This window comes from Anomaloglossus baeobatrachus, chromosome 4 (assembly GCF_048569485.1).
Source record: "Anomaloglossus baeobatrachus isolate aAnoBae1 chromosome 4, aAnoBae1.hap1, whole genome shotgun sequence".
Taxonomy (NCBI): domain Eukaryota; kingdom Metazoa; phylum Chordata; class Amphibia; order Anura; family Aromobatidae; genus Anomaloglossus; species Anomaloglossus baeobatrachus.
The window spans coordinates 80758052-80902230 of record NC_134356.1 but is presented as its reverse complement, the minus strand read 5'-3'; the positions used below and the strand labels follow the sequence as shown (position 1 = coordinate 80902230).

The window sequence follows — 144179 nt, the reverse complement described above, 5'->3', positions numbered from 1 at the left end:
CACAAGCCTCCATACAGTAAAATGTCCCACCACGCATTTTAAAATCCCTCCATACAGGGGAACAGCCTTTACACCCCTCCACACCATATGATGACCCTTACACAGCCCTCCACACAGTGTGATGGTCCCTCCACATTATATGATAGCTCTCACACAGTATAGTGGCCCCCACTAGCAATCCAAACAGTATAATGGCCCTGACACACCCCTCCAAATTGTATAATGGACCCCATACAGCACTCCAAATGGTAAATGAGCCACACATAGCCTTCCAAGCAGTATAGTGGCCCACAAATAGCCCTCCCCACAGTATAATTGGCTCCTACACAGCCCTCCAATGGTCAGCACATAACCCTCCAAATTGTGTAATGGCCTCACATAGCCCTGCAAACAGTATAATGGCCCCTCTCATAGTCCTCCAAATAGTATAATGTCCCACACACAGCACTCCAAACAGTATGGCAGTTATCTCTTCTATTACTGCTTTCAACTGTATCGGCATTCATGATGTGAATACAGCTTAAATTGTGATGCCAAGCGGGGGCATCCAGCGCCTGCACTAGGTCTCGCACCATAGCGGTTGTGTGGTCTACCACTATTGGAGCTACACCACTGCCAAGGAGTGACTAGATGGATCACACTGTCACATGGTGATTGTCTCTAAACTCGCCGAGTGTCATTACGGCATCAGATGCTGTTCAGACTACAGACTGACACTCCTCACTATGCTTTCTCTGGGGCTTCATGCTCATTAGTGATTGGACTAGCAGGAGTTAATTTCTGCTAGCCTTATTACCTTTTGGATCACATGTTGCATGAGACCTATCACAGTTACTCCCCACTTTTTTAAGATGGAGGAATTTATCTTCCCATGCGGACTATAGCTTATTGCTAAACCGGTCTATGTGCTGGGTGTTCCACTAACTGGTGATTTACTGCATGTTGCTTGGTGTACAGTGGAATTCCTTCTGTTGTCTGGTTATTTCCTCCCTGTTCTTTGTTTTACCCTATATCATTTGTTGTCTGATACTCTGTGTGGGCGTGCTGTGTGATAGAGTTTTGGTTTCCACTGTTTGTCTGTCATTGTTGGTGTTCACACACTTCTACATCAGTTTCACCCGGCATAGGGAGGGAGGTGATATTAGATCAGGGTAGTCAGATGCAGGGTCAGGCTGGTGGTTCAGACATCCTCACCATCAGAGGTAACCAGGGCCCCCTTAGTCTGAGGGCCAGCCTTGGAGCCCCAGTTCACGCTCTCCCCTGATGACACATATTTCCCCTGGATAGATCACAGATGAAACTTAGCAGACAGATGTAATCAAACATTAATTTCTTTTTTACAGATGCACAAATTTAAATCATGAGTTTCAAGATATGATCCCTTCTTCAGGTCTTATAGTAAGAGTGCAGAGTATAGGACTTTATATAAATTCATATTCTTAAAAAAGCTAAAATCTTAGAGTAAAAGTTCAATAGTAATAGTACAAAAAAAACATGTTTAACATTTGGCCCTTAATGTATAAATGGCAGGATTGAGTGCAACCTAGAAACTGAAAAGATAAAAGGGAAATTTGGTAGTTATATTTAGCAAATTGTCACGTCTACTGTCACTTTAAAATGCATGTCTTGTGTTGGTGTGCTGCCCCTGCTGCGGTTGAACCGCTCGGATCCGGGGGATGATGATTACTCGTCGCTTGAGGGTCTCCGGACCCGGGGGCTAGGGGCCACACTCAAATTAAAGAGGGGGGGTATTTACAGGGGACAAGTAAATAGTTTATATTGCCACCCGTGGTGTACAGTAATTGGGAGTACCGCCGCTGCCGTTGGAAGTACCCACGGTGTTGGAGAGGGGCAGCAAGATGACATTACCTTCCACGGGTAGAGGAAGGCCCTGGGGCTCTGGATGGTGCTACGGGATGCAGGGGGAGCGCAGACTCGCTGGTTGCAGGGGTCAGTCCAGTACTCACTCAGCAATAAAGCAGACGCTGACAACAGGGTAAACCAAGTCTCTGACTGCTGCTGCCTCTTGAGAGGAGCTCGTCCGGGTCTCGGCCCCTGCAGCACTGCCTGGTGGTCCGTGACCTGCCTCCTGGCACAAATTTAGAGTGTCCTTTGTGGCCCGTTAGCTTGGAGCTTTCCAGGCCCCGCTTCTCACTATGGCTAAATGAAGGAGCCTGCTCTCAGGAGATCATGCTTGGGATTTCAGTGGGCCACTTGTTTGGAAAGCCCTATCCCCCTCGTTGCGCTAGTGCCCCCGGTCTCTGAACTTGGTAGGAACAGTCCATAAAGGTCCTGTCCTCCGCAGGTTAATTGCCGGATCACCTGAAGCTTCTCCTCAACCTAGGGTCCGTGTACCCCACCGTGCCTTCGGTACCAGACTGGTGATTAGGCCCAGGCTGCTGACCGTCCTCCCAGACAGGTCCCAGGCACCTAGCCTCAATCCCCTGTGACCAGGGGTCCGACTCCGTTTGGTCCAGACCACCGTCTGCGACCTAGTCTCCATCTCCCCTTGGAGCTACAACTTCCAGCTTCCTCAGAGCTCCTTACAGCTCGAGGGCTACCACTCAACTGACTTGACATCTCCCACCTCCCTGCCTGATCCCTAGGTGGGCAGCCCTATTCCTGCTTAAGCAGCCCACTGGTGTGCGTGACAGGGTGTGGTGCAAGGTGTGTCTAGGATTTGTGAATGCTGGTGGAGGCAGTACTGCAGGATGGAGACCCAGAACCATGGGAGTTGAATCCTGCAATGAAGAGAAAGAGCGTGCCGTACCCTGTGACGACCTGAATAGTCCAGGGGCATCACATTGGGGTAAAATCAAAGAGGAATAGCTAGGAGGGAAGTGAGTTTTTTGTTATCCAACAAAAATATATGTAGCACCCCTGATGCTCCAGTCGCCACAGAGGTACTGCACCTCAGCTAGAGGTGTGTTATCCCATTCCCGGGTAAGGAGGAGGTCACAAGTCGGTACACACACACACACACACACACTCTTAAATTAGCGACACTCCATAAGGCCGTGGTTAGGGTAAGTTGCAAAGTAAGCTGTAGCCTTAGGGAAAGCACAGACTCGAAGTCAGTCTGAAGGTGGAGTTTAGTTAGTGGGAGTAGAGGAGTAGACTGTAGAACGTAGTCAGGCAGTCAGGAAGTGGACGCGGAGAAGAGAGGTCCTGGGGACTGGAGCAGCTCGTCCCGTCTGAGGGCCAGGAGGGAGAAGGAAAGAAAGAACTAGGAAAAGAAGGGGTCCTAGAGCTATGGGAAGTGACCTATCCACCCGTGGGCTCATATCCATAGCCAGCATACCAGTGTGGAGGAACTTGGCCGCATCGGGGAACCGGTCCCTAGACTAGTGGAGAACGACCAGGCTCAGCTGGGAAACCGGAGGCTGAAGTGACTTTCAGTACTGAAGCCACACCGCACATAACCCACTGAAAAGGTGACCACATAGGACCAAGGGACAAGGCAGGATAGCCACCCATCAAATGGATCCGCGGACACTTGCTCGGGGCACTGTGTGTGAGGCATGGGGCAGGTGGGGATCAACTGGGGCCCATGACAGCAGGCTCAGCACTCCAAGGACAACACTTGACTAGTCGTGATAATCTGGAACTGACAAAGTGTGAGTAAAAGAACTTGTGACTGCATTCCTGAGTTGCCCTGTTATTGCCTGCGCCTTCGGCCCTGCACCCCGCCATTACTTCTCAATCCCATTGACAGCCCTGGGACTCAGCTCTACCTGTGGAGAGCTATACCAACTCAGCTGTATCACCATCGACACCAAGGGAACTGAATAGCAGCGGAGGCACTTATCTCGCCGCATGACACAGGTGGCGTCACGAACACTCATCCCATGTAAATAATCCCATTCACTTCATTTATTTAAATGACAGCGCTAGGTTCACGGAGTCGGGCCCTGCCACCGTGAAATCCCTCCCAGAAACAGAACCGGCCCAGATCTGAGTACCACATGACATGGGTGGGCGTGTCACATACAAGTATGGTAGGATGGTGTCACGCTCTCCGGGTCCCCTGCTCTGCTCCCCGGCTCACCTGCCACGCTCCCCGGCTTCCCTGCTTCTCTCCCCGGTCTCCAGCCTCCATTGCCTGCGGTCTCTAGGCGGCCCGGTACCCGCTCCCGGCGTCCGTCGGCTTCTCAGCCTCAGCCCGGCCCTCCTGCTTCCTGCTCACCGCTCCCTGCCCTGGCTTCTGGCACCCGGGCCTCGCGCATGCGCATTAGGGCGCGCGCGCGCGGTCATTGACCCTTTCTTAAAGGGCCAGCGTCCACTGACAGGAAATTGAGCACACAGGTACAGGGTATAAAGGGGTTTAGTGTCCAAGTGGGCGGGGCCTGTTCTTCGTGTTTCCCAAGCTAGGAGTCAGGTCTCCTTGTGTCTCTGTGCCCTACTTACCTATCTCTCTTCTAGAGCCGCTCCTGCCTCGCCATCCGGTCCTGCCGATTCCCGAACCCCGAACGCTGACTATCTGCCATCCTGTCAGTCCGTACCATCTCTGATCCCTGTGGTGACCCGTCCTCTCGCTCCATCGGTTCCGGACTCCGCCTGACAACATCTCGGCCTCCGAACCTGAGCTCCGTCACCCGGACAACCATCAGTGACTCCGTGGTCCCAGGGACTTCTCCATTCTACTCTCCTACACGGACTGTCCTACTACCCGTAGTGCTCCGGCTACTGGACCCCTTGCCTTCATCAAGGAGTTCGGCCCAGTGGATCCACCTCCTGGGTCTGCCCGTCCACCTGGCCCTAACAGTAAGAACAGGCCATGGATCCCGCCGAAGCACTAGCGGCCTTGCAGGAGGAACTCACACGCCAGCGTGAGACTCAGACCCGCATGCTGAACTTTATGTCTTCTGTGGACGCCCGCCTGAACACGCTACAAGCGTCGATTACATCTTCAGCATCTCGGGCTTCCACTAGACAATCCACGGCTCCAGCTCCCGTGGCAGCCTCCTCGGATGCTTCCAGGCTTCATTTGGCCTCACCACCCCGGTACGCCGGAGATCCCAAGACCTGCAGGGGATTCATAAACCAATGCTCCCTCCATTTCACGCAGCTGCCGCATTTGTTTGCCTCCGACCAAGCCAAGGTCGCCTTCATGATGTCCCATCTAGAGGGTGAGGCATTGGCGTGGATGAACCCCTTGTGGGAGAAGGAGGACCCTGTGACCACCAACATCCAGGAGTTCCTGCAGGCATTTCGTGGCACCTTTAAAGAGCCCGGACGCGCCTCCGCGTCTGCCTCATCTCTCCTCCGGCTACGTCAGGGGACTCTGACGGTGGGTCAATATGCCATCCGTTTTCGCACCTTGGCTTCGGAACTCGGGTGGAACAATGAGGCTCTAACCGCCGCCTGGTCGTGACGTACCGTCCACCCTGGATGCCCTGATTACCCTAGCGACTCGAGTGGACATTCGCTTTCAGGAGCGATCCAAAGAGGTGTCCCGTGAGAGACGTCCGGTACGGCATTCCTCTCCTCCGCAGAAGCCCGCCGTACTTCAGTCAACGGCATCTGGTGTCTCCGTCCACGAGCCCATGCAGATCGACCGTGTGCAGCAGTCTGAACAACGCCGAGCAGAGCAGCTCGCCAAGGGCCTCTGCTTCTACTGCGGAGAGGGCACACACCTTCTACGCTCCTGTCCAGAGAGGCCGGGAAACTCCAAAGCCTAGGGTTGGTAGGAGAGGCCACCCTAGGTGCTGGGACTCTCTCAGACCCGGTTATGTGGACTGTTCAAGTGACAACGGGAGAGACGCGGTTCACGGCCGAGGCGTACCTCGATTCTGGGGCAGCAGGCAATTTCATCCAGCAGGCCACGGTGGACAAGTACAAGGTGCCTGTTACTCCACTCGACAAACCCCTCGTGATTGCCTCTGTGGATGGGAGACCCCTCTCTGACACCATCTCGTGGATTACCAGGCCGGTCGAACTGCGTATCGGTGCCCTGCACACCGAGAACATCGCTCTCTACGTCCTTCCACACATGTCCCATCAAATCCTGCTGGAACTCCCCTGGTTACGGACACACGAACCGTCAGTCAGCTGGGGCACTGGTGAAATCACCCGATGGGGCTCTTCTTTCCACGAGAACTGTCTGAAGACCATACAACCCATCCGACGACCTCCGGTTCCAGAGTCCCTACCGGGACTGCCCTCGGCCTATTGGTCCTTCGCGGACGTCTTTGACAAAAAGGAATCTGAGGTACTTCCGCCACATCGTCCTTACGATTGTGCCATCGACCTGCTCCCGGGAACTACACCACCTCGAGGACGGATATATCCGCTGTCTCCTGCCGAAACAAGGGCCATGTCTACTTACATCACAGAGAGCCTGGCAAGGGGATTCATTCGGAGATCCTCCTCTCCTGCTGGAGCAGGCTTCTTCTTCGTTAAGAAGAAAGAAGGTGACCTACGCCCATGCATAGACTACCGGGGATTGCACCAAATCACCGTGAAAAATAAGTACCCCCTGCCGCTCATCCCCGAATTGTTTGATCGGCTTAGAGGAGCTCGTGTGTTCACCAAGTTGGATCTTCGGGGTGCCTACAACCTGGTCCGCATCCGCTCTGGGGACGAATGGAAGACCGCGTTCAATACTCGCGATGGGCACTATGAATACTGTGTGATGCCCTTCGGCCTGTGTAACGCACCAGCAGTCTTTCAGGAATTGGTGAATGACGTGTTCCGGGACCTTCTCTACATCTGTGTGGTGGTGTATCTTGATGACATCCTGGTCTTTTCTCCGGACCTCCAGACCCACAGAGAGAACGTGCAGCTGGTACTACAACGACTGAGGGAAGATCGTCTGTACGCCAAGTACGAGAAGTGTGTCTTCGAGCAGTCTTCTCTTCCCTTCCTGGGTTACGTCATCTCCGATACCGGACTGCAGATGGATCCAAAGAAGGTCTCTGCCATTCTCAACTGGCCTCCTCCTTCTGGACTGAAGGCAATCCAATGCTTTCTGGGATTCGCCAACTATTACCGCCAGTTCATCCCTCACTTCTCGGCTCTGACTGCTCCTCTCTCCGCCTTGACCAAGAAGGGGGCTAATCCAAAGGACTGGTCACCTGCGGCCGACGCCGCGTTTGGCTCTCTAAAGCGGGCATTTGCCTCCCCCCCTGTGCTCCACCGTCCGGAGTTAAACCGACAGTTCACCTTGGAGGTGGATGCCTCCTCCTCAGGAGCCGGAGCAGTGCTCATGCAGAAGTCCTCCTCCGGGAAGATGGTGACTTGCGGTTTCTTCTCCAAGAGCTTCTCAGCGCCTGAACGCAACTACACGATCGGGGACCGAGAGCTATTGGCAGTCAAACTGGCTCTGGAGGAATGGCGCTACCTTCTAGAGGGAGCAGTGTACCCCGTGATCATTTACACGGACCACAAGAACCTGGAATACCTGCGGTCCGCTCAGCGACTGAACCCACGGCAAGCCAGGTGGTCCTTGTTCTTTGCCAGGTTCGACTTCCAGCTCCATTTCCGACCTGCGGACAAGAATGTACGCGCAGATGCCTTGTCCAGGTCATTCCTGCCCATGGCACAGGAGGAGGAGACATCCCAGCCCATCATCTGTCCTAGCAAAATCATTCCGGTGGCCCCTGTCACTCTGGCCCAGATACCGCCCGGGAAGACCTATGTCTCTGAGACTGACAGGGAAAAAGTGTTGCACTGGGGCCATGCCTCGAGAACAGCCGGCCATGCTGGTCAGAAGAGAACATGGAGTACGATTGTACGTCATTACTGGTGGCCATCCCTTCGCACGGACGTTGCTTCTTTTGTCTCAGCATGCTCCTCTTGTGCCAGGAACAAGACGCCCAAACATCTGCCTTATGGCCGTCTTCTGCCTCTGCCTATACCCTCAGTTCCGTGGCAACACATTGCGATGGACTTTATTACGGACTTGCCCCGGTCCTCCGGACACACTGTCATATGGGTCGTGGTGGATCGGTTCTCCAAAATGGCTCATTTCGTCCCTATGGCTGGACTGCCCTCTGCCCAGGAACTCGCTGACGCCTATATACAGCACATCTTCCGCTTGCATGGCTTTCCCTCACACATTGTGTCCGACAGAGGAACTCAGTTCTCCTCCCGCTTCTGGAGGGCCCTCTGCAAACATCTGGGAGTGACTCTGGACTTTTCTTCAGCCTACCATCCTCAGTCGAATGGCCAAGTGGAACGAGTCAATCAGATCTTGACCTCCTTCTTACGTCACTACGTCAACGCCCATCATGACGACTGGTCCACGCTTCTTCCTTGGGCTGAATTCTCCCATAACCACCACGTCAGTGAGTCCTCCTCCAGCTCTCCCTTCCATGTCGTTTACGGACTTCAGCCTTCCGTCCCATTACCTATATCCTCTTCCTCGGATGTCCCAGCTGCTGATGCTGTAGCCCGTGACTTTGCAACGATTTGGGACTCTGTCAAGGCGTCCCTTGGACGTGCTTCCCTACGGATGAAGAGACAGGCAGACAAGAGGCGTCTGGACCCTCCGTGTTTCTCTCCAGGAGATCTCGTCTGGCTTGCTTCCAAGTACGTCCGATTGAAGCTACCATCCTACAAGCTGGGTCCTCGCTACATCGGGCCGTTTAAAGTCCTCAGCAAGATCAATGAGGTCTCCTACAAGCTGCAGCTCCCGGCCACGATGAGGATACCCAACTCCTTCCACGTCTCCCTGCTCAAGCCGGTTGTCCTTGGTCCCTTCTCCGCTGCTGCCAGTTCGGCTCCTCCTCCTATTGCCGATGACGACATCTATGCGGTAAGGGATATCGTGGCCATGAAAACCGTACGGGGCCGACAGTTCTTCCTGGTAGACTGGGCAGGGTATGGTCCTGAGGATAGATCCTGGGAGCCCCGGGAGAATGTGGGTACTCCTCTGATCCGTGCCTTCCTGTCCCGGTTGCGGGGAGGGGGGCGTGGGGGGGGGTACTGTCACGCTCTCCGGGTCCCCTGCTCTGCTCCCCGGCTCACCTGCCACGCTCCCCGGCTTCCCTGCTTCTCTCCCCGGTCTCCAGCCTCCATTGCCTGCGGTCTCCAGGCGGCCCGGTCCCCGCTCCCGGCGTCCGTCGGCTTCTCAGCCTCAGCCCGGCCCTCCTGCTTCCTGCTCACCGCTCCCTGCCCTGGCTTCTGGCACCCGGGCCTCGCGCATGCGCATTAGGGCGCGCGCAAAGGTCATTGACCCTTTCTTAAAGGGCCAGCGTCCACTGACAGGAAATTGAGCACACAGGTACAGGGTATAAAGGGGTTTAGTGTCCAAGTGGGCGGGGCCTGTTCTTCGTGTTTCCCAAGCTAGGAGTCAGGTCTCCTTGTGTCTCTGTGCCCTACTTACCTATCTCTCTTCTAGAGCCGCTCCTGCCTCGCCATCCGGTCCTGCCGATTCCCGAACCCCGAACGCTGACTATCTGCCATCCTGTCAGTCCGTACCATCTCTGATCCCTGTGGTGACCCGTCCTCTCGCTCCATCGGTTCTGGACTCCGCCTGACAACATCTCGGCCTCCGAACCTGAGCTCCGTCACCCGGACTACCATCAGTGACTCCGTGGTCCCAGGGACTTCTCCATTCTACTCTCCTACACGGACTGTCCTACTACCCGTAGTGCTCCGGCTACTGGACCCCTTGCCTTCATCAAGGAGTTCGGCCCAGTGGATCCACCTCCTGGGTCTGCCCGTCCACCTGGCCCTAACAGATTGTTGAAGGACATGGACCAATCGGCAGATGTATGCATGTGTGTAGGAATAAAACATAGTAACTCGCCCAGCCCAGGGCTTTGGGTGACCCGGTGTCAGGCCGGACTAGTCCAGGGTAGTCAGCGGTGGCGGGGCCTGACTCCGTGACCCTGGCGGGGTCAATTAATATGGCGGCTGTTGGGGTGATGATCAATAATAAAGTTTGTGGAAATATATATTCGTGATGCCACCTGTGGATTGCGGCTATGGAGCCGCCGCTGTTGGATGGGGTCTCCGGAGCTGATGTAATGGCAGCTATGGTGGTTCTGCTCCCCACAGGTGGAGCGGTACCCCGGGGAAACCGTTGGTGCTTGTAAGAGTCTATGGTGGTTTTGTGAATGATGCGGTGCAGGGCCGACAGGGCAGTGAATGGAACAGACGACACAGGGCTTGCAGTTCAGATGTTTTACTCACTGTTCAGTGCAATTCAACCGCGGACCGGTTGCCCACGGCGTGCCAGGATCCACTGTCAGGGACCTCCGCCGATGCCAGGTAGCTCAGGACCCAATGCCGGTACACCCCTCACTGTGTCTCTTTTCCTGACTGTCTTTTCAGCCTTGACTCTATTAGATGAACTGGTCTTGGCCTCCACCACAGGACCTGAACAAAGGGCTTGCCTCACTGGTTGCTTGCCCTCTTCCAAGGGGGACTGTGGCAGGTGGTGGCCCTGGGCGCTTGCAACCACCCCGGGCCTTCGGTGTTACTTTATGAGGAAATGTCTTTCTTCCCTCTGTCTGGGGACCGTCCCTGAATGCAGCCAGATTCCTCCACCCGATCTTCCTGTGGAACAGGCCACGAGCCAATATGCCCTTCCGTGGCCCTGGAATCCTTTCTTGCCTTCTTTAGGTGTCACCTGAGCCTAACTAGACCCCAGGATCTCCACCAGGAACTTCTTGTTGTCACTCTCTCCTCAGGTAACTACCTCCCTCTCACACCCTCCTCACTCCTCTGCTCCTTCTGACAGACTACACTCAACTTGAACTTCCTGGTTCCCTTGTCTACTCACACTTTCTGACTCCTCCCACACACCCACTGGCTAGGCACCACCCACACTATTGGGGACCAGGAATGGGACTTATGGCCCCATGAATACATCTATGGGGGTGGCTGCCACTATCCCTGACCCAGTGTATGCCTACCAATTGGTGTGTGCAAATTTTAGTCTGTGGACTGGCATATGACCCCATTCTTACCCAGGATGGGACATCACACCTCTGGCTGAGGTGCAATATCTCTGTGGCGATGGAAGCCTCAGGGGCGCCACACTCCCCCACAGCAAATCCAGCACGTCCGCGGACTGAAACAAAAATACAGTGGTGTTAACTGCAAAAAATTTTAGATGCTGTAATAACAATAAAACATTTCATCCCTTTATGGGAGGCACTTTTACTTGAACATTGCAAACATATGAAAATAAAACTTTAAAGTCTTTGGTGCACTTTACAGTCCAATGCACAAGTGCTGCGGACACATTCCCACATTATTCTGGTAGGGGGCACAACTGGTGCAACTATATATAATACTAAGTTCTGGCCACGCATAGTCCAGTGGCCCAAATGTCTTTTTAAACTAGAACAGACTAGCCACATTATGTCTAGTGGCCTGGTTACTCATGCACATATTATTTACATATCGAACATTTATACACTATACACCGACCACTTCAAGTCTAGTGGCCCGGTACAACAGAAACAATGGGGGGGGTAGGGACGTCTTCAGAAAGAATGCGGGGCAGGAATTCAGGGATGAGTGGCTTCTTCGCAAAGAACAAAGGGGAGGGGCGGTGCAGAGGGGGCATCTTCAAAAAGAATGAGGGACAAACAGGGGCTATTTACAGTTCAGTTAATTCTTCAGCTCACATGTAAGGATGCCGCTCTGATTCTGCTCCTGGTAGCAGGTAGGCAGCGGTCAGCACAGTCTGTGTCTGCTGATCATGGGTGCTGACTGGGGTGGGACTGTGGCAAGCTGGTTCCACCGGGGCTGCTTCTTCCCGTAGTATGTGGACGTCTAGGGCATACCACCCTCGGTTTCCCATCAGCCGTGTATATTCCACCAGGTCACCAGGCTGGACGTCGCAACCTTGGTGGCCTCTCTCCAAGTGCTCTTCTATATCCCGGCGGGATACAAACACATCCTTTCCCAGGCCGGGCTCCCGAATGAAGCCCCAGCCCTCCTCCAGTTTAAAGTCCAGAACTTGTCACCTCCTGAGCGGGCCATGGCTCGCCTTGAAGGACCTCCTAATTTTAGCTTTTGAGGCTAGGTTTGCAGCCTCCGGCACTCTCCTTTTCTCCTCCCGGCGTTCTCTCTCAAGCCGGTACTGCTCGAGCTGCCGCTCGCATGCTATTTTCGTGGCGAGCGGGGTCGAGACAGGCAGCATAGGACGAACCAGTCCCCAATCGCGGACTGGTGCAGCATCCCAATCTATCCTGGGCGAGGACACGCCAGGTACGCCGGTATGAGGGCTAGGTAGGGGACCCACTAGTTGGTTGGGGTCCGGGCTGTCGAGGACGCTGTCTCCACGGGGACCTGCGGCGGGCCGAACTTTGGCGGGGTCAGCGGTGGCCTCCTGCAGGCCTCCAGGTGGGCTGTGCATCGGTGGTTTGCTGTGCCCTGGGCTCGGCCGGGTGGGGGTGACGTCTCCCTTACCCTGGTCGGTCGCAGCCTCCTGGCCCTGTCGGCTCTCCACTCCAGACGCTGCTCGGTGCTCGGCGGCGCGTCCTGGTTCAGCCTCTCCACCCTCTTGCCGCTTGATCTCCCCCTGGAGTTTGCTTAACCGCCGGGTCATCAGCTTTACTTCCACCCGCATGATGTTCAAATAAAGTTTGTGGAAAGATATATTCATGACGCCACCTGTGGATTGCGGCTATGGAGCCGCCGCTGCTGGATGGGGTCTCCGGAGCTGATATAATGGCAGCTATGGTGGTTCTGCTCCGCACAGGTGGAGCGGTACCCGGGGCAACCGTTGGTGCTTGTAAGAGTCTATGGTGGTTTTGTGAATGATGCGGTGCAGGGCCAACAGGGCAGTGAAAAGAACAGACGACACAGGGCTTGAAGTTCAGATGTTTTACTCACTGTTCAGTGCAATTCGTCCGCGGACCGGTTGCCCACGGCATGCCAGGATCCACTGTCAGGGACCTCCGCCGATCCCAGGTAGTTCAGGAGCCAATGCCGGTGCACCCCTCACTGTGTCTCTTTCCCTGACTGTCTTCTCAGCCTTGACTCTATTAGATGAACTGGTCTTGGCCTCCACCACAGGACCTGAACAAGGGGCTTGCATCACTGGTTTCTTGCCCTCTCCCCAGGGGGACTGTGGCAGGTGGTGGCCCTGGGCACTTGCAACCACCCCGGGCCTTCGGTGTTACTTTATGAGGAAATGTCTTTCTTCCCTCTGTCTGGGGACCGTCCCCGAATGCAGCCAGATCCCTCCACCCGATCTTCCTGTGGAACAGGCCAAGAGCCAATATGCCCTTCCGTGGCCCTGGAATCCTTTCTTGCCTTCTTTAGGTGTCACCTGGGCCTAACTAGACCCCAGGATCTCCACCAGGAACTTCTTGCTGTCACTCTCTCCTGAGGTAACTACCTCCTTCTCACACCCTCCTCGCTCTTCTGCTCCTTTTGACAGACTACACTCAACTTTAACTTCCTGGTTCCCTTTTCTACTCACACTTTCTGACTCCTCCCACACACCCACTGGCTAGGCCCCACTCACACTATTGGGGACCAGGAATGGGACTTACGGCCCAATGAATACATCTATGGGGGTGGCTGCCACTATCCCTGACCCAGTATATGCCTACCAATTGGTGTGTGTGTGTGACGCCCTGGACCCCCAGTTGTCAAAGAATAACACCACACACACACACACACCCTCCCCTGGTTTGGTACATCAGTCAAACAAAACCCTTGTTGCCTCCCTCCAGGCTTGATGTCCACACCAGGTGGGGCGGGGCCAGGCGGTTGACCCCGCCCACCGAGGAGTTCACAGGCCTGGAGGCGGGAAAAAGCCAGTTAGTTGAAGTTGAAGTTGAAGTGGAGAGGTGGAAGTGAGAGGAGCAAAGACTGTGTGTGTCTGAGTCGGAGCCCAGGCACAATCAGCAAGGTCGGCAGACGGTGGTGGCCGTCTGCAGGAGTTTGGTGGAGGTCAGCGGAACCGTAGGACCGGGGTCGGGCGGTGGCCCGCCGGTACCGAACCGGGGAGCAGATTGAAGCCAAGCACCAAGGCAGGGTACTCATACCCCGACTAGGCTAGGAGCCGCCGTAAAGGTCAAATTCTCTGATTGCGATCTGGACCTCAGGGGTTCATTCCCAACCACGTCTCATCAGAAGGCAACAGCCCAACCCGCCCGGATAAGAGCCACCGCCAAGGGCCAGAGATCCGAAGGCCAGCGCCTGCGGGCAAAACTGGCTCTCCCGACACGTACACGCCGGGGAGTGGACTACCGGTGGGAAGCCATAGGAGTCAAACACACATACAGGTGCAGGAAACGACGGCCACCATCAACCCGTCCGGGGAGAGTGAGAACACTGCAGCCGGCAGCGGGCCCCATCCATCCAGCCTTTGGTTTACCAGAGACTCTTTCCTTCTTTGTCTGAGTGAGTACAACAGTGCCATCCGGCACCACGCTGCACCGCAACATTGCACCCGCGCCCATGCTGCCTCCCCGCATCGGCACCTGCACCTGTCCTTCCTCCCTGCTCCCCAACCGGGGCCCTGGGACCAACAGCCCCTACCCACAGAGGGGTCAACACCTTAGCTGCTCTCCGCCATCGTTCCAGGGATCCCCCGTCACCAGCAGCGGTGGTGCCCACCATCACCACAACCCGTGGGTGGCGTCACAACTGACATCCACCACAAACCTCCCCTTTTTCACTCATGGGCGAGGAGGCGCTGCTCGAGCCCCGGGTCCGGACCCATTCTCTAGCCACCGAGGAGCAGAAGCACCGGACCCGAGCGCCAGCGATCCCAGACGAGCGGCGTTCCCAACCCCTCTGCCTGCGACATGTGCAAGTTTTAGTCTGTGGACCGGCATATGACCCCATTCTTACCCAGGATGGGACATCACACCTCTGGCTGAGGTGCAATATCTCTGTGGCGACGGAAGCCTCAGGGGCGCCACAATAGCTATACGACTGCAATGTTTTGAGATGGAACCAGTGATGGATACAGTGCTGTATAGATGGCAGTGTACATAATAGATAAATGGCAGTGTTCATAAATAATGTAACATAAATCGGTATACCAATTGGTGATTAACTGAAAATGTATAGTAGGGAGAAAACAATATAAAAGAAATTGATTATGAGATGGAGAAAATATAACCAAAAATATAAAAATGTATATATAATGCAGAGATAACGTGTGGAGAACATATAAATATTGTTTTCCAGCACTGGTTATGTGCACTGACCCTAAACTTGGTGTTTGGGTCGGTGACAACATGCACAGCCACGCGAGTCACTGCCGATCACGCTGGGCAATGGGCATTAAATAGTATATTAGCACACCCCTGTGGACGTGCTAATGTGGCGCACTGGACAAGCCAGGACGTCACAGGTACTACAACAACACACCCCACACCCCGGCTAGGCACATCAAGGTCAAATACAAATCCTTGTTGCCTCCCTCCAGGGGCTGATGTCCACACCAGGGGATGGGCCAGGCGGTTGGCCCCACCCACCAAGGAGTTCACAGTCCTGGAGGCGGGAAAAGGAGTTCATTTTTCAGTTTTCAGATTAGTTTTGGGAAGTGAAGTGGTAGTAGAAGAGACTGACTGTGTCCGGGTGCGTGGCCCGGGCACATACAGCAAGGTTGGCAGACGGTGGTGACCGTCTGCAGGAAAGGCTGATTGAAGTGAACCGTAAGGACCGGGGACGGGCGGTGGCCCGCCGGTACCGGATCGGGGAGCGAAGAGAAGCCAGCACCATTCGGCAAGGCCTACGGACCCCGACCAGGCTAAGAGTCGCCGTAAAACCGGTCATATCCATTAGCAAAGGGAACCTCCGGGGTTTCCCAGCAGTCAAGACCCGATTGAAGGCAACAGCTCAAACCGTGAAGGGAAATACAGTCACCGCCAAGGCTACAGTTCCCAGGGCCAGAGCCTGAGGGCAAAAGGGGCTCCCTCAGCATCCATCCAAGCTGGGGAGCGGGTTACCGGTGGGAAGCCATTGGAACCGTGAACACAACACAGGTGCAGGGAAAGGCAGTCACCGCCAACCTACCGGGAGAACTACCGCAGCCGTCTGTGGGACCCGTCCATCCAGCCGTTTGTTTTACCGGAGACTTTGCATTCATCATTGGCTGAGTGAGTACCACCGTGCCGTGCGGCACTGCGCTGCCCCCGCGACCCTGCACCTCACCAGGCCCCATAACCCGCCTGCCATCCCTAACCCTCACCGGGCCCCGGGACGACCAACCCCCTACCCACGGAGGGGAGAAACAACATCCAAGCTGCTCCCTGTCATCGCTCCCGGGATCCCCGTCCAGAGCAGCGGTGGTGTCACAACCTCACCACACCGTGGGTGGCGTCACGGACAATATCCCCAAACCAAACCGCCCCCCTTTCACTCACGGGCGAGGAGCACCGCTCGAGTCTCCGGGATCCGGCCCACCGCTCGAGCCACCGACCGAGCGAGCAACAGCAGCAGCCGGACCCAAGCAGTGGGTGAGCGCAGCGTCCCCTCCTCCGCCCGCGACAATAACATGCTAAGAGGGCCGTCTAGTCGGGGGAAATACCCTTGTGACTAGTCCCTGTGCTCATTACCATATCATAAAGGATTTTTAAAAATACTTTTTCTAAATATCTCTTTATCTATGCTAGTGTATACAGGGACAGTTAGGCAGGAGTTACCAATATGCACCCAGAACTGCTCGTGGTTCTGGCTGCATATTAAACCTAACAGGGTTCCCTTTAAGAACAGGGAGTATCAACTTAATTTTAGGTTTAGTAGGGAAAGTAAAAGTTGCAAAATGTCAGTTTTTTATATCTGTACCGCTCCGTGGGCTCGACCGGCTGCTGAGCCGCTCGGATCCGTGTTCGTCGGTGGGTGGCTCGAGCTCTCCATAGACCCGGGGGTCACATCGCTCTGAAAGGGGGTTGGTGCTACATGCAGGGACTTTGGTGGGGAGTTCCACGGCCCAGGCTTTGTAGGGGATTTAAGTTCGTGACGCCACCCACGGGTCGTGGTGAATGGATGGACACCACCGCTGCCGTTGACTAGGCCTCCCGGGGACGGTGTTGCGCAGCTTGGTGTTGACCCCCTCCGTGGGTAGGGGAGTGATGGTCCCGGGTGCCCGACGGAGGTGCTGAGGTGGAGAAGCAGGTGCGTGCTGGGTGCTAGTGCGGTGCGGCGCGGTGCGCGGCCCGAAGGCACTGGTGTACTCACTATGATACAACACACTGGAGTCTCTGGTAAACCAAACGGGATGATGAACGGTGCCCGCAGCCGGCTGCAGCTTCCCCTTAACAGGTTGGTGGTTTCCGCCTTTCTCCTGCACCTCTTTAGTGTAAACGTTATGACTCATATGCCTAAGCAACGGTAGTCCGCTACCCGGCTTGCTGAGTGTTGGGAGAGCCCGGTTTGCCCGCAGACACTGGCCCCTTGGATCTCGATGCCTTGGCGGTGGCTTTACCCTACTGGTTGGGCTGTTGTCTTCAGTCGGGTCTTGTGTGGGAAAGGTCCTAAAGTCCAGTCCTCAATCAGTTGATTCGACTTAGCCTAGTTGTTTCTGGGCCTCGTACTGGGTCTGAGTACCTCTCCTGGTGCTCCGGTTTCCAGTCGGTTCCCCGGTTCGGTACCGGCGGGCCACCGCCCGACCCCGGTCCCTACGGTTCCACCGGCTGTAATCCCAGCTCCTGCAGGCGGCCACCACTGTCTGCCTCCTTGCCAGAGGTCACAGAGAGCAAAAGAGAAGGGTGTTTGATACTGCGCCAAAGGATCACAGGAACAGATGTTTAGATTAATGCATCTTTGTTTCATCCAGGTCTACGCGTTTCCGGAGCCACTGCCCCCTTCCTCAGGACCGTCAGGAAAGACAAAACATCTTACCTCCTTGCCAGAGGTGACTGGGCTCCAACCTAGAGACCTGGTAGACTATGGCAGGCCTTGTCACAGGTCTGCCCTTGAACTTGACTACTCCAGTCCACTGTCAAAGCTAATCTACTTAGAACTACTGTTTTTCCCGCTCCAGGCCTGTGAACTCCTCGGTGGGCGGAGCCAACTGCCTGGCTCCACCCCTCCTGGTGTGGACATCAAAACCTGGAGGGAGGGGACAAGGGTTTTGAAGTTTGGCTGCTTTCACCTTTTTAGGGAGGGTGTGTGCGTGTGGGACTACCTGGGATGACCTGGCTAGTCCAGGGCATCACATTTACAGATAATAATATTACAAAAAAGTCCCAAAAATACTTTTTAAATTAATTTGTAACAAATAAACTTTTTACGCAATAGATCATTTTCTGGTGATGTTTCCTTTAAATACACTATCAATTCCTTAGCATATAAATTAGATAAATAAAAGGTGTTCTTTTTCTAACGCCTTTTGTGTTATGACAGTGAATTACAAGTATAAATGTTGGTAAAACTGCAGAAAGTAGCATGAATCTCATCTTGTTAACACCTCCACTGTGATGTGAAACATGGAATTCACTGTGATAATAAGATAACAGGAATGAGACCTGGCATGGCATTGAAGAGTTAGCAGTGCGGATGTCAGGGAAGCGTTTATCCATTTCGCTTTACTCTGCATTCTCTGTCCAAATGAATTAGTTTTGGCGACAGAAAGTCATATCTATCCTTCTTGGGCCATTATGTGCACAATGTTACTCAGGAACTGATTTGTGAAATATCCTGCAGATTAATATTACAAAGCGCTTGTGATTAGAGCTGCCCGCAGAATATTGTCGTATGCCCAGTATGCTTTTCCCCCTATCAATCACTGTCACATATGGATATGGCTGAAAGAAGTTGTGAATGTTTCCGAAAGGATTCATGCATATAGACAATGCGGATGTCATATAGAAGAGTGTGCTATAGTTCAAGCCATTGACCAGTGGATGATTATTTCTGACAAGAAGGAATGAGGTTAAAGAACTTATATTTAATCCTTGCCTATAACAGCTGTAGTATATTACCAGCGAGGAGACATTGATTCATACTAAAATATATATAAAATATGTGCTGAAGGGAAATAGAAAGGTGTCTATGAGCTGAGTCAAATGTTAGGAATAAGCCATATCAGAAGCATGCAGAAGCCAAGATCTTAAAACCTCAAAGCTTCAAAACTAAATAGACTTCTTTCATGACACTATATCTTTGCATCTTTGAATCTGGTCGCAGTGTGAAGTGTCTCCAAATACAAAGTACTTGTGACAATCAACCACTAGATGTCCCCAGACATCACTAGTGGAAGGGGTAGTCAAACAAGCCGGAAGTGGGAAGCCACAAAGTCACAAAGGTACACAGGGAGAAAGCAAAGCTGAGGTCAAGGGACAAGCCAGGGGTCAGGAGCCAGGAAGTCTCGTCAGGTACTCAGGGGAAAAGCGGAGATGAGGTCAGGGAACAAGCCAGGGTTCAGGAGCCAGGAAGTCATGTCAGGTATACAGGGAGAAAGCGGAGCCAAGGTCAGGAAACAAGCTGTGGGTCAGGAGCCTGGGGATAACATCAGAGTCTGGGGAACAGGAGGCAAAGGGTCACTAGGGTCTGGGGTAGAGAGACAAGATCGGAACACAGCACTTACGGGAACCAGTACACTCACTGCAGAGCAGAAACTACAACTGGTGGTGATCCAGGCAAGATTGCTCCCTAATGAAGCAAAACAATCACCCAGAATGGGGTGCCAGGAAACAGACTCCTCTCAACTCCGGTGTAGGCCCTAGGTCAGAAACCACCCAGAGAATTGGCTCTACTGGAAAGAACCATGACTATACTAAGTTTTAAAGTATTTAACTAATACTTTAACATTGATAATCTATGCTTGGGATAGGTTATCAATGTCTGCTCATTAGGAATGCGACACCTTACACAACTGCCAACAAGCTGTTATCGTTTATGCCACCATCCGGAAATACTCATTTGAAGAACTGTTGTCAACTATAAAGTGACTGTAACTGAGTACTTCATATCCGTCCCCTATTAGAATCAAGAAGGGATGGGTATGCAGTACACAGCCACCACCACTATTCCATCTATACCAGGGGTCTCAAACTCGGCTGGGTGTATGGGCCGCACACAGGAAAAAAATAATTTTAGGAGCCGCATTCCTTTCAGGACAAAGTGACATTGGTAGTGGTACCATTTTTTCTTTCTATACACCCTTGAATCACTGTTTTTGAACATTTTTCATTTGTCCATTATAACAAATGTGTAGTGTGTGTGTGTGTGTGTGTGTGTGTATGTATATATGTATATATATATATATATATATATATATATATATATATATATATATATATATATTATCTCTACATACATACACACTTTTTTTTTTTACATTTTTTCCCCTTTTTGTAAGTAATACAGTTTTACAATAACCACTGCATAGTAATTTTGGCCAACATCTTGTAGTAATGTGCCCCATCTTGTTTCCCATTCTGTAAAGATGTGTGCATCCTTGTCCCCTTGTAGCAATGTGCCCCAGCCTCAGCTAACACACACACACACACACACCCCACCCTGTGCAGCCTCAGCTAACACACACCCCCACCCTGTGCAGCCTCAGCTAACACACCCCCCCACCCTGTGCAGCCTCAGCTAACACACACCCCCCCACCCTGTGCAGCCTCAGCTAACACACACACCCCCACCCTGTGCAGCCTCAGCTAACACCCCCACCCCCACCCTGTGCAGCCTCAGCTAACACACACACCCCCACCCTGTGCAGCCTCAGCTAACACCCCCCCACCCTGTGCAGCCTCAGCTAACACCCCCCCACCCTGTGCAGCCTCAGCTAACACACACTCCCCCCACCCTGTGCAGCCTCAGCTAACACCCCCCCACCCTGTGCAGCCTCAGCTAACACACACCCCCCCACCCTGTGCAGCCTCAGCTAACACACACCCCCCCACCCTGTGCAGCCTCAGCTAACACACACCCCCCCACCCTGTGCAGCCTCAACTAACACCCCCCCCCCACCCTGTGCAGCCTCAGCTAACACACACACCCCCACCCTGTGCAGCCTCAGCTAACACCCCCCCCACCCTGTGCAGCCTCAGCTAACACCCCCCCACCCTGTGCAGCCTCAGCTAACACACACTCCCCCCACCCTGTGCAGCCTCAGCTAACACACCCCCCCACCCTGTGCAGCCTCAGCTAACACCCCCCCCACACTGTGCAGCCTCAGCTAACACACACCCCCCCACCCTGTGCAGCCTTAGCTAACACCCCCCCCCACCCTGTGCAGCCTCAGCTAACACACACCCCCCCACCCTGTGCAGCCTCAGCTAACACACACCCCCCCACCCTGTGCAGCCTCAGCTAACACACACACACACACACACACACTCTGGGCAGCCTCAGCTAACACACACACACACACACTCTGTACAGCCTCAGCCAGCAACAGAAACACACACACCACACACACACACACACACACACACACACATGAAAACATTCTTCTCACCTGCTGTCAGCGGCATGCAGGCACGTGGACTCGGTGAAGCCTCAGCTACCACACACACACACACACACACACGAAAACATTCTTCTCACCTGCTGTCAGCGGCATGCAGGCACGTGGACTCGGTGAAGCCTCAGCTAACACACACACACACACACACCACCACCCTGTGCAGCCTCAGCTAACACACACACACACCCACCCTGTGCAGCCTCAGCTAGCACACACATACACACACACACCCACCCTGTGTAGCCTCAGCTAGCACACACATACACACACACCCACCCTGTGCAGCCTCAGCTAACACACACACACACACACACCCTGTGCAGCCTCAGCTAACACACACACACACCCCCACCCTGTGCAGCCTCAGCTAACACACACACACACACCCACCCTGTGCAGCCTCAGCTAACACACACACACACACACCCACCCTGTGCACCCTCAGCTAACACACACCCACACACACACACACACACACACACACAGTGCAGCCTCAGCCAGCAACAGAACCACACACACACACGGCATGCCACACACACACACACAGTGCAGCCTCAGCCAGCAACACAGAACCCCACACACACGAAAACATTCTTCTCACCTGCTGTCAGCGGCACGCAGGCACGTGGACCCGGTAATGATCACAGCTGCTGTCATCGCTGAACTTTCGGCCGGCGCGTGCAGAGCAGTTCTCACTGCACAACAGCCACTGGCCAATCACAGGCAATCATCTGAGGTCATATGCAGCAGGTGCTTGCCTCTGATTGGCAGGCCGATGTTCAGGGCCGTATTTGGGGTTTTTGCTGCCCTAGGCACTGTCAGTGGTGGCGCCCCCTTCTGATCAGTCAGATTACGGGTATGTGCACACAGCTTTTTTTTTTTTTTTTTCCCAGACAGATCCGCCCTATAACCCGCCCAAAAAACCCAAACTCTAAATATTAAAGAAATGAACTCACACACTGCAGTGTAAAACGACTTGCTGTCCATATGTTCAGTCTTTAGAGTTTTTTAAGCGCGTCAGGTTTCCTCAGACATGAAGCGGCTGACAGTGACCGGCCATTATATGGCGCCTGCTGCTTGGATGCCGCTTACTAGTTCATTTAAAACAATAAGTAAAATCCAGTAGCTAAAAGATGTTGGAAAAAACAACCAAGAAGCCACAGCAAAAAAAATAAATATTTGCTTCAGGATAAAATGATGACTGTCCTAAAGTGTTTTCTGTCTGAATAATTCCGGGGGTTCACAGACCACTACAAGACGTGTGCACATTCCCTGATAGAGCCCATAGCCTTCAGATAGTAGTTAAGACCTCCATACACATTAACCTAAAGTTGTCTAAATCCGCCAATATCGACAGGTTCTGCTGACAGTCCAATGTGAACAGGGGCTCTCAATTCTGATTGTCAGGGGAATAAGGATCCAGCATGTCCAATTACGGAGTGTAGATACTATTATCCTCTAAATGATAAGCTGCTGTCAGAGATGTCCAGCAGCGGCTCTAATAAAGAACACAGAAACACTTGGCAGAATGAGTGGTCCTGTATATGGCAGAGCCGAGCAAGATAGCTGCTGGCCTAAAAATCAGACTATAGTGTATGGGGGCTTTAGTCTATTACTTATTCGGCTGACACATGCAGATAGCTGTATTTTTAGTCCAGCACGCTGACCCTATGTTTTAGGATCAAGACTGATAAGGTAAAGATTACAACAGCCACATGACTATCACCAGAACCACCATCAGTACAGTAATACATAACTAAAACCACACTACATACTATAATACGTAACCAAAACCACAGTTAGTACAGTAATACATCAACAGAACTACTGTCAATACAGTAATATCACCAAAACCACCCTAAACACAATAACACATCACCAAACCCACCCTGAAGACAATACATCGCCAAAACCACCATCAGTACATGAATACATTGCCAACTTCACACAGCAATCAAGTGCAGTGTCAGGTTAGACCCATATACATCTATGTATTGCATTAACGTACAACTCTCAGTATGTCCTTAACAATGGTAAGGAGATGCTGGTAGTTGTTACTAGTCATCATTAGACTGTGGACCATATAAGAACCACAATACTGATTAGTCCCAGGCAGTAGACTTAACTTTTGGACGAGATCTTATAGGTTTAGGTCCATTAATTCTGAGGAGATTAGTAGGGCAGAGGTGGGCTCAGTAGGGAGAAGGGGCATCATGGGGTGGGACTTGAGACCCCCACCAATTGCTCAAAAGACCTCTTAAGTGCACAGCTCAGGAGACAGGACTATGAAATTTTACTCCCGGAATCCATTCTGTCTGTATGTTCTGGTTCTGGGAAACACTCGGGGCAACGGTAGTCGGACCCCCAGCGATTGGAAAGTTATTCCCCATCCCAAGGATAGGGGGTAAGTTCCCAATGTGAGAAAACCCCTTTAAAAGCAGCATTCACACTGCAGCCAAAGATGGGAAACCGATTTATCTAAACAGTGTCCATCACCCGATGCACGAGCAAAAAAAACTTTCATTCGTCAGGTGAGATGATTTTTAAGCTGACTTAAAGGGAATCTGTCACCCCAAAATGACACCTAGACTGCAGAAATATTTATATGGGGGGACATGATCTGTGGAGAAATAATCCCACCCATATAGGTCAGCTTAAAAGGAACTGGTTACGACCTTTAATATTAAACTGCTCCATTGTCTTGTTAGTCAGAAAATGTGCATCACTTACATTGCGTCACTAACAAGAGGGGGGGCAGTTTAAAATTGAAAAAGGGTGTAACAGGTTCCCTTTAATATTCACTGAAAAAGCCACATTTGATATGAAAATGAGGACATTTCTGCGCGGCCTAAGCCTGGTGCACCATTACCACCGAATATAGGAAAATACTAGCCAGGCCTGTGTCTTGATTAATAGTGATCCATTGGTGAGAGTGAGCACCGTAACACCAGATCTCCTGCTGCACCGCACCCAACACTGCGGCACACTCCAAGCGTCAGTGCATGTGTGCATCCAACACAGGAGAAGCACAGCGGCACACTCCAAGCGTCAGTGCGGGTGTGCACACAACACAGGAGGAGCACAGCGGCACACTCCAAGCGTCAGTGCGGGTGTGCACACAACACAGGAGGAGCACAGCGGCACACACCAAGCGTCAGTGCATGTGTGCATCCAACACAGGAGGAGCACAGCGGCACACGCCAAGCGTCAGTGCATGTGTGCATCCAACACAGGAGGAGCACAGCGGCACACTCCAAGCGTCAGTGCGGGTGTGCACACAACACAGAAGGAGCACAGCGGCACACTCCAAGCGTCAGTGCATGTGTGCATCCAACACAGGAGGAGCACAGCGGCACACTCCAAGCGTCAGTGCGGGTGTGCACACAACACAGGAGGAGCACAGCGGCACACACCAAGCGTCAGTGCGGGTGTGCACACAACACAGAAGGAGCACAGCGGCACACGCCAAGCATCAGTGCATGTGTGCATCCAACACAGGAGGAGCACAGCGGCACACTCCAAGCGTCAGTGCGGGTGTGCACACAACACAGGAGGAGCACAGCGGCACACACCAAGCGTCAGTGCGGGTGTGCACACAACACAGAAGGAGCACAGCGGCACACGCCAAGCATCAGTGCATGTGTGCATCCAACACAGGAGGAGCACAGCGGCACACTCCAAGCATCAGTGCATGTGTGCATCCAACACAGGAGGAGCACAGCGGCACACTCCAAGCGTCACTGCGGGTGTGCACACAACACAGGAGGAGCACAGTGAGGAGGGGGACACGGCGCTGTGATGTGCTGTCTGCTCACTTCAACAACCTTCCTCATTGAATCGGCAGTCAAATACAGGCAGCAACCAGGTGTCAGAACGTACCTGCATCACATTGCATGCACACCCACGCGGACACTGCAGTCACATTGCATGTACACCCACGCAGACACTGCAGTCACATTGCAGGCGCACCCACGCGGACACTGCAGTCACATTGCAGGCGCACCCACGCGGACACTGCAGTCACATTGCAGGCGCACCCACGCGGACACTGCAGTCACATTGCAGGCGCAGCCACGTGGACACTGCAGTCACATTGCAGGCGCACCCACGCGGACACTGCAGTCACATTGCAGGCGCACCAACGCGGACACTGCAGTCACATTGCAGGCGCACCCACGCGGACACTGCAGTCACATTGCAGGCGCACCCACGCGGACACTGCAGTCACATTGCAGGCGCACCCACGCGGACACTGCAGTCACATTGCAGGCGCACCCACGCGGACACTGCAGTCACATTGCAGGCGCACCAACGCGGACACTGCAGTCACATTGCAGGCGCACCCACGCGGACACTGCAGTCACATTGCAGGCGCACCCACGCGGACACTGCAGTCACATTGCAGGCGCACCCACGCGGACACTGCAGTCACATTGCAGGCGCACCCACGGGGACACTGCAGTCACATTGCAGGCGCACCCACGCGGACACTGCAGTCACATTGCAGGCGCACCCACGCGGACACTGCAGTCACATTGCAGGCGCACCCACGCGGACACTGCAGTCACATTGCAGGTGCACCCACACTGACACTGCAGTCACATTGCAGGCGCACCCACACTGACACTTGGAGTGCTACTCTGCTCCTCCAGTGTCAGGACACGTGCAGAAATGCTAAGTGATTTTAGACAGCACTGACTCTCACCTAAGGACGAGGGACTGTCTTTAATATGCAAATAGGACGGTGCACATCTGCACCAAGACATCGGCCGCACCAGGGGGGACAGAACAGTTTGCATATATATAATATTAAGGTAAAACTGTACATGCCAGAGCGACGTCCCCTGTATAAATGTGTATGCAGATTAATTGCCATTTTGGGAGTAAAAGTAAAATGTCATCGCTCTTAGCAACACATTGTCCTGCGTCTCCCAAGACTCCCCTCTTGTCTGGTCTGCTGCAGCACATACTGCAATGGTGCCCGTATAGGGAATCTGTCACCAGGTTTTGCTCCCCCATCTGAGAGCAGCATAATGTAGAGCAGAGCCCCTGATTCCAGCGATGTGTCACTTACTGAGCTGTTTGCTGTCGTTTTCTCTGCTGCAGATCTCGCAGTTATACAGAGCTTATGAATATGCTGGACTACCTGCAGCACACCAAGTAGTCCTGTAATGATAACTACTGCTGATTAAACAGTGATGTTATCAAAACTACACTAAGCAGCCCAGTAAGTGACAACACTGGAATCAGGATCTCTGCCCCTACATTATGCTGCTCTCAAATTAGGTGGCAAAAACCTGGTGACAGACTCATAATTCTCACTAAAGAGTAACCACCCTAAGTAAGCCCAAGGCTGTGCCCAAGAATAAATAATTGCCCATCACTGAGCTCACAGCACAAAGAATGACCCCACACCGTGTCACATATAGTATACGGCCTCCACATTCTCTCCTATAACATTCCCACTACACTGCCCCCTCACATGAAAACCCCACTGTCCTCCCCACCGAATTATACCCTCCAGACCTTCCTCACTTATGAACTATGACCTCCACTGTCCCCACCTCTCCATGCAGCCCCCACTTCACTGTCCCCCTCATGATGTCCCCACTCAATAATGAGCCTTATGCTTCGCATTATGTATACCCAGCCCTTCCAGGCTCCTAACTGAGCGCTCCCCATGCTGCCCCTTCTCCATATCAAGCCCCCTCCATACCAAGCCCACCATGGTTCCCCTTCCATACAGAGTACCCCCCATGCTTTCCCATTCTCCATACCATGCCTCCTCCCGTGCTACCCCATTCTCCATACCATGCCCCCCCCGTGCTACCCCATTCTCCATACCATGTCTCTCATTCTCCATACCATGCCCCCCCCCATGCTACCCCATTCTCCATACCATGCCTCCCCCCGTGCTACCCCATTCTCCATACCATGTCTCTCATTCTCCATACCATGCCCCCCCCATGCTACCCCATTCTCCATACCATGCCTCTCATTCTCCATACTGTAACTCCCATTTGCTATACTGTCCACCACCCTCCCTCATTTTCCCTCCCCCCCATTTTCCCATTCTGCTCCATCCCCCATGCTGCGCCCCCACATCATGCTCCATCCCCATGTTGCGCCCCCACATCCTCCATGCTGCGCCCCCACATCATGCTTCATCCCCCCCATCCTCCATGCTGCGCCCCCACATCATGCTTCATCCCCCCCATCCTCCATGCTGCGCCCCCACATCATGCTTCATCCCCCCCCATCCTCCATGCTGCGCCCCCACATCATGCTGCATCCCCCCATCCTCCATGTTGCGCCCCCACATCATGTTCCATCCCCCCATCCTCCATGTTGCGCCCCCACATCCTCCATATTGCGCCCCCACATCATGCGGCATCCCCCCCATCCTTCATGCTGCGCCCCCACATCATGTTCCATCCCCCCATCCTCCATGTTGCGCCCCCATATCATGTTCCATCCCCCATCCTCCATGTTGCGCCCCCATATCATGCGGCATCCCCCCCCAGCCTCCATGTTGCACCCCCACATCATGCTGCATCCCCCCCATCCTCCATGTTGCGCCCCCACATCATGTTCCATCCCCACATCCTCCATGTTGCGTCCCCACATCATGCTGCATCCCCCCCCCATCCTCCATGTTGCGCCCCCACATCATGCTGCATCCCCCCCCATCCTCCATGTTGCGCCCCCATATCATGTTACATCCCCCCCATCCTCCATGTTGCGCCCCCATATCATGTTCCATCCCCCCATCCTCCATGTTGCGCCCCCATATCATGTTACATCCCCCCATCCTCCATGTTGCGCCCCCATATCATGTTCCATCCCCCCATCCTCCATGTTGCGCCCCCATATCATGTTCCATCCCCCCATCCTCCATGTTGCGCCCCCATATCATGTTCCATCCCCCCATCCTCCATGTTGCGCCCCCATATCATGTTCCATCCCCCCATCCTCCATGTTGCGCCCCCATATCATGTTCCATCCCCCCATCCTCCATGTTGCGCCCCCATATCATGTTCCATCCCCCCATCCTCCATGTTGCACCCCCATATCATGTTCCATCCCCCCATCCTCCATGTTGCGCCCCCATATCATGTTCCATCCCCCCATCCTCCATGTTGCGCCCTCATATCATGTTCCATCCCCCCATCCTCCATGTTGCGCCCCCATATCATGTTCCATCCCCCATCCTCCATGTTGCGCCCCCACATCCTCCGGCATCCCCCCTCCCCCCCGGGTTGCTTGTTCGGCGCTGTCTTCGGCTGTAAAGCGCTTACCTGCTCCAGGCGGCAACTCCCGGCGGCTGCACCTCCCGTTCTCCGCGGTGGTGGTGGCGGTGGCAGGATCATCATTTCACATCTTCCTCGGCGGCGGCTCCATGTCCCGTCCTCCTCTGCGTGGCGCTGCCTCACGCTCCTGTGACCTCTGCACAGTGAGCGCACGGCAGCACGTCGGGGCGGGGAGCTGATTACAGCTCCTCTGACCCTGGAAGTAAGTGCCGGCACGCTCACAGTGTCATTTATATTCGCGTGTTATAGACGCGACTATAAATGACTGTGCGCTCCCTCCCTCCTCCAAAAAGGCGCCGGATTTAATAAAGAGTTTGGAGGAGGGAGGAAGATTTAAAAAAAAATTTTTTTTTTTTTTTTTAAATTTTGGTTTGGGTGCCGCCCCCCTGGAAGGCGCCGCCCTAGGCACGTGCCCTCAAGTGCCTAATGGCAAATACGGCCCTGCCGATGTTATTGCGTTCTGCAGCGAGAACTTCACTGTGCGCGGCAAAGACAAAACTGTAGGCTGAAATAAATAACTGGCAGCTGCGGCCCCTGCACCAGTCGCCATCTTTACCAGGTCCACGGGCCTGCGGGCCGCAAGAAGCCACCTGAAGGGCCGCATGCGGCCCGCGGGCCGCGTGTTTGAGACCCCTGATCTATACTATATAGTTCCACTACTGACTAGTTCAGGCCAGCAGTGGCACAGGAGACAGCTGATCGGTGGTGAATGCTCCTTGTCTTCAGCGTCATACAAATAAATCAAGGTCTCATCCATAGTGACCAGTAGATCCAGAAAGTTGTTATCAGTCCAGAAACGCTGATAAATGGATCGGGAAGTTTTCACTCGCATGCTTCTCTGATTTGTTTTCAAATATTTGGGGACCCACTTTGCAGATCGCTTCCTCATGTCCAAATGTTCATGGATAATGACACAAACCCATTCACGGGAAATCCCCATGATGTCTGCTATTGCTTTAGCTGAAATACGTTGACTTTCCAGTATGAGCTTGTGCACAGCATTGACGATGTCCAGAACAAAAACCAAGCCGTGGTTGTCCAGAATGTTCGTCATCATTGGTGCTGAAGTGGCCCATTTTAAATTTGGCAACCCAGTTCTTAACTGTGGAATATGAAGGGCATTGATCCCCCAATGTCTGTGGCATATCACCATGAATATCCTTTGCAAACTTTCCTTGCAGAAGCAAGAATTTTATCACTCCTCTGCTCTCAGTTGCTGTGAATATCGCATTAGACCCCGCCATTTTGTTTCCCCGCATGCGTAGAACACTGATGCCATTAAGATCACAAAGCCAAAGACTTATCAGCAGCCCCTTGTAGTAATAATGTGCCCATGAAGATAAGAAGCTCAGGAGATGGCAAGGTATTGACACATTGCTGTAGAGTCAGAAGGGGACCAATACTATCCAAGAGTAGGGGATATTTTAAGAAAGACTGCTCCAAAAGGAAAATTGAGATGGGTACAAGAAAGAGTCTCCAAGGACCAAAGCACAGTCAAGAGAAAACTGGGGCCTGAAAATATTGGAGACCAATAAATATATCTTAGCATCCTATATGTTTAACTATTTTAACTTTTACCATTATTAATAATAATAATCATATTTTTTATTTACAGTGGTGAAAATATCTATTGACACACTGCAGAGTTTGCAAGTTTTCCCACCTACAAAGAATGGAGAGGTCTGTAATTTTTATCATAGGTACACTTCAACTGTGACAGACAGAAACCAAAATTTTAAAATACAGTTAGGTCCAGAAATATTTGGACAGTGACACAATTTTCGCGAGTTGGGCTCTGCATGCCACCACATTGGATTTGAAATGAAACCTCTACAACAGAATTCAAGTGCAGATTGTAACGTTTAATTTGAAGGTTTGAACAAAAATATCTGATAGAAATTGTAGGAATTGTACACATTTCTTTACAAACACTCCACATTTTAGGAGGTCAAAAGTAATTGGACAAATAAACCAAACCCAAAAAAAAATTTTTAGTTTCAATATTTTGTTGCGAATCCTTTGGAGGCAATCACTGCCTTAAGTCTGGAACCCATGGACATCACCAAACGCTGGGTTTCCTCCTTCTTAATGCTTTGCCCGGCCTTTACAGCCGCAGCCTTCAGGTCTTGTTTCTTTGTGGGTCTTTCCATCTTAAGTCTGGATTTGAGCAAGTGAAATGCATGCTCAATTGGGTTAAGATCTGGTGATTGACTTGGCCATTGCAGAATGATCCACTTTTTTGCACTCATGAACTCCTGGGTAGCTTTGGCTGTATGCTTGGGGTCATTGTCCATCTGTACTATGAAGCGCCGTCCGATCAACTTTGCGGCATTTGGCTGAATCTGGGCTGAAAGTATATCCCGGTACACTTCAAGAAGTTGTCCAGTTACCAAAACTGATTTTTTTTTTTTCTGATAAATCTTGCTAATATGTGCCCCTCAACACATCTATTATGTTTTTTCAGCAAAATTAGGTTTTATTGTGCACTAACAGCACATGCTCATTGCTGGCTCCAGCTCTGATGGGGTTAATCTCTCCTCTGACTTCCTGTGCTCAGTTCCTACAAGTTCCAGAATTCTTTGTGGCTCTAGGGAGGTGTCTATAGCTTATCTAACACACCCCCCTCAGATCTCCACACAAAGCCTCCTCCCTGCCTCTTCAAATCACACAGAAATCACACAGACATCCGAAGAGAGTGGGGAAAGAACGGGGGGGGGGTCAGGGGCAGAGGTGCTCTGTCACCAACTGTCTCCACTCTGTGACTTGTGGTGCAGGTGACAGAGTGCAGACAGTTGCTCCCATGCAGCAAGACAGATGGCAGAGCACAGAGGTGACATGCCTGTCAGTGTCTTGCTGCGTCCTGCTGTGCTGCTGGGAGGAGCAGATGATCACACTGCCCGACACCAGCCGCTCTCCTGACATCGCAGCATCGGGCAGGTGGACAGTGTGATCACATACTTACGTGCAGGGGGGGATTCAGCTTAATAAGAACCCTCCCCCCCTGTACTGCACACTGCAGGACGCCGGCTCCACAGTGACGTCCTCCGGCTCCTCCCCTCGATGCTGAGCTGTGACGTGCGGTAGTCACCGCCCACAGCCCTGTCACTCAGTGTGAGTGGTGCCAGCCTCCTCTGACGTATCCGTCTTGTTTGAGAGCCCGGAAATGCCGGGACGTCAGAGGATGCCGGCGGCCACAGCTCCAGGGGGTCATGTGACCGGCACTGAGCGTGCAGCATAGCGCCGCTCAGTGCCAGAAATGGAAACAGAAGACAATGGAGAAGATGCATACATTGGTAAGTGAAAATCATTGGGGGAAAAAAAAAAATGGGTGGACCACCCCTTTCAGAATTCATCTGGCTACTCTTGTCTGCTGTTATGTCATCAATAAACACAAGTGACACAGTGCCATTGAAAGCCATGCATGCCCATGCCATCACGTTGCCTCCACCATGTTTTACAGAGGATGTGGTGTGCCTTGGATCATGTGCCGTTCCCTTTCTTCTCCAAACTTTTTTCTTCCCTTCATTCTGGTACAGGTTGATCTTGGTCTCATCTGTCCATAGAATACTTTTCCAGAACTGAGCTGGCTTCATGAGGTGTTTTTCAGCAAATTTAACTCTGGCCTGTCTATTTTTGGAATTGATGAATGGTTTGCATCTAGATGTGAACCCTTTGTATTTACTTTCATGGAGTCTTCTCTTTACTGTTGACTTAGAGACAGATACACCTACTTCACTGAGAGTGTTCTGGACTTCAGTTGATGTTGTGAACGGGTTCTTCTTCACCAAAGAAAGTATGCGGCGATCATCCACCACTGTTGTCATCTGTGGACGCCCAGGCCTTTTTGAGTTCCCAAGCTCACCAGTCAATTCCTTTTTTCTCAGAATGTACCCGACTGTTGATTTTGCTACTCCAAGCATGTCTGCTGTCTCTCTGATGGATTTTTTCTTTTTTTTCAGCCTCAGGATGTTCTGCTTCACCTCAATTGAGAGTTTCTTAGACCGCATGTTGTCTGGTCACAGCAACAGCTTCCAAATGCAAAACCACACACCTGTAATCAACCCCAGACCTTTTAACTACTTCATTGATTACAGGTTAACGAGGGAGACACCTTCAGAGTTAATTGCAGCCCTTAGAGTCCCTTGTCCAATTACTTTTGGTCCCTTGAAAAAGAGGAGGCTATGCATTACAGAGCTATAATTCCTAAACTCTTTCTCCGATTTGGATGTGAAAACTCTCATATTGCAGCTGGGAGTGTGCACTTTCAGCCCATATTATATATATAATTGTATTTATGAACATGTTTTTGTAAACAGCTAAAATAACAAAACTTGTGTCACTGTCCAAATATTTCTGGACCTAACTGTACATTGTAATCAATAGATCTTAGAATAATAATAAGTTCCACAATTGGATGTGTTTAAAAAAAATGTTCCTGTACTGAGATAATCTTATATATGTGTCCCTGCTCTGTACTGTGTAATGGCCGTGTCTGACTGTACACGAACATGGTCTGATCATACCATATTTCGTGGGCTGTGGAGGATGCAAAAGAGTATACAGACATTATAGCACGGGATCACAAAAAATGTTTTCTTTGAGGTAAAAATTTTTCTAAAAACAGTCAGGGAAATGTTTTACCTCACAAAAAGTATCAGCTGTGCTCCTTGCTGTGCTATCTGTATATTCTCTTTTACATCCTTCCCTGCCCAGGAGATGTGGTATGATCAGACAATGTCCCTGTACAGCCAAATGAACTCTGGTGCCACCTTTTGGAGGTAGTAATCCTAAAAGTCAAAAGTGACCCTTTAATGAGTCTTGTCATATGACTTAGGGGTACTTTGCACGCTGCGACATCGCAAGTCGATGCTGCGATGCCGAGCGCGATAGTCCCCGCCCCCGTCGCAGCTGCGATATCCTTGTGATAGCTGCCGTAGCGAACATTATCGCTACGGCAGCTGCACATCGACTCACCTGTCCTGGGACGTCCCTCTGGCCGGCGACCCGCCTCCTTATTAAGGGGGCGGGTCATACGGCGTCACTGCGACGTCACACGGCAGGCGGCCAATAGGAGCGGAGGGGCGGAGATGAGCGGGACGTAAACATCCCGCCCACCTTCTCCCTTCCGCATATCCTACAGGAGCCGCTGTGACGCCGGTAGGAGATGTTCCTCGCTCCTACAGCTTCACACACAGCGATGTGTGCTGCCGCAGGAGCGAGGAACAACATCGGACCGTCGCGTCAGCGTAATTATGGATTACGCCGACGCTACACCGATGATACGATTACGACGCTTTTGCGCTCGTTAATCGTATCATCTAGGCTTTACACACTACGATGTCGCATGCGATGCCGGATGTGCGTCACTTTCAATTTGACCCCACCGACATCGCACCTGCGATGTCGTAGTGTGCAAAGTACCCCTTAGGATTTATGCCAGATCAGAACCTCAATTTGCAGACACAGTATTTTGGGATGGTTTCCCTCATTAGTGCAAAGTATGAGATCTGATCTGGCTGTATGAGAGGCTGAGACGGGGTCTAAAGTGGACACAATTCTCCTTACGAAGACTGACACACCATTCCAGCATCCCAGTGAGGAGACATTAATCCGCAATGCTCCTCTGGGAAATATTCAAATATTATTTATTATGTATTTGAATATTTCCCAGAGGAGCATTGCGGATTAAAGTCTCCTCACTGGCATGCTGGAATGGTGTATCAGTCTCTTTAAGGAGAATAGCTTCCCCTTTAGATCCTGTACGGTCAGACACAGCCATTACACAGTACATAGCAGGGGCACATATATGAGATTATCTCAGCACAGGAACATTTTTTTTAAAACACATCCAATTATGGAAATTATTATTATTCCAAGATCTATTGATTAAAATTAACTTTAGAATTAACTTTGTTGGTGGAAAAACTCCTTTAAACAAAAATGTCTAAAAGTGTGCCACATCTATTGTCTTATGTTAACGACTATAATACATTTCTGACACTAAAGCGGGCTTTACAGTCTACGACATCGCTCAAGCGATCTCGTTGGGGTCACGGAATTTGTACAACACATCCGGTCGCTTTAGCGATGCCGTTGTGTGTGACACCTATGAGCGATTTTGCATCGTCGCAAAAACGTGCAAAATCGCTCATCGGTGACATGGGGGTCCATTCTCATATATCGCTACTGCAGCAGTAACGAAGTTGTTCCTCGTTCCTGCGGCAGCACACATCGCTCCGTGTGACACCGCAGGAACGAGGAACCTCACCTTACCTGCGTCCCGGCCACAATGCGGAAGGAAGGAAGTGGGCAGGATGTTCGTCGCGCTCATCTCCGCCCCTCCGCTTCTATTGGGCGGCGGTTCAGTGACGCTGCTGTGACGTCGCTGTGACGCTCAACTAACCGTCCCCTTAGAAAGGAGGCGGTTCACCGGTCACAGCGACGTCGCAGGGAAGGTAAGTATGTGTGACGGGTCCGGGCGATGTTGTGCGACACGGGCAGCGATTGGCCCGTGTCGCACAACCGATGGGGGCGGGTACGTGTTAGGGCCAGGTGGACGGGCAGACCCAGGAGGTGGATGCACTGGGCTGAACACCTCACTGAGGGCAAGGTGCCCGGTAGCCGGAGCACTAGCAGGACAGTCCATTTAGAGGAGTGGAGTAAAGAAGTCCCTGGGACCACGGGGTCTCTGATGGTAGTCCGGGTGACGGAGCTCAGGTTCGGAGGCCGAGATGTCGTCAGGCAGAGTCCGGAACCAATGGAGCGAGAAGGCGGGTCACCACAGGGATCGGAGATGGCCGGAACTGATGGGATGGCAGGCCGTCACCGTTCGGGGTTCGGGTATCGTCAGGACCAGTTGGCGAGGCAGGAGCGGCTCTACGAGAGAGATAGGTGAGTATATCACAGACACAAGGAGACCTGACTCCTAGCTTAGAAAACACGAAGAACAGGCCCCGCCCACTTGGAAAGGATCCCCCTATATACCCAGTACCTGATCCTTCAATATCCTGTTGGAGGACACTGGCCCTTTAAGAAAGAGTCAATGACCGCGCGCGCGCCCTAATGCGCATGCGCGAGGCCCGGGTGCCAGAAGCCAAGGCAGGGAGCGGTGAACAGGAGGCAGGAGAGCCGGCCTGGAGCAGAGCTGCCGACGGGTGCCGGGAGCGGGGACCGGGCCGCCTGGGGACCGCCGGTGATGGGGCCTGGAGGCTGTGGAGCGGGGGACGCCTGACAGAGGAGCCGGGGAGCGAGGCAGGGAAGCCGGGGAGCGTGGCAGGTGAGCCGGGGAGCGAGGCAGGGGAGCCGGAGAGCGTGGCAGGGGAGCCGGGAAGCAAGGCAGGGGACCCGGGGAGCGTGACAGTACCCCCCCCCACGCCCCCCTCCCCAAAACCGGGACAGGAAGGCACGGATCAGGGGAGTACCCACATTCTCCCGGGGTTCCCAGGACCTATCCTCAGGACCAAACCCTGCCCAGTCCACCAGGAAGAACTGTCGGCCCTGTCCGGTCTTCATGGCCACGATATCCCTTACCACATAGAAGTCATCATCAGCAATAGGAGGAGCAGAACTGGCAGCAGCGGAGAAGGGACCAAGGACAACCGGCTTGAGCAGGGAGACGTGGAAGGAGTTGGGTATCCTCATCGTGGCCGGGAGCTGCAGGTTGTAGGAGACCTCATTTATTTTGCTGAGGACTTTAAACGGCCCGATGTAGCGAGGACCCAGCTTGTATGATGGTAGCTTCAATCGGACGTACTTGAAAGCAAGCCAGACCAGATCTCCTGGAGAGAAACACGGAGGATCCAGACGCCTCTTGTCTGCGTGTCTCTTCATCCGCAGGGAAGCACGTCCAAGGGACGCCTTGACAGTGTCCCAAATGGTTGCAAAGTCACGGACTACAGCATCAGCAGCAGGGACATCCGAGGAAGAGGATACAGGTAACGGGACAGAAGGCTGAAGTCCGTAAACGACATGGAAGGGAGAGCTGGAGGAGGACTCACTGACGTGGTGGTTATGGGAGAATTCAGCCCAAGGAAGAAGCGTGGACCAGTCGTCGTGATGGGCATTGACGTAGTGAGTGACGTAAGAAGGAGGTCAAGATCTGATTGACTCGTTCCACTTGGCCATTAGACTGAGGATGGTAGGCTGAAGAAAAGTCCAGAGTCACTCCCAGATGTTTGCAGAGGGCCCTCCAGAAGCGGGAGGTAAACTGAGTTCCTCTGTCGGACACAATGTGTGATGGAAAGCCATGCAACCGGAAGATGTGCTGTATGTAAGCGTCAGCGAGTTCCTGGGCAGAGGGCAGTCCAGCCATAGGGACGAAATGAGCCATTTTGGAGAACCGATCCACCACGACCCATATGACTGTGTGTCCGGAGGACAGGGGCAAGTCCGTAATAAAGTCCATTGCAATGTGTTGCCACGGAACGGAGGTTATAGGCAGAGGTAGAAGACGACCATATGGCAGGTGTTTGGGCGTCTTGTTCCTGGCACAAGAGGAGCAGGCTGAGACAAAAGAAGCGACGTCCATGCGAAGGAATGGCCACCAGTAGTGACGTACAATTGTACTCCATGTTTTCTTATGACCAGCATGGCCGGCTATTTTTGAGGCATGGCCCCAGTGCAACACTTTTTGCCTGTCAGTCTCAGAGACATAGGTCTTCCCAGGCGGTATCTGGGCCAGGGTGACAGGAGCCACCGGAATGATCTTACTAGGACAGATGATGGGCTGGGATGTCTCCTCCTCCTGCTCCATGGGCATGAATGACCTGGACAAAGCATCTGCTCGTACATTCTTGTCCACGGGTCGAAAATGGAGCTGAAAATTGAACCTGGCAAAGAACAAGGACCACCTGGCCTGCCGTGGGTTCAGCCGCTGAGCGGACCGCAGGTATTCCAGGTTCTTGTGGTCCGTGTAAATGATCACGGGGTACACTGCTCCCTCCAGAAGGTAGCGCCATTCTTCCAGAGCCAGTTTGACTGCCAATAGCTCTCGGTCACCGATGGTGTAGTTGCGTTCAGGTGCTGAGAAGCTCTTGGAGAAGAAACCGCAAGTAACCATCTTCCCGGAGGAGGACTTCTGCATGAGCACTGCTCCGGCTCCCGAGGAGGAGGCATCCACCTCCAAGGTAAACTGTCGGTTTAACTCAGGACGGTGGAGCACAAGGGAAGAAGCAAATGCCTGTTTCAGGGAGCCAAACGCGGCGTCGGCCGCAGGTGACCAGTCCTTTGGATTAGCCCCCTTCTTGGTCAAGGCGGAGAGAGGTGCAGTCAGAGCAGAGAAGTGAGGGATGAACTGACGGTAATAGTTTGCGAATCCCAGAAAGCGTTGGATTGCCTTCAGTCCGGAATGAGGGGGACAGTTGAGAATGGCAGAGACCTTCTCCGGGTCCATCTGCAGACCGGTATTGGAGATTACGTAACCCAAGAAGGGGAGAGAAGACTGCTCGAATACACACTTCTCGTACTTGGCGTACAGACGATTCTCTCTCAGTCTTTGTAGTACCAGCTGCACGTTCTCTCTGTGAGTCTGGAGGTCCGGAGAGAATACCAGGATATCGTCAAGATACACCAATACACAGACGTAGAGAAGGTCCCGGAACACGCCGTTCACCAATTCCTGAAACACTGCTGGTGCGTTACAGAGGCCGAAGGGCATCACACAGTATTCATAGTGCCCATCGCGAGTATTGAATGCGGTCTTCCATTTGTCCCCAGAGCGGATGCGGACCAGGTTGTAGGCACCCCGAAGATCCAACTTGGTAAACACACGAGCTCCTCTAAGCCGATCAAACAATTCGGGGATGAGCGGCAGGGGGTATTTATTTTTCACGGTGATTTGGTTCAAACCCCGGTAGTCAATGCATGGGCGTAGGTCGCCCTCTTTCTTCTTAACGAAGAAGAAGCCTGCTCCCGCAGGAGAGGAGGACCTCCGAATGAATCCCCTTGCCAGGTTCTCCGTGATGTAGGCAGACATGGCCCTTGTTTCAGCAGGAGACAGCGGATATATCCGTCCTCGAGGTGGTGTAGTTCCCGGGAGTAGGTCGATGGCACAGTCATAAGGACGATGTGGCGGAAGTACCTCTGATTCCTTTTTATCAAAGACGTCAGCGAAGGACCAATAGGCCGAGGGCAGTCCCGGTAGGGACTCCGGAACCGGAGGTCGTCGGATGGGCTGTATAGTCTTCAGACAATTCTCGTGGCAAGAGGAGCCCCATCGGGTGATGTCATCAGTACCCCAGCTGACTGACGGTTCGTGTGTCCGTAACCACGGGAGTCCCAGCAGGATTTGATGGGACATGTGTGGGAGGACGTAGAGAGCGATGTTCTCGGTGTGCAGGGCACCGATACGTAGTTCCACAAGGCTTGGTGATCCACGAGATGGTGTCAGAGAGGGGTCTCCCATCTACAGAGGCAATCACGAGGGGTTTGTCGAGTGGAGTAACAGGCACCTGGTACTTGTCCACCGTGGCCTGCTGGATGAAATTGCCTGCTGCCCCGGAATCGAGGTACGCCTCGGCCGTGAACCGCGTCTCTCCCGTCGTCACTTGAACAGTCCACGTAACCGGGTCCTAGAGAGTCCCAGCACCTAGGGTGGCCTCTCCTACCAACACTAGGCTTTGGAGTTTCCCGGCCTCTCTGGACAGGAGCGTAGAAGGTGTGTGCCCTCTCCGCAGTAGAAGCAGAGGCCCTTGGCGAGCCGTTCTGCTCGGCGTTGTTCGGACTGCCGCAAACGGTCAATCTGCATGGGCTCGTGGACAGAGACACCAGACGACGCTGACTGAAGTACGGCGGGCTTCTGCGGAGGAGAGGAATGCCGTATCGGACGTCTCTCACGGGACACCTCTTTGGATCGTTCCTCGAATCTGAGGTCCACGCGGGTGGCTAGTGCGATCAGGGCATCCAGGGTGGAAGGAACATCGCGGCCTGCCAGCTCGTCCTTAATACGGCTGGAGAGTCCTTCCCAGAAGGCGGCGGTGAGGGCTTCATTGTTCCATCCCAATTCTGAGGCCAAAGTGCGGAAGCGGATGGCATACTGCCCTGCCGTCATAGTCCCCTGACGTAGCCTGAGGAGTGATGAGGCGGATGCAGCGGCACGTCCAGGTTCGTCAAAGGTGTTTCTAAATGCCTGCAGGAAGTCCTGGATGTTGGTAGTCACAGGGTCCTCCTTTTCCCACAAGGGGTTCATCCAGGCCAGTGCCTCACCCTCTAGATGGGACATCACAAACGCCACCTTGGCTTGGTTGGAGGCAAACAAGTGCGGAAGCAGCTTGAAATGAAGGGAGCACTGGTTTAGGAATCCCCTGCAGGTCTTGGGATCTCCGGCGTACCGGGGTGGTGAGGCCAAACGTAGTCTGGAAGCATCCGAGGAGGCTGCCACGGGAGCTGTGGCCGTGGATTGTACAGTGGAAACCTGAGATGCCAAGGATGTGGCTGTCGCTTGTAGCGTGTTCAGGCGGGTATCCACAGAAGACATGAAGTTCAGCATGCGGGTCTGGGTCTCGCGCTGGCGTGTGAGTTCCTGCTGCAAGGCCGCTAGTGCTTCGGCGGGATCCATGGCCTGTTCTTACTGTTAGGGCCAGGTGGACGGGCAGACCCAGGAGGTGGATCCACTGGGCTGAACACCTCACTGAGGGCAAGGTGCCCGGTAGCCGGAGCACTAGCAGGACAGTCCGTTTAGAGGAGTGGAGTAAAGAAGTCCCTGGGACCACGGGGTCTCTGATGGTAGTCTGGGTGACAGAGCTCAGGTTCGGAGGCCGAGATGTCGTCAGGTAGAGTCCGGAACCAATGGAGCAAGAAGGCGGGTTACCACAGGGATCGGAGATGGCCGGAACTGACGGGATGGCAGGCCGTCACCGTTCGGGGTTCAGGTATCGTCAGGACCGGTTGGCGAGGCAGGAGCGGCTCTACGAGAGAGATAGGTGAGTATATCACAGACACAAGGAGACCTGACTCCTAGCTTAGAAAACACGAAGAACAGGCCCCGCCCACTTGGAAAGGATCCCCTATATACCCAGTACCTGATCCTTCAATATCCTGTTGGAGGACACTGGCCCTTTAAGAAAGGGTCAATGACCGCGCGCGCGCCCTAATGCGCATGCGCGAGGCCCGGGTGCCAGAAGCCAGGGCAGGGAGCGGTGAACAGGAGGCAGGAGAGCCGGCCTGGAGCAGAGCTGCCGACGGGTGCCGGGAGCGGGGACCGGGCCGCCTGGGGACCGCCGGTGATGGGGCCTGGAGGCTGTGGAGCGGGGGACGCCTGACAGAGGAGTCGGGGAGAGAGGCAGGGAAGCCGGGGAGCGTGGCAGGTGAGCCGGGGAGCGAGGCAGGGGAGCCGGAGAGCGTGGCAGGGGAGCTGGGAAGCAAGGCAGGGGACCCGGGGAGCGTGACAGTACGCAGGCTGGCGATATCGGTACCGATATCGCAGTGTGTAAAGCGGCCTTTAGTATAGTATATTTGTAAGCTGTCCGCAGTATTAACAAATATGTCCCATTGTGTTGCAGACTTGGATTGTGCACATTTTTTCTCACTGACACATTATTGCTCATGTTCTTTGAGCCTTACATGTACCTTGGGCCATACATAAATTCATGCTGCCTACTGGCACAGATGAAAGGCGTAGCACGCTAGCTGTCATATATTGAGGACAAAAGCAGTTTTGCTAAAATTGTTAAACACACATTATTTTTTTTTTCCGTTATATATTTGCAATGATCAGGGTTGTAATGTTATATAATATTCTATTCCTTATCATGAAATATTACATTTCCCTATCATGCTCATAAATGTAATATAAATGGGAAGAGATTTATCATACTGCGCAATAGATGCAGCTGGTGATTCCCAGAGAAGCAGTCACAAAGGATATCATGTCATGAGCCTCCAGTGACTTTTGAAAGCTTTCTGTCAATTGTCATCTTCTTGTGTCCGAACCCTCATCCGACCGTCTCTTCCATGTTGACACTAAAGAGCAGAGTTGACAATTACTCATCAGAGGAGACTTCTCTACAAAGCAGGTTTGTAGGTGACAGATCATGTCATGTTCCTCACCCATATTACACTTGTATTTAAAGAACTGATTGACTCTACTCCGCTTCAGAAATGCACTGATAAATAGGGAGAGCAGCAAAAAAGGATTTCTTATTTATAACCTTGAAGGTAAAGTGACCATTTACAAAGATATATTGATCATTGGATCATAGAAAGATAAGCATTAGTGATGAACGAATACACTCGGCACTATTCATTACTCACGTGAATATTAAAATATTCATATCCATTAGGCTAAGTTCACACTTGCGTTGTTTTGCATCAGTTGCAATCCGTTGTGTGACTGATGCAATGGATGTGTTGCAGATAGTGCCACAACTGATGCGACTGATCGTGCAAAAAAACTGATCCATTGCAGCTTTTTTTTCCCGAAATTTACTCATCTGAGCATGCTCAGTTGGTAAATGAGGGATTCATCACAGGAATCCGTCCAGTGACGCATTCCAACGGATTCCGCTCTTATAGGCTTCCATTATAAAAACGACGGACGCCGATGGAATCCTGCACATTGCGTTTTTTCGACGGTCCAAAAAACACTACATTCTGCGTTGCTGCCGCCTGACGGTCAGACATTCCACGACGGATCCGTCGCGAGGCGGATGCAACACAAGGCCATCAGTCGCAATCCGTCGTCCATACAAGTCTTGTGCGACGGATTGTGACTGATGCAAAACAACGTAAGTGTGAAAGAAGCCTTACTTGAGTATTTTGCTCCTCGCTTCGTTAGTTTCGAGCCTCCTCCCCGCATGTTTGGTGCCTAATTGTTTGGCAATCACAGTAATGCTGTAGCCATTGTAGCCATCTTTGCTACTGCCATTAGCTGTAATTTAGAAGTGATTTTTGCAATATCCATATCCATGTTCAGTCACTCTCTTTACAGTTGCTCATTACTCCAGATGAAATCAGATTAACAGCAAGGCAACCACCTCAATTCATTCAGATTGCCCTTCTAGGGTCTTTTAATCCCATCTCGACCGGCCAATTTTATTTTTTTGCACTTTTGTCTTTTCCTCCTCTCCTTCCAAGACCCATATTTTTTTTGAATAATCTGCCCACATAGCTGCACGACAAGTTGTAATGTTGAAGTGTGGTAAAATTCCACACACAAAAATTAATTCCGCAATTGTTTTTTGGGTTTTGTTTTTAGGAGTTCATTGCACTGTAAAAATTAACTAGTAATGCAAATCTCTATGTCAGTATGATTACAGCGATCCCAAACTTGTACATTTTTTCTTTATCAAGTTTTTTATTCAACTGGGCCACAGTACCGGCTTGACCACAGGAGCGTAATTAAGTGACTACCTTGTTTTCACTACAGCCTCTGATGTTGAGGATAGGCTTGTACTGGAAGGTATCTGCTAGGTGCTACTCAGGGAGACACGGTACTGTGACAGCTGACCACAGTGGTAGGGAATGCAGGTACAGGTGTGTCGCCCTGGGCAAGCCAGGGGACACAGGTCACACACCACCACACCCTACATCCCAGGTAGGCACATCACAGCTAAACTACAAATCCTTGTTGCCTTCCTCCAGAGGCTGATGATTCACACCAGGGGGTGGGCCAGGCGGTTGGCTCCGCCCACCAAGGAGATCACAGCTCTGGAGGCGGGAAGTGCCAGGCAGAGTAGCCCGGGGAGGGCAAGACTAAACAAGTAGTGAAAGTAAGAAAAGTAAAGTGGTAAAGGAGGAAAGCAAGAGTGGTGACAGAGAGAGAGAAAAGCCTGAAGAGTCCAGCTAAGTGCAGGGCAGGTCAGCAAGGTCAGCAACGGCGGTGACTGTCTGGAGGGGGACCGTTTGAAAGTTCCTGGAAGGACCCCGTAGGCTGTGTGCCCGGAGGTCTGGAGCAGTGTTCCGAAGGACAGTCAGCACCAGGGCAGGGGCCTCTCGGACCCCGGCAAGGCTTGGAGTCGCCGTAAATTGCCGAATCCGTCAGTGAAGGGGACGTAGATCCCCCAACAACCAAGACCCGAGTGAAGGCAACAGCCCAACCTGTACAACAGAGACACCGCCACCGCCAGGGCACCAGTTTCTGAGGGCCAGCGCCTGCGGGCAAAGAGTAGAGCTCCTCCGGCCCAGCTTGAAGTCGGGGAGCGGGTTACCGGTGGGGACCCATCGCAACCAACAAGTACACAAGGTGCAAGGAAGAGGGACATCACCGTCACCTACTGGGAGAGCAATTGCAGCCGTCCGTGGGACCGTCTTACCAGCCGTTTGGTTTACCGTACAAACTGTGTCAACGTCTCAGGCTGAGTACCACAGTGCCGCAAGGCACAGCGCTGCCCCCGCGTCCCTGCGCCCACCAGGCCATGCACCTCCCAAACCGTCACCGGGCCCCGGGATCACCGACCCCTACCCACGGAGGGGCAACACAACACCTGGCTGCTCCGCATCACCATCCCCGGGACCCCCGTATTGAGCAGCGGTGGTGAAATCACCACAACCGTGGGTGGCGTCACGGACTATAAACAATCCCCACACCCAACCAACCCCTTTCACTCACGGGCGAGGAGTGCCGCTCGAAAACCCCCGGGATCCGGCCTACAGCTCGAGCCACCACTGAGCAGCGGCCGCCGGACCCGAGCAGAAGGGGTGAGCGTGGTGTGCTGACACCCTCCTCCCCGCCCGCGACAACTTGGCGTCACGAACAGGATCTTACCGCTCTGCCGTCTGGTAGAGGTGCGCCTTGTTACCGCCGGAGGTATCCGGCAGAAAAATTTCAGAAGCCGCCATCTTTGGCGCGAAAAGTTCCCGCTCGAGCGTCTTCTCGAGCAGTAGAGGCGCGAAGGCCAAAACCCCGCCCCGAGAGAGGAGGGGCCGGAAAGAGCTAGGGGGGACGCGATGGCGGCTGGCGGCATGTAGTCGCAGCTATAAAAGCAGGGACGCCAGGACCCTGCAAGCATACCGTTCCTGGAAAGAAAAGAGAAAGTGACCATGTGGATGCCGTCCCGAAACACCGTGGCCCCCGCGCCGGGAACCGCAGCGTGGGTGGAAATCCGGACCGCGCAGCTCCACCTAAGGCTGCAGGTCAAGATGCAGCTCCTCTTGGAGGAGTGGGAGACCGACATGGCGGACGTTATAGCCACCGTGCGGAGACGCGAGGAGGAAGCGGAGGAAGGGAGGGTGAGTGACCCACGCCCCTATGTCCCGGAGGGACCGGTCGCTGCGGCTGAGGGACCCGGTCCAAGCCCTCTCCCCCCGTTGCCTTCCTCGCCACCCGTCTCGGGGGCCGTGACCCCGCCACTAGGCCCGCTACCACCGCAACCGGTAGCGATACCCAGCCCGTCCGCCCCAGCGGACCGACCTGTAGCCGGAGCCCGTGGCAAACCTGGGGGTGTTGCCATGGAAGGCCCCGAAGATTGTGCCAGAGACAGTCCCCGAGCAGTTTCCCGAGCCGGAGTCGATGACCCGCTCCGAGCCGAAGGCTCAGCTGCGGAAAGCCCCTGTGCCCATCCCCCACACCTCGGCTGAGGTGGCGCCGGGTTGTTGCTGCAAGGCAGCGCCCAAGGCCATGACACCGCGGGATACGCCGCCCACCTTCCTGACAGTGGGTAACGTTCTGGATGTCCCGCGGGGCCCGACCCGTGCGCCGGCGCTGGCAGCAGCACCATATTGGGACAGGGAGCCGACAAAGCTGGGCCTGGAGATCGCGGAGAGGGAGAGAAGGAAAGCCGAGCTGGTGGCCCGAGCCATTCGGGAGAAAGAAAATCTTCGGCAAGCGACCTTCCGTGTCCGGGGCCCGTTGTATGAAGGGCAGGTGAGGCGGTTTGATGTCCGCCGGGGCTACGGATTTATATATGAACCGGGCCTGGAGGCCGAAGTGTTTGTGGCCCGGCGGGATGTGAATGCCCATCTGCCCGAGGAGCATCCTGGCCGTAACCTCATACCGGGGGACATGGTGCGGTATACCCGGCACTGCGGAGAGAGGGGGTGGTTTGCCCTGGATGTGAAGCTTAGGGGCAGCAACGAGAGCAGGGTGAGCTCTGCACCCCCTCCCTCGGATGAAGCAGCAGAAAGACCGGAGTAGGGCAGCGGATGCCCGCAGCACCGTCCCCGTTGGGACCACCACTGAGTTGTTTGTTTGTTGAAAAGTTGAAAGTTCTGCTGGTGATGAAAATGATAATTACCGAACAGTTACCTGATTTGCTTAGTGATTGAACCGGCCGTAGCCGGCACCGTTGTCCCCGTGGGGACCGTTTAAAAATGCATGGGAACTATCCATGGACAAGCCCGTGAACTTGCAGGGCAACCACAGACGTTAGTGGCTTGTAAATATGTTGGTTACCGTTACCGTTTTCCGCAACGCCGCCTCCGGAGAGGCAGGTTGGAGGGAGGGCCCTCAGCAGAGCAGGCTGGGGCCCAGCCACCAAAGGAACCGGTGGCTACCCTCTGGAGGGAAGGACAGATCCCGCTCGGGTTCCGTGTGCTGGACTGTGGGTCAAGGGGTGCTGCCTGGGCTTTAGGGGCAGCATCAGGGCCAGGTTGCTTGGGTGGGAGAGAGCGGAAACCGTAACCGTAAACCGTTGCAACATTAAAAAAATGTGCCTCCCGTCTTGGGAAGAGTTATTAAAAATGTATATATGTTGATTTTTCCAAATGTTATCTTTTTCAGAAAAATAAAACCGGTGTAGGACGGCAGCCCGCGGACGGTCTGCATTTTGCTAAGGGGGAATGTGTCGCCCTGGGCAAGCCAGGGGACACAGGTCACACACCACCACACCCTACATCCCAGGTAGGCACATCTAAGCTGAACCAAAAATCCTTGTTGCCTTCCTCCAGAGGCTGATGATTCACACCAGGGGGTGGGCCAGGCGGTTGGCTCCGCCCACCAAGGAGATCACAGTTCTGGAGGCGGGAGAAACCAAGCAGAAGAGTCAGGGAGGAGGAAGTGGAAGGAGTGGAGGAGTAGCCCAGACAGGGCTAAAGTAAACAGCAAGTGAAAGTAAGAAAAGTAAAGTGGTAAAGGAGGAAAGCAAGAGTGGTGACAGAGAGAGATAAAAGCCTGAAGAGTCCAGCTAAGTGCAGGGCAGGTCAGCAAGGTCAGCAACGGCGGTGACTGTCTGGAGGGGGACCGTTTGAAAGTTCCTGGAAGGACCCCGTAGGCTGTGTGCCCGGAGGTCTGGAGCAGTGTTCCGAAGGACAGTCAGCACCAGGGCAGGGGCCTCTCGGACCCCGGCAAGGCTTGGAGTCGCCGTAAATTGCCGAATCCGTCAGTGAAGGGGACGTAGATCCCCCAACAACCAAGACCCGAGTGAAGGCAACAGCCCAACCTGTACAACAGAGACACCGCCACCGCCAGGGCACCAGTTTCTGAGGGCCAGCGCCTGCGGGCAAAGAGTAGAGCTCCTCCGGCCCAGCTTGAAGCCGGGGAGCGGGTTACCGGTGGGGACCCATCGCAACCAACAAGTACACAAGGTGCAAGGAAGAGGGACATCACCGTCACCTACTGGGAGAGCAATTGCAGCCGTCCATGGGACCGTCTTACCAGCCGTTTGGTTTACCATACAAACTGTGTCAACGTCTCAGGCTGAGTGAGTACCACAGTGCCGCAAGGCACAGCGCTGCCCCCGCGTCCCTGCGCCCACCAGGCCCTGCACCTCCCAAACCGTCACTGGGCCCCGGGATCACCGACCCCTACCCACGGAGGGGCAACACAACACCTGGCTGCTCCGCATCACCATCCCCGGGACCCCCGTATTGAGCAGCGGTGGTGAAATCACCACAACCGTGGGTGGCGTCACGGACTATAAACAATCCCCACACCCAACCAACCCCTTTCACTCACGGGCGAGGAGTGCCGCTCGAGAAACCCCCGGGATCCGGCCTACAGCTCGAGCCACCACTGAGCAGCGGCCGCCGGACCCGAGCAGAAGGGGTGAGCGTGGTGTGCTGACACCCTCCTCCCCGCCCGCGACACAGGCATAGATGCAAGCAGGTACAGTCTCTTATGTAGACAGGTCCAGCTGGGACTGCTGATGCAGACTGGATGGCTAGGTTTGGCTAGTTCGGAGGGTACAGCTGATTTGCCAATTATAGCAGGTACAGCTTGGATGGCAGGTACTCACGGGTGCAGCGAGTACAGCTGGTACGACAGGTACAGACAAGTGCAGCAGGTACGGTAGGTTCTAGGATACAGGTAAAGGTTAGCAAGCACAGGTACAGATATAGACACAGGATACGGGAACGGGACCTGACAACTTGTTAAATGTCTCTAGCAATATACCACATTGCTCAGGCACCTCCCATAAGGGAAGGATGCCTAAAGTACCTAGTAACTCTCAGCCATAGGCAGAGAGGCACTTCCAAGGTAGGGCATACTGGTCCTTTAAGAGTAAGTGCTCGCACGCCCTAAGCGTGTTCCCAGGAGATCTGTGCTCTGTGCACAGGCCCTGGGAACAAGCAACAGAAACCAGAACAAAAGCCACCGCTGAGCGGCCAGGAGGGGGTGTGTGCTTGTGTTCTCACTGGGAGGAGGGGGCAGGACAGTGCGGGGATACCGGTACCGACGTTACACATATTTTGAAGTTGCTGTAGGAACTCCCATGTTTTCAAAAGATGCTTCCTTGTCTGTACCCATATGAAGCCTAATTTATTCTGAATGCTCTATTTAATAACAAGGGTCAGGATAAAAAATCGGATCACACACATCCAATATATACACTCAAACCTTTTTGTAGTAAACATGTTCAGCTAAACAATTTGCTAACAATTTGCTTATTATGGGAGTCTCTAGTATATACTCTTCTAGAATGACTGATATTATAAATTATACATACCACGCTCACACAATGCCTGACTGCATGTGTCTCATTCACAAAAGCTGAACATTTTTCACACTGACATTATCTGTAATCAATTCCTATTTGCAATAATATTGTAAATATCACTTTGCGAGTATTGTTAAAGGCATGTGGTAGAAAACGACGATTATTTTATAGAGATGACTTGGCCTCTCGTACTTGTTGCCCACATACCGTATCACTTACCTTTATGAATACTTTGATTAGATCTCAGCGTCCCAGCAATGAAAAGAAATAATTGTAATCATCAGTTTTGGATGTGAGATGGTGAACTTGCGTTCTAACTTTCTCAGCAGGGTTCCAGGTGCTCAGCTTGGTGTCTCAGCATGTTGGTATATTATATTTACAATTTGCACAGAATGTATTCATATTTTTTTGCAGGAGTCAGTGATTAATCATGTAACTCATGTTTCAAGAAAAGCCATATTGAACGCCGTAATGAAATACCGTAAGGCTTGAACTTATCCAGTTATGTGTCACTGAGCTAGATATTACGCCTCATACTCTATTGTGACAATGTCAGCACCTACTGGATAACCCATTACAAGACAGGCTGTCGTGTTCTGCCAACTCCAGTGACATCCCATTTCACTAAATGAATATATATCTGCAGTATAAAGTGTAAAATTTAAGATTTGATTAGGACAGGTACCATAGGCATGATGTCATTCTACCAATTTGGATATAGAAATGTTATATCTTCTGCAAGATAAGCTGTCATGGGGCAGATATAATTTCATTACAGATTTGGAGGAATCTGCCTGAAAGTCCAACTATTCAATCTTGCAAAAAAAATTGCTAATTTCAAACAGGATTCATCAATAGGATAAAAATTAATATTATTCAGTACCAAAAAATCGTATGCCTATTACCTAAATACATAAAATTAAGGGATGTACTAATGAACTTACAGTTGATTTTCTTGTCAAAAACCAATTCCCCATTTGAGGATACAGTCATTTGTTCCGGATAGTTCTGTCATGTGCTTTCTGGTTCCAGACACGCGGATTACTACTAGAGCGTCGGACTTTGTTCACATTGCAGAGTTTGACATGCAGCCTGGTCTCTCTTAAGTGCTCAGCTCTGCTGGGCATCGGCTGAGTTGTTTAATTGCTCCCAGCCGTGCAGGAGTTAATCCTTTCTGGAGCAGTGTGCTACTCTCCTGAGAACCTGGCTGCTAATTACAATCTTCAGCTGGTCTCTTCCTATTTAAGACTGGGGAGTGTAGTAGGAGATCGCCAAAGATAGCATCAGCGATCCTGGTCTCAGTGGTTCTCAGTTCATGGTGAAAAACAGTTGCATTGTTGTGTGGTGTGAACATTCCCCTGTTGTGAGTTTTTCCGTACCATTTTCTTTATTCCCCAGTACACATATTGACTCTCTTCCCTGTTTTAGTGCAGTGTGTACGAGGTTTCATTCTCCCTTAATCATGTCATTTCTGTGGGGTTTTGTACTGGGTTTCTGGCCCGCTCCCAGAGTTGCTGGGAAATAGATCAGCGATTGGACAGGAGACAGGCCAGGTTGGGGATCCGGACCTCCCTACCTTCAATGGTACCTCCGGGGTGAGGGTAAGCATAGGGGCCCCTGTCTTAGGACCAGCTTAGGAACCCGTGTTCTGTCAGTATCACACCCATGACAAATTTATTATTCTTTCTGCTTTGATGAGAAGACAAAGGTTCATGTGGAAAAGCAATTGTCCTTCTCCTGTTGTACAATTCCATAATTGAAGCTTATTACTGCATGGGAGTCTGCACTTTGGCAATAAAGAGGAAGCCCCTTCTTCTACAGCCCTGTTTTGGCTATAAGCCCCTACACCTGAAGAAGACAGATTGGTGGTGAAATATAGCAGATATAGGTAAACTCACACTCTCAGCTAAGTGATTTTGTGTGCTCTGAAGGAAAACAATCCAGATACAGTAGACATAGCCACCTTTGATACTGAAGATTCAACATTTGGATAAGTCGAAACTTCTAAGGGGCCCTAACATTTCACTTTACTTCACATTTTTGTAATTAGGAAATTGGACCTATGCTTCTCGAAGATGACATTTAGTCAGATTTTATTAGTGTTTTGTTACATGTGGGATTGTTGATATGCAGTTTGATTTAATATTTATACAAATTGTTCTAATTAGTATATTTTTTCATAGACCTCTCAATGAGAAAAATCAGGTATTTTCTCTTTAATTCCCTAATTCTCATTATTTCCTTTCTTTCTCTTTTTTCCCATCTCTTATTCTCCATCATCCTTGGCTTTCCGTTTTATCTTGCTTTCATATATATTTTTGGTTGTACTTTCCATCCGCTAATCTTTTTATTTTCTGTTCCTACCTTTCTACATTTTACTTCCTTACATTTTCCCTTAATATGTGCTATCATCATATTGCTGCTATCTTCTATTTATCCATACATAGATTCATCTATCATACTTTTCATTTTTATTCTTTTTTAAGATGTTACCCTCCCACTTTTTTGTAAGGTTTCTCTTAATCCGCTATTTGTTCCTCTTTCATGCTTATTATCTACATTCACTTTTATGCCTTTTTTCGTGTCTCTTGCTTTCGATTATTTCCAATGGCTACCATTTTGTCATGCCCTTTGAGCATGCACACTTTTTTTGATCAACATACAGTGATCGGTACTCCTCGGCTCTTTTTCAGTGCGGCTCTTTTTCACTACCATACTCACTCTTTCCTTTTTTCTCCTTCTCGTTCTCGGTTCCTTCATGTGCACTGATGCTCACCAGCGGCAGCACAACGGACCCATGACCGAGATATTGTTCATTCTATAAAAAGCCAATGGACCTCACACAAAGCACTCTATCTCCTTTTTCTCCAGTGGGTGTCTTTTTATGCCAACTGACCCATATGCAGGTATTCCTTTATGGCTCTTGTTTTATGTCTATGCTTGTCTTTATCAGTTATGTCTTCTCTATCAATAACAGACTCTGGATGGTGCAGGAAGTGTTAATGTTGCCCTGCCGTGAATGAGAAGAAAAAGATAAATTGATGCTGATTTTATTAACAACACGTTTCAGAGACGTATTTCTCCTTCATCAGGTCAAAATCATATTAAAAAACAAAGGTACAAGCAGGGTATAAATAGATAAGTCAATTATAGGGGTCAGCCCCTTTTAAAAAAAAAGGGTGCTTGGTATAACGATGCATGGTATTGGAATTACAAAAAAAGGTCTGTAATAAAAATCAATAAACTCATAGTACTGTCCGACTTGACATACGGTGTTCAGGTCTAGACTTAGTGGGTCTAATGGTGGCGTCGGGCTCTGTTCACATTATAGAGCCTGACAGGCAACCTGATGTCTCCTAGTTTTTCAGCCAGAGCTGGGCATGAGCTATTTAGTGTGCCTTGTTCCTAAGTCCTGCAGGAGTTAATTCCTGCTGACCTGGGAAACTCTAGTAGGAGCTCAGGTTGTCAATTGCCAATCAAAGTCATTTACATCCTATATAAGATCCTGGATCTCACTACTCTGTGCCGATTATAGCTTCAGCTTTTGTTCCAAGCGATACTGGTCTTCTTGATGAACCTGTTGATGGTGATCTTTGTTGCTCTATTGAGTTGTGTGAACGTTCCCCTGTTGTACGTTACTTCATTACCTTTTTATGGTCATCTGTACCTCTATTGTCTCTCCTGTGTTTTGAGTGCAGTATATATGAGTTTCCATTCTCCCTTGTCGTTTTGTGGGATTTCATTATTGGGTTTTTCGGCCCACCCCGAGGGTGAGGGAGAGGGGGTATAAGATTAGGGTCCAGTCAAGAGTTAGGGCCACGCTGGGGGATTCTACCAGGTTACCATCAAACCTACCTCCAAGATAAGAGACAGCGCAAGATCTCAAGTCTGAGGGGCCCCTTATCTGTCATTACATAATCCATGACACTCGTACAACCAGCAAAAGACAGTATAGCGGGCTTTACACACTGCAATCTCACTAGCGAGATCAAAAGCAATCGTACCCGCCCCCGTCGGTTATGCGACACGGGCAAATCGCTGCCCGTGGCGCACAACCTCGCTTAACCATCACACAGACTTACCTGCCTGCGACGTCGCTCTGGCTGGCGAACCGACTCCCTTCTAAGGGGGAGGTTCATGAGGCGTCATAGCGACGTCACACGGCAGACGTCCAATAGAAGCAGAGGGGCGGAGATGAGTGGGACGTAACATCCTGCCCACCTCCTTCCTTCCGCATTGCCGGTGGAGGCAGGTAAGGAGATGTTCGTCGTTCCTGCGGTGTCACACACAGCGATGTGTGGTGCCTCAGGAACGAGGAACAACATCGCTAACATGCAGAAAAATTTTTTTGTTTCAGGACGACCTCTCCGTGGCAAATGATTTTGACCGCTTTTGCGATCGTTTAAGGTCGCTCGTACTTGTCACACACTGCGATATCGTTAATGACGCCGGATGTGCATCACAAAGACCGTGACCCCGACGATAATTCATTAACGATATCGCAGCATGTAAAGCCCCCTTAAGAGTGGGAGTGTTGGGGTTTGAATGGTAGATCATTAGCCAGATCATTAGCCATTCTGGGGAGAGTGTCCGTCCAGTATACAAATGAAACGTGACTCCGTGACCTCTGAATCCTCTGACTGAGTGAGACCGCTCTAATTGTTATTTATATAGTATCACCACTAGAGATGAGCGAACCGGTCGCGGTTCGGCTCGAGCTCGGCTCGCCGAACTGAGGTCTGGTTCGCGTTCGGTTCGGCAAACCGATTCGGCGAACCACTCGAACCCATAGGAAACAATGGGAGGCAATCACAAACACATAAAAACACCTAGAAAACACCCTCAAAGGTGTCCAAAAGGTGACAAACAACTCACAACACAACACAAACACATGGGAAATTGACAAGGACATATTCTCATGCGAAAACAAAAGAGCTGGACAAGGAAAAAGAGGAGGAGACACAGATATAGGCATGGCACGCCTTTCTAAAATCATGTAAAACACCGCAAGGTGACTCCAAGCGGAGTCTCCCTTTTTTTCCAAAAATTGGGCCACACACACACCCACCACTTCAGTGGCAGCAATTGTGCCCCAGTTGTACACTTCACAGGTAGATTTGCATCAAGCACATTCAAAAATACGCCATCCTTAACCGTCCCCAGGATGACACAGGGGTAGGTAGCAAAGTCTTTGCTGAACCATGACTTGTTCATCTTGGCTCCTTTTTAAAAACACAGCAAGGGTTACTCCAAGCAGAGTCTCCCTTTTTTTCCAAAAATTGGGTCACACAGACACCCCTTCAGTGGCAGCACTTGTGCCCCAGTTGTACACTTCACAGGTAGATTTGCATCAAGCACATTCAAATATACGCCATCCTTAACCGTCCCCAGGATGACACCGGGGTGGGTAGCAAAGTCTTTCCTGATCCCAGATCTGTTCATCTTGGATTATTTTTAGAAACACTGTAAGTAAGGGTTACTCCAAGCGGAGTCTCCCTTTTTTAAAATAATTGGGCTACACAGACACCCACCCCTTCAGTGGCAGCACTTGTGCCCCAGTTGTACACTTCACAGGTAGATTTGCATCAAGCACATTCAAAAATATGCCATCCTTAACCGTCCCCAGGATGACACTGGGGTAGGTAGCAAAGTCTTTGCTGAACCATGATTTGTTCATCTTGGCTCCTTTTTAAAAACACAGCAAGGGTTACTCCAAGCGGAGTCTCCCTTTTTTCCAAAAATTGGGCCACACAGACACCCCATCAGTGGCAGCACTTGTGCCCTAGTTGCAAACAGGATGTTTTAATTTGCATCAAGCACATTCCAAATCCACAAGCATTTACTCTCCCCAGGATGACACAGGGGTAGTAAATTCCTTGTGGATCCATGACTTGTTCATTTTGATGAACGTTAGTCTGTCCACATTGTCACTGGACAGACGCGTGCGCTTATCTGTCAGCACATACCCAGCAGCACTGAAGACACGTTCAGAGACAATGCTGGCAGCTGGACACGACAAGATCTCCAAGGCGTAAGTGGAGAGCTCTGGCCATTTTTCAAGATTTGAAGCCCAAAATGAGCAAGGCTCCATTTGCAAAGTCATGGCATCGATGTTCATTTGGAGATACTCCTGTATCATCCTCTCCTGTCATTGACTATGTGTAAGACTTGTTGTCTCTGGTGGACTTGCAAAGGATGGTCTAAAAAAATTATGAAAAGATTCAATAAAATTGCTGTTACCAGCACCAGATACGGTGCTGCTGGTATGGGTAGACTGTTAAAGATGACGAGACCGTCCCATGTTTGTAAAGTTACAACTGGGAGATTCACTCCGTGCACCATGGTTGTTTGGTGGAAAAGCCGAGTTAAGATCGAGTAACAGCTTTTGCTGATACTCCTGCACACGTGCATCCCTTTCTATGGCTGGAATTTGTTACAACATTTGGACTTGTACCGGGGATCTAATTGTGTAGCAAGCCAGTAGTCATCATCACTTCTAATTTTGACAATACGAGGGTCATGTTGGAGGTAGTGCAGCAAGAAGGCGCTCATGTGTCTTGCGCAGCCATGTGGACCAAGTCCACGCTGTGTTTGTGGCATTAAGGTGCTAAACGTTCTTTCTTCCTCTGACATCTACCCCCAACCTCTTTCAACTGAAATTTGACCAAGGTCTCCCTCATCTGCTGAGTCTTCCATGTCCATGGACAGTTCGTCCTCCATTTCTTCATGTTCTCCTGCACCTTCCTCAACATTTCGCCTGCTACCATGCGCCCTTGTTGATCCCTGTCCCCCATGGTCCCATGCCTGCCGCCTTGGTGATGATGAACGTCTGGACCTTGGTGATGTTGTTGTCCCTTGCCCTTATAAATCCTCCTGTAGTTCCTCCCCTTCCTGTTGTCCCACCCCCTGACTCCGAATAGTGTTTAATGTGTGCTCCAGCATGTAAATGACTGGAATTGTCATGCTGATAATAGCATTGTCAGCGCTAAACATATTCGTCGCCATGTCGAAACTGTGCAGAAGGGTGCATAGGTCCTTGATCTGAGACCACTCCATCAGGGTAATCTGCCACACCTCTGCATCTCGTTGGCCCAGGCTATACGTCATGACGTATTGCACCAGGGCTCGGCGGTGCTGCCACAGTCGCTGTAACATGTGGAGAGTCGAATTCCAGAGTGTCGGCACATCGCATTTCAGGCGATGAACCGGCAGGCCGAAAGACTTCTGGAGCCGTGCAAGTCGCTCAGCTGCGGCGGTTGAACGGCGGAAGTGAGCAGACAGTTTTCGTGCCCTGTTCAGAAGGCCATCTAGGCCGGGATAGTGTGTTAAAAATTGCTGGACAACAAGGTTCAACACGTGAGCCATACAAGGCACGTGTGTCACCTTGCCCAGGCGAAGGGCCGTACCCAGGTTTGCAGCATTGTGGCACACGGCCTTACCAGGCTGCAGATTGAGTGGAGACAACCATTTACCAAACTCAGTCTCCAGAGCTGCCCACAACTCAGCCGCTGTGTGACTCTTATTTCCAAGACATTTCAAGATAAAGACTGCCTGATGCTGTTGCGCTCTGCTGCCAGAATAGTAATGAGGGGTGCGTGATTCCTTCTGCACAGTTACAACGCTGGTGGCCTGACCAGGCAGGCTTGGGGCGGAGGTGGAGGACCCAGACGAGGTTAAGGAGGCAGAAGCAGTGGAGGAACTTGGACAGACAGAGGATTGACGCCCAAGTCGTAGGGATGGCAAGACTTGTGCAGCAGACCCTTCACCATCTATCACCATAGTTACCCAGTGCCCAGTCAGCGACATGTAACGTCCCTGTCCATGCTTACTGGTCCAAGTATCAGTGGTGAAATGCACCCGTTCACACACAGAGTTTCTCAAGGAAGTGGTGATGTTGAGTGCGACATGCTGGTGTAGCGCAGGCACACCTTTCTTAGAGAAGTAGTGGCGACTGGGCATCTGGTACTGGGGCACAGCGACAGACATAAGGTCTCTAAAATCCTGTGTGTCCACCAGGCGGAAAGACAGCATTTCGGTAGCCAAGAGCTTACAGAGGGATGAAGTCAACCTCTTAGCTTTGTCATGGGTCGCAGGAAATGGCCTTTTATTTGTCCACATCTGAGGGACAGAGATTTGGCTGCTGTGTGTAGATGGTGGGGAGTAGGGTGTCCCTGAAAAAATGCAGGTTTGTGAGGAAAGTGCAGGCGTAGACATGATGTTGCCTTCATCCAACGTTGATGCTATCGATGTCTGAGAGAGCTGTACACACGCACTTGTTTCCCCTTCCAAACCAACTTACGACCTAGCAAGCAAACTGCCTGTTGCAGTTACACTGGTGGAAGTTGTGCGTGTAAAACCAGGTGTGACAGCTGTCCTCACAGTCCTAGAAGATGAAGAGCGCGCGGATGCACTGGAAAGGGCAAGCGGTGGATGGTCCGCTCCGCTAGGCCGCATTGCAGCACGGTGAGCTTCCCACTGGGACATATGATATTTATTCATGTGACGATTCATGGAAGAAGTTGTCAAACTGCTGAGGTTTTGACCTCTACTAACAGAATCACGACAAATTTTACACATCACATAATTTGGGCGATCTTTTTCTATGTCAAAAAAAGACCAGGCCAGGCAAGGCTTAGAGGGCATGCGACCTGCTGAGCCCCCCCGACTAGTGCTCAGAGGCAGAGTGGTGGCTGAGGATGCAGTTGAAGACGTGCTACCAGTACTCCTCCTCTGTCCAGGAAGGCGCAAGGTAACTTCGTCGTCAGTTGCATCCTCCTCCACCACCTCTGTTGACCTCCTCGAGTGCCTGACTGTGGGTTGACAGTAGGTGGGATCTAGAAGTTCCTCATCAAGCATTGTGTTTGCACTCCCCTCACCCTCAGACTGAGCCTCTTCCTGCCCTGAATGAATATTTAAGTTGTCATCCCAATCTGGTATCTGCGTCTCATCGTCATCAGTATGTTCCTCATTGTCTATTACAACAGGTGTTACAGTTTGTGAATAAGGGTCAACATTATGCTCAGAAACTTGGTCATCACGGCCTGAATCTGAGTCACAAAGGTTCTGGGCATCACTGCAGACCATTTCCTGGTCTGTACTCACTATAGCTTGGGAGCAGACTTCTGATTCCCAGGCTATAGTGTGACTGAACAGCTCTGCAGACTAAGCCATCTCTGTTCCACCATACTGTGCAGGGCGGATGGAGACTTGAGAGCTGGGAGAAAGCAAGTGTGATTGGGATGACAACTCAGAGGACTGGTGTTTTTTGGATGCGGTAGTTGAGGTGGCGGAGAGGGCACTTGTTGGACCACTTGAGATCCATTCAAGCATTTTCTTTTTTTGGCCATCATCTACCTTTGTTCCAGTTGTTCGTGTCCGTAAAAAAGGGAGCACATCGGATTGCCCACGGAAAGTAGTAGACATCTTACTTTTGCTGGAAGATGGCCTATCTTCAGCAGATGTTAATGGAGCTTTGCCACCTTCCCCACGGACAAACCCTTTTTTTTTCCTTTTTCAACACGCCTGTTCCCCTTTCCACCAGCATCTGTCATTTTGCCACTCATTTTGATTGCGACAAGATTGTGCACTTAAAATGTGGTAGTAAAAATTGAGAAGTGGTGTAGATTGCAGCGGTGGTCTACCTTTATTGACAGCAGAATAAACTACAACTATCCCTGACAATGCAACTATGGCTCTTAAACTGGTAGCACAGTTTGCTATTCTAATAGCTTAGTAAAAATGAGTTTGACGGTGCAATGCAGAGGTGCTGCAAATAGTTTTGCACCAGTGGGACACTAATGAAGTCCAACAGCCCCTTTTAGGATGCCACTAAGTTTCCTCAGTGTTTGCTATTATAATGGCTTAGTAACAATGAGCTTGAGTGTGCAATGCAGAGGTGCTGCAAATAGCTTTGCACCAGTGGGACACTAATGAAGTCCAACAGCCACTTTTAGGATGCCACTAAGTTTCCTCAGTGTTTGCTATTATAATGGCTTAGTAACAATGAGCTTGAGTGTGCAATGCAGAGGTGCTGCAAATAGCTTTGCACCAGTGGGACACTAATGAAGTCCAACAGCCACTTTTAGGATGCCACTAACTGGCAGCACTCTGCAATTAAAATGGCTTTGCTAAAAAGGGCAGGAGGGTACAGTGGCCAAGTTGTGGGTCAGTGTAGAGGAAAGGAAGCCTCACTTTCTATTCCTCTTAATGGTGAAATGCAGTAAGGAAGTCCCTGAGCTTAGCTACACAGACGCTGTTATCTGTAGCTGTTAAAAACTGTTTCCACGGACCTGACTGGCACCTATGGCTCTGAGCCTGCTGTAATTAGCCCTTAAAAGGGCTGAAAGAATCTTCTATCCCTATTCTGTATAGCGCTGTGTGTAGAGCATACACAACAGGATGGGCGACAGGAGCTGTGCCAGCGGTGACTGATACCCAGACGCAGAAGGCAGATAATGGCATCCAGACGGGCAGATACCCATTTTTATAATGCAGGGACATGTGACATGGACAGCCTATGACACATGCCCTTGCTTGTCTGGCAAAAAATCCACTTAGCTGTCTGTGTATCTGGGATTGGCTAACATGCTGGCCCGCCCCACTACACGCGCGCTTAGGAAAGGAAGAAAAAAAAAAATGGCAATCGCCATTATCCCAGCAGCAGTGATCTGAACGCGCAGTCCCCGCACACTATACGCTGAAATTTCATAATAGTGTGAGTCACAGAGTGACTTACACTATTACAGCGAAAAGCCAGCTACTAATTAGCTTGGCTTTTTGCTGCTAGAACCGTTCTCAAACGTAACTCGAGCTTTCGAGCTTTTAGCAAAAAGCTCGAGTTCTAGTTCTATCTAGAACACCCCCCAAAATCACTCGAACCGCGAACTGGAGAACCACGAACCGCGCTCAACTCTAATCACCACTGTGATCTTTAGATGTATTTATTGTCACCACTGTTATTTCTTGAAATTTAATCATCACTGTGGAGGGATCAGATGTTGTCCCATTTGAATTGAAATTTATGTGATAGTCTGGATATTCTGAAAGGGGTTCTCCATTTGAGGGGTAGACAACCTGTTATAGGATTTACAATAAGGAGCACAAAATCCCTTGTTGTGTTTGATAAAAGGGATGTAACACAAGTGATTTTTAATAAGTTACTAGCTGTAGTACACGGAGTTGCTCGGGATAGTTACTGTCCCTCTGTGCATGCGTGCATGCGCCTGTCTCTCTCCCGGCTCGTCTCTCTCCCCACCTGTCTCTCTCCCCATCAGTCTCTCTCCCCGTCAGTCTTTTTCTCTGTCTCTTTCCCTGTTAGCCTCTCCCCCCTTCAATCTCTCTCCCCGTCAGTCTCTGGCTCTTTCCCCGTCTGTCTCTGTCTCTTTCCCCGTCTATCTGTCTTTTTCCCCATCTGTTTTTGTCTCTTTCCCTGTCTGTCTCTGTCTGTCTGTCTCTGTATCTTTCCCCATCTGTCTGTCTCTTTCCTTGTCTGTCTCTATCCGTCTCCACACCGACATCATATTACCTCACACTTAAGGTTCTTATATTATGAATGTCCTTCGTTTCTATAGCAACCAATCAGTACTGCTATTAATGACCTGTAGTTCCTAGCTCCATTGACTTTAATGGAGGCAGGTTTTTTAGAGAGTAACTGTAAAGCGCAGGGTTACATTTTCCCATCAAAACATAGTCTATGACGTTCCCTGAGTCACATGAGGCATCTGTGAAAAATGTTGTGATTGTACATGCGACGGTGTGAATACACACACACATACAGACACACACACACACACACACATATAACTATTCTCTTTTTTGTTGCTATATATTGGATAGTAACTAATGAGGAACTGAGCCATAAATTGATGTCAATCATTAATTAATTTGCTATATTTGATCCTTGTACAGCTATTATTGACTGTAACCTTTATTGTACCTTTTTATGTCTGTTTTGCCTATTCCAGCTCCCTAGGGATTTATTATTGGTCAGAACAGCCACCAGCCTGCCTTTCATTTATCTCATATTTGGCATTTTAATACATTCATATTATATGTTAATGTGTGAACTTGAGTACATGTAATTTATGGATGTTTCCCAGATATCAATGTATTCAATATCATATTATAATGGAGTATCCAATAAAGACAGTTAACATATTTGGAAAGGACATATTTAATTCTTATGTGGTTTTCAGTATGTTTTCAGAATACAGTTTTTCTTTTTGTATTTCTTCTCTGTTGTCTTGGTGAATTTTTGCTTCATAATAATATGTATTTTGCCTCGCTTTTGATCGTTTATCTTGGTCATATTCTTATGTGAGATATATCTTTCATATTGTACAGATATCCTTGAAAAATGCAAATTGCAGAAATGTTGGATCATATCTGTTTCCCTGTCGGTGAACTAATAAATTACCTCATGTTTTCGATTTATCCAAGTGTCATATCTTTACTGGTGAAACATGTCAGGGGGCTTATGTGTAAGGTTTCAACATTATGATGGCTCACCAGGTACAAGAAAATTGGTGTGTACTTCAGGCACACTACTAACATAGTTATTGCACCAATTGATAATAAAGTAGCAATATTGGTAAATGAGCACACTTTGAGGTTTGTCCACCGCTTGTATTTCCAAAAAGTAAAAATAATGTGGTTAGTGTTGAGTGTATCACAACATCACATGATTAGTTTTAAATGATTTAATATATAAAGATGAGTGTATGTACAGTGCCTACAAGTAGTATTCAACCCCCTGCAGATTTAGCAGGTTTACACATTCGGAATTAACTTGGCATTGTGACATTTGGACTGTAGATCAGCCTGGAAGTGTGAAATGCACTGCAGCAAAAAAGAATGTTATTTCTTTTTTTTTTTTTTTTTTTAAATTGAGAAAAGTTTATTCAGAGGGTCATTTATTATTCAACCCCTCAAATCACCAGAATTCTGTTTGGTTCCCCTAAAGTATTAAGAAGTATTTCAGGCACAAAGAACAATGAGCTTCACATGTTTGGATTAATTATCTCTTTTTCCAGCCTTTTCTGACTAATTAAGACCCTCCCCAAACTTGTGAACAGCACTCATACATGGTCAACATGGGAAAGACAAAGGAGCATTCCAAGGCCATCAGAGACAAGATCGTGGAGGGTCACAAGGCTGGCAAGGGGTACAAAACCCCTTCCAAGGAGTTGGGCCTACCTGTCTCCACTGTTGGGAGCATCATCCAGAAGTGGAAGGTTTATGGAACTACTGTTAGCCTTCCACGGCCTGGACAGCCTTTGAAAGTTTCCTCCCGTGCCAAGGCCAGGCTTGTCCGAAGAGTCAAGACTAACCCAAGGACAACAAGGAAGGAGCTCCGGGAAGATCTTATGGCAGTGGGGACATTGGTTTCAGTCAATACCATAAGTAACGTACTCCACCGCAATGGTCTCCATTCCAGACGAGCCCGTAAGGTACCTTTACTTTCAAAGCGTCATGTCAAGGCTCGTCTACAGTTTGCTTATGATCACTTGGAGGACTCTGAGACAGACTGGTTCGAGGTTCTCTGGTCTGATGAGACCAAGATCGAGATCTTTGGTGCCAACCACACACGTGACGTTTGGAGACTGGATGGCACTGCATACGACCCCAAGAATACCATCCCTACAGTCAAGCATGGTGGTGGCAGCATCATGCTGTGGGCCTGTTTCTCAGCCAAGGGGCCTGGCCATCTGGTCCGCATCCAGGGGAAGATGGATAGCACGGCCTACCTGGAGATTTTGGCCAAGAACCTCCGCTCCTCCATCAAGGATCTTAAGATGGGTCGTCATTTCATCTTCCAACAAGACAACGACCCAAAGCACACAGCCAAGAAAACCAAGGCCTGGTTCAAGAGGGAAAAAATCAAGGTGTTGCAGTGGCCTAGTCAGTCTCCTGACCTTAACCCAATTGAAAACTTGTGGAAGGAGCTCAAGATTAAAGTCCACATGAGACACCCAAAGAACCTAGATAACTTGGAGAAGATCTGCATGGAGGAGTGGGCCAAGATAACTCCAGAGACCTGTGCCGGCCTGATCAGGTCTTATAAAAGACGATTTTTAGCTGTAATTGCAAACAAGGGTTATTCCACAAAATATTAAACCTAGGGGTTGAATAATAATTGACCCACACTTTTATGTTGAAAATGTATTAAAATTTAACTGAGCAACATAACTTGTTGGTTTGTAAGATTTATGCACCTGTTAATAAATCCTGCTCTTGTTTGAAGTTTGCAGGCTCTAAAGCTGGTGTCACACATAACGACAACGACAACGACATCGCTGTTACGTCACCATTTTCTGTGATGTAACAGCGACTTTGTAAGTCGTTGTTATGATCGCTGCTTAGCTGTCAAACACATCGACGCAGCAGCGATCATAACTTCGCTACATGTGCAGAGAGCAGGGAGCCACGCACACTGCTTAGCGCTGGCTCCTTGCTTTCCTAGCTACAGTACACATCGGGTTAATTAACCCGATATGTACTGCAGCTACATGTCACAGTGCAGAGAGCAGGGAGCTGCGCACACTGCTTAGCGCTGGCTCCTTGCTCTCCTAGCTGCAGTACACATCGGGTTAATTAACCCGATGTGTACTGCAGCTACATGTGCACAGAGCAGGAGCCGGCACTAGCACCAAGAGCGGCGGAGGCTGGTAACGAAGGTAAATATCGGGTAACCAGGGAAAGGTCTTCCCTTGGTTACCCGATGTTTACAGTGGTTACAGCTTTCCGCAGCTGCCAGACGCCGGCTCCTGCTCGCTTCATTTCGTCGCTCTCTCGCTGTCACACACAGCGATGTGTGCGTCAAAGCGGGAGAGCGACGATGAAAAAATGAAGCAGGACATTCAGCAACGAGCAACGACCTCACAGCAGGGGCCAGCTCGTTGCTGAATGTCACACACAGCGACAGCGATGGGACGTCGCTGCAACGTCACATAAAATGGTGACGTAGCAGCGACGTCGTTGTCGTCGTCGCTGTGTGTGACACCACCTTAACTTATTTGCATCTTATCAAACCTGCTAAATCTGCAGGGGGTTGAATACTACTTGTAGGCACTGTATGTATGTGTATGTATGTGTGTATGTATGTGTGTATATCCGCCAAAGGATTTCAATCACAAATTTTTGCACAGTCTCCTCATTTGACTCCAGGAATGTCACATACTATGTTTTGAGGGGAAATTTTAACCCTGCGCTTTACAGTTATTCACCAAACAAAAGCGCTTACTTACTGTTTGGATGTGTGAGGTAACATATTGGTTGTTTTGCCAGCCTGCATATTTACACATACACTGTCTTATACTAAGAATATCCTTCGTTTCCTATACCAACCAATCACAGCTCTGCTTCTATTTTGTTACAGGTCATTAATAGGAGCTGTGATTAGTTGCTTTAGGTAACGAAGGACATTCTTAGTATAAGGCAGCGTATGTTTAAGTTAATATGACTTTGGTGGCGATAGGGACAGAGAGAGACAGAGAGAAAGAGACAGAAAGATAAAGAGACAGAAAGAGTCTGAAAGAGACATACAGATACACAGAGAGAGAGACATACAGAGAGAGATATACAGAGACAGAGAGAGACAGACAGAGAGACAGACAGATACAGAGAGAGATATACAGAGAGAGAAACAGACAAAGAGACAGAAAGAGATCGACAGAGACATACAGATAGAGAGACATACAGAGACAGAGAGAGACGTACAGAGACAGAAGGAGACAGAGAGACAGACAGATACAGAGAGAGAGATATACAGAGAGACAGACAGACAAAGAGAAGACAGAAAGAGACAGAGACATACAGATACAGAGACAGAGAGACACATACAGAGACAAAGAGAGACAGACAGAGACAGAAAGAGACAGACAGAGACATACCGATACAGAGAGAGATACATACAAAGACAGAGAGAGACATACATAGACAAAGAGAGACAGAGAGACAGACAAATACAGAGAGAGATATACAGAGAGAGAGACAGACAAAGACACAGACAGAAAGAGACAGACAGAGACATACAGATACAGAGAGAGACAGAGAGAGACAGAAAGAGGCAGACAGAGCTAGATACCGACAGAGAGAGACAGACATAGAGAGAGACAGATGAAGAGAGAGATGGAAAATGGTAGAGTGGGAGAAAGTGGGAGAGAGACAAAGAGAGAGACTTAGTTACTATCCCGGCAACACTGGGTACTACAGCTAATTTCTAATAAAAGTGATATTTTACTAATGTCATTGGATATTGTGGAAGGGTAGAAATTTGTTGGTCCATTTAGACAATTGTATATGTCTTTTGTACACTCTACAAGTATTCCAGGGTCTACATTCTGTTTTTATGTAATCCTATTTTCCAGCACATATCAGTTGTAAAATTTAGTGTAAGTAAGGAATGAGGATAATAAAAGCAAAATAAAGAAATAGTCCATATCTATATAAGTAGACCAATAAGTTGAAAAAGGGGTTGCCAGGACTCGTAGTTCTCAGAGAAAGTTGAAAGTCTTACCTAACAAAGTTTTTCTGTTGCAGTAACATTACCACTAAGTGAGTGGAGTATCACTAAACCATTATTGTATGCAGAATGCAAAGTATAAAGGTGTTTACAAGTATTTGTGTCTAGGTTTGTGTTATTTTCATGGCTATTCCCCAAGTAACTTCTTTAAAAGAGTTATTGTCATGGATGTGTCAAGGCCGGCTGACAATCCTGTGGCAGCAAGTGTAAGAAAATCCAAGAGATTGGCATTCCGTGTTGTTATCTGACAGTTCCCTATTTGTGCAGGTGCAGACTCTAGGATCCTGGGAATCTGTCAGTTTTTCCTCTCTGTTGCCAGCCTCTGACTCCCTTTATAAACCTCATTCTGGGGATATTTGGGTGCGGTTTATAGTTTATTCCTGACTGAGCTGTGGAGAGGTTGTGTTGTTCTGTTGCTCCAGACTCCTGTGTTTGCTGCAGCTCAGATACAGTGCCTTGTGAAAGTATTCATCCCCCTTGAATTTTTCAACCTTTTCCCACATTTCAGGCTTCAAACATAAAGATAAAAATTGTAATGTTGCGGTGAAGAATCAACAACAAGTGGGACACAATTGTGAAGTTGAATGAAATGTATTGCTTATTTTAAACTTTTTTAAAAAATAAATAACTGAAAAGTGAGGCGTGCAATATTATTCGGCCCCTTTGAGTTAATACTTTGTGCGCCACCTTTTGTTGCGATTACAGCTGCAAGTCGCTTGGGGTATGTCTCTATCAGTTTTGCATATCGAGAGACTGAAATTCTTGCCCATTCTTCCTTTGCAAACAGCTGGAGCTGAGTGAGGTTGGATGGAGAGCGTTTGTGAGCAGCAGTTTTCAGCTCTTTCCACAGATTCCCGATTGGATTCAGGTCTGGACTTTGACTTTGCCATTTTAACACCTGGATACATTTATTTGAGAACCATTCCATTGGAGATTTTGCTTTATGTTTGGAATCATTGTCTTGTTGAAAGACAAATCTCCGTCCCAGTCTCAGGTCTTTTGCAAACTCCAACAGGTTTTCTTCAAGAATGGTCCTGTATTTGGCTCCATCCATCTTCCCATCAATTTTAACCATCTTACTTGTCCCTGCTGAAGAAAAACAGGCCCAAACCATGATGCTGCCACCACCATGTTTGACAGTGGGGATGATTTGTTCAGGGTGATGAGCTGTGTTGATTTTATGCCAAACATGTCTTTTGACATTCATCACTGAAGTTGGAAGGAAAAGCCGAGCACACCTCCCAGCCAGTGATTAAAACACTTTTCCACCTGTCATGGCGAACAGCCAAAGCACTCCTTAGTATGGATCTGCAACTGGTGGTGCGACTTCAAAAGATCAAGCATATAACGATCAGAAGAGTAAGGAATAGAAGGCACTCACCAGTTCTTTATGCAGAAATTTTTTTTTTAATCTTCAAGTGAAAAAGGCATATTTGGGAGAGAGGGAAAGAGACACGGACCATACACAGACGACAGTTGTTTCGCACCGGCAGCCGACGCTTTGACAAGTCTTCCTTCCTCTTCTGATATCTTTTGGCATTGTGCCCAAATAGTTCGATTTTGGTTTCATCTGACCAGAGCACCTTATTCCACATGTTTGTTGTCTCTCCCAGGTGGCTTGTGGCAAACTTTAAACAACACTTTTTATGGATATCTTTGAGAAATGGCTTTCTGCTTGCCACTCTTCCATAAAGGCCAGATATGTGCAGTGTACGACTGATTGTTGTCCTATGGACAGACTCTCCCACCTCAGCTGTAGATTTCTGCAGTTCAACCAGAGTGATCAGGGGCCTCTTGGCTGCATCTCTGATCAGTCTTCTCCTTGTTTGAGATGAAAGTTTGGATGGACGGCCGGGTCTTGGTAGATTTGCAGTGGTATGATACTCCTTCCATTTCAATATGATCGCTTGCACAGTGCTCCTTGGGATGTTTAAAATTTTGGAAATCTTTTTGTAACCAAATTCAGCTTTAAACTTCTCCACAACAGTATCACAGACCTGCCTGTTGTGTTCCTTGGTCTTCATGATGCTATCTGCGCTTTAAACAGAACACTGAGACTATCACAGAGCAGGTGCATTTATACGGAGACTTGATTACACACAGGTGGATTATATTTATCATCGTCAGTCATTTAGGACAACATTGGATCATTCAGAGATCCTCAATGAACTTCTGGAGTGAGTTTGCTGCACTGAAAGTAAAGGTGACGAACAATATTGCACGCCCCAATTTTCAGTTTATTATTTTTTATAAAAGTTTAAAATAAGCAATAAATTTCGTTCAACTTCACAATTGTGTCCCACTTGTTGTTGATTCTTCACCATAACATTAAAATTTTTATCTTTACATTTGAAGTCTGAAATGTGGGAAAAAGTTGGAAAATTCAAGTGGCCGAATAATTTTGCAAGGCACTGTAAGTGTTTGTCTATGCTATCTACCAGGGTTCTGGTGATAGCTGTTGTATTTCCCCCTCTATTGTTCCCTTGTGTCCTTCTCTAGTAATAGTAGTGTTGACCAAGAGCTCCTACCCTCCATCCTAACTTAGGGCCCATTTGCAAGGGTTAAATAGGGCCACAGGTATTCCAGCTCAGCGACAGGTGTAGAACCTGTATAGGCTTTGTTAGGACTGTGAGGGTGAGCTGCAGGTCATAGTCAGGAGTCACCACTTGTCCCATTCCCTAGCTACAAGGCATTCCTTCCCCATTCCTGTGTATTGTTCTTTACGGCCGGTATGCCGGTATAGGTTATTTTCCCGGCTGTGACAGTTATAGTGCAAAAGATATTAATAGCATAATGCTAGGAAGTGACCCTCATCATTAATTAGAATAAAGTGTCACCTCATCAGTCCTCAGAAAATATAATTCTGGTTGCTTTTGGCTATGGATGTCCTAAAGATTGCATCCCCAGGCCATTAGTGCAAAAAGCCAAGGAGTAAAGCCAAAAAAACAAAAATAGCTCAATGCCTTCATAGAACAATTGCCACTACATTTTAGCCATTCACGGTTCTCAGACTACCCAAAATCAGATATAGATTATATATCTTACCAGCATTCTATCACTTTTTTTTCTAGTGCTATAAAGTCCATAACTGTGGTAAAAGCTGATGGACAGAAATCAGTATACACAAGTGAAGTGGGAAACCTCAATTTGTTGCAGACTATCAACTTTTTTATACCCTTGTTATTGCATATTGTTCAGTTTGCTGAATGCCTTTTTAGGTTTGACATTTTAAAACTTTTTCCATCAATGTTCAGTTTTCCAGCACTTATGATCTAGTTTTGCAGGACAAACAGGAGAACGTATTGCACTGCTCTGGAATGAGAGGCTACTGGGGGAAATGACATTACGAAGGGACTTGTGCTCCAAGCTAGGCTCAGTAAGAGTAGAAGAAGCCCGGAGTTGGCTGGATATCTGTGAGGAGAAGAAGATAAACTGTGTCAACAAGAAGTGGATGGGAGCTGAAGGGATGGCGAAAACGTGAGCAGATTTGGTACCACCGGGTGGAGTATTTGGTGTACAGTGTAAGATGTTAGACAAGGGTGCAGTTGATCAGACCAGGAAAACAATTAATTAAAACAAAAATAGAAAAGCAAGATACTGACCCATATTTTTATGCCCCAAGCACCAGACCACATGTTCCTCTGTTGGAACTAAAGTGCTGCATTGAGAATCCATGTGCTAATGAGACAGGCTGCAAAATTCATGAAGGCACCAATATAGTCAGAATGATGACAGATTTAAATGCAGCTTGTTAATGATTTCCCAGAAGCAATGGGATTTATTTATATTTCAGGAAAGCATTCCACTGTGTATAGTTCCTTCAGTTTGCAAAATGGAGAGATGAAATCCCAAGCTAAATTGAATTTCTTTGACCAGTGCATCAGGTCGCCATCATTCCTGCAACAAAGAACCTAAAAATAACCTGAGTATGGTTATGTGTACACAGTGTAATTGTCATGATGCAGGACCGGTATTCTCCACTCCAGAGTTTCACAGACCCGGCCTGGTCATGTCAGGGGTTAAATCCTATCAGCCTTATTCTGGTTTCACTATATATGGTCTCTGAACCTGCATTCCTGTGCTGGTTATAGTTTTGCTCTGCAGCCTGTGACTGGCTGTGGTGAGAATTCCTGTTTGATCTGACTCTTTGTTACCGTGTCCTGACCTGTACCCTCCCCCGTTCATCCATCTGTCCCAGTCCCTGACTTCCCGCTCCTGTCTGTTGTTTGTGTTTCCCTCTGCATTACTGATCTCCTGGCTTCTGACTCGGTTGTGATTTCTGAGTTGATTTTGATCTTCCCTCTGCACTGACTTGACTTCCTGGCTAGACCCTGACTGTTTGACTACTCTATTGCCCCCCGGTGGTTCACCTGTGAACTGTCTGCTGAAGTTACTTTGCTGTACTTCAGCTGCCTTTCTGTTACAGTGTAACTTTGACTCTCCTTCACTACTCTGCTGCCACCTAGTGGGGAATATGCTGTACTACGTCTTACTAGCCCTTTTTACAGCATAACAGTAAGTAGAAACAACTGCTGAGCTTGCCCAGGTGAAGCCACTTCAGGAAATCGTAGATGGTAATTTACCAGGAGTGGCTTCACCAATGGTCTTGCCACCGTTCCCGAGGCGGCTTTGCCACTGGCGGTTTTTATTCTGTGCTAATATAGAAAGACTGACCAGCACATCCACTAGGTGTGAACAGGTGCACACTGAAAATTCAACAAAGTTACAAAATTTTGTACAACAGCACTCTGAAAAGCTAAAATATGTAAGCATGAAATATAGGAATTTTGACACTGCATTACTGGTATTGTAAAAAATGAGACACTTGGATTACAAATTGGCCAAATCTTGTAAGCTCGACAGCCAACAACAAGGTGTACCTCTGTTGGTCGGGACCCTATTCTAATACGCCTCTATCTTGGTTAAAAATATTGGGCAGGTAGGATCCAGCTAAATGAAAATGCTCTGGCTGAAGGGCGGAGTGCACAGTCAGACAGGAATGGAATACTAATATTTTTGTAACTTTGTTGAATTTTCATTTGGATGCAGAAATTTCTGCAACTCTTGGCATTAAAAACGCAGCAGAAAAAAAATGAAAGTTTTTGCTGCATTTTTCATCTGTTTTCTAGCGTTTTTAGACACCAAAGAATGCTATAGAGATATAGATATAGATAGATATAGACAGAAAGACAAACATATAGACAGACATATAAATAGATAGACATTTAATTGCACAACCCCACTACATGTAATAAAATTGCATCCTGTAGAGCTTATTGGACAACTTTTTAAGATTAAATAAATAAATAAAAAAAATTACTTTGGAACCCTTATTTTTGAAAACCAGCAACCAGGTAAAGCAGACAGCTGCATGCCGATATTATGAGTCTCGGAAGGTCTATGGTTATTGGGCTCTTCATAGCTTAAAAATAGTAGCCTACAGCTGCCCCCAAATTTGCAAATCACATTAGATGCCCCAGTTCTGCGCTTTTGCCCTGCTCCTGAATGCCCTGGTCCGGTGGAAATCAGGGTAATGGTTTTTGGGGTTGATGTCAGCTGTGTAGTGTCAGCTGGCATCAAGCCCTGGTATTAGTAATGGAGAGTTGTCTATCAGACAACCTCCATTACTAACCCAGTAAGTAAAATGCTAAAACAGAGAAACAAAATTAGTTTATTTAAATAAACACTCCCTCACACTTTCCCTAGTTCCCCATTTTATTTTAAAAAACATGCAGGTCTGATGTAGTCCACAAATGGAAACCTTCATAAAAAGAGAGTGATAAAAACAAAACACTGTCCCAGGGCAAACAAATGAGCATATATAAAGAGACTAAAGAAAGAGTGCCTTGAAAAAGTATTCATACCCTGTGAACTCTTCCACATTTTTTCACCTTACACTCAGAAACGCAAATGTATTTTATTGGAATTATATGTGTTATACTAGCACTATGTAGCACTATGTGAAGTGTGAAGGAAATGATACATGGTTTTCTAAATAATTTAAAAATATAAATCTGAAATTTGTGATGAGGATTTGTATTCAGTCCCCCCAAGTCAATACTTTGGTGGACCACCTTTGTTGCAATTATTGCTGCAAATCTTTTGCTATATGTTTCTACCAACTTTACACATTTTGAGGCTAAAATGTTTGCCAATTCTTCTTTACAAAATAGCCCCAACTCCGTGAGATTGATGAAGAACGTTTGTGAACAGCAACTTTTAAGTCTTGCCATAAATCGGTGATGGTGTAGTCATCATGTCTGATTGCTGGGTATGATGTTTTCAGGGTGATAATAATAATCTTTATTTCTATAGCTCCATCATTCCGCAGCGCTTTACAATTCAGAGGTTCATATACAAACAAACATAAGTAATAGTTGTGGAAGATACAATATTTGGGATGTGCAGTGTTAGTTTTCTTCCACACATGGCATTTTGCATTTAGCCCAAAAAATTCTGGTTTGGTCTTATCTGATCAGAGCACCTTCTTCCACATGTTGTGTCTCTTACATGGCTTTTTGCTTGTTGCAACTGGTACTTTTATGGCTTGCTTTCAAAAATGTCTTTCTTCTTGCCACTTTTCCATGAATACCAAGTTTGTGGAGTATACGACTATTGTTCTTGTGGACAGATTCTCCCACCTGAGCTGAGGATCTTTGCAGCTCCTCCAGAGTGACCCTGGGTCTCTTGGCTGCTTCTCTAATTAATGTTTTTCTTACTTGGGATGTCAGTTTAGATGGACGGCCATGTCTTGGTAGGTTTGCAGTTGTATCATACTCCTTCCATTTTTAGATGATGGATTAGGCAGTGCTTCATCAGATTTTCAGAACTTAGGCAATTTTTTGTATACTCTAACCCTGCTGTACTGTACTTCACAACTTTAACCCTGACCTGTGTGGAACCGAGAGATTGCTTCAAGGATACAGCGGGTCAAGAACAAGGAACGAGACCAGACTAGGGATGAGTGCAAACTCTTTTACTTTATAAATGGATTTGGAAAGTGGGAAATGCAACTCGGGATCACAGTTAAGAATCATATGAACCTGGGTAAAATTAAAACATAACTTTCAATGTTTAGTTTAAAAAGACCAACACACAATTAGGATGAAGGGGATACAAACACAGTTAAGACAAAACAAATCATGACCCCCACTAATACATAGAGGTGGAAAAGGTGTACACAATGGTGCCGTTAATTTCACTACCGTGTCCAAAAATCCCCTCTATAAATGGGGTAAAGCTGCACAGGGGGACTGCTTATAATTATACCCACAGTAATAACATTAGTTATATATAAGATATCAATTCCACTCCTATGTTAATGTTAGAACCTCACAATGGTAAATCAAGGCGACCTCTTATCCATCATAACAATACATATAGTGCTGCAAGAGTGTCGCCCAATTATCAATAAAATAGCGTCAAAATAAATCAGAACAATCTCACCGGTTGTAGAGTTGAATCCTGGCGAGGTCCTATAAGGATGAACCAGAAAAAGGAGGATCTGCCGGGGGAGATATTTTTCAGCTACACAGTACCCCTCAAAGTTTCCTGATAAATGTGCTCCCAACCTCTATTCCCCTCCCTCTCCCCTCATACATGTGTACAATCGTAAATTACCCGACGTTAAACACTTGAAAGCAGTACAACAGTAGTTCAAGTTCAGTTTTGCATAAGTGACTGCAGCGTACCTTAACTGTTTTGGTGCCAAACCCACTACCATGTGTGTGCATACTTTGCATGCAAAAAAATAGAAAAATATGTACGGGTCACGAGCTCAGGACTTACCATACTGATAGATGGATCCAGGGAAGACTCAGGTACAAAGGGGAAATCTAGGCAGCTTTCAGCTCCGCAGCAAGTCTATAAGGCAGTGGCAATCACAGAGACAGGTTACCTCAAGGAAGGATAAGTGGTCTAGTTGGACTAGCTCAGGAATGGATCACCTCAGGGCAGAATCAGCAGTCCGGTGGAAAGGCCGAGGTAACCAGAGAAACTGCTCTTATTATAGTTTCCTCTCTCCCTGGCAACAGTCTATGAACACTGACAATTAGCTGCATGACCTCTACTCGCACAGCAATCAGCAGGCTGTCTCCAGCAGTCCAAAAATCTCAGACCAACGCAGTGAAAATCGGCCACCATACTTCAGGATCCCTCTCGCTTTGTCCCCCTGTCTCCTCCCCTCCTCCTCTCTCTTACTCCTCACAGAATCCTCCTTCAAGGCTGCGCAGACATCCATACGGTGGACGGGAGGAGACACTGCAGCCACACTGATATCCCTCTGGTGGACGGGAGAGATGCTGTAGCTGGAATATCAGCACTCTCACACCTGTATTATGTGTTCCTTAGTTTCCATTATGTTTTTTGATCTCTAATGTTCTTGAACAAATATCTGAATTCTTAACAGAACACCTGTAGTTATATTGAGAGTAAATTACAAAGAGGTGGACTCAATTTACTATTTAGAGGTGACTTCTGGAGGCAATTGGTCACTGAGGATTTTATTTAGGGATATCCAACTTCAGGAGGCTGAATATAATTTTCAGATTTATATTTTTAAAATATTTAGAAACAAATTCCTTTACCTCATTTCCTTTACACTTCACAAATACTTGTTACTCTGTGTTCATATGTCTCATAAAATCACAATAAAATACAATTTTGTTTGGGAATTTAACATGAAAACTGTAGAAAAGTTCATGGGGTATGAATACTTTTCAAGCCAGTGTAGATGGACATATATAGATGTTAGCAAGCATTATTTGGATTTCCAGACAATCAGCGATAGACTATAGAGCGATATAACATAGAGCATTGGTTTCTATTGTTTTGTTTCTACTAAAAAGAAAAGCTTAGCTAACGTGTGATTTAACCTCGAGCTAAGTTTATCTAATGAATAGAATACAGTATTTTTCTTATTATTTCAAGTTCAAAAAAAGCAATAAAATATTCTCTAAGGGCTATTGAACAGTGAAAAACCAGAGCGTCACCCTTTATTGGAAAATGTTACCGGTACATCAGAAGCCACTAATTCTAACGAGATAAATGTCCTTCTTTTTTGCACATTACTATTCTTCTAGCCAATTGAACACATATTAAGACGCCTTCCCTTCAATCATCTTGTGCTGACTCTTGTACTGGAGCTTGGATCTCGTCCGCAGTATGTCAGTACTAGGAAAGCATTTAACTTTACTAATTCAATTATGCAAAGACCAGACGTTAGCATGTGTCAGAAAATGTTTCAATCGTGGATTCATTAACCTTGTTCATCACCGCTTTTTATTGGAAATCAATAAGATCAATTTCACTTTTCAGCTGATTTAACGGCTGCTTTGTGGTGTAAGATGGTGATTGTTGAGAGGCACCGGACATTCAGCTCAATATGCAAGACGTCGATTCTTTCTGAAACTTTAGAAGGCAACTTCCTGATTTATCAGATTATTGCATCGTAATGGCAAACAATATGTCGCCTGTAATTTTCACCTTTCTACAATTTTCAAACTTCTCCATAGGACTGACTATCAATGATTTACATTATATATATATATATATATATATATATATATATATATATATATATATATATATATATATATATATATCTTTGGTAACCCTATTACACATACTGTCCATCTACTTTTGGACCACCCTGTATATATATATATATATATATATACAGGGTGGTCCAAAAGTAGGTGGACAGTATGTGTATTAGGGTTATCAAACATGGTGTGAAGTGAAACTGACTCAGTCGCCCTTAGCAACCAATCCGATTCCAGCTTTCATTCTTCACAGACTCTTTGGAAAATGAAAGGTAGAATATGATTGGTTGCTAAGGGCAACTGAGTCAGTTTCACTTTACACCATGTTTGATAACCCTATTACACATACTGTCCACTTACTTTTGGACCACCCTGTATGTATACAGTATATATATATATATATATATATATATATATATATATATACACACAGCGTCAGAGTGGCTACTGGAGGAATCTCCAGTAATGCCAGTCCAGGATTCAGGTACCTGCATTGCACTCCGTTACTCTCACCTGAGCTCCGGTGTGCAGCCTAGACTGTACCGCGAGCGCCGAGTGATTGATTTCCCGGCGCTTGCGGTTCAGTCCATGACATATGCAGACAGGCCAGGGTGATCTCGAGAGTTCAGGTGAGAGTGTCGCGGGCAGAGGAGGGGACGCTGCGCTCACCCACTGCTCGGGTCCGGCTGCTGCTGCTCGGTGGCTCGAGCGACGAGCCGGATCCCGGGGACTCGAGCGGCGTTCCTCGCCCGTGAGTGAAAGGGGGTGGTTTGGTTTAGGGATATTGTCCGTGACGCCACCCACGGTTGTGGTGAGGTTGTGACACCACCGCTGCTCTGGACGGGGATCCCGGGAGCGATGACAGGGAGCAGCTTGGATGTTGGTTCTCCCCTCCGTGGGTAGGGGGGTTGGTTGTCCCGGGGCCCCGGTGATGGTTAGGGGTGGCAGGCGGGTTACGGGGCCTGGTGAGGTGCAGGGTCGCGGGGGCAGCGCTGTGCCGCATGGCACGGTGGTACTCACTCAGCCAATAATGAATGCAAAGTCTCCGGTAAAACAAACGGCTGGATGGATGGGTCCCACAGACGGCTGCGGTAGCTCTCCCGGTAGGTTGATGGTGACTGCCTTTCCCTGCACCTGTGTTGTGTTTACGGTTCCAATGGCTTCCCACTGGTAACCCGCTCCCCAGCTTGGATGGATGCTGAGGGAGCCCCTTTTGCCCGCAGGCTCTGGCCCTGGGAACTGTAGCCTTGGCGGTGACTGTGTCTCACCTTTACGGTGTGAGCTGTTGCCTTCAATCGGGTCTTGACTGCTGGGAAACCCCGGAGGTTCCGTTCGCTAACGGGTTTGACCAGTTTTACGGCGACTCCTAGCCTTGTCGGGGTCCGTAAGCCCTGCCGAATGGTGCTGGCTTCTCTTTGCTCCCCGATCCGGTACCGTCGGGCCACCGTCCGTCCCCGGTCCTTACGGTTCACTCCAATCAGCCTCTCCTGCAGACGGTCACCACCGTTTGCCAACCTTGCTGTATGTGCCCGGGCCACGCACCCGGACACGGTCAGTCTCCTCTACCACCACTTCTCTTCTCTAACTCTAATCTCTAACTAACTTCTCTTCCCGCCTCCAGGACTGTGAACTCCTCGGTGGGCGGGACCAACTGCCTGGCCCACCCCCTGGTGTGGACATCAGCCCCTGGAGGGAGGCAACAAGGATTTCTGTTTGACCTTGGTGTGCCTAGCCGGGGTGTGGGGTGTGTTGTTGCAGTATTTGTGACGTCCTGGCTTGTCCAGGGTGCCACATTCCCCCTTAGTAAAATGCAGACCATCCGCAGGCTGCCCGTCCATCACCGGTTTTATTTTTGTTAACTGTAGAAAAGGGGTAAAACACAATAAACATTAAAACATAAGCATGTGCATCAATCTTCCCATAACGGGAGGTACGGTACTTAAACGTTGCAAATGGTAACGGCTTCCGCTCTTCTCCCACCCAAACAACCTGGCCCTCATGCTGCCCCTAAGAAGTTGGCAGCACCCCTTGACCCCACTCCATCACCAGGCTGCCCGAGCGGGTTCTGTCTCTTTCAGGGGACCCGCGTCCATGGGGACCCCTGAACCCCCGGAGGATCGCCACCGGTTCCGGTGGTGGCCGGGCCCCAGCCTACTCCACTGCGGGCCCTTCCTCCAATCTGCCTCTCCGGAGGCGGTAACGGTATCAAGCCAAACATTTTTATTTACATTCCACTAAGTTTGTGGTTGCCCTGCAAGTTCTCGGGCTTGTCCGTAAGCAGTTCCTTACGCAAGGATTGCAGACAGTCCCTACGGGGACCACAGTTGCCGGCAATGGCCAGTTCAATCAAAACCTCAATCAGGTTACTTCTTTGGTTGATTTGCTCTTATCATTTAAAAAAAACTTTCAAACTGTACTGGTGGTCCCAACGGGGACAACTTCTAACAACGGTGGACTGCTGACTTACTCCAGATCCACGGTGTCGGCCAGGGGAGGGGGCTGGGCAGATACTCGGGCCTCTTGACTGCCCCTCAGCTTCGCATCCAGCGCAAACCAACCCCTCTCCCCGCAGTGCCTGGTGTATTGGACCAAGTCCCCCGGCATCAGGTTGCGGCCTGGATGGTCCTCGGGTAGGTGGGCATTGACGTCCCGATGGGCCACAAAGATTTCGGCCTCCAGGCCCGGTTCGTATATGAACCCGTACCCCCGACGGATGTCAAACCTCCTCACTTGTCCTTCATAGAACGGGCCCCATACCCGGAAGGTGGCCTGACGGAGGCTTTCCTTTTCTTTTATCGTACGGGCTACCAGCTCCGCCTTCCTTCGCTCCCTCTCCGCAATCCCCTGGCCCAGCGGGGTCTGTGCTCTGTCCCAGTAAGGGGCTACTGCAGGCCCCGGTGCACGGGTCGGGCCCCGCGAGACCTCCTTCACGCTGCCCAGGATTGGCATTCTGGGGGGAAGGTCCCGCGGTGTCATGGCCTGGGGTGCTGCCCTGCAGCGGCAACCTGGTGCGGCCTCAGCCGAGGTGTGGGGGATGGGCACAGGGGTCGTCTCCCGCTGGACCTCCTGCATGGAGCGGTCTGTCTGCACCGGTTTGGGGGAAGTCTCCACAGGTGCCTCCGGTATCTCTTTTCCAACGGCCTCGGTCTTCGGCACCTTCCACGGGAGCGGCTGCGGGCGGTCACGGGCCCCAGCTGCAGGTCGGTCCGCCTGGGTGGATGGGCGGGGTACTGCTACCGGTGGTGGTGGTAGCGGGCCTAGTGGCGGGGCAGCAGCAGCCAACACGGGTAGCGGGGGAGGTAGCAGGGCGAGCGGGTGTAGACCGGGCCCCTCGGCCGCGATGACCGACCCACTAGGGGTATAGGGGCATGTGTCACTTACCCTTTCTTCCAAGACTCCCTCCACCTCGCATCTCCGTATGGCCACCACCACTTCCGCCATGTCGGCCTCCCACTCCTCCAAGAGGAGTTGCATCCTGATCTGCAGCCGCTGTTGGAGCTGGGCGGTCTGGACCTCAACCCACGCCGCGGTGCCTGGCACGGGGGCTACGGGACGGCTGGTACATCGCTGCGGCGGCCTCTTCCAGGAACAAAAAGATGGCCGCAGGGTCCTGGCGTCCCTACTTTTATAGCCGCGGGCTACATGCGGCCAGATGCCATCCGTCCCCCTTAGTCTTTTTCTGGCTCCTCCTCTACAGGGGCGGGGTTTTGGCTTTCGCGCCTCCACTGCTCGGGAAGACGCTCGAGCGGGGATTGTTCGTGCCCAAAATGGCGGCTTCTCAAAATTTTCGGCCGGACACCTCCAGCGGTCACAAGGCGCACCTCTCCCAGACAGCAGAGCGGTAAGATCCTGTTCGTGATGCCAAGTTTTCGCGGGCGGAGGAGGGGACGCTGCGCTCACCCACTGCTCGGGTCCGGCTGCTGCTGCTGTTCGGTGGCTCGAGCGACGGGCCGGATCCCGGGGACTCGAGCGGCGTTCCTTGCCCGTTAGTGAAAGGGGGTGGTTTGGTTTAGGGATATTGTCCGTGACGCCACCCACGGTTGTGGTGAGGTTGTGACACCACCGCTACTCTGAACGGGGATTCCGGGAGCGATGACAGGGAGCAGCTTGGATGTTGGTTCTCCCCTCCGTGGGTAGGGGGTTGGTTCTCCCGGGGCCCCGGTGAGGGTTAGGGGTGGCAGGCGGGTTACGGGGCCTGGTGAGGTGCAGGGTCGCGGGGGCAGCGCTGTGCCGCACGGCACGGTGGTATTCACTCAGCCAATAATGAATGCAAAGTCTCCGGTAAAACAAACGGCTGGATGGACGGGTCCCACAGACGGCTGCGGTAGCTCTCCCGGTAGGTTGATGGTGGCTGCCTTTCCCTGCACCTGTGTTGTGTTTACGGTTCCAATGGCTTCCCACCGGTAACCCGCTCCCCAGCTTGGATGGATGCTGAGGGAGCCCCTTTTGCCCGCAGGCTCTGGCCCTGGGAACTGTAGCCTTGGCGGTGACTGTGTCTCACCTTTACGGTGTGAGCTGTTGCCTTCAATCGGGTCTTGACTGCTGGGAAACCCCGGAGGTTCCGTTCGCTAACGGGTTTGACCAGTTTTACGGCAACTCCTAGCCTGGTCGGGGTCCGTAAGCCCTGCCGAATGGTGCTGGCTTCTCTTTGCTCCCCGATCCAGTACCGTCGGGCCACCGTCCGTCCCCGGTCCTTACGGTTCACTCCAATCAGCCTCTCCTGCAGACGGTCACCACCGTCTGCCAACCTTGCTGTATGTGCCCGGGCCACGCACCCGGACACGGTCAGTCTCCTCTACCACCACTTCACCTCTCTAACTCTAATCTCTAACTAACTTCTCTTCCCGCCTCCAGGACTGTGAACTCCTCGGTGGGCGGGACCAACTGCCTGGCCCACCCCCTGGTGTGGACATCAGCCCTTGGAGGGAGGCAACAAGGATTTCTGTTTGACCTTGGTGTGCCTAGCCGAGGTGTGGGGTGTGTTGTTGCAGTACCTATGATGTCCTGGCTTGTCCAGGGCGCCACAAGATCACTGGAGATCACCCAGGCCTGCCTGCAGCTGACATGAACTGAACCGCAACCACAACCATGGGTGGCATCACGGACAATATCCCTAAACCAAACCACCCCCTTTCACTCACGGACGAGGAACGCCGCTCGAGTCCCTGGGATCCGGCCCGTCGCTCGAGCCACCGAGCAGCAGCAGCAGCAGCCGGACCCGAGCAGTGGGTGAGCGCAGCATCCCCTCCTCTGCCCGCGACACTCTCACCTGAACTCTAGAGATCACCCTGGTCTGTCTGCATATGTCATGGACTGAACCGCAAGCACTGGGGAATCAATCACTCGGCGTTCGCGGTACAGTCTAGGCTGCACGCCGGAGCTCAGGTGAGAGCAACGGAGTGCAATGCAGGTACCTGAATCCAGGACTGGCATTACTGGAGATTACTCCGGTAGCCAGTCCGACGCTGTATACATATATATATATATTAATATATATATATATATATATATATATATATCCTAGATGGTGGCCAAATTCTAGTGCATCGGGTATTCTAAAGTATGTATGTAGTTTATGTAGCCCGCACTACTCTCTCAGTAACACCCACATCCAATCCGGAGGCAGTTGAGCAGAGAGGTGGGCGGGACATGCCGAGGAGGAAATAGGAAGCAGCCGCATCTCCCAGCCTGCAGGGCCAGTGAGGGGAGAGAGAAAGTACTACAGAGTATGAAAAGAGAAGAAAGTGCAAGGCTGCTGCTGGGGTGTATATAGAGGCTTTGGCTTGTGGGGTGTATATAAAGGCTGCTGGGATGTATATAGAGGCTTCTGTGTGCAGCAGTTCCTGTGTGAAGCGGTGTCTGTGTGCGGCGGTTTCTGTGTGCAACGAATCAGCGAAGTGTGGTTCAAATCCCGCGCCAATTCGTGGCCGAACTGCGCCTGTCGCATATTGGTCACGCCAGCGACCAATCAGCGATGCGGGATTTCCATTACAGACACACAGAATTAGACAATTATATATATAGAATATATATATATACAGTGCCTACAAGTAGTATTCAACCCCCTGCAGATTTAGCAGGTTTACACATTCGGAATTAACTTGGCATTGTGACATTTGGACTGTAGATCAGCCTGGAAGTGTGAAATGCACTGCAGCAAAAATGAATGTTATTTCTTTTTTTATTTTTTTTTTAAATTGTGAAAAGTTTATTCAGAGGGTCATTTATTATTCAACCCCTCAAACCACAAGAATTCTGTTTGGTTCCCCTAAAGTATTAAGAAGTATTTCAGGCACAAAGAACAATGAGCTTCACATGTTTGGATTAATTATCTCTTTTTCCAGCCTTTTCTGACTAATTAAGACCCTCCCCAAACTTGTGAACAGCACTCATACTTGGTCAACATGGGAAAGACAAAGGAGCATTCCAAGGCCATCAGAGACAAGATCGTGGAGAGTCACAAGGCTGGCAAGTGGTACAAACCCCTTTCCAAGGAGTTGGGCCTACCTGTCTCCACTGTTGGGAGCATCATCCGGAAGTGGAAGGCTTATGGAACTACTGTTAGCCTTCCACGTCCTGGACAACCTTTGAAAGTTACCACCTGTGCCGAGGCCAGGCTTATCCGAAGAGTCAAGGCTAACCCAAGGACAACAAGGAAGGACCTCCGGGAAGATCTCATGGCAGTGGGGACATTGGTTTCAGTCAATAAGTAACGTACTCCACCGCAATGGTCTCCGTTCCAGACGAGCCCGTAAGGTACCTTTACTTTCAAAGCGTCATGTCAAGGCTCGTCTACAGTTTGCTCATGATCACTTGGAGGACTCTGAGACAGACTGGTTCAAGGTTCTCTGGTCTGATGAGACCAAGATCGCGATCTTTGGTGCCAACCACACACGTGACGTTTGGAGACTGGATGGCACTGCATACGACCCCAAGAATACCATCCCTACAGTCAAGCATGGTGGTGGCAGCATCATGCTGTGGGGCTGTTTCTCAGCCAAGGGGCCTGGCCATCTGGTCCGCATCCATGGGAAGATGGATAGCACGGCCTACCTGGAGATTTTGGCCAAGAACCTCCGCTCCTCCATCAAGGATCTTAAGATGAGTCGTCATTTAATCTTCCAACAAGACAACGACCCAAAGCACACAGCCAAGAAAACCAAGGCCTGGTTCAAGAGGGAAAAAATCAAGGTGTTGCAGTGACCTAGTCAGTCTCCTGACCTTAACCCAATTGAAAACTTGTGGAAGGAGCTCAAGATTAAAGTCCACATGAGACACCCAAAGAACCTAGATAACTTGGAGAAGATCTGCATGGAGGAGTGGGCCAAGATAACTCCAGAGTCCTGTGCCGGCCTGATCATTTCTTATAAAAGACGATTATTAGCTGTAATTGCAAACAAGGGTTATTCCACAAAATATTAAACCTAGGGGTTGAATAATAATTGACCCACACTTTTATGTTGAAAATTTATTAAAATTTAACTGAGCAACATAACTTGTTGGTTTGTAAGATTTATGCATCTGTTAATAAATCCTGCTCTTGTTTGAAGTTTGCAGGCTCTAGCTTATTTGCATCTTATCAAACCTGCTAAATCTGCAGGGGGTTGAATACTACTTGTAGGCACTGATTATATATATATATATATATATATATATATATATATATATACTGTGTATATATATATACACTATATTAATATAGTGGTATGCAGGAGCTTCAGAAAATAGACCACCACCAATCAAACATTCATAGGTTCCAAATAATAGGCCGATATTACCAAATCTTGGTCTCCGAGTACCATTTCCATTTTAAACAGTAGTAACCCCTTCCTAACAATTTTTACTAACTTTATTTTTAGCCATATGAAGGCTTGGCTTTTAAATGATGCAAAAGAAAATAAGTAATGCAACAAATAAAATGTCAATTCTGTTCTTTGTTTTTTTGCATCTATACTGCGTCTATTGTTCTGTCAACTCTTTCCTATTCAATGGAATCTGTTAACAGGTTTTTGTTATTTATTCTGAAAATAGCATGCTGTAGGGGCAGAGACATCTAGTGATGTGTCACTTATTAGTCCACTAGTTTTTTTTAATACCATCAGTGTTTTAACAGCAGGAGATTATCAGTAGAAGATTAGTTCTCTCATGCCATGTAGTCCTCCTGCTTTGTATAACCACACCTCCACTACTTATCAACAGCTTTATAACAATGTATAGTATAAACTGAAAGCTGCCAATCAGTGAAGTGGATGGGGTTATGCAGGGCTCAACTGCCACGCTTTGACTACCGGGGTTCCGCCAGGTACACGGAAACCCCCAGCGAGCGCCGCAACACACACAGTACACATTACAATGGTGGGCCCTTGCACTAGGGAATGGGGAACAGGGTCACCTCCTAAACTCACCTGAGACTGATCCCTGCACTCCCTAATGTCCCTATACGGGTTCTTTCACTTTGTCGCCAATCACGTGCCTATCCCTGTCTTTCCCTAGACTCAACCCTGTATAGTGTGAAGGGCAGCAGAAACTCTAAAGGCTGCTTTACACGCTGTGATATCTTACCGATATCGCTAGCGTGCGTACCCGCCCCCATCGGTTGTGTGACATGGGCAAATCGCTGCCCGTGGCGCACAACATCGCTCAGACCCGTCACACTACTTACCTGCCTAGCAACGTCGCTGTGATCAGCAAACCGCCTCCTTTCTAAGGGGGCGGCTTGTTCGGCGTCCCAGCTACGTCACTAAGCGGGCGCCCAATAGAAGCGGAGGGGCAGAGATGAGCGGGACGTAACATCCCACCCACCTCCTTCCTTCCGCATTGCCGGAGGCCGCAGGTAAGGTGAGCTTCCTTGTTCCTGCGGTGTCACACGTAGCGATGTATGCTGCTGCAGGATCGATGAACTACATCGTACACGCAGCAGCAATGATAATTGGGATTAGGGGGGCATGTCACCGATTAGCGATTTTGCACGTTTTGCGACGATGCAAAATCGCTCTTAGGTGTCACACGCAATGACATCGCTAAAGCGGCCGGATGTGCGTCACAAGTTCCGTGACCCCAACGAGATAGATTGAGCGATGTCGTAGCGTGTAAAGTGGCCTTAATCCTGCTCTAGGTTAAAAATAAGACAGACAGGGGTAAATTTAATGCCAACATTCAAAGCACTCTAAATAAGAAGATGTTATAATGAGGAACAGACCAGAGGGGGAAAAAACAAAACTTTCACACAGCAACTGTTCTCTGAATGGCTTCCTGACCCTCATCTCACAGGTTCCCTCTAGAGGCAAGCAGAAACTATCACCAGTCTATCACTGGACTAGAAGGGAAATCTTTATAGCAGAGCTAAGTACCAATAGATAACAGCTGAGTATTGGTTATGTGGCGCCCTGGACTAGCCAGGTCATCACAGGTAACACACACCCCCACCCCCACTGGACAGTAACATTAGCCAAACACAAAACCCTTGTTGCCTCCCTCCAGGGTCTGATGTCCACACCAGGTAGGGCGGAGCCAAGTGGTTGGCCTCACCCACCGAAGAGTTCACAGGCCTGGAGGCGGGAAAAGGAGCGGAGTTTAGTTGAGGAGGTTGAAGTGAGAGGAGGGAAGTGGAGAGTGTCTGGGTTGGTGGCCCAGGCACTGACAACAAGGTTGGCAGACGGTGGCGGCCGTCTGCAGGAGTGGTGGATCAATGCGGAACCGTAGGACCGGAGTTGGGCGGTGGCCCGCCGGTACCGACCGGGGAGCGGAGTGAAGCCAGCACACACAGGCAGGGCCATCGGACCCCGACTAGGCTTGGAGTCGCCATCAACAGTCAAATACGAGTGTGACAGGAACCCCAGGGGTTTCCTAACAGCCAAAGACCCGTTAGAAGGCAACCGTCCGCACCGTGAGGGTATACAGCTACCGCCAAAGGCTAGAGACCCAAGGGCCAGCTCCTGCGGGCAAACGGGCTCCTCCCTTATCCATACACTGGGGAGCGGACTACCGTTGGGAACCCATCGTAGTCAAGACACTACACAAAGGTGCAGGGAAAGACAGCCGACATCACCTGTCTGGGGAGAGACACTGCAGCCGGCTGCGGGACCCGTCCATCCAGCCATTTGGTTTACCAGAGACTTTGTGCATCTCTTGCTGAGTGAGTACACCCATGCCATCCGGCACCGCACCGCGCTGTGCCCGCAACCCTGCACCTCACCTACCCTGCCTCCCCGTCTCACCACCGGGCCCCGAGACCACCGACCCCTACCCACGGAGGGGGAAAACAACATCCCAACTGCTCCCTACCATCGCTCCCGGGATCCCCGTCACCAGCAGCGGTGGTGCCCATCTTCACCACGACCCGTGGGTGGCGTCACGGACTAAATCCCCCAAACCAACCACCCTTTTCACTCACGGGTGAGGAGCGCCGCTCGAGTCCCCGAATCCGGCCCACCGCTCGAGCCACCGAGCAGCAGCCGCACCAGCGCCGGACCCGAGCGTTAGCGAGCGCAGCGCCCCGCCGCCCGCGACACTTACACTCAGAGTTTCAGGAGACCAGACTTAACCCTAGCAGCGCTGGATAAAGGAGAATCTGCACAGCCAGCAGTATTAATCTGAGCAAGTGTATATGAAGTCCTGCACTGTGATCTCCTGACACCAGAAATATAAGGGACCACTGCTGACATCAGCATTCTGAGAACTCCTAGATCTACAGAAGAGAAAACAGGGATTTTATCAAAACTACACCAAGCAGAAAAGTAAATGACACATTGCTGAAATGAGGATCTCTTCTCCTATATCATGCTCCTCTTAAATTACATAGTAAAAACCTTGTTATAGATTCCTTTTGATAGGAGTACTAAAATGTCAAGCCTGAGGACTAGCACTATCATAACAAGCCATGGGCAACCTGTGATTATTCTGTGCATGGATGGATCAGGGATGGACATAACTTAATAGAGTCTTTTGAGCGCCAAACAAATTTTTGTAGTTGTTCTATGTGAAGATATTGCTAAATCATGAAAGTATAGGCAGTCACGTGCCTGCAAGTAAGCGATTTGCATAGTCAAAGTCACATACCGCTCCTCCGCTCTTTTTTAAATCTCCTCCATTTCTTTCAATATTCTTTTGAGAGAAACTGCTGAAAATCTAGTCATCACATGACCACCCATTTTCTTACCTTTTACAGTGGTGGTCGGTTTATCACTGGGTCATCATAGAGCAAAGGACTGGTAATATGTACGACAGTAATGGATTCAATCTCCGGAGTCACTTGGTAAGATTAATGTTCTTGACACAATATGTTTTATTCTTCTAGTTGTTTTCTATGACGTCGGCTAATTAGAATTCAAACATTTCACTCAGCTCTAGTTAATTTGCTTGTTTTTAGTGTTTTATTTACATGCGTTTTTATTGCGTTTTTGACTCAACATTTTATGTCTCTTTTTGATATGTTGTGTTTAAAATTAAACTGCTTTGTTTGAAACACTTTTTTGAGCACAAATATACGCAGCATCAAAAACACAACTGTGAAGATGTAATTTACCCTCTCACTGTATATGCTGTGATACTATGTCATGATATGCATATTTCCCTGGTTGTATTAGTTGTAATTCATGTATTTCCTTGGGGGAGCTACTGATCTCAATGTGTCTCTCTCATACAATTGTAGTCTTGGCATCTAATGTGATTATGTAAATAGCCTGTCCTCTTCTTTCCAGAGTTGTGTATCTAATCTGTAATTGAATTGGCCAGTGAAGGAATAGTCATTGTTCTGCACAGCAGGGGATCCCTTCATCTACTGTGGCTGGCAGACATATCGGAGCCCTGTGATGGACCAAACCATTGATGATAGGATGTGTGACCCCCACCCCCTGAACATGGTGGGCTGGTCAAGGAGCACAGACAATGCATTTCCCTTTTTGTAACTTCAGAGTGAGCTGAAACTTGAAGGGAGCAGGAGCTTCAGCCTGTGTGGCTGTGGACACGGACAGAGCTAGGCCTGTGTGGCGGCCCGTGGGATTGTGTGGAACTCTTTGGACTACTGTAAGGACGATTGCTTTGTAATCCGGTCCGAGGATTGTCGGGAAGGGCCCCCGAATCTGTTTTACGTGGACTTATCGTGTGCTGTTCCAGTGTTCTTGTGAATAAACCTGTTGGATCGTTCCTCGGGCTGTTGTCTCTCCTTGCTCTGCTGTACACCCCGTCACAAACTGGTTGGCAGCGCTGGGATCAGAGCAGAAGGAATGGAGGACAATGGCTCAACATCAGGAACCAGCACTGCAGAGTACAAGACCTGGACTTTGGGGAGCCTGCAATCAAAGGCCCGTGAAGTAGGAGTTCGTTTCAAAGGACTCTCCAAGGAGCAGCTGATTGAGGCGCTAGAAGGAGTCTGCTCGCAAAATGACGTGGAGGAAGGATCCTCACAGCAAAGGGAGGAAAGACGGGAGCTGGAGGTAAATACCCAAAAAAGTCAATGGATTGTGTGGTACAAGGAAAAGATGGCACTGCTTGGAGATGAGGCCACCATAGAAGATAAGAGGGAGGCCATGCGTGGAGCTGAAGAGAAGGAGCGCAGGATGGAGGAGATGGCATTGCTGGATAAGCAGCTCGCTGTGGAAGCCGCGAGAGGTTCCAGACAGACTGTAACCCCAGCACCCATCATGAGGGAACTTCCCAGAGTGTCCCGCAAAGACTTCAAGCAGTTTAATGAGGCTGCTGGTGACATTGAGGGCTTCTTCCAGGACTTTGAGCATCAGTGTCGATTAATGGAAGTCCCAGAAAGGGAGCGCGTCCGGCATCTGGTTGGGCTCCTAGAGGGGGGAGCTGCTGAAGCCTATAGAGCTATGGACCCTCGGTGGAACTGTGAGTATGCGGAGATTAAACAGACTATTCTAGAACATTATGCTGTGACCCCAGACACTTACAGGACTCAGTTCCGTGCTTTAGCCTGTGATGGGGAAGTGTCTTTTAAGATATATGCTCATAGACTCAAACAAATATGTAATCGCTGGCTGGAGGCAGAGGAGGCCTTATCTTGGGAGACCTTCCTGCAGGTCATCCTAAAAGAACAATTCTTTGCCCAGTGCCCCGCTGAGATCCGGGAATGGGTGCGTGAGAGAAAACCAGCGACAGTGGAGGAAGCTGCTGCTCTCGCTGATGAGGTGCTCACCATCAAGCCTCAGTGGAGGATTCTGTTGGAGGATGGAGAGACGCCTAACAGCTCCACAACACTGGATGCCCCCAGTTATTCTGTCCCCATTGTTCCCCGTTCCTCTAAGCCACCACATGTTGATACCCGTGTTAATGTGCCTCCAGTTGCTTCTACTGCACTTTCTGGAATACGCCGGGGAGAGGAAGTAACAGAGCGCAGGTGTTATGTTTGTAGGCATCCCGGGCATTTGCAGGCCTCATGCCCAGCCAGGCCATGGAGGAATCATCCTCAAACCCCTACAGCACCTTCAGGTGGGAGCCGGCCTCCAAGTTCCCCTACCCCTTACCCAAGAGGACGCCTTGGATGGAGGGAGACCCAGCTCAGATGCTATCAATGTGGACAGCCAGGGTATCGGCAAGTCTCCTGCCCAGCTGTTCAAATGAGGACTGATCCTGCACCCAATCGGATTGTTAATTATTTACAGCCCAGTGCCATGGAGGAAGATGTGGCACCGTTATGTGAGGACTGGCCTAGTGACTCAGCCCCCCATGTTGCACCACCAGGAGTTTACGGGGTGCGACCCGCAGTTATGACGACTTCTGCTCATCGAGGTAAGCATTTGCAGGAGGTTGTGCTGGATGGACAGAGACTTGTTGGATTTTGTGACTCGGGTGCTTTCCTCACACTGGCTGATCCCCGAGTGGTTCGGCCTGAGGCAATCCATAGAGGACCTGGGATTGTTATTGAACTGGCTGGTGGACAATGGAGGACTATTCCCACAGCCACTGTGGATCTGAACTTTGGTTTTGGGGTCAAGCGATGTGTGGTTGGGATGATGGGTGGTCTGCCTGCAGCTGTTCTCCTGGGCAATGATGTGGGAGAGCTACGATGCCAATTCGTGGCTGCATGAAGCCACATGTAAGTAACGCTCTGCCTGTGTGTACTTAACCAGTGACCTGTAGAGGTCCCTAGTACGTACACAAGTTGGGAGGGGGAGGGATTGTGAAGATGTAATTTACCCTCTCACTGTATATGCTGTGATACTATGTCATGATATGCATATTTCCCTGGTTGTATTAGTTGTAATTCATGTATTTCCTTGGGGGAGCTACTGATCTCAATGTGTCTCTCTCATACAATTGTAGTCTTGGCATCTAATGTGATTATGTAAATAGCCTGTCCTCTTCTTTCCAGAGTTGTGTATCTAATCTGTAATTGAATTGGCCAGTGAAGGAATAGTCATTGTTCTGCACAGCAGGGGATCCCTTCATCTACTGTGGCTGGCAGACATATCGGGGCCATGTGATGGACCAAACCATTGATGATAGGATGTGTGACCCCCACCCCCTGAACATGGTGGGCTGGTCAAGGAGCACAGACAATGCATTTCCCTTTTTGTAACTTCAGAGTGAGCTGAAACTTGAAGGGAGCAGGAGCTTCAGCCTGTGTGGCTGTGGACACGGACGGAGCTAGGCCTGTGTGGCGGCCCGTGGGATTGTGTGGAACTCTTTGGACTACTGTAAGGATGATTGCTTTGTAATCCGGTCCGAGGATTGTCGGGAAGGGCCCCCGAATCTGTTTTACGTGGACTTATCGTGTGCTGTTCCAGTGTTCTTGTGAATAAACCTGTTGGATCGTTCCTCGGCCTGTTGTCTCTCCTTGCTCTGCTGTACACCCCGTCACAACAACTATTACTCATTGTAGGAACCTAGACCAATGGGCTTTTGCTGCTTCCTATGATAAAAAAATAACCACAATGTAACCTTATTCATTCTCCTCCTCTCTTGTAGTCAACAATTGGCCTTTTTAGAATAAAGGAACTTTTGTATCAAATACTTAAAACATTAAATATTTTTTTTTTCTCTGAAAGATGTGCTAGGGCTTATTTTCAGGGGATGTCTTATATTTTCCCATGAACAACAATCCACATTTATTCTTGAACAAAAAAATAAAATCAACATTTATTCAAATATAACCATCATCACGTTCTAGAACATCAACATTTTGTGTTAATCCTCTTACTGGCTCTGATGCACGTTTTCTTATCTGATCTGCTATTCTTGTGATGCAGAAGCAGTCCTATAGTGGTGGGCACATACCATATTTACAAAGGTTTATATTACCTGCTTAAATATATTATTCTCTATGTGTTGCTAAGATTGCCCCCTAAATAAAGCAGACACCCCCTAAACGAATCACAGTTACCAGACCACAAACACTTAGGAAAGTGAATGGGCTCTCCCATACAAATCTACATTGCTGTCAGGTCCCCTTGCGTTCTACAGCGGTTGGCTCCCCCTGCTGACTGGAAGCAGTCTGGTACCCTATATGTTTGTGAGAGCTGCAATGCAACACAGCTGGAACAGCAAGGGACCCAAGAGTGACACAAATCTCTGTGTGAGAGCCCATCCATCATCAGCACTTGCCAACTGTAATTGTTTGGGGTCTGGTGAAAGAGATTTTTTTGGAGGGTGGTGTTTGCTTTATTTTGGGGATGTCTGCTTTATTTGATGAAGAGTCCTGCTGTATTCTTTATTTTTTTTTTAGCTGCCTGGACACTTCCTTATGGAACTATGAGTAGAGCTTATTTTTGGAGTAGACCTTATACTGTATTTTAAGTATACTCCAAAAAGCCCTTAAAACCCTACTAGGGCTTATTTTTGGGGTAGGTCTTATACTGTATTTTAAGTATACTCCAAAAAGCCCTTAAAATCCTACTAGGGCTTATTTTTGGGGTAGGTCTTATTTTTGGGGAAACAGGATAGTACTTCTATTTTTAGTTTTGTCATACTCAGTCTGACCTCATTCTGTAATTCTCATTCAATAAAGTACTATATTAAATTACAACCCATATTTAAACTTTTTATTAGGCCTACCACACTGGGCTGATAAAATACAGAGCTACTAACAAAAAGATCAAACTCAGGCCTCAATTCATAAAGACCCACATGCCAGTGTTAATAATGGTCATGCAGGAATAAGGTGCAACTAATTAATTAAGATGCACACAACACTTAGGGGCACTTTGCACACTACGACACACTACGAGCGCGATAGTCCCCAACCCCGTCGCACATACGATATTGTGTGATAGCTGCCGTAGCGAACATTATCGCTATGGCAGCTTCACATGCACTCACCTGCCCTGCGACGTCGCTCTGACCGGTGAACTGCCTCCTTACTAAGGGGGCGGGTCATGCGGCGTCACAGCGACGTCAAACGTCAGGTGGCCAATAGAAGCGGAGGGGCGGAGATGAGCGGGACGTAAACATCCCGCCCACCTCCTTCCTTCCGCATAGCCGGCGTGAGCCGCAGGACGCAGGTAGGAGATGTTCCTTGCTACTGTGGCTTCATACACAGCGATGTGTGCTGCCACAGGAACAAGGAACAACATCGTAACATCGGCCCTTCCGAAATTATGGAAATGACCGACGCTACACCGATGATACGACTTCGACGCTTTTGCGCTCATTAATCGTATCCAAAACTATTTACACACTCCGATATCGACAGCGATGCCGGATGTGCGTCACTTTCGATTTGACCCCACCAACATCGCAGCTGAAGATACATTTCTGCCATACATACAAGGTATACCACACCTTTTAATGATGTTTTCGAGCAGGCGTTGTCATGCCTTGCCCCAACTCCTTCACTTCTCTGATAACTTTTCCAGAGCTGACTGAAACAAGCATAAAAATGTCAACATTTGCCATTTTTTTTTGCGTAACTGCAGCTTTACGCAAAAGATATTTGCCTAAGCATTGCCAGCAAGGAAGCAATCAGCTCCAACTGTCCACGTCATCAGTACTGGTTGGCTGAAACTATTCTTCATGCTCAGTATACTCAGCACACCAGTACTCTCTGATGCCACTTATTTTGGTCAAAATAGTTTTTAGCTACAAATAAAGTCTCTTCAATGATTTCCTATTCAGACATATTATTCCAATGTCATAAAGTAATAAAGATTATCCCACCACAAGCCTCCGGCCATTCCTTGACAATTTGATGGTCAATTAATGGTATTATATTTAATATATTGCACTTTTTATTAATCCAGAGAATACCTTTTGTACATCCCATTCCCAGTTCCCTAAATCAACCATATGCAGCGCCTATTTAATGCTATTAAAATTACGCGGAAAATATTAGCAGCTCGTAGTAGTAGCTTGGGGATTTCTCTATCAATCCGTATTTAAAATAGAGGAGTTAAGCTAACGTGAAATGCCATCTGTTTTCTGCTTCATGTGAGATTTGGTTCTGCCGGCACCAACTCTGCCTTTAGCTGTTTCATCATTAATTTAATTTTTGTGATATCACTGCTGCGCATGTTTAGAAGTCAAATATTTCAAATGAATATCAAATGGGTTGTGTAGGCAAACGTTACCTGGAGTTGTGTTTTTTATGCTTTCTTCCATTTTCATTAATGCACCTACGAACATCAATTTAGAATTTATTTGCAAAGAGCTGCATTAATGGGGTTGTTCACCTTTGGGGACAATTTCCTTGTTTTTTTTTTTTAACTGGTGATTTGGACTAAAAATAATTATTACATTTGGGTTTCATTAAATATTTTTTCACCATTTTGCTTCTATAGCCGCTGTATTTCCTTTGCTGGCCACAAAATAAGTTAACTGTGAATCTGTCAGGGAGTTCATTGAGATTGACTTAACAGAGAGTTTGTAAGTCTGATCCATCTATTTCTGATCTTCTTTCACATCAAATTTGAATGAGCAGCTAAAGAAAGAGCCTAAAAAAGCCAAAGGGTGCAACATTTTTAATGAAAACCCAGAACTGGACAACCCCTTTAAACAGTTAAAGACCAGGCAATTTACACCCATTCCATTTTTTTCAAATAAAGTTTAAAGAGCTGTAAAAAAGATACTCTCATATAGTTTTTGAAGATGCTCAATACTTTACAATGCAAATCAACTGAAAGGCTTAACACTTGAAGTCCCAGAGAGGGGTCATTTAACATTTCTACCTTTGGAACCCAGAGACAGGTCAAATAACCTGAAGGATTTTAGCTAACATCCTATAATCACCGTCTTTTCTTCTCTAATTAAGGCCATTACTGTCACACCACAGGAGGTTGTTGTTTTCTATTGAGTTTAGCCATTTATTTTCTAGTTAGTTCTATTCAGTTTATCATCAGTAATTTGACCCTCTTTCGGACTTCAGGGGGAGCTCGAAATTTCTGGGACTTCTAGTGTTAAAGGGGTTGTTCACTAGTTGGACAACCTCTTCTCATTCCCCATGTTCGCACCCAGTTATAATAAAAATAAGCCTATACTCACCTCTCCTGTCAGCGCTGTTCCAGTGGTGATAGTTCTCGCTCTCCTTGGGCTCCTGGGAGGTTGTGACATGACTTGAGCCCAGCACCCAATCACTGCTGGCTTCTATCTCCATGCCTTTGGACCAAATGAGCAATCAACAGGAAGTGAGCGGCAGCAGCACTCATTTCCTGTTGATTGCTCGTTTGTCCGAAGGCAAGGAAACAGCAACTAGCATTGATTGGACGTGGAGCTGATTTAAGGGGGTCTAGAACTATGCTTCCTGATAAGGAAATGTATTGTCTTATGTCTGACAAACACTGTGCTATATTTGGTGCTGTCTCTAGATGGCGAGGTTGTAGTGATCGCTTCCCTGGTACCTTCTGGGTAGGAAAAGGGTTAATTGCAGGGAGGATTGTAGCTGATAAGAAGGGCAAGCACTAGGAACAGACTAAGAGAGTCCCCAGTGAGGAGAAGAGTGGGGTGTAGCTGCTGCTGCATTAGGCCTTATAAGCCGGAAGCTCAAGTGAACTAATTTGGCCAGCCCTTCAGGGGCAGACTCAGACAACGGACACTCAGAATCCCGTACGAGGAAGGACTGAGTAACTGCGTCCCCAGAAGAGGGTTATTCCGTGAGGTCTGAATGGCGTTCGTTTCCTTGGAAGGCATGCCCATTGAGCCCCCTCAAGAGATTGATGGTTAGTGTGACCCTAAAGTGAAGGTGGGAACTGAGTATGAGAGCAGAGAATGAAAAAAAACCTATAGCGATTAGCTGGGGTTTGCCATGGTCGCACAGGCATCATAGTGTAATTTTGATAGGTCAGGGTTAATAAAGAGTTAATGTTTTTGAATGTTTTCAGGTGGTATGAGGTAATGCGAACAGCTGGTGAGAATTGGTTTAATCGCTTTTTTCTACTGATATGATTGGTTATTTGAAAATTTATGCGGGAAAAAAGACTATTTAAGGCCTTCAGAGCAGTCAGCTGTCAGTCCAGCTGATGAAGAGTGAAGAAACACCCACCCTCCCACCCCTTTGTATTGTATTTTGTCGTGATGTGTTATTAGAGGGAAAAATCACCCAGGTCGTCTGGGTGGATTTGGTTGAAGTTTTTAGTTGGTTTTATAATGGACTATTATTATATGTGTCGGTTTAAAGAATTTTTCTGCATGTTATTGGTATATTTGGTATTAATTATAATCTATTGGTAACTCTTAATAAACCATCACGGCCACTTTTCATCCACACATTGCCTTTGTGTCGTTATTTATTTTAGGATAAGTGTTTATTTTTTAGTATGCCTTGTGCTACCATGAGCCTGCCATGTACTATGACTTCCTGAGAGGAGATGAGGGGCTTAGAGGTTCTCTCAGACCCAAGTACCAGGGAAGTGATCGGCCTGTAAATTGGACACTGTGACTGAAGATATGCGGAACCCCGTCAGAGGCCTGAAACACACTTCCGTTAAAAACACGCACGAGACACATATTTACCCTGCATGTTGCGCGTGGTAAGTACATGTCTCGGGTACGTGCTGTCCACGTGTGTTCTACTTGTGCTATCCCCGATAGCACACGTAGAACCGGTAATTTGCATACTCACGTGGTCCGCGCTGCTGTCTGTGGTGCTGATCTTCGGTCTCCAGCCCTTCCGTCTCCCCGCTGCTGCTGCTTCCGGCCGCAGTGAAGTGAATATTAAATGAGCATAATGAGCGGCGGTCGGCAGCAAGTGGCAGCAGTGGCAGAGGCAGGAGGGCTGGAGAAGGTGAGTAAATGTTTTGGGTTTTTTTCACTGACACGTGTGTTTTCTCCGGCGCGTGTCACACGGGACCGCATCCACACTACATCCGCGTGGTACGGGTGCGGGCCGTGTGACACCCGTGCTGCCGGAGAAAACGTAGACATGTCAGCGTGTAGAAAAACGCACACACATGCAAACGCACACGGACACACGTTCCGTGCGGTTTTACATGTGTGTGCCTGCTACAATAGGGTAGCATTGCTGAACGTGTCTCCGTGCCGCCGGTACGTGCAAAAAAATGGCAAACACGTACCGGCGGCACGGATGTGTGTCGGAGGCCAGAGTCAGAGTCAGTGCCCGTATAATGCGAGATGCAGATGTATGTGGATAGTTAACAAGTAAGTTGACTAAAAGAAACCCATCCATGTCAGAGTTACTGTCTCAGCGGATGAATGGACCTTTGTGGCTGTGTTGCACTGGAGTGGCGACCGGGGTTCAAGGAGTTAAGGAAAGGCCGCGCTGCAGCCAGGAAGCCTCTGCAATGACTAAACTGACCCCTGTTAGCCACCCCAACACTCACGTGACCCCAGGAATGCAAACCGTGGCACCGCTGTAATGGCGCCTGTACAGGAGTGAGTAAAGGCATTTCATTTTACTTGGGAGAAATGTGAAATCAAAAAGGGGTTATCTTACTAGTGGACAACCCCCTTAATGATATAATTAATATATTCAGAAAATGTATCTTCTGCTGTGGGGTTTTACGACCCTTGCTCCTTACACACTGATTAAGGTAGGTTCTTGATTCCGTACAACACAAAGTACACATAGACATGAACAGTGTGTAACAAGAAAAAATAAAAGGGAGTTCAATATTTTTTATTCTGGGTGCAAAAGGGATGAGGGGTTTCACCTTATAGGCCAAAAGTTATCTCTCTGATATTCGGCTTGTATTAGTTTCATATCCAAAAAAGCACAATGACTTATTAGGTAACTATTATAAATGTAGAAAAGTTTGAGTGCAGCCTTCATGTTTTGGGTCTTCTCATCTGGATCTTAGTAAAGGTACATTTGTTTTCTCATATTTGCTGAGTAGGCTTGTCCTTGTCAGAGATGTGCTGTGAAATAATGCTTCTTTAGTCCTCACCTACTTTATGGGAAAATTTGACACTTTTTGCTAGGATCCTGATTTCATATAATTTACAACAAAAATGTCAGTGGAAACCTACAATTGTTTGGTGTAGATTTGCTGTTTGCCGCATGGAGAAATAAAGACGCAACAAATTTATTAAGAGGCTTCACTCGGATGAAGTCTTATGGCTGTGGATACTCACCGGCTGTTTACACCTATGTTTTTTCTGTTCTGTACTCTCTGACTTGCTCATATATTTTCTCTTTACTCGTATGAGGATTGTTCCTTTATTATTGCTGCTCACCATATAATTATATTTCTCATTGACAAGCTTTGACTCTGTTATATTCTAGTACTGAATTCAATTACCGTATTTGCTTTCTGTTGAGATTTTTCTTCCTGGAAACAAATACATTAATGTCACGGTTCTCTCTGCTATAAGAGAGTAGTGACAGGTTCTGGGTCTGAGTCTCACTTTCCCTTGTGAGACTCGGCTACTTAAATGTATTCTTTTTCCTTTGGGGAAGAGAGGGTTAATGTCTGTATTTCCTGCCAGCAAGCAGTCTCGTTACCATCTCAGGTCTTTCCGATTTGAACCAGTCACAACCCCTTTATATAACCTTTGCGACCAGTAGAGGATGCTGGTTATTCTCATTCATTTGGATGCTTGACCTGGAAGTGAAAGGAACTGGTGGAACCCTCTCTTGAAGTTGCTGTGGTGGCTACAGTCTTGGGTCTGACTGCAGCAGTTTGTTGTTTTTTTCTCCTGTCTGTCTTCCTTCCCTGGTGTGTTGTTTCAGTACACTGGTGGAGCTAGCATCCCTTACCTTCCTACTCACTAGCCAGTGCTATTTTAGGATCACTCTGGGCTTCAGGTTCCTGCTCGGTGACAGGTGAAGAACCTGTATAGGGACTGGCTTGGAGTGCAGGGAACAGTGGTAGGTAAGTGAAGGTTATGTCCATGCTCCCTCTCACTAGCACTAGGACCCACCATTGTTAAAGTGTCCTCCCCAGTGTACCCCTTGTTTGTCGTGGTGTTACCCCTGTCAATTGTGTGTTTGGTCCTCACGCTGGACCTGCCATAAGTCCATGCCATGACAATTAATTAGGAATTTGCTACATAGCTCTTTTTCCACCATTTCATAGACTTGAGATAATGTACAATGTACATTTTTTTGCATGTGATTTTAAGTGGTTTTTTTATTATTATCTCTGTGTTGCTGCAGTTTCATTTTTTCCCTATGTGCTAATAAAGAATGAACTAGTTATTTGAAGCACGGTCTCAATTCTATGTGTATTACTTTCCTATATTTTTTGGACTTGATACTCAAAAGTCCCATTCCTTCTAAAGTCAATACATTCCAATAAATTTCTCTTGTTGGATTTGTATTAATACTAAGTTGTAGACAGTGTGGCTCATATACTAAGGGTTAAATTGAATATTAGGATTGTTGGACATCTGTTTTTCTACAGTCCCTATGTGAAAAAAAAACAGTTTTCCAAATTGTATAACCTAGCAAAATTGAGTTTGCGATTGAATCCCGCTGAGAATATATGTAGCATGACAACAGTATCTGTAATGACTAATTTTCATTTAAGATGATTTTCCAGACCATTAAAGTTAAATAATTTTGAAGGTTTTGACTAGGTACTGGAACAGGCCAGCACCAGAAAAGTAGTTTAATTTTCTTCTTAATAGATTTTGTCTGGCTTCCAGAATCTTGTAAATGTTTTCCTTTGACACTTCAGCTTTCCAGCGGATTAGAGTAACTAGCTCATGACTTTGTGTTTAATTGATTCCTAAAATGTATTTTTAAATCAAATTTAAATTAATAAAATTTCTAACCAACATTCAGCTGGCATAACATCACATGAGCTGATCGATGTGCGGAATATGGACTTCGAATTGAATTTCCTGAAATTTTCAGGTCTCTACAAATGAGTGGATCTTTTGAAATTTGAATTCAAAAACTAATTTTCTCAAAAATTATGATCTGTGGCGAATAAATTTGCGTGAATCTCAATACTAGAAAATTTGTAATTGCTCGAAAAATATATAAGGGGAAGATAATGAAACTTACTGACCATAAAAGTTTACATTTTACAGGTGAGAGCTAGAGAGAGGACCCCCTGATTATAAGAGCTTACACTCTACAGGTGAGAGAGAGAGGACCCCACTGACCATAAGAGCTTACACTCTACAGGTGTGAGAGAGAGAGGACCCCACTGATTATAAGAGCTTACACTCTACAGGAGAGAGAGGATCCCGGTGACCATAAGAGTTTATGCTCTGCAGAAGAGAGAGGACCCCACTGATCATAAGAGCTTACACTCTACAGGTGAGAGAGAGAGGACCCCACTGACCATAAGAGCTTACACTCTACAGGTGTGAGAGAGAGAGGACCCCAAGAGCATACACTCTACAGGAGAGAAAGGACCCCGGTGACCATAAATCTTATGTTCTGCAGGAGCGAGAGCACCACTCTGATCATAAGAGCTTACACTCTACAAAAGACAGAGAGAGAGAGAGAGAGCACCCTGCTGATCATAAGATCTAACTTTCTAGAGGAGAGAGAGATATCCCCACTGATCATAAGAGCTTACACTTTACATGAGAGAGAGGACTAAACTGACCAAAAGAGCTTATACTCAACAAAAGAGTGAGAGAGGATCCCACTGACCATAAGAGCTTATACTCAACAGGAGAGGGATGACCCTACTGATCATAAGAGCAAATACTCTATAGGAGAAAGAGGAGACTACTGACCATAAGAGCTTACACTCTAAAAGAGAGATAGGACCACGCAGATCATGAGAGTTTACACTACAAGAGAAAGAGAGAGAGATGACCCGGCTGATCATAAGAGCTTACACGCTACAGGAAAGAGCGAAAACCCTTCTAACCATAGCAATTTACACTCTGCAGGAGTGAGGGCCCTCCTGATCATAACAACTTAAGGCCGCTTCACACGCAACGACATCGCTAACGAGATATCGTTGAGGTCACGGAATTCGTGACACACATCCGGCCTCGTTAGCGACGTTGTTGCGTGTGACACCTACGAGCGACAGCTAACGATCAAAAATACTCATCTAATCGATGATCGTTGACACATCATTCATTTTCAAAATATCGTTGCTGGTGCTGGATGCAGGTTGTTCGTCGTTCCTGAAGAAGCACAAATTGCTATGTATGACACCCCGGGAACGATGAACAACAGCGTTCCTGCGCCCTCTGGCAATGAAGTGGGCGTGTCGTTAATGCGGCTGGTCTCCACCCCTCCGCTTTTATTGGCGGGCCGCTGTGTGATGTCGCTGTGATGGCGCACGAACCTCCCCCTTAAAAAAGAGGTTGTTCACCGTCCACAGCGACGTCGCTAGGAAGGTAAGTATGTGTGACGCATCCTTTAGACTCTGTAGGTGAGAGAAAGAAAAAGAAGACCCCACTTAAAATAAGATCTGACACTCTACAGTATAGAGAGACTTAGCCAGGGACTCTGGAGATGGAAAACAACAATGTAGTACATACTGTGCTCAACTGGGAACTGCTGATTTCTGATGGCCCAGATAATCACCCCCACTGTGAAGATATGATCATCCGTAAGATGTCATTCATTGCTGCAAGGTATTATGGGGAGGTCTGTGCAACAGCACAAAATTATATCAGTCTGTTCTCTGATGCTTTAAGGTGATGGAAATGGTAACAGGTGAGGGGAGGTTTTACAAATCGAATCTCAACATATTTGAATTTGCGTGAAATAGTGAATTTCAGGAAATCCTTCTAATTTGGTGGTGCCCACGCACTTGGAAGTAAAAAAACGTGAGTACATTAAACAATTCTTTCAATCAGATTTATAATGAAGGTCTTTGAAACACTTAAGGATCTTTTTAAGACCAATGGATTAACGAAGTAGTCCCTGACCAGTATTCTCCAACATTGAATATAAGAATGACAACTCAGATTACTAAAATGAATAATGATGTCTTTATTTCCTGAGAGTATGAGGGTTATGTATAATAAAAATTAGTACATCAGAGTGGCAATACTAATATAATGCAGAGAATTAAACTGAGAAAAAATATGCAATGAGGAAAGATTTCCAGGACATTAGCTTAAGCCATTGATGCTTGTCATAGGTTGGAAGACCAACCATTTGTATACCATTGATCAGCAAAATAACGGGGTAATCTACTTGATTATTTTCATGACATAGGGCTGTTAAAAAGAAAAAAGGTCACTGTGCAAAATACATTGCCTGGCTGCATACGTTGCCTGGCAGCCTCCATTTAGTCTTCTCGGTCTCCATCATTCTCCGTTATGCAAGTGCATTCGGCATAGCCTGGCAACTTCTGTTCCATGTGTGTATGTTCAAATATTACCCCCCAGCTAAAGTAACTGTGTGTTTAGTTCCACTTGAGTCCTCGTTCCAAATAAGAGAGGAATGTGGACTCAAGCGCAGTTAACTGCACTGTTACTTAAGCCAGGGGGGAACATTTGGACTATTCACATGGAAAGGAAGTTGCCAGCGATGCTAGCTGCACGCTTGATGATAGAGACCGATGAAGGCTGGGAAGCCTGAATTGGGGCTGCCAGGCGATATCTGCTGCTGTGAGGACAGTGATGGCCGGGGAATGTGTCCAGGGCAGGTAAGAGAATGAGAGATTCAAGCAAAAAAATATGCTTGAGTTCCCAATTGTCTCCTATTGTGCTCAGTACTGCAGTTGAGCACGCAAGCATTCCGATTTGCTCAATTTGAGTATTGAGCTCCAAGCACTTGTGTGCTTGCCCATCACTAGATGGAGGAGCTGGAGGAGAGAGGAGTTAATGGCAGAGCTTCTCCATCCTCATCCTCCTCATCATTTTTCTTTCCTACATAGGTGTTAAATCTAGAAAATCTGCTTTAATGGTATTGCCAGCACCCCTTCTAAGAGGTAAGCGCTAAGGATCCCCCAACACTCAGCACCTCTGATCTAAAAAACACACATTGTAATTCTAGGGGGATGCAAATGTGACGTCCCTGGACTATCAGGTCGTCACACGGTGCTGTACGCTCTTTCTCTTAAGTGCAGTATCCAAATCCCTCATGGTTCTGGGTCCCTATCATGCAGTGTTGCCTCCAACAGCAAATTAAATCCTAGATTACACCCTGCACCACACCCACCAGGCACACCAGTGGGCGGCTTGAGTGGAATAGGGTCGCCCACCTAGGGGTCAGGAAGGGAGGTGATTAGTGTTGTGTTGTGGAGGAGGAAGGCGAAGGAGGTTGGGATTAGTGGCTTCCAGGAAAAGCTTACTAGGTTGCAGATGGTGGTCTGGACCTAGAGGAGTCGGACCCCCGGTCACAGGGGATTGAGGCTAAGTGCCTGGGACCTGTCAGAGAGGATGGTGTTGTGAATGTCAGTTATGCTTTGGCTGCTGGGAGGCTCCCTCTTGTGGCCAGGAATGGTTTGGAAAGAGACCAGGTGTGTTGAGCAATGGGTGTTTCCATTGCTAATTCTCTGCTTATTTAAATCCTGGTCTGATAGCAGGCTATGCCGGATGTCAGTTGTTCTTTGTTCACCAGCCTGCTTCATCCTGCTCCATACCACATCTACCCCAGATAAGTGCTTTGCTCTTTGTTTGTTGTTTGGTTCTTTTACTCTTATCTGAGTTTGTCATTTGCTGTGGTTGTTTTCAGTTTATTTGCATGCAGGGATCTTCCCTCTCAGCTGCTTAGCTGGGAAACTCCCTGCAGTTATGTTTGGAGTATTGCTCCTATTAGTCCATGTGTTTGTGGCCTTTTGAATTTGTAATGATTCCTGTTTTCTTTTCATTGGTTTGACAAGAATGTCTGGTATAGCACGGAGTGCAGATCGTGCGATCTGAGGGCCTTTTTGTACTATCAGGAATTTGGAATTTTGAAGGGTTTTTCTCTGGCCACCATCAGCCCCTTCCCTGTCCCGGGATGTCCGTCGTTTTGTGCAGTCATGTGGAGTTTGTTCTAGGTCCAAGCCCTGTTGTTCACGTTCTAGTGGGCTATTATTGCCTTTGCCGGTACCTAAGAAACCTTGGACGCACATCTCTATGGATTTTATTTCAGAGCTTGCCGTCTCTCAGAAAATGACTGTGATTTGGGTGATCTGTGATAGATTCTCCAAGATGGTCCACTTGGTTACCCCTATCTAAGTTGCCATCTTCATTAGAGTTGGTGCCTTTGTTTTTCCAACATGTTGTTCGTTTGCATGGTATTCCCGAAACATTGTTTCTGACAGAGGGGTGCAGTTTGTATCCAGGTTTTGGAGGATTTTTTGCTCCAAATTGGGTGTTCAGCTGTCTTTCTCCTCGGCGTTTCATCCTCAGACCAATGGTCAGACTGAAAGGGCTAACCAGACCCTGGAGACCTATTTACGGTGTTTTGTTTCTGCGAATCAGGATGACTGGGTTTCGTTTTTGCCTTTGGCTGAATTTGCCCTTAACAATAGAGCTAGCTCTACCACATTGGTGTCCCCCTTTTTCTGCAATTTTGGGTATCACCCCAGGTTCCTCTTGGGGCAGCTTGAGGCGTCTGACTGTCCAGAGGTGGATTTGGTGGTAAACAGAATGCAGCAGATTTGGGGGCAGGTAGTGGATAAATTGTTTCAGTCCCAAGAAACTGCCCAAAAGTTTGCCAACCAGCGTCGGACTGTTGGTCCCCGGTTTAAAGTGGGGGACATGGTGGGGTTGTCCTCTAAAAGTATTCCTATGAGAGTTCCAGCTCCTAAATTTAAGCTCAGATTTATTGGACCTTATAAGATTTCGGAGATTATCAACCCTGTATCTTTCCGTTTGTCTCTGCCTGTGTCATTTAAGATTCACAATGTCTTCCATAACCATAAGTCCTTGTTCAAGAAACATGTGGAGCCAATAGTTCCTGCAGCAGCGCCTCCTGACCCTGTTTGGTACAGGGGATCTGGAGTATGAGGTTGAAAAAATTCTGGATTCCCGTTGCAGTAGGTGACAGCTTCAGTACCTTGTGAAATAGAAGGGTTATGGCAGGAGGATAACTCTTGGGTTGTGGCTTCTGACATTCATGCGGACAGGTTGGTTCGCTCCTTCCATCATGCTCATCCTGAGCTACCCGGTGGCGTTGGTGAGGGCTCGGTGACCCCTCCTCAAGGGAGGTGTACTGTTGTGAATGTCAGTTATGCTTTGGCTGCTGGGAGGCTCCCTCTTGTGGCCAGGAATGGTTTGGACAGAGACCAGGTGTGTTGAGCAATGGGCGTTCCCATTGCTAATTCTCTGCTTATTTAAATCCTGGTCTGATAGCAGGCTATGCCGGATGTCAGTTGTTCTTTGTTCACCAGCCTGCTTCATCCTGCTCCATACCACATCTACCCCAGATAAGTGCTTTGCACTTTGTTTGTTATTTGGTTCTTTTACTCTTATCTGAGTTTGTTTTTTGCTGTGGTTGTTTTCAGTTTATTTGCATGCAGGGATCTTCCCTCTCAGTTGCTTAGCTGGGAAACTCCCTGCAGTTATGTTTGGAGTATTGCTCCTATTAGTCCATGTGTTTGTGGCCTTTTGAATTTGTAATGATTCCTGTTTTCTGTTCATTGGTATGACAAGAGCGCCTGGTATAGGACGGAGTGCAGGTCGTGTGATCTGAGGGCCTTTTTGTACTATCAGGAATTTGGAATTTTGAAGGGTTTTTCTCTGGCCACCATCAGCCCCTTTCCTGTCCTTTCCTATTTTAGTCAGTGGGGGCCTCACCTTTGCTAATCCTATCATCTATCTGTGTATTGTGTTTTCTTATATCACCGCAGTCTTTGAATGTGGGGGGCTTGCTATTCTTCATCTATTTTCTGAGGTAGAGAGTTATTCGTCTTTCCTTCCTTTAGGATAGCTAGTTCTCCGGCTGGGTTCGCGGTGCACAGGATGTTAGTTCACCCCTCGGCTACTTCTTGTTGTGATGGTTAGTAAGGGGATGGCGGCCAGATTGGTTGCCAATGCTCTTGTTACCTTTTACCAATGATATATGGTGGTCTTCCATGGTTCCGGATCATAACAGGATGGTCAGCAGCCTGGTCCTATCACCGTTCCGGGACCGAAGGCATGGCAGGGTACGCGGACCCTAGGGCAGGGAGAAGCTTCAGGCAACCCGGCAATTAGCCTACGGAGAATGAAGCCTTCATGGACTGTTCCCACCAGCTCCCGAATCGGGGCACTAGCGCAACAAGGGGGATAGGGCCTTCCATACAAGCGGCCTACTAAAATCCCGAGCGTGAGTCCTGAGAGCAAACTCCCACACATAGCCATAGTGGGGAGCGGGGCCCAGCAAGTTCCAGACTACTGGGACACTACGGTGAATTTACACTTTGTGCTAGGAGGCAGGTCACGGATCACCAGGCAGCACTACAGGTGATGGAACCCGGACGAGCTACCCTTGAGCGGCACCAACACCCAGAGACTTTCTTTACCCGGTTGTCAGCGTCTGCTTATTGACTGAGTGAGTACCTGAGTGATTTCTCCTTCATGGCACCCAATAGCACCATCCAGAGTCCCGGGGCCTACCGCTACCTGTGAAGGGTAACGACACCTGGCTGCCCCCTTCCATCACCCAGGGTACTCCCAATGGCAGCGGCGGTATCCCCAGGGGGCGTGACGGCATGTAGCAGTGGAAGTGGAGCAGGCATGCCAGGACTCTGTCATAACGTTTCTGGGTACCGCAGAGGCAAGATGGTAGCGGCACGAGACTGGTCACCGGAGCGTGCTGCTCCTGGGACCGCGACCTGGATCGAGCAAGAGACGGAACAACTTTGCAGGAGGATGTGGATGCAATTCCTCTTTATTCTGGACCACTGGAGAGAAGAGATGAGAATCCTGGCAATGGCGGTGCAAGCCCGTGAGATAGAGGTCCTACGCGAGGAGCGAGTAAGCAGATACCCAGTCCCAGTTGATCTGATTGATCTGGCCTATGCGGCTGGGAGATACGGTCTACCCCCACCCACTGCAAGCGCTCTGCCACCGTCACCCTCGTCCTCGGCCATGACAGCGGTTACCCCAGCATTGGCCTGACCGGACCCGGCTGCATCACCGGGCCCGTACCTTGATACGGAGCACCTGGATTCTGCACCCCCAGCTGTGGAGCAGTCGGTCCTTCCTTTTATCATGGCGGAGGTGGAACCTGAGGAGCTGCAAGCTCCGCCACCACGTGGCATCCCAGCGGCTGCTGGGGCCGCAGGAGTCCAACTCCGAGAGTTACCAATGAGGCAGGCTAGGCCGGACGCTGACGCCCTTTACTGGGAAAGAGAGAAGCAGCTGCAAAAAAATTGCAATCAGAGGTAACCACAAGAGATCAGCGACGATGGGAGATTGCTGCCCGTACCCAAAGAGAAAAAGAACACTTAAGAAATAGCACCTTTCGAGTCAGAGGGCTGCGGTACCGTGGTCTTGTGGAGCAGGTCATGGCAGCCTCCGCTGTAGGGTACAAGCAATGATGATAGCGGTACCTGTCTATCTAAAATAAAAATGTTAGGTATCTGTGTTTTCTTTTGTTATTTTTCAGTTTGTTATTTTTCTTGAGCCATAATAAGTAGTGTTTATATGCAAATGATGATAACCAGTTTTAAATCAACAGAGTACTTCGAGCGGTTCGATCCGCTGCTGGGGCGGCACACATACCCGTGATATGATTGTCCACCACCACTCTTAATTACTAACCTCAGGAACTCCCCTAACAGGTGCTATGGGAAAGTGAAATAAATGCATACCCTTCAAGGAAAAAACACCAACCCCAGATTGCCTTTATTAAGCCTCAGTTACCATCAGATGTTGATATTTTCCCTATTAATCACACTGGCAAATTATCATTCTGCTCGAAATGAGGAAATGTCACAATCATTCATTAAATTTGTTGTGCAATTAAAGTTTAAATTTTGACAACTTTCTTTAATGTATTTAGCCATTTTTATATTATATTGTATATGTTAATGGTGTTTGTATACATTTCTTTGTGTCCGGTACCAGTAACAATGTACTCTTAAAGCATAAGTGGAATATAAGGGTATACCGTGCCATCCGCACATCAGTGATTTAATGCTATTTGTCTATAAATGATGGGTAAGACATAAGCCATAAGCTGTAAGCTATTCCATCTATTCTTTTTTGTTTCTCTTTCTAAATTTATAGCTGTGCGTGAATCTGCCATATAAATTTAGAAAGCATCCAACCATTTTAGTGGAAATGGGCTCCCTTTAGCTACATCATTATGAAGTTTTATGCATTTGTTTCTTTTATTTTTAGTATAAGGACTATATCTCCTAGTGTTTAGTATGCACAAAAATAATGCACACAGCATAAGTGCAGAGTAATGTTCTTCTGTGTCTCCTGTAAGTACCTTGGGATGTACATAATTTAAAGCTACGGTATCCTTTGAACCTGACTCCACAGAATGATGCTGTTAATTGTTGAAGCAGCACACTTATCATTATTTAAGCAGGAAAGAAGCTAAGGATTGAATAACAAAGCATCTGCATTGCTGACTCGATACATGTACTGTCACGTCATTTGCTAAATCATCAAGTTTTCCTTTATTTGAAAGCTTATCCTGCAAACAAAACTTTAAAAGGGCCAAAGACTCAGCAGAAGATGAGCTCATTCTGTATGTGTTACTGTATTCATATTGAGATGTTGCATTAATCAGTCAGCTGTAATATTACAAAACTACAACTAAAAGGAAAATCAAGTTTACGCACTGCCATGAGAGAACATTACTGTCACATGAGAGACAATGAAAAGCATGGCATATGACACGACACTCAACAAAACAAGGGAGTACACAAGGGGCACTTTCACAATGGTGGGCCTTAGAGTTAATGAGGGGGAAGATGGGACACCTCCTTCACTCATCTGCAGCTGTACCCTACACTCCTAGCCAGTCCCTATACAGTTCTGCACCTGTTGCCAAGCAGGATACCTGAGACCCTAGCAGACCCTCTATTAGCCATGGCTAGTGAGCTAGCAGGCAAGGAACGCTACCACTACCGCTGCACTAATAAAACACCAAAGGAAGGAAAGTCAGACAGGGAAAACACAACAATAGATATCTGCATTCAGCACCAGGACTGCAGCCTACACAGCAACTTGCAGAGGGCTCTACTAGCTCCTTCCACCTCCAGGCCAAGTATCCAAATGAATGAGAATAACCAGCACCCTCTACAGGAAGCAGAGTGTATATATGAGGACTGGGCGAGGTCCAATCTTGAAACACCTGAGAAGGTAATGGGAATGCTTGCTGGAAAGCCATTAACCCTCTCCTGTCCAAAGGAAGGGAAATACATTCAATATGCAGAGTCTCACAAGGCAAAGAGACTCTGACCCAGAGGCATAGAAGCGGTAGGGCAAGGTGTGCTACTTTCATGAAATTATTGAAAACTTACTCCAGAAATGTATTCCAGTCTCTGGACTACATTTGCAATTGATGGCGCATGCCAGTTAAGAGACGTGCAAAATTCATTAAGAGGCATCTACCTCTAGCGAGCCCATTCATTAACACTAGAAGTCCCAGAGAGGGGTCATTTAACATTTCTATCTTTGGAACCCAGAGACGGGTCGAATGACCTGAAGGATTTTAGCTAACATCCTATAATCACCGTCTTTTGTTCTATAATTAAGGCCATTACTGTTGCACCACAGGAGGTTGTTGTTTTCCATTGAGTCTAGCCATTTAGTTTCTAGTTAGTTCTATTCAGTTCATTTGACCCTCTTTCGGGACTTCAGGGGGGAGCTCGAAATTTCTGGGACTTCTAGTGTTAATCCACTGTGTCATTGATCCTTCTAAACTACCTTACTGTTATTAACAGCTCAATAATATATCTAGTATTACACATATTCCAATATGAATATAACATCGGCGACTGCTTTTTTTAATACCCTGTTACATTTGCTGTTGTAACCCTTTAAGGTCAGGGCAATTTTTTGTTTTTGGGCTTACATTTTTTCCTCATGTTATTCCAAGAGCCATAACTCTTTTTTTTTGCTGATATAGTCTAGTGAGGGCTTGTTTTTTGGAGGATAAAGGCCCCGTTACACTCTACGATTTATCTGACGATATGTTGTCGGGGGTCACAAATTCCGTGACGCACATCCGGCATCGTTAGCGACGTTGTTGCGTGTGACACCTACGTGCGACTCCGAACGATCGCAAATAGGTTGAAAATTGTTGAACGTTGACATGTCGTTCAGTTTCAAAATATTCTTCATCGTTTGGAACGCAGCAGACATATTGCTACATTTGACACCCTGCCAACGACGAACAACATCCACACGACCACCTTGGTCAAGCAATATATCTGAACGAACGATTTTGCGTCGCTTGTGAGATTGTTACGTGTGACCGCTACTATACGACCTATGTGTGATCTCGGCAAATCGTAACAACGATTTGGGTGTGCCACATCGCTAATGAGATTGTCAGATAAATCGTAGCGTGTAAAGCGGCCTTAACTTGCAGTTTTCAATTCCACTATCCACTTTATCATATGAAGTAAAGGTAAGCGGTAAAAAAAATTCCAAGTGTGCTGAAATAGCAAAAAAATGAAGTTCTGCAATTGTTTTTTTTTTTTTTTATTTACAGCATTCATTTTATCATAAAACTGAGCTAGCATTATTATTCTGCAGATCAATATGATTATTGATGCCAAATATGTATAGTTTTTGTTTAATTTAACTGGTGAAAAAAATCTGAAGTTCCCAGAGCTGTAATGTTTTAAATATTTGGGATATGGAGCTGTGTGAGGGCTTGATTTTTGCACCCCGAGCTAACATTTTTATTGATATTATTTTAGGGTATACACTGTAATGCCTGTACCGGTATCCCCACACTGTCCGGCCCCTCTTCCCAGGCAGTGACTGTCCCGTCTCCGACTCCTGCTGCCGACTCTCGGGGCCTGTGCATGCCGCACGGGTCTCCTGGGAGTGTCGTTAGGGCACATGCGCTGACACGCCTGCTTTCTTAATGGGCCAGTATGCCCTAACTCGGAAGTACCTCTCAGTCATAGATACAGTGCCTTGCGAAAGTATTCGGCCCCCTTGAATATTTCAACCTTTTCCCACATTTCAGGCTTCAAACAAAGATAAAAATTTTAATTTTATGGGGAAGAATCAACAACAAGTGGGACACAATTGTGAAGGTGAACTATATTTATTGCTTATTTTAAACTTTTGTAAAAAATAAAAAACTGAAAATTGGGGCGTGCAATATTATTCATCCCCTTTACTTTCAGTGCAGCAAACTCACTCCAGAAGTTCATTGAGGATCTCTGAATGATCCAATGTTGTCCTAAATGACTGATGATGATAAATATAATCCACCTGAGTGTAATCAAGTCTCTGTATAAATGCCCCTACTCTGTGATAGTCTCAGTGTTCTGTTTAAAGCACATATAGCATGATGAAGACCAAAAAACACAACAGGCAGGTCCGTGATACTGTTGTGGAGAAGTTTAAAACCGGATTTGGTTGCAAAGAGATTTCCAAAACTTTAAACATCCCAAGAAGCACTGTGCAAGCGATCATATTCAAATGGAAGGAGTATCATACCACTGCAAATCTACCAAGACCCGGCCGTCCATCCAAACTTTCATCTCAAACAAGGAGAAGACTGATCAGAGATGCAGCCAAGATGCCCATGATCACTCTGTATGAACTGCAGAGATCTATAGCTGAGGTGGGAGAGTCTTTCCATAGGACAACAATCAGTCGTACACTGCACAAATCTGGCCTTTATGGGAAAGTGGCAAGAAGAAAGCCATTTCTCAAAGTTATCCATAAAAAATGTCGTTTAAAGTTTGCCAGAAGCCACCTGGAGACACACCAAACATGTGGAAGAAGGTGCTCTAGTCAGATGAAACCAAAATCGAACTATTTGGGCACAATGCCAAACGATATGTTTGGCGTAAAAGCAACACAGCTCATCACCCTGAACACACTATCCCCACTGTCAAACATGATGGTGGCAGCATCATTGTTTGGGCCTGCTTTTCTTCACCAGGGATAGGGAAGATGGCTAACATTGATGGGAAGATGGATGGCGCCAAATACAGGACAATTCTTGAAGAAAACCTGTTGGAGTCTGCAAAAGACCTGAGACTGGGACAGAGATTTGTCTTCCAACAAGACAATGATCCCAAACATAAAGCAAAATCTACAATGGAATGGTTCACAAATAAGTGTATCCAGGTGTTAGAATGGCCAAGTCACAGTCCAGACCTGAATCCAATCGAGAATATGTAGAAAGAGCTGAAAACTGCTGTTCACAAACGCTCTCCATCCAACCTCACTGAGCTCGAGAATTTCAGTCTCTCTATGTGCAAAACTGATAGATACATACCCCAAGCGACTTGCAGCTGTAATCGCAGCAAAAGGTGGCGCTACAAAGTATTAACGTAAAGGGGCCAAATAATATTGCACTCCCCAATTTTCAGTTTTTTATTTTTTGCAAAAATTTTAAATAAGCAATACATTTCATTCACCTTCACAATTGTGTCCCACTTGTTGTTGATTCTTCACAATAACATTAACATTTTTATCTTTATGTTTGAAGCCTAAAATGTGGGAAAAGTTTGAAAAATTCAAGGGGGCCGAATACTTTTGCAAGGCAATGTATTTAAGGCACTCTCCCCTTTAGGGAGGTGGGGGTACCTGGGCAACGTGTTCCTAACGTTGCTAGTTCTCAGGTCTCTTTATACCGCTGCTACGACTATTGCACTGTCTGCTGTATTATTGTTGCTTATCTGTGTTCTAGTGCATGATGACTCTGCTGCTGCAACTATCCATACCTACTACTGCTGCAACTGTCCACACAGCCACTCTTTTATGTTACCGGGCGCTGCTGCTGCGACCACCCATCTTGGCCTGCGCTGCTACAACTACGCATCTCGGCCGCTGCTACTGCAACTACTACTCTGCCGAAACTACAATACCGGCTGCTGCTCCTAGTGTCAGAGACTATTGTAGTATATCCATGGTGCCAACCGCTAGGGCACCGTGATCCCCTGGGGCTGCCTCTGTTGGCTACCTACCAGCGTGTTAGCCTAGTTGCACCTCCAGTGGCTTTAGTGAAGACTCGGTAGCCATTCAGATTCGCTCCTCCAGGTCAATACTCAGTGCCTTTGGTCCAGTGGAACAACTTACCTGCTGCTTGCCCTGCGAGCATGACATATATGATGTTTTGATTGCCTGTTATTACATTTTTTTCCTGTTGCTGGAAAGGCCTAAAAAACGGTAATCTTGTCGTTTTGATTTTTTTCTGCTGACATGGTTTACTGTTTGGATTAATTTATGTTTTGATAGATTGGACTTTTATATAAACACAGTGATATCAAATATGTGTATTTTTTAATTTTATTTCTTTTTGTTTTTAATGCAATAAAGGGTGATGTGAACTCATATTTTTAAAACTTTTTTCTACTTTGTACTGAACCTGCAAGAGTCTGACCACTTGTTCTATATACAGCAATGCTGTATACAGAAGAAATCACAGTCTCCTATGAATGCCGGCCACTGAATGGTTATCACAAGAGTACCATGGTGACAGACACGGGGGTCATCCACTGACCAATGGCTGGCATGACATATATTTTATTTATTTTACTCACTTATATAGCACTATTAATTCCACAGCGTTTTACAGATGTGATCATCTCATCAGTATCCCACGGCTGCACGCCAATGAGGACTCAGAACAGCATGCCCCCCTGCCAGCAAGCATTAAATGCCGCTGTCAGAGATTAACAGCGGCATTTAACAGGTTAACAACCACAGGCGGAGTGCCGCTCCACCCATGGCTGTTAGAGGCAGATGAAGACTGAGTAATTCAGCCTTTAAGTGCAGGGAAAGATTCAGGATCGGCGTATGAGCTCACATCAAAGGCAGGGAAATGACTCATGACGTGCATAGCAGGGTTGATGCAGCAGTCAGATGTTAGCCGGCAAAAGATAGGCTGCCTCAACTTGTTGGCCACTGCTTCATGACTGTCCCTCAAGTTAAAATTTGCCAACCTGCTCCTAATATTATCCATAATGCAGGTTTTGTAATACATTGTGTATCCACATCCACCCCATGTCTTACCATTGGTTTCTTAGTTCTCCTTCCATACAAACACCAGTCAGAACAGAATTCCAGCAGTGGCCTAGTGGTTGCAAGTACAAAGGCACTGCTGAACAAACGTAACAAGTGTCCATTAGATGGCTCCAAATGTGCCACTTTTTTTAAGACGCCTTCAAGTGTTAAAAAATTGGCACAAATCGCTCCATTTTGGCACAATATGCATAAAGTAGGGATTGCCACTTAATAGATGTTGGCTGTTTCCTCTGAATAGTGACCATTGCTGAGTTCGGCCTCCCTCCTGGTTGCCTTCCGGGGCCACCTCTCTGCTTGTTGAACCTCTTTAGTCATTTTTTTACTTTTATACAAGATCCTGTGTCTCGGGTATTCTGCTGCTCTATGTCTCGGTCTTTATTCTTCTTTCAGGTAGTACGTAGTGCACAATGTTAGTGCCCCAATCACAGAGACTGAATACCATAATAATTGTAGTGTAATTTGGGCCAGGAGTTGAATTTATGACATCTATTCTCTGTAGTGACTCCTCTATACTGCCCGATTCTAGTTGTGGTATATTCAGGGTAGTAGTGATCATTCCCATCATTATCACTGTGTGAGGAGAAATTCAGACAAAAAAACCACACAACACGATATATATCTAAATTTATGTTTGTTTTTTATTAGAAGATCAATAAGCAGCATTGTATTGAAAGTATACTGGCCCTTTGAGAAATTACACAATGGTCCAGTGCCTCTCAGGTGCACCCCCGTGTGGACTACAGAAACAGCTGCAGTCATTGGGGAGCAGCTGAGAGGCACTGGACCCAAAGATCCAGAGGAAGGCGAAGAAACCCCCCGGAGAGTTCTGCCTCAGGGGGGAAAAAAATTCCTTCCTGACCCCAGTTCTGGCGATCGGATATTTCCCTGGATCACGTCAGTCCTGCTGCATATTGCAATATATTTATATGTAATTATTAGTGATGGGCGAATAGTAAAATATTCGGGTTTGGATTGTTGGATCGAATACCCAGTACTATTTCAGTATTCATCACGAATAACTGACCTAATGCAAGTCAAGGGGGAACTCGAGTGTTTTTTTAAGGACATCTTCAAAAAAAAATGCTCGGGTTCCACATTGACTGGCATTAGGTTAATTATTCTTCATTAATACTGGAATAGTACTCAGTATTCAGTACAACTAATCCAAACCCGAATATCTATTGACCCATAACTAGTGATTATGAGCTATGGAGCGCTAATCTTACAAAGAAAAATATATACATACCCTGCTCCTAGGATCTTACAATCTAATATGCACACAAACATATGCACACAAACATATGCACACTCAACTTGATGCTCACACACATACAGACACATATGCCCACAAACACACACATACACACTCACCTCAAAACACACATACACAAACACACACCCCTTCAGTGCTGCAGTGCTGCGGACAGAAACGATCACCCCTTAATTGCTGGGACTCCACACAAACCATCACAAATAAATCCTTTCATTACCTGGACGCCATACAAACCCTCACACACCCCTTTAGTAGTGGGGTCAAATAGACACTGACACACCGTCCCTTTATTGCTGGGGCCACACAAACAACCTTTCATTGCTTGGAACACACACCTTCAGTGCTGCAGTTCTGGGAAGCGATCATACATACACACACTCATGCACACATACACACACACACACATACACAAACACACACCCCTTCAATGCTGCAGTGCTGCGGACAGAAACACTCACCCCTTAATTGCTGGGACTCCACACAAACCATCACAAATAAATCCTTTCATTACCTGGACGCCATACAAACCCTCACACACCCCTTTAGTAGTGGGGTCAAATAGACACTGACACACCGTCCCTTTATTGCTGGGGCCACACAAACAACCTTTCATTGCTTGGAACACACACCTTCAGTGCTGCAGTTCTGGGAAGCGATCATACATACACACACTCATACACACATACACACATACACACACACTCATGTACACACACACACACACACACACACACACACACACATACATACATACATACCTACCTTCTAGGTCTGAACCTGAAAATTCTTCTCGCTTGATAATTGTAGGTCCTATGACAGCCTTGTGGAAGGGTCAAGAAGAAATAAAACATGCAGCTAGTTATTGCTTGGAACAATCATGGTGATGAGTCCATACAGTACACACTGCTGATCTCTTCCTTGTCCTGCTGTGCTGTTTGTGCTGTGCAGCGAGTCCTTCTTCACCCCTCTCCGATGTTGCCCGATCCTCCAGTATTCAGTGAAGAGCTACCTACCTGGACCAGTCGTCTTCAAGCTGTGACACAAGATGGTTCTGGATTAGAGCTTTGTACATTCTATAGCATTTGTGATGTCATGTGAGGTCTATGATATCAAGTGCACTGTGATGTTATGTGCCTTGTGATGTCATCATACCTGGAAGCAAATCAAATTCATGTTAAAACAATAACTTTATTTAATTAAAACCACACACAATTGAATAAAGCACAATAAAAATTTGCTGCAACGTTAGTCATAAATCAATATTTACCTCAGAGGGGGAGGGGCCCAGGATGGATACCCTAGACTTCCCCTACTTGGCCGCAGAGGTTGGTACTATGCAGAGATTGTTCGCCCAACCTTCTGATAGACGATTGATTAGCTGTCTCGAGCATGGCCCCGCCTATAGAGGCCAGCATACTATTCAGGCCACGGATGGAAATGAGCCCTCGCCTAGCGTGCGTTCCAGCTACTTGTAGGAAGTTTTCTTCCTGGGGACACCATATGTTTACAGGTATAAAAAAGCTGCCTTTGAATACAACATGGTCTATCTGGCTATATGAGCCTCAGGTCCAATTTGGGATGCCCCTGATGAAACCTCTGGCATTTGGAAAGGGAAGTGAAACGCATCAGGCGTGAGGCTACTCAAGCTAAGGTATTGTGTCATTTGGCACATCTGTTATGCTGTGCAGTATTATTTGCCATTGGGTATATTGTGATTTTTGCTATTGAGCGCTATTTGTCATTTGGCAAGTATGATACTATTTGCATAATGATCTGTTACTGAGCATGCCACTAATACATCTCATGTTATTACATATGACATTGCTAATACAGGCAGGGTCAGACTGGGGTGCCAGGGGCCTACCAGGGAAATTAACTCTAGGAGCCCACACTGTAGCTACCATAAACGTTTTTATTACTTGATCATTTCCGGCTTCTCTAAGTATAACGTGAGCCTTTTATCAAACTACGGTGTGCAAAAAAGAACTGTATTGTGCACTGCATATATCACAGGATTTCTGGTAGCCTCTTATTTATTGTAGTTAATTATGGAATCTATTATTCACAATCAGTCGCAGTTTTTCTTACACACGGACATTCCTTGTCTTAGGTAACCACCAAGTCCATCAGGAAAACAATATTCAAAGTGAAGCAAAATGCTATCCAGCATCTTCAAATGGAAAAGTTTACTAAAATTAATGCCCCTATGCCACCATCTATCCACCATATACAGTCAGGGCCAGAAATATTTGGACAGTGACACAAGTTTTGTTATTTTAGCTGTTTACAAAAACATGTTCAGAAATACAATTATATATATAATATGGGCTGAAAGTGCACACTCCCAGCTGCAATATGAGAGTTTTCACATCCAAATCGGAGAAAGGGTTTAGGAATCATAGCTCTGTAATGCATAGCCTCCTCTTTTTCAAGGGACCAAAAGTAATTGGACAAGGGACTCTAAGGGCTGCAATTAACTCTGAAGGCGTCTCCCTCATTAACCTGTAATCAATGAAGTAGTTAAAAGATCTGGGGTTGATTACAGGTGTGTGGTTTTGCATTTGGAAGCTGTTGCTGTGACAAGACAACATGCGGTCTAAGGAACTCTCAATTGAGGTGAAGCAGAACATCCTGAGGCTGAAAAAAAAGAAAAAATCCATCAGAGAGATAGCAGACATGCTTGGAGTAGCAAAATCAACAGTCGGGTACATTCTGAGAAAAAAGGAATTGACTGGTGAGCTTGGGAACTCAAAAAGGCCTGGGCGTCCACAGATGACAACAGTGGTGGATGATCGCCGCATACTTTCTTTGGTGAAGAAGAACCCGTTCACAACATCAACTGAAGTCCAGAACACTCTCAGTGAAGTAGGTGTATCTGTCTCTAAGTCAATAGTAAAGAGAAGACTCCATGAAAGTAAATACAAAGGGTTCACATCTAGATGCAAACCATTCATCAATTCCAAAAATAGACAGGCCAGAGTTAAAGTTGCTGAAAAACACCTCATGAAGCCAGCTCAGTTCTGGAAAAGTATTCTATGGACAGATGAGACAAAGATCAACCTGTACCAGAATGATGGGAAGAAAAAAGTTTGGAGAAGAAAGGGAACGGCACATGATCCAAGGCACACCACATCCTCTGTAAAACATGGTGGAGGCAACGTGATGGCATGGGCATGCATGGCTTTCAATGGCACTGGGTCACTTGTGTTTATTGATGACATAACAGCAGACAAGAGTAGCCGAATGAATTCTGAAGTGTACCGGGATATACTTTCAGCCCAGATTCAGCCAAATGCCGCAAAGTTGATCGGACGGCGCTTCATAGTACAGATGGACAATGACCCCAAGCATACAGCCAAAGCTACCCAGGAGTTCATGAGTGCAAAAAAATGGAACATTCTGCAATGGCCAAGTCAATCACCAGATCTTAACCCAATTGAGCATGCATTTCACTTGCTCAAATCCAGACTTAAGACGGAAAGACCCACAAACAAGCAAGACCTGAAGGCTGCGGCTGTAAAGGCCTGGCAAAGCATTAAGAAGGAGGAAACCCAGCGTTTGGTGATGTCCATGGGTTCAAGACTTAAGGCAGTGATTGCCTCCAAAGGATTCGCAACAAAATATTGAAAATAAAAATATTTTGTTTGGGTTTGGTTTATTTGTCCAATTACTTTTGACCTCCTAAAATGTGGAGTGTTTGTAAAGAAATGTGTACAATTCCTACAATTTCTATCAGATATTTTTGTTCAAACCTTCAAATTAAATGTTACAATCTGCACTTGAATTCTGTTGTAGAGGTTTCATTTCAAATCCAATGTGGTGGCATGCAGAGCCCAACTCGCGAAAATTGTGTCACTGTCCAAATATTTCTGGACCTAACTGTAGGGTCTGCCCCAACTGACTTGGGAAATCCCCTATAGAGTCAGTATGTGGTGGTGTGAAACATTACTACTCCAATACACTTTTCCATTTGAAGACTCCGTTGAATATTTGCTTCACTTTAGTCTGACAATTATCTAGTTTTTTTCTGTCTTTGTTATCACAGTGGTATCTGTAGCGCCCCTGAGACCCTCAGGGCACTACAGGGAACTGCATCCTCTTGAGGATGCAGGACCTACCCCCTGGGACCTGGAGTACCGGTGCCGATTCCACCAAAACACGACCAAAATCCTAGTTCTCCACTGCACACTGGGCATAGAGGGTTAACCATGTAAGGGGATGGTCACCATGGGAACGAGTCCCTGGATATAGCCAGCCTGGTGGGAGGGGTCAGCAGTCAGTCAGTCAGTCGGTAGTCGGTAATGAGTCGAGTGGCACACAGAAGAAGTGTGCGGACGTGCCTGAGCTGGGTTCGTGTAACGGTGACCCGGGGGCACAGGAGAGAGGTCACTAGGATCGGTACCAGAGATACCGCTGGGACCAGAGCACGCACGGGGCACGGGGCCCTAGGTCAAGCGTCAGTTTCATACGGTTTGATAAATTCCTGCCCGGTGAGGACACCTTCACGGACTCACCGAACCAAATAATCCGGGGCCATCAGCAGTAAACTAGGATCGGGGTTCATACATTTACCTCCCTGCAGGGTCCACACTGCCTGCCGTATGGAGAAAGAGACTGACCCCAAAAGGGACAGTCGGGGCTCACAAATGCGCCATGCTACGGGGACCCAATCAACTGAGAGTGCCGGGGACAGTGCAACCTAGGTCATTACATTGGCACTGATACTCCAAGAGACCTGAACCAGTGGCTCAAAGGTCAGAGTGAGTAGAGACTGTTAAAGACAACCTGGTGTGGTCTCAGTTATTACCCTGCAACATCTCCCAGGCACAGCTCTACCTACGGAGGGCCTAACACCATTGATCCAAACACCACCAGCCCATCACATGCATCCAACTACTCCACAGCATGGCTGGCCAGTAAAGGTCTAAAAGAATGAAAAAATAATGACATGGCCCCCTTGTTCACCTGATCTGAACCCCATAGAGAACCTGTGGTCCATCAGAAAATGTGAGATCTACAGGGTGGGAAGACAGCACACCTCTCAGAACAGTGTCTGGGAGGCTGTGGTGGCTGCTGCACGCAATGTTGATCGTAAACAGATCAAGCAATGACATAATCTATGGATGGTAGGCTGTTGAGTATCATCATAAGGAAAGGTGGCTATATTGGTCACTAATTTTTTGGGGTTTTGTTTTTGCATGTCAGAAATGTTTATTTCTAAATTGTGTGCAGTTATATCGGTTTACCTGGTGAAAATAAACAAGTGAGATGGGAATATATTTGATTTTTATTAAGTTGCCTAATAATTCTGCACAGTAATAGTTACCTGCACAAGCAGATACCCTCCTAAGATAGCCAAATCTAAAAAAACTCACTTCAACTTCCAAAAATATTAAGCTTTGATATTTATGAGTCTTTTGGGTTGATTGAGAACATAGTTATTGATCAATAATAAAAAAAATCCGATAAAATACAACTTGCCTAATAAGTCTGCACCCAGTGTATTATATAGGGTCATTATAAACAGGGTGATCTATTTCAAGTGTTTGTTTCTGTTAAAGTTGATGATTATAGCTTACAGCTAGAGTTGAGCGAGTACCTAACTATTCGTACTCGCTATACTCATAACGAGTACTGTCTAATACTCGCATATTCATTCCGAATAGCATGTACAATGCAAGTCAATGGGGAAAAACTAGCAATGTAACGAGTAACCTGAATCCCGTACTTTTCGTGTGGGTAGCAAATACTGCGGAATTCGGGTTACTCATTATATTGCGAGTTTTTCCCCATTGACTTGCATTGCTCATGCTATTTGAAATGAATATGCGAGTATTAGACAGTGCTCGTTATGACTGTAGCGAGTGTGATTAGTTAGGTACTCGATCAACTCTACTTACAGCAAATGAAAACTTAAAAATCATTACCTCAGAAAATTAGAATAATTACCACAAAATACCTGCAAAGGCTTCCTAAGTGTTTAAAATGCTCTCTTAGTCTGGTTCAGTAGGCTACACAATCACAGGGAAGACCGCTGACTTGACAGATGTCCAGAAGGCAGTCATTGACATACTCCACGAGGAGTATAAGGCTACTTTCACACTTGCGTTTTTTTCCTTCAGTCGCAATCCGCCATTTTGGAAAACAGCGGAATCCGTTAACGGATTCCGCTGCTTCCCATAGACGACGGATTGCAACTGATGGACCTGCATTGCTTCCGCTGGCCGACGCTGCATTGCTTCCACCGGGCGGAAGGAACGCAATATGTAACATTTTTTGAGCAGCGGAATCCTTAGGATTTCGCAGTGCATGCTCTCTCTGGCTCCCTGCACACGTAACCAGGGTACACATCAGGTTACTAAGCAAAGCGCTTTGCTTAGTTACCCGATATTTACCCTGGGTACGTGTGCAAGGAGCCAGCGCTAAGCGGTGTACGCTGGTAACAAAGGTAAATATCGGGTAACCAAGCAAAGTGCTTTGCTTAGTTACCCGATATTTACCCTGGCTACGTGTGCAGGGAGCCTGACACTTCCCTGCTCGGCTCCGCCCCCTCCCACACTCCACTCCGCATGTACACACACAGACACACGTACACACAGATGCACACACACACACTCACCTGTCCCCAGCCATGCAGTCCCTGGCATTGACGTCCTCAGCGCCATGGCCCCGCTCGGCTCCACTCACCCCGCACTCTGCCCCCGTACACATTCTTGGTGGCCGAACGATCAGGTGATCACCCGGCGGCCGGCTGCTGTTAGCGATCAGCTGATCACCCGGCGGCCAGCTGCTGTGAGCGATCAGCTGATCACCCGGCGGCCGGCTACTGTGAACAATCAGCTGATCACCCGGCGGCCGGCTGCTGTGAGAGATCAGCTGATCACCCGGCGGCCGGCTCCTGTGAACGATCAGCTGATCACCTGGTAGCCGGGTGATCAGCTGATCGTTCACAATAGTCTGCCACCGGTAAAACTGTAAAGAAAAAAAAAAAGCACATTCCGTTGTTTCGTACGATCCGTTGCATCCATTGTGCCACTATATGTAACGCATCAGTTGCATCCGTCACACAACGCAATGCAACGGATGCCATTCAACGCAAGTGTGAAACTAGCCTAAGCCACAAAAGGTCATTGCTAAAGAAGCTGGCTTTTCACAGACTCCTGTACCAAAGCTTTTTTAAAGCATATTAATGGAAAGTTCAGTGATAGGAAAAAGTGTGGTAGAAAAAGGTGCACAGGCAACAGAGATAACCACAGCCTTGATAGGATTGTTAACAAAAGGCCATTCAAAAATTTGGAGGAGATTCACAAAGTGTGGACTGCTGCTGGTGCCATTGCTTCAAGAGCCACTACACACAGACATATCCAGGAAATTAGCTACAACTGTCACATTCCTTGTGTCAAGCCACTCATGACCAATAGACAATACTTGAAGCATCTTACCTGGGCCAAGTGAAAAAGAACTGAACTGTTTGAGTGGTCCAAGGTGTTGTTTTCAGATGAAAGTAAATTTTGCATTTCATTTGGAAATCAAGGTCCCAGAATCTGGAGGAAGAGTGGAGAGGCCACAATCCAAGCTACTTGAGGTCTAGTGGGAAGTTTCCACAATCAGTGATGGTTTAGGAAGCCATGTCATCTGGTTGTGTGGGTCCACTGGGTTTTGTCTACCTGGAAATTTTAGAGCACTTCATGCTCAGCTGACAAGCGTTTTTTTTTATAAGGAAACTTCATTTTCTAGCAGGACTTGGCACCTGTTCACACTGCCAAAAGTACCAATACTTGGTTTAATTACCACAGTATCATTGTGCTTGATTGGCCAGCAAACTCACCTGACCTAAACCCCATAGAGAATCTATGAAGTATTGTCAAGAGGAAGATGAGAGACACAAGAATCAACAATGCAGATGAGCTGAAAGCTGCTATCAAAGAAACCTGGGCTTCCATAACACCTCAGCAGTGCCACAGGCTGATCACCTCCATGCCACTACGCATTGATGTGTGGCGCCCCTGAGGCTTCAGTTGCCACAGAGGTACTGCATCTCAGCCAGAGGTGTAGTATCCCATTGCCGGGTAAGGAGGGGGGTCACAAACCGGTATACACAAAACACAGACACTTTCACTCAGCAACACACCCTCAGACCAGGGTAATGTCGGCCGCTGGGGGGTGGGGTCTAGTTCGTGGGAGCAGCCTGTAGAAAGTAGGGCAGTCGGAAGGAGCAGTGAAAGAGAGAAGACCTGTGGTCTGGAGCTGCTGCAGCTTGGCTCAGGCACATGACAGAAAGGGTCCTAGAGCCCACGGGAGTGATCATACTCTCGTGACCTCGTTCCACATACAACATGCCGGAGTAGAGGGATTTGGCCGCAGTAGGAGACCGGCCCCTCAACTAGTGGAGAACTTCAACACTCAGCTAGCTAACCGGAGGCAGAGGTTACTTCAAATGCCAAAGCCAAATCCACACACATCCAGAGAAAAGGGATAGAGCTGCAATCCACCCGAGAGGGCCCACAGACACCGGCTCAGGGCTCTGTGTGCAGGGACGGGACAGAGGGGAGAGGTAAGCACAGGAAGATGACCAGGAAAGGGACACAGAAGGTTGTACCTGGTTGTGCCTCCGAACTATCCGGGATCGGCTGGAGCCCATCACAGTAGGACCCAGCACTCCAAAGGCAGCATTTTTCTGGACGTGCTAATCTGGAACTCTGAACTGTGAGTAGAGATCTTGACTGCATCCCTGTGTCATCTGATTATTCCCTGTGCCTCCGGCCCTGCGCCCCACCATCACAGACTACTACTCCCAACAGCCCTAGGGCCCAGCTCTACCTGTGGAGAGCTATTCCAACTCTGCGGCATCACCATCGACCCCAGGGGAAAGCTGAACAGCAGCGGCGGAACCTATATTGTCGCATACCACAGGTGTCGTCACGACATCTCCCCTATAAATATTACCGCCACTACCATCTTTATTGAACGACACCACCGGGGTCACGGAACCAGGCCTGGCCACCACGGCATCCACACAACTTAGAACCGCGGCATAGTAATGAGTAACCCCCAGGCCGCGCTGCAGGCATGTCAGCTGCAGAAATTCATGCAAAAGGATCCCCGACCAAGTATTGAGGCATTTACTGTACAGACTTTTCAGTAGGCCAACATTTCTGAGTTTAAAATCATTTTTTAAGTTGGTCTTATATAATTATTTTCTAAGATAATGACTTTTGGGTTTTCATTGGCTTTAGCCATAATCATCAACATTAACAGAAATAAACATTAGAAATAGATCACTCTGTGTGTAATGACTCTATATAATGTGTTTCCCTTTTTGTATTGAATTACTGAAATAAATTAACTTTTTGATGATATTCTAATTTATTGAGATGCACTTATACTAGCACACTAGCATTAAATCCCTAGCTGGATAGACCAACACACTATTATGGTGGAAAAGGTTATATATTGTTCTTAATAGACATTTAATAAAATCAGTTTTTATCTATTAACATTAGAAGTCCCAGAGAGGGGTCATTTAACATTTCTACCTTTGGAACCCAAAGACGGGTAGAATGACCTGAAGGATTTTAGCTAACATCCTATAATCACCGTCTTTTGTTCTGTAATTAAGGCCATTACTGTCGCACCACAGGAGGTTGTTGTTTTCCATTGAGTTTAGCCATTTAGTTTCTAGTTAGTTCTATTCAGTTCTATTCAGTTCATTTGACCCTCTTTCGGGACTTCAGGGGGGAGCTCGAAATTTCTGGGACTTCTAGTGTTAAGACTGGTAATCACCACATCAGCCTTAATGAATCAGGCCCAATATGTTGTCTTCAGAACCTCTCGGTACTAAGTGTGCAATCTAGTGGAAACTCAAACCAGGCCAGCGTGAGGCAAGGAAGTCTTTAGGCTCACTTATGCCATGCTGCTGATTGAGCAGGTCAAAGGCCGGAAGAGTCTTAAATGGGTGGACTCAAACACAGAGGTATGCTTACATGCTGACTGACTGACTAGCTAAGGGAACTAATGCCCATGAGAATAGTCGCTGGCTTCATTTCCATATAATGAAGGATCTTTAAAAGTACTTCTAAAGAAATACTCCTAAAGATCTCTTTATCTATGGTGCTGGATGCTGGGACAGTTAGGCCGGGATTAGCAATATGCACCCAGAACTGCTCGTGGTCCTGGGTGCATATTACACCTGACAGGTTCCCTTTAACAAGGCAAATCTGCCCCTGCTTGCAGAATATGAGAGTGCAAAACTTTTAGCCAGTAGCACAATGATGCTGCCGATCCTAACTATCAGCCACTCATGATTCTGGGAAGTAGAAATGAGCAGATTAGGTAAAATTCAAATTTGGCTGTCTGCACTCATTTTACTTTAAAATTTGATTTGCAGCAAAATTTTTCTAAACTAATTGCATGTACCTTATTTTGCTTTGATATCCCTTTGAACCTCAGAGCATAATAAAAGTAAGATGTAAAAAGTCATAAATTCTTATGGTCACCTTACCACTCATCTCTCCGGCCTCACACCCCCATCTGGTCCTTGGCACATCTTCTTACCACTGCCATAAATCGCTCAGTACCCAGGCCTGTTCACATTAGACTAGGACCTCCCGCTCTGATGACACCCGAGATGGTTCTATGTGCATAAGTTCACTATTATGGTGCCACAATTTGCGCCATGACATTGTACACACTTGCGCACAACTGTCCTGGGCCTCAACAGAAACAGACATCTTTGCCTAGCATGAAGAGGCCCACAGAATTGGCACTCGTCAACAGTGATAAGTAGGTGCAACTAGGATCATACACGTGATGGTTAGGGGTTGAGGGGTCAGAGAGGTGAGGGAGTATAAATAGTTTTTTTTAATCTTTAACCTACAGTTCAGCAAAAATAGTGGCCAGTTTCTGCCATCTTGCTGAATTCACGCAGAAATAAATTACAAAAAATCCACATTTTGGCAAATGCGAATATTTGTATTATTTGATAAGAGTTCAAGTCAATTTGAAAATATTTGCTTATCTCTACTGGGGAGCAATGCACTTCTGAAAAAGTGTTGGAAAATCAACGTCGTTCTATGTCTCATTTTGTATTACCATTTACGTTGCTTGAAGCCACGTCAATAGGATTCTATTTATTTTCCATTTGACCCACTTGAGTTCATTTTTCCTTGAAATTATTTTTTTCTTTTCATTTTTGAAAACCAATGATGTCAGTATTATTTTCAACACGTCTCCCAAAAGAATAAAAATATTATTTACAAATAATGAAATATTTTATCAGAGCAAACTGGGAATTTACCTGGACGTAATCTAAACTCAGCCTTGTTAAGAAAGATAAGGTTAATTATTTTACTTCTTTTTACTTAACATCAGGCAATTTTACTTATCTCTGACCTTCCAATGGGAATTTTCTACCATAAATTCACGATACAGTATCTCTCTGTATATCTTTTTCAAAACACTTCTATGCATCAAAAATTCTTGTTGTTGAGCAATTGCTTTTGATTCTCTTTATTTGACATTCTGTTTATTTACAGCAGAAACTACTAAAATCTACTATATAATAAAATATCTTACAACTGTTTCATAAGGGGCTACAGTTTTAATGCTACTCTTCTTGACTATGAATTGACCGTAAGAATTATATGCCATGTTTGGGAGTTTGTATTATAAAAGGGAGTAGGATTAAATCAGATTTCAAGCAAAGAAACATAAATCTGCCAATAAATCTCTTGTGAAATGTCATAAATGTCATTAGAATACACTGTCCACCATGACTAAAACGTAAGCTCCTCGCAAATGATCTTTTGTAAAAACTGGCAAATCATGGAGCCACTTTTATGCCCATTATTGTCCCTCATTTTTCTAAATAAAGCTGATTCTCATACATAAAATAGTAATGTGTTATATGTGGGTTTCAGTGATGCAAGGATAAATTTGGCAATTAAATAAATCCTCATCTCTGTTCAATCACAGTAAAGATTTTTTTCTTCACTTCTCTATACTCAGTTTATATTGAAAAGACAAATCAAGTCATTGATTGTCTACCTGTCACACATTGTCCGTATCCACACACATGGATTACTTCTAAGGTGTTCCCATTGCAGAGTCTGACAGGTAACCTGGTCTCTCTTAAGTGCTCAGCTCGGCTGGACATCGGCTGAGTTGTTGTACTGCTCCCAGCCATGCAGGGGTTAATCCTATTTAGAGCAGTGTGCTGAGAGCCAGGTTGCTGATTTATTTACACAGCTGGTCTCCTCCTATTCATGGCTGGGGAGGGTAACAGGAGACCATCGAAGATAGTTTCTGCTTGCAGTTTCGATATCAAGGCATCCGTGGCGATTCTCCATTTGGTGGCCAGCGATTTATTGTCTGCGCTGCATGAAAGTTCCTTGGTGTGCCTTTTTCCTTCTCCTTTGGTTTATTCCCTCTGGTGTCTTTTTGTCTCCCCTCTGTGGAGATTTGCGGTATGAGTGAGTTTCAGTTTTCCCCCCTTGTATTTGTCTTGTGGGAGGTGTATTACGTAGTGTCCTGCCCTACCCTGAGTTGAGGGTGCAGGAGTACTAGGTCAGTTCCTGACAGGAAACAGGGCCAGGTCGAAGATCCAGACCTCCCTACAATTAAGGGTACCTCCGTGGTGAGGATGAGCACAGGGGTCCCAGTCTTAAGGCCAGCATAGGTCCCCCTTATCCCCTAGCCATCCAAGACACTGCATCAGTCATATGCCCATCACAGTTGGAAGAAGCACACACAGAAATCTCTGTCTATCTATTTATCTATCTGTACCATTTAATCTTCAACCAATACCCACCTCACTTAATTATTTTGTAGGGATTAAGGGAACAGTTCAAAAAAGCAAAACTCATTGAGTGTTCAGCTTGTCTTGATATGCCTAATTATGACCCCCAATGCAGACTAATTTAGTTCAGGGTGCTATTAACAGTACAAAAAAGTCTAAGAAAGCAAATACCTGACAAGATGACACTAAAATCATTTTTCCATTTTGTTTTGCAGCATCATGGTCAAAGGCTCAGTTCCAGCTAAGTTACCATCTGCAGTGAGAATCTATGTAGCTCCTCTAACTTATTTCCTCCAAGCACTTTGGTTTCCCTTCTTGTTCCAAAAACCAACTGGCAGGTTAATTGACTTCCCATGAAACTGACTTTGGGATGTTTAGTTTTTGGTATGGAAATATCTAGAAATTCTACTTTGTCTGAAGCTAACATGAATTGAATATATTTTTGTTAAGTGTATTATATATAATTTTATCAACAAAACAATGATAAAATATAAGTATTTTAATGCCATGTGCACTGTCTTAAAGGGAACTTGTCACAGATTTTTCCCATATAAACTGCAGCCACTACCAGTGAGCCTTTATAGACAGCATTCTAGAATGCAGTATATACGGTAAGTCATCAAGCCAACCAATCTGTATAACATAAAAAAGACCTGTGAGGTGGTCTTGTTAATGGACACCACTGATCTTGATCTGGCACCCCCTATCTTGTGATCGCCGTCATCCTTGCCTACTCTGTGTGGATTATGCATCCTACATCATTCACACAGTGTCCTCCATTCTGCTCCTTTTCACTTCTCTCTGTCCTGTTGAGGGCAGAGCAAAAGTACTGTAATGCGCATGCGCAGGCAAAGGTCACAGATTGTCCACGCATATACACTATAATACTTAGCTCTGACCTCAGCAAGGTAGAGAGAAGTGTGATTATGCAATGGAGGACACTGTGTGGATGATATAGGACGCGTCATCCACATGAAGCAGTGAAAGAGGACATTGAATGCAAGAATAGAGGATGCGCCGGATCAAGACCAGCAACGCCCATCAGACCGGACTGCCCCGCAGATGATTACAATAAAAGGGTTTTTTTACATTATACAGATTGGCCTGGGAACTTATATATAGTATTCTATGCTGTATATAAGAGCTTACTGGTGGTAACTGCAGCTTATATGGGAAAAAACCTGGTGACAGGACACAAATACAAATGAATGAAGGCGCTGCTTCTACCTCCTCAGCAAAGAAACAATTTTACCATGTAGTCTTAAGACCCCATTACATGCAACAACATCACTAACGAGATATCGCTGAGGTTGCGGAAATCGTGCCGCACATCCGGAGTCGTTAGCGATGTCGTTGCGTGTGACAGTTACGAACGACCGCTAATGATCTCACTTACCTCAAATATTGTTTATCGTTGACACGTCATTACTTTCCCAAATGTTGTTAATCTTCTGGGACGCAGGTTGTTCGTCGTTCCTGAGGCAGCACACATCGCTACGTGTGACACCCCAAAAACGACGAACAACAGCGTTTCTGCGTCCTCCAGCAACGATGTGGGAGTCTCGTTAATGCAGTTGGTCTCCGCCCCTCCGCTTCTATTGGTGGGCTGCTGTGTGACGTTGCTGTGATGCCGAACGAACCCCCCCCTTAAAAATGAGTTTGTTTGGCGGCCACAGCGACGACATTAGTGAGGTATGTGCATGTGACGCGCAGTACCGATATTGTTCGCCACGGGCAGTGATTTGCTCGTGACGCACACATGATGGGGGCAGATGCAATTGCTAGCGACATCGCTAGTGATGTCGATGCCTGTAATGCAGCCTTTACAGAGGATAGTGGAGGTTTAAAAAAATAAATAAATACATTTTACCCTCCATCTTGGCACTGCAACAATCCACCCGAGACCAGGGACCTCCGCTCTGTCTCCAGAATAAATTCCGCAATATTCGCCTGTCAAAATAGAAACTGGTTATTGGCTGAAGAAATCAGGTGACTACAAGAGCATGTCATGAGAGAATCCTCAACAGTCATGCTCTTTTGCTAATGTCGCGGGCGGGGAGGACGCCGCCGCTGCTGCGCTCTCGCTAACGCTCGGGTCCGGCGCTGCTGCTGCTCGGTGGCTCAAGTGGTGGGCCGGATCCGGGGACTCGAGCGGCGCTCCTCGCCCGTGAGTGAAAAGGGTGGTTGGTTTGGAGGATTTAGTCCGTGACGCCACCCACAGGTCGTGGTGAAGATGGGCACCACCGCTGCTGGTGATAGGGATCCCGGGAGCGATGGTAGGGAGCAGCTGGGATGTTGTTTTCCCCCTTTGTGGGTAGGGGTCGGTGGTCCCGGGGCCCGATGATGTGACAGGGAGGCAGGGTTGGTGAGGTGCAGGGTTGCAGGGACAGCGCGGCGTGGTGCCGGATGGCATGGGTGTACTCACTTAGTAAGAAATGTACAAAGTCCTCGGTAAACCAAACGGCTGGATGGATGGGTCCCGCAGCTGGCTGCCGTGTCTCTCCCCGGACAGGTGATGGCGGCTGTCTTTCCCTGCACCTTGATGTTCTCGTTTGACTACTATGGATCCCCAACGGTAGTCCGCTCCCCGGTGTATGGGTACCGGAGGAGCCCGTTTGCCCGCAGGCGCTGGCCCTTGAGTCTCTAGCCTTAGGCGGTAGCTGTATACCCTCACGGTGTGGGTGGTTGCCTTCAATTGGGACTTTTGCTGTAAGGAAACCCCTGGGGTTCCGGTCACATTCGGATTTGACTATTGTCAGCAGCTCCAAGCCTGGTCGGGGTCCGATGGCCCTGCCTGTGTGTGCTGGCTTCACTTCGCTCCCCGGTCGGTACCGGCGGGCCAACGCCCGACCCCAGTCCTACGGTTCCGCGTTGCTTCACCACTCCTGCAGACGGCCACCACCGTCTGCCAACCTTGCTGTCAGTGCCTGGGCCACAAACCCTGACACCCAAGTGCTCACTCCTCTCACTTCAAACTCCAAACTCTATCTGTCACTTTTCCCGCCTCCAGGCCTGTGAACTCCTCGGTGGGTGGGGCCAACCACTTGGCTCAGCCCCACCTGGTGTGGACATCAGACACTGGAGGGAGGCAACAAGGGTTTTGTGTTTGGCTGGTGTCCCTATCTAATGGGGGTGGGGGTGTTTGTGTGTTATTTGTGACGACCTGGCTAGTCCAGGGCGCCACACTAACCTAACCAATGCAGGCAATCACAGGCCTCAACAATCCTGTTGACAGCCGGATGGCACAGACATTACTTTCAGAGATGGTGTAGATCTGCAGGAATGACATAAGGATTCACTGGGGTTTTATGTTTAAAAGTTCACGCCTACACAAATAGCTTACACAATTTATTTAAGGCATGAAATCACCTATCTCTTAAAGGGTTAAATAATTGTATATATATATTTTTCCCCTTATAGCACTTTCTATCCTTTTTGAAAACTAAAATTAAAGCTCCATATGGCCTGATAATCTGTTGGAAAAGGATAACCCTCATGCTTGCGATGGTAAATGGTTTCTCTATAGTAATGAGTGCTTATCACAATAGATACAAGATGAAGTCAATGGCATTATTTTGTGTTGAGATGATCTATTTTTGGCTTTGATACCATCGATCATACACTCCCACTTTCACACAGGGATGCCGCACGGATTTATCATTCTACTTCTCCCGGTGTCCCAAGGGTTTGAACAAGTACATGCTTCTGTCATGTTTCTTTGACAAACATTAATTTTCGTGATTTATTATTCCTGATAGTGTTATGAGTTATAAATAGCCACATCACTTTCTATTTTTGATGTGTCAGGTGTTGGTCGTTTTCCTGATGAAACTGATTGTAATAATGTTGTAACAGAAATAATAGAAAAACCTGCATTTTGTTGGAGTATAAGGACAATCTATTCTAAAAACCCTACATCTATAAAGAGAACCAAAATGAATCTACAGAAGAGAAAATTCAGGATTCAGTTAAAATGTATTTTTTTTATATGAGGGGCTGCTGATAAGTCTTTGGCTTTACCCAGAAAGAAACGAGATAGGATGATGAAACTTTACATTTATTCCACATATTCTCCACTGATGTCACCACACTTCTTACATCGGTATTCCAAGTTCTGTAATTCTAGCAAAAAGAAGGATTTCAGGTTGTGCCTCAAACCAGGCTCCATAGAAGCCATGGCATCAGAAATGGGTGAAATATGGTACACTTGAGTTGTTTCTTCAGGTTTGGAAACATATAATAGTCAGAGTGAGCTAGATTTGGTGAATAAGGTGAAAGCCCAGCTCTGCCAGTTTTGCCGTGGTCGCTTGTGTAGTGTGAGCAGAAGCATTGTCTTGCAGGAACAAGATTCCTTTGGACAGCTTGCTCCACCTTTTGGTCTTCAGAGCTGCTTTCAATTAGTCAAAAAGTTCAATGTAATACCTTGCATTGATGATGGAACCCTTTTGAAGGTAGTCCACTAGCAGCACACCCTCCTTATCCCAGAACACATATGCCATCACCTTAGTGGCTGATTTTAGCACCCTGAACTTCTTTGGACGAGGAGAACAACTGTGCCCGAACTTTTTTGACTGCTCCTTGTTTTCAGGGTCATACAAATAAATCCAGGTCTCATCCATAGTGACCAGTTGATCCAGGAAGTTTTTATCAGTCCAGAAACGCTGACAAATGGACCGGGAAGTTTTCACTTGCATGCTTCTCTGATCTGTTGTCAAACATTTGGGGACCCACTTTGCAGATCGCTTCCTCATGTCCAAATGTTCATGGATAATGACACAAACATATTCACGGGAAATTCCCATGATGTCTGCTATTGTTTTAACTGAAATTTGTCGATTCTCCAGTATGAGGTTGTGCACAGCATCGACAATCTCCGGAACAACAACTACTCTCGGTCGTCCAGGACGTTCCTCATCATTGGTGCTGAAGTGGCCTGTTTTAAATTTGGCAACCCAGTTCTTAACTGTGGAACATGAAGGGCATTGATCCTACAATGTCTGCAACATATCACCGTAAATATCCTTTGTGGACTTTCCTTGCAGAAACAAGAAATTTATCATTCCGCTGCTTTCAGTTGCTGTCAATATCGCATTAGACTCCGACACAAAATTTTGAAAACATATATTAGACACATAAAGCTTTCATCGGATGTAACAATCGTAACCATAGAAACAAAAAAAGATCACAAAGTCAAAGATTTATCAGCAGCCCCTCGTAATATTACTCATGCAAAAACATGTAAGCCCATGGGGACAGTGCTAAATGTTCTTTGATGTGCATTAATAAAGAATATGGCATCTATCCATCATAGTTATCATGCCAAAAAATAACATAAACATCTGTAAAAAGTTACAAGATGTTTGCTCAAAAATGTTGGAACTTTTGGGTTTTCATGCTAGCTTCACCTAGCTCTACCAAAATGGGTGAAACTGAGACAGGATGGGCACAACAGTATGCAGGACTCGACCACTCACCTAATTCATCATGAGCTGTTGTGTTCCAGCCTTATGTCAGGAATCTTACTCCAATCCCGCACTGGAGTAAGATTTGTGGTGAGACATTCTCCCGCTTGTCAGATGCTCCTGACTCTTTTAGAGGTGCATGCCTGATTGACTTCTCCACACCTGACTCAACTATACTTCTTCATCAATACTCATGTGAAATTCGCCGGTCTTGATAAATAGAGGATGATATATTTTAAATGTAATCTATCAGCTCAAACTATCAGCACAAACTAAGCACATCCTCTGTATAAAGATTCCACTTTTGGTGTTCAAATTGCTGCCTTTGTTCTTTTAAAACAAAACTCTAATCACATATGTTAATTACTGTACTGAGTGCATATTTGGGTCGACGGAACCGATGCTTCCCACCTCGTCTGCCACACTGGTTCTTGCCAGACCTTAAACTGTGTAACGTCTTCAATCCTACAAGGGCAGGCACATTAGCATTAGCATGGCCAGTGGCTCAGTGCATTGTCCCGCTCACTGATTTTGCGTATTCCGCATTCCTCACTGGTGATTGACAGCACTGGTTTCATTGAGTCTCTTCTGCAGACAATTCTTGCAACGGGAAAGATAGTGCTGTCAATCACCAGGGAGGGAGGACATGAGAAGAAAATTAGTGGGCGGGGTGGTGCAGAGAGACTCTTGGCCATAAAAATGGACCATCAAGCAGAACAGAGGTAACGATTAGAAGAGACGCCCTTTATGGAAATATTCCATGAAATCATATTTTCTTTCTAATATGTTGCATTTTGGAATGTTCTCCTTGGTCATGTTTGTGCGTTTATAGATGCACAGGAGAGTATTGCGCTGACCATGAATTTCAGGTTGGAGCCAGAATAAATGGTGAGAAATAAAGGTTCTGCATCACAAAAAGGTAACATAACCATAACTACTTATTTTCCATTGCTCCAGTGTTTTGCTTCTGCTAAATGTCTCCAGCAATCTTTGCATCTAATGGAGGGAAGTGTTGCGTCCAATCCACTTCAGTTCACAGACAATGTCATGATGTGTCTAGAGGTGTCACCCAAGGTATGAGTGGTCTCCTGGTGAATGGTGCAACACAGCAGAAACACCTGAGTAGTGATTTGCTAGGGGAGGAAAAGACCCCCCCCCGGTGAGTGACGCAACACAAAGGTAACACAATAGGGCCCTGGCACTAGGGAAAGGGGAGCAGGGAAACCTCCTAACACTCACCTGAGTCTGATCCCTTCACTCCCTATTGTCCCTAGATGGGTTCCTCCTCTTGTGCACCAGTTACGTGCCTGGGACCTTAATAGCCCTGAACTCACCATGACTAGTGAAGGAAACCGAGACACTTGTTTCGCTACTGCAAATAAGACAACATGAGGTAGGTAAGACAAACAGGTGGGGAAAGACACAACAAACAGCACTCCAAGGTTTCTTCAACAGGAACTTTGCAGCTGCAATAGTAACAGCACCACAGCTCAGCAGAGAAAAATTCCTTCAATATAGAGAGCTAAGGAATGAGCTATAGCCAGCATAGGGAGGAGCAGATATTTATAGCAGAAGGAAGTGGCTGCAGCTGAGGTTACAACTACCTGTTAGAACACTGCAGGGGAGAAATGCACTTTAATTCCTTCAGTACCAGATGGAATTAAATACGCTCAAACTCGGAGTAAATGGTAGGCGGGCACTAAAGCGGATCTGTGATCCACAATGCGCTGTGCCTTCTGATCCCAGGTCACCCTGAGAGCACATCAGCCCATGACACACTAGTGACTTTACCCTCCCTTCGACGAGGGGCCTCCAGACCCTCAGGATTAGGTTTTTCTGGATGAGATGCATGGAAAGAATGGACCAACCTATTGGCATTAACTTCCGATGCTGGTACCTACATTCTTTCCTGCGGACCATAGCCCTTCCAATGTACCCAATATTGGAGAGAGTGGAGAACAAAATGAAAATCCACCATTCTTGCCTCCTGAAACTTTGTTACTATCAACAATAACTGGAGGCGGCAGTAATGGTGACGGCTCCAAGATGCAACATATTTCTTGAGCATAGACCTGTAAAACACAGTATGGATTTTAAGTGTTTGCAGTATTTTGAGACGAAAAGCCACCGGATTAATAATGCGAATTATATTTTACAGACCAATGAACCTAGGACCTTGTTTTCAAGAAGGAATCTTCAAATTAATTTCTCTGGTGGACAGCCATCTGTAATCATTCACACACAGATCCTGACCTGGTGAATGTCTTTTATCAGCCATGAATTTGTACCTGTCTCCCATAACCCTACAGGTATGTGCGCACGCTAAGTATTTAGTGCAGAGATTTTCTGCATCCAAAACTGCATCGTCTGGCAGAAAAACACACAAAAAAATGACGTGCGTTTTTGGTGCTTTTTTTGGTGCATTATTTTGACATGTGTTTTTAAGAATAAAGTTATTGGGTGGAAGGGCTGAAAATTGCAGGGTTAAAGGCACCAAGAATTGACAGTTTTTTCCGCACCAAAATCTGCAAGGAATAAAGAAGCAACTTGCACACAGTACTTCAGAATTGTCATTGACTTTGCTGGCATAAGGATAGACATGCGTTTTTGCCCCAAAATGCATAAAAAAATGCAGTTTGCACACACAGCCTTAGGATGCTTAATATCTCTTGCCATATAGAAGAGATAGACAAAGAAAACAGATCCTCTTCAGGAACCCCCAAAAACCCATCTCTACTGAAAGCATGGAGCTGAGGGGGAAAGCCACATGCACCAAAAAGGGGTGACCTACCAGTGGACTCATTTCAATGACTGTTTAAGGGTAAGTGCAATGACCAATCTTCTTCATTATCAGGCATAAAACACCTAAGGTAGGTTTCTAGACTTTTATTCACACTCTTTCAGACCATTCGATTGAAGATGGAATGCTGAAGAAAAGGAAAGATGCACCCCAGACACGCTTTACAAAATCTAGATACAAACTGAGTTTTTCACTGAGAAGTTTCACAATCTTAGTGACAAACAATTGAGCTAAAGTTTTAGCTTTAGGGAGAGCCAGTTTGCAATGAAGTGCACCATTTGCTAAACCTATCCCCCACTACTAAAATTACAGTTTTTACAACAGATTAAAATCCATAGATAAATGTATCTATTGTGTGCCAGTTATTGCTAATTGTAGGATAAACCCAGATGGATGAGTATGCGGAGTCTTAGCACAAGCACAAACTTTGCAAGTAGACAGAAAATCAACCACATCACGTTGCAATCTCGGCCAACAAAAAAACAAGAAAGGAGGTCTAATGTCGCTTTACTACCTGGATGACCAGAAAGAGCTGCATTATGATACGCTCCTAAAATTTTGAGGTGCACAGGCTTAAGGACAAGCAACCCCTTTAGCTTTAAACACATCACCCTTAAGATCAGAGCACACAGTGGAGATGTGACGCCCTGGACTAGCCAGGTAGTCACAGACATACCAACACACACACCCCCACCCTAGGCAGTTACAGCAGCCAAACACAAAACCCTTGTTGCCTCCCTCCAGAGTCTGATGTCCACACCAGGTGGGGCGGAGCCAGGCGGTTGGCGCCACCCACCGAAGAGTTCACAGGCCTGGAGGCGGGAAAAGTGAAAGTTTAGTTTTGGAGGAGGAAGTGAGAGGAGTGAACACTTGGGTGTCTGGATTGGAGCCCAGACACTAACAGCAAGGTTGGCAGATGGTGGTGGCCGTCTGCAGGAGTTAGTGGAACAGAGCCGTAAGGACCGGGGTTGGGCGTCGGCCCACCGGTACTGGACCGGGGAACAGAGTGAAGCTAAACACACAGGCAGGGCCATCGGACCCCGACCAGGCTTGGAGCTGCCGTCAATAGTCAAATCCGAATGTGACAGGAACCCCAGGGGTTTCTCAACTACTAAAGTCCTGACTTAAGGCAACCGTCCACCCAGAGAGGATATACAGCCACCGCCACAGGCTAGAGATCCAAGGGCCAGCGCCTGCGGGCAAAACGGGCTCCTACGGCACCTATACGCTGGGGAGCGGACTACCGGTGGGCAACCACAGGAGTCAAGAACATTCTCAAAGGTGCAGGGAAAGACAGCCACCATCATCCGTCTGGGGAGAGCACAACAAAAACACTGCAGCCGGCTGCGGGACCCGTCCATCCGTGCTGTCCCTGCAACCCTGCACCCCAGCCATCCGGCCTCCCCGTTACACCACCGGGCCCCGGGATCACCAACCCCTGCCCACAAAGGGGACAACATCTCAGCTGCACCCTACCATCTCTCCCGGGATCCCCGTCACCAGCAGCGGTGGTGCCATCATCACCACGACCCGTGGGTGGCGTCACGAACAATCTCCCTAACCAAACCACCCCCCTTTTCACTCACGGGTGAGGAGCGCTGCTCAAGTCCCCTAGTCCGGTCCACCGCTCGAGCCACCGAGCAGCAGCAGCAGAAGCCCCGGACCCGAGCGTGGCAAGCTCGCCCCCTCCACCCGCGACAGAGACAGTAGAGAGAAGAGTGTTTAGACAGTTATCCTTACAGAAATCACTCAACCCAATAATTTCCCGGGACTGCCAATCAACCATCGGATTGTGCTTCACCAGCCAGGGGAGACCCGGTACTATAGGGCACAGATGCCTTGAAGAACATGACATGACATAAGTTCATTATGAAGGACCCCTATTCAAAGGTTCAACTAATGCACAACTCGCATCAAACCCACATGTTGCTAGAACTAAGTAGATGCAATTATCTACTTAGTTCTAGCAATATATGTGCCTCCAGTTACTCAGGTAAGCCTGGAAATCAGGAAAGTTATGGTAAAAGAATGACCATCTAGGTTGCTTTTTTTGGTGTCTGTTCTATGACATGCCTGGTACTCCATCATTTTCAGCTTTCTGTTCCTATGATGTAAACCAAAAAGGTTTCCATGTATAAATATGACTTTGTTTAAATCAATTGCTGCAAATTCTAATTCCTAGGATCCTACTTATCAAATATTAAGTAAGCTGAGAAGTTATTATAAGGCTACATTCACTCATTCTTGTCTATAATTACATCCATTTTTTATCCTTTTTTAAACCTTATGAAGACAGACTGTTTCAACTTTATTTATCCATTGATTCATAACAATAGATCAATAAACACCAGATGAAATATAGATATAAAGCTGAAGTACAAAGTATATCTGTCTATCCATATGCCATGAATTCCCATGGACATTAATGGACCAGTCTGATCCCGAAGACAGATATGAATAAGAGCTGCTCTTAGGGGGGCTTTGCACACTACGACATCGCAGGTGCGATGTTGGAGGGGTCAAATTGAAAGTGACGCACATCCGGCATCGCATGCGACATCGTAGTGTGTAAAGCCTAGATGATACGATTAACGAGCGCAAAATCGTCGTAATCGTATCATCGGTGCAGGGTAGGTGTAATCCATAATTACGCTGACGCGACGGTCCGATGTTGTTCCTCGCTCCTGCGGCAGCCGCAGGAGCGAGGAACATCTCCTACTGGCGTCACCGCGGCTTCCGTAGGATATGCGGAAGGAAGGTGGGATATTTACATCCTGCTCATCTCCACCCCTTCGCCGCTATTTGCCGCCTGCCGTGTGACGTCGCTATGACGCCGCACGACCCGCCCCCTTAGGAAGGAGGCGGGTCGCCGGCCAGAGCGACGGTCGCAGGGCAGGTGAGTGCATGTGATGCTGGCGTAGCGATAATTTTTGCTACGCCAGCTATCACACGATATCATACCTGCGACGGGGGCGGGGACTATCGCGTGCGACATCGCAGCATCGGCTTGCGATGTCGTAATGTGCAAAGCCCGCCTTAGTCTCATGGACAGGATACATGAAATTTAAAAAAAAAATGTTTAAAATTGATGTATGCAAGGATTAATAAAACTCTATGGATCCATGTTCTGTCCGTGAAAAACAACAACAGCACTCAGACGGTTCCCACAGAAGTGTAACTGTCTACAGGTGACAATTGTGGTGACTGGAGATCTGACTGCTAATTTTGCAAAAATTGCTGCAGCAGTGAATTAATCTCTAAAGCTAAGAAATGTTGATACTATCATGCTTACATGTGGTGGACATGTCCAGACAACAGACATCTGACACGCAACAAAAAATACAGCAGACGATACAACAAGAAAGGGGGATCACCGGGGACACAATAACAATGGTGGGCCCTAGTTCTAGTGAGAGGGGTAGATGGGACATCTCCTATCGTCACCTGCCACTCTCCCTACACTCCTAGCCAGGTGCTATACAGTCTCTGCAACTGTCGCCGAGCAGGAAACTGAGACCCTTAGAAAAACCTTGTAGTTGCACTAGCTAGTACGTTGGGAGGTGGGAGATGCTAGCTCTGCCACTGCACTAGTATAACACAAGTAAAGGTAAGACAAACAGGGGGAAAACAGCAACAAAAAAGGATAAAGTCCGGCTTCTGGAACACTCCTTTTAAGCTCCTTCCACTAAGGGGGCCAGTATACAAATAGATTTGTATCTTCAGCAAGGACTGTTGGGAAACACCTCTATTTAACCTGAAGGGGTGTGGCTACAAACAGCTTCAGCTGAAACACTCAGCTAGGAACTGCTGGAAAAGCTGCTAGCTGCAAAACTGACATTATCTGTTTCAGTCCTAAGAGAAAAAAAAACACATTTAAATATAGAGAGCCAGATGGAGATGAGAGGCTCCAGTCCTAAAGCTGTCACTAGTCTCCAAAAACAGGGAGATGACCATGTCAAATACAGGGTATTCTCAATTTGTAATGATGGCATATGGCATACCCCCAACCTAGTGTCTCCATCCCCATTATCCTATAGAATATAAGCCCGTAAGAGCAGGACCCTCTCCCCTCTGTACAAGTCTGTCTGTCACTATCAGTTTGTTCATTATAATTTATATTTGTATTTTGTATGTAATCTCTTCCCATGTATAGCGCTATGGAATTAATAGTGTCGTAAAAATAAATAATAATTATTATATTAATATGGTTGGTTAAGTCTAAAACTGTGAAGTTTCTATCAAGTATAATTGTGTCCGCCATCCTTCTGTTTTCCCGGAGAGGGTCTTGATAATTTACACACCCTGCTTACTCTAATGGGAAAATCCACTTATACAGAAAATACACAGAATTCCAGTACAGGTTACTGCAGGACGGTGAGACCCAATCTGTTAGTTTTGTGATATGTTTGCTGCAATCTGGGGAGGAAATGAAGGTATGGCTGCAAGTCACAAACATAGGAATTGTACCAAATATAAGCTCAAATATTAGCATTCAGCTCCTCAAATGTCTCAGAACTTGTGTCATTCTATCTGTAGTTGGTTTTCAGACAGAAGATTTAAGCTGTCAGAATAGTGCATATCAGCAGAATGAAATGCCTTCACCTAAGCCTGTCTGATATTTAATGCCATGGCACAAAGGTTATGATGAAATTACGGCCCTATCAATCTCTTAGTCCTAAATGTGCCGTTATAGTCACAAATGACTCCTTTCAGAGCCAGAAGAAATGGAGTGAGACTTATAAAAGTATTTGCTATAAAGAATTCCGGTAATGGTTTGAAAACATATATTATTGCAGTGATAGAGACGAGTATATATATATATATATATATATATATATAGTGGAACCTTGGATTAAGAGTAACTTGGTATGAGAGCGTTTTGCAAGACAAGCAAAGCTTTCTACAAATTTGTAACTTGGTTTAAGAGCAAAGCTTTGCAACAAAAGCAAATACTCACCATGCACACTTCCGGTTCTGTCCTTTCACTGTGCTCTGACCCACTCAGGAGGTAACTTTCTGTACATATGTACTGTTTACTATACAGTATGCCACTGTACAGTAGAGTATATGCTATATAGCATATCTATCAATTTACATTTGCGGATACAGTACTGTAATTTCTTATTGATAACCAGTACAGCACATTTCTTGTATTGTATCTCCCGCACACCAACAATTCTATGGTAAGCTAATGTGCAGTTTACTTTGCCTTAAATGCTTTTTACTGTAATGTACAGTATTTTATATTAGTAGTGTACAGTATTTTGTATTAGTGTACTGTAATAATTTTATATGAATACAGGACATTATTTTGTATTACTGTAATATGTTTATATAAATACAGTATTTTTGGGTTCTGGAACGAATTGTCTGCATTTCAGTTAAGCGGGCTTTACACACTGCGATATCGGTCCCGATATCGCTAGTGTGGGTACCCGCCCCCATCTGTTGCGCGACACGGGCAAATCGCTGTCCGTGCTGCCCCACATCGCCCAGACCCGTCACACATACTTACCTGCCCGGCGACGTCGCTGTGACCGGAAAACCGCCTCCTTTCTAAGGGGGCGGTCCGTGTGGCGTCACAGCGACGTCACTGAGCGGCCGCCCAATAGCAGCGGAGGGGCGGAGCTGAGCGGGACGTAACATCCCGCCCACCTCCTTCCTTCCACATAGCGGCCGGGAGGCAGGTAAGGAGAGCTTCCTCGTTCCTGCGGTGTCACACGGAGCGATGTGTGCTGCCGCAGGAACGAGGAACAGCCTCGTTACTGCTGCAGTAACGATTTTTGAGAATGGACCCCTATGTCACCGATGAGCGATTTTGCACGTTTTTGCAACGATGCAAAATCGCTCATCGGTGTCACACGCAGCAACATCGCTAATGCGGCCGGATGTGCGTCACCAATTCCGTGACCCCAACGAGTTCGCATTAGCGATGTCGTAGCGTGTAAAGCCCCCTTTATTTCCTATGGGAAAATTCACTTTGATATAAGAGTAACTTTGTTTAAGAGCACACTCCCGGAACCAATTATACTTGTAATTCAAGGTTCCACTGTATATATATCTAAATATAGTTTTGCATTTTTTTAAGAGCATGGTTACTTCAGTCTGGTTTTTGAGATGCCATTTTCCTGGGGATGAATTGAAAGTGCATGAAGATGTCATCATTCAAAACCTTAATTTTAACTAAAATATTTTTGAAGCTCGGTATGGTCATTTAATGTAAGAAAACTGACTGCCAAAAGTTTTGCAAATACTATTTGTTGAGAGCACTTAATTCTTTAAATGCCATAACTTGTATTTTGTAGCATAACCTTTTGCTTTTATTATTGCACCACACTCACAGGGCATTGAAGCCACCAGGGCATTCAAGACATCTTGAGGGATCTGGTTCCATTCCAATTGAAAATTTGCAAACAATTCATCTTTATTGCTATGGGTACGGGCCCCAACTTATCACCCTAACTCATCTCAAAGGAGCTCTATAGGGTTTAAATCAGGTGATTGCCTTGGCCATTGCAACAGGCGAACATTTTTCTTTTGCCAACTAATTTTTTACTAAATGTAATGTGTGCTTAGGATCACTGTCTTGCTGGAATTACCATATGAAGATATGGTGGGCCCCAGGAATAGGTGCGATTTTGAAACTGATGTGAAATTAGTACATATGGATGATCTTGTAATGGAAGCACTGGAGAGCAGCTTACTATATCTTGTACAGCGATGGTCAGTACCTGGGCCATCAGAAACCAGTAGTTCCCAGTGGAGCACAGTTTGTAGAGCAGTGTGAGAGCTCTTATGGTCAGCGGGGTCCTCTCCCTCTTGTGTAGTGTGTTGGCTTAAATGGTCAGTAGGGTTCTCTCTCCCCTGCTCTGTCTTCTCCAGTCTCACATATATATTTACAGCAAATTGAATTGAGGGGGAAAATTCATCAAAGCCGGTGAATCTGAAATTCAAAATATCTCAGGTGTAGTGATGAGCAAGCCTGAGGATATTGAGTTTGCCGAACCAACATGGATTAAAAACAAATTTTGGATTTAGCAGTCGAACTTGACCTCAAACTTGATCCCTGGCAATGAACTAAATACAAGTCGATGGGGACGAGAAGTTCTGAGCTGTAAAATGGCCGTAGTAAGCTATATGGAGCTAAAAATGGAAGTTAAATGGTAATGAAAGTAGGATAGTTATACATATCGTGTTTCCCAAAGGATCACACTGCAATCAGACTCTTTTCTGGGCCCGATTATATCATCAATATTCTTTGCTACCCCCACCATCTGCGCCAGTGTCTGTGAGTGGTTGCAAACTGCTATACATTCCCCCCCCCACCACCCTGTGTCTGCGTCTGTGATTGTTGCAGTAAGTTTGCTGTATGGTAGTGTAAAAATAAATAAATAAATAATTTAAAAAAAAAATGATGCAGGCTTCTGCAAAATTTTGATAACCAGTGCTGGTAAAACAACAGCTACAGGCTGGAGCCCCCACCTGTGAGCTTTACTGTGGCTGGATATCAAAATAGAAGGGATCCTATGGCTTTTTTATTATTATTTAAATAAATAATTTTAAAAAATAGGTAGGGTCCCCCTATTTTGATAACCAGCTATGGTAAAGCAGACAAGTGGGGGCTGGTATTATCAGGATGGGAGGAGCCTTGGATATTGGCACCCCCTAGCCTAAAAATACCAGTCTACAGCTGCCCAGAATTGGCACATCACATTGGCACTTTTCCCTGCTCATTCCGACTGCCATGGTGTGGTGGCAATCGGGGTAATATAAGGGGTTGATGACAGCTGTGATTTGTAAAATAATGACAGCTGTCATCAAGCCTTGGTTTAGTAATGAGAGGTGTCTATGAAATACTCCTATTACTAATCCTTTAAGTGAAAAGAAATAAAACACAATCACAAAAAAGTCCTTTATTTGAAATAAAATACCTTCTTTTACCCCTTGATTAACCCTAAAAATATCCTTGCAGATCCAGAGGATAGAGAGAGGGAAAACATGTCCGATCTTTGCAGGCTCCGGGAAAAACTGACCACTGAAGGGCACCTAGCTTTGAGCAGGCTATGTCACTCAGTTCACTGGAGGTCACACCCATTTCCAACTGTGTGTCCTCAGGGGACCTGACTGCAGGACTGCTTGACTGCGGGACACGGCATGATCCCATTCTGTCCTATCTGTATATGTTTTTACTTCTTCTCCAGCCCAGGAGATGTGGTATCATCAGACCATGTCCCTGTACGGTCAGACACGGCCATTACACAGTACATAGTAGGAACACATTTATAAGATTATTTCACCACAGGAACTTTTTTCTAACATCCAATTATGAACATTATTTTTTTTCCAGACCTAAATCCCACTGAGAATCTGTGGCAAGACTTGAAAATTACTGTTCACAAAGAATCTCGATCCAATTTCATTGAACTAGAGCTAGTGTGCAAAGACGAACGGGCAAAAATTCAGCCTTCAGATGTGCAAAGCTGGTAAAGATATACCCCCAAAAGGCTTGCCGTGTTAATTGAAGAGTAATGTGGTCGTACAAAGTATTGACACAAGGGGGGATGAATTGAAATGCACACCATACTTTTCAGATATAGGGGTACTTTGCACTTTGCGACATCGCTACTGCGATGTTGTCGGGGTCACATCGAAAGTGACGCACATTCGACACCAGTAATGACGTTGCAACGTGTAAAGCCTAGATGCACCGATAAACGATCGCAAAAGCGCCGTAAATCGGTGATCTGTGTAGTGTCGGTCATTTTTATAATTTCGCTGCAGCGACAGGTACGATGTTGTTCCTCGTTGCTGCAGCAGCACACATCGCTGTGTATGAAGCCGCAGGAGCGAGGAACTTCTCCTTACCTGCCTCCACCGGCTATGCGGAAGGGAGAAGGTGGGCGGGATGTTTACGTCCCGCTCATCTCCGCCCCTCTGCTTCTATTGGCCACCTGCCGTGTGACGTTGCTGTGATGCCACACGACCCGCCTCCTTAGGAAGAAGGCGGGTCTCCGGCCAGAGCGACGTCGTAGGGCAGGTAAGTTCGTGTGAAGCTGCCATAGCGATAATGTTCGCTACAGCAGCTATCACAAGAGATCGCATGTGCGACGGGGGCAGGTACTATCGCGCTCGGTATCGCTATCATCGGCTAGTGATGTCACAGCGTGCAAAGTACCCCTTAGATTTTTTTTAAAATATTCAGAAAACCAAGTTTAATTTCCTTTACATTTCACATATACTTGCTATTTTGTGTTGGTATGTCACATAAAATCTCAATAAAATACATTTAAGTTTGTGGGTGTAATCTAAAAAAAATGTGCAAAAGATAATGGGGCGTGAATACTTTTTCAAGGCACTGTAAGCCTGGGAGTTTCATGGAACATTTTTTTAACTCAGAACATGAACGTAAGGTTAATAATAGACCTTTCACTACAAAATCTTTAGTTTTTCTTAAATTAGTTGATGTACAAATGAGTACACCCTACATAAATACCTACGCCATCTAGTAATTTGCATGACTGCCATTAGTTTTAATGACGACACCAAGTCTTGTAGGCACAGAAGGAAAAATTTGGTGACTATTGCAACATCAGTCTTTTTCCATTCTTCAAGAATGACCTTTTTTAGAGCCGGGATGCTCGATGGAGAGTGATGACAATTTATCAGAATTCCCAATAAGTGTCCAGTTGGGTTCAGATCAGGAGACATACTTTGCCACTAAATCACTTTCATACTGTTCTTCTTAAGAAATGCAATAGTTGTGGGTTTTGGATCATTGTCATGTTGGAAAAATGCACGTCTACCAAGAGCATGTAGAAGACCCTTTTTATGGTGTATTCTGTTAAGGTCCGGTATAATCACTGTTTTAATAAAAAGCTGTGTGTCCTTTGTAAGATACTGTTATGTAAATATTCTTTAATATACTATAAGGTGTTGCCACTAC

The 144179-nt window shown here is 47.6% G+C and overlaps 1 long non-coding RNA gene across 1 annotated transcript; it reads left to right on the top strand.

Moving 5' to 3' along the window:
* Positions 1-31792: 31792 nt before the first annotated feature.
* LOC142301239 (uncharacterized) lies at positions 31793-133739 on the top strand. The gene is made up of 3 exons (XR_012752716.1): positions 31793-31955; positions 85702-85788; positions 133595-133739. It is a non-coding gene; the product is annotated as an uncharacterized LOC142301239 (long non-coding RNA).
* Positions 133740-144179: the final 10440 nt, after the last annotated feature.